General features: G+C 42.8%; 2 protein-coding genes and 1 non-coding gene across 3 annotated transcripts; all 3 read left to right on the top strand.

Annotated features, from left to right (window-relative positions):
- The first annotated feature begins 15,911 nt into the window (after positions 1-15,911).
- Positions 15,912-98,575, top strand: rbm20 (RNA binding motif protein 20). Its single transcript, XM_045211679.1, has 16 exons — positions 15,912-16,554; positions 44,603-44,644; positions 73,174-73,402; positions 73,834-74,763; positions 76,258-76,319; positions 77,619-77,731; positions 78,397-78,488; positions 89,815-89,961; positions 91,170-91,301; positions 91,473-91,552; positions 91,730-92,456; positions 92,554-93,072; positions 93,124-93,487; positions 93,642-93,749; positions 94,732-94,853; positions 96,772-98,575. Exons 1-16 carry the CDS (start codon positions 16,421-16,423, stop codon positions 96,838-96,840), a joined length of 3,870 nt encoding a protein of 1,289 aa, XP_045067614.1. The 5' UTR covers positions 15,912-16,420; the 3' UTR covers positions 96,841-98,575.
- LOC121554115 lies at positions 90,089-90,222 on the top strand. Its single transcript, XR_005997632.1, has one exon. It is a non-coding gene; the product is annotated as a small nucleolar RNA SNORA18 (small nucleolar RNA).
- Positions 98,576-100,474: 1,899 nt separating the features above from the next.
- Positions 100,475-119,341, top strand: pdcd4b (programmed cell death 4b). The gene is made up of 12 exons (XM_041867536.2): positions 100,475-100,599; positions 101,156-101,260; positions 101,675-101,986; positions 106,234-106,328; positions 106,502-106,615; positions 106,893-107,114; positions 114,086-114,183; positions 115,069-115,183; positions 117,402-117,509; positions 117,749-117,859; positions 118,269-118,408; positions 118,498-119,341. The coding sequence occupies exons 2-12, from the start codon at positions 101,218-101,220 to the stop codon at positions 118,556-118,558; spliced, it is 1,419 nt and encodes a 472-aa protein (XP_041723470.1). The 5' UTR covers positions 100,475-100,599; positions 101,156-101,217; the 3' UTR covers positions 118,559-119,341.
- Positions 119,342-123,024: the final 3,683 nt, after the last annotated feature.

Below are 123,024 nucleotides of genomic sequence, written 5' to 3'. Positions count from 1 at the left end.
TAAACCTGTGGTGAATGTGATGTTAAAACATTGGTACCATTGAGTATTATTTCTTTGACACATATCCAGAGAGATATGGCTAGGTTCTGAGAAAAATACTGAAGTCTCCAGGCTAGGATCACCAGGGGTGAGAACTGGAGACACAGGGAATTATTGGCTAAGGGCGTTGGCTACTGACACATATCCATCGAGATATGGCTAGGATCAGAGGAGCGCCAAAATTTTTGTTGAGTATTGTTTCTGAGACACATATCCAGAAGAGATATGGCTAGGTTCTGAGAAAAATACTGAAGTCCCCAGGCTAGGATCACCAGGGGTGAGAACTGGAGATACAGGGAATTATTGGCTAAGGGCGTTGGCTACTGACACATATCCATCGAGATATGGCTAGGATCAGAGGAGCGCCAAAATTTTAGTTGAGTATTGTTTCTGAGACACATATCCAGAAGAGATATGGCTAGGTTCTGAGGAAAATACTGAAGTCTCTGGACCACAAATGGTGTAACTGTGAGATACAGGGATTAATTGATCAAAGTGTAACGTTGTGGCACATATCCACTGAGATACGGCTAGGATCATAACGGGCACTTACATTTTAGATAGTGTTACGCTACTGACACGTATCAGAGGGCTAGATACAGCTAGAATCAGGGGGACACTGGGTGTTGTTGTATGCATGAGTGCGCGAATGATCACAGACGAAATAAAATAGTGAATAGGGGTTATTAAAAATAATAAACCTGTATATTAAGACGTCTGTGGCTGTCCAAACGGTATAATTTGGGAATAAATGTTGGATTTGTGGTTACTCAAACCATATAACCCGTCAGTAACAATCGAAAACATGAAATGAAAAGTGATGAATGAGTGTGACTGAACTAAAACGTTTGAATTGATATATTTGAAATATAACATTTGGTGTTTGACATAGCATAATACTGCTTTTGAATAGTTGTGTCGAAGCAATTCGGTTTAGTATTTGATTTGATGTTTGATGTTTGACATAGCATAATACTGGTTTTAGGTGCTTGGTTTGGGCTATTTGGTTCATTATTTGATTTAATGTTTGACGTTTGACCCTGCAAAATACTGGTTAAACAATTAGACTGAAATAATTCGGTTTATCGTTTAAATATAAACGTGCACCAACTTTGACTAATTAGGTGGGAATAATTTGATTTGGATGAATGGACTGGAGTACTTTGAGTAACGGCGGAATATTGGAGGCGTGCTGGGACGAGAAGCAGCTCCTCACAGCTCCTCAAAAAGTAGAGTTGCGAGGGGAGGGGCTGGAGAGAGCGAAAGTGTGGCTTTTGGAGCCAGAAAAGACTGGCAGTTGGCTGGGAACACCACGGGGTGATTATTTGAGAGGTGCAAGTGGGTTTCTGACGAGAAATGTTCTAAACTTGCTCACCCGAGCGTCATGGGTGAGAAAGTAGAGAATGTTTACATTTGCATTTTTGGTAATTTGGCAGATGCTTTTGTCTAGAGCGATTTATGGGAGCAATTGGGGTTGAGTGCCTTGCTCGAGGGCACATCGGCAGATTTTTCGCCTGGTCGGCTCGGGGATTGGAACCGGTGACCTCTCGGTTGTTGACGCGGCGCTATTGGTCACTAAACTGCCTGCCGCCCCATATGAGTTTAAGGTTGTGGCGTTGTTGGATCATGTGATGGTGGAATAAAATAAGTAATGTTGTTTTAGACGTAATGTATAATATAGTGTAAAGCAAATAGAGGGTTAAATTGAACTAATTATCATGGTAGAGCTAACGTAGTACAGTGAGGGAACTTCATTTTGTGTCAGAGGGTAAGATGAGCTCATTAATGGTGCTATTGGTGGAAATCTATTTATCATTTCAAGGCATGGAGTAACAATCTGCATTTATGAGTGTAAATTCCACTGCTGATGTGTTGATTGAATGGGTATGATGGAGTAGTTGGTTTGGTAATGTTGAATGGACTATTTGTAGCGTGTTTAGGGGTTAAATAGAAAGACTCACTTATTCAACAGGGAATGGGTAGAGAGAGAGAGAGTTTATACGTGTATTAAAAGTTGCATAAGATAGCTTTAGTAGTATTTTAGATACGTTTATGAAAATATGTTACAGGTACGAATGACATTATTTCCTAAGAAGGAAGATTGTAGGGACATTTCCCGCGCCTCCCCCATAATGCAGGAAGGAGCAGGAGAGGGAAAGGAGAGATAAGAGATAGGACATAGTTCAGATGGTAGGAATGTCATTAAGCGTATGCTGATAAACGATAGCAAGTATTTGTTTTATTAATTAGGGCCTAATCAGAGAGAACAGTTAAATAAATTGAATAGCGAACTGAAATGGGTTAGCGGGAAAATACAAAATAATTGGACGATTTTAGGACGATAATTTATTTTGGTTAGGATGAAAGTATGCATTGGCTGTTGTGCTGGGGAAATAGCGCCAGCCTGTGGTGGGTCCTGGATTGTTAAAACAGTGGGGACAGGAACAATATAAGGGAAGACAGATTTTCCTAGGGGGTTGAATAAATAATTGATAATGGATAATTTGAGATGAGATCACATGTAGCAGAGTTAGGGTAATCAATTAAATAATCATTGTATACTCGAGGAATTTTGAGTGGTTTAATGAATTAGATATGAGGAATTAGAATGATACAAACAATTATTGATGGGTTAAGACTGGGAATATCTATCATGTTTTGTGTGTACTACCATCTTTAGATTATAACTAGGAGAAAGAGATTAGCTCATCTCAGTTAGGCAGTATTTAGGTCATAAAAGTGAGCTATCAAATTGAGTGAGGCCTGGCTATTTGTGATTGTTGTTTTTTCAAATTGGGTTAAAATGGGTTCACAGAGCCAGAGGCTGTACAGAGAAAGGTGGAGCCCCCATGTTGCCCTAGTGAAAGAACATTCAGAGGAATGGTTATCACTAGGTAAATGGATAAAACAGGGGGAAAACATTACTGACTGGCAGAATACACCAAATGGGGATCAGTATGGCCACTCCACTGGGAGATATAGAAGAAAGTTAAATTGGAGAGCAAAAACCCAGCCCAGAGTCCACCTGGAGATAAGTTTTAACGGATGACAGGAAGAGATTTTCTTAACTCAGGAACAGGAGGCTGAGTTAGCAGCAATTCCGTTCAAATTATGGTCACAAGGACAACAGATGTAGGACTAATTAAGGGGGTAGCTCCAGTACAAGTGATTCCTCGATCCGATAATAGACCATACCAAAAGCAATATACTATGAAACCAGAAGCAATAAAAGGGATAACACCTACATTTGAGCATTTACTTAAGGGAGGGGTGATCATTCCTGGAGATGAGGTACACTGCAACTATCCAGTATTTCCTGTTAGAAAGGAGACACCTAGCGCCGACTGGAGGATGGTCATGGACTTACAGTTAGTTTAATAGAAATATAATTCCCAGAGTTCCATGTGTACCAGATCCACATACATTGCTGAACCAATTGAAACCAGAGAACTCCTATTTTACAGTGATAGATTTAGCTAATGCTTTCTTTAGTATCCAAGTTCATCCGGATAGTCAGGGGTGGTTTGGCTTTACTTTTCAGGGAAGGAAATGGACTTACGCTAGGAGGCCTCAAGGCTACTCAGAAAGTCTTACAATCTTTGTCCAGGCTATAACTAGGAATTTGGGAAAGTTTGAACCTAGGGAAGGAAGCCAAATGTTAGTTTATGTAGATGTTATTCTATTGGCTAATCCCACTCAGGAGGGATGTAAGAGGGATACAATCCAATTGTTAACCTTCCTGGCAGAACAGGGACACAAAGTGAGCAAAAAGAAACTTCAACTTTGGCAGAGCTAGGTCATTTACCTAGGACACACTATAACTCAGGAGGGGCGAATGTTAAACTCATCCAGGAAAACTGCTATACTTGAAGCGCCAAAAACCGTTAAAACAAAAAACAAATGATGAGCTTTTTGGTAATGATAAAGTGCTGTAAAGCTTGGGTACTCCATTATGTACTGCATACGGGTAAATTAAGTGATCTTATCTATGGGAAGGCAATGGTAGCCCATGGTAAAGTAATTTGGACCTCTAAGGAGGCATACATACATCAGGGATGTTATCCAAATGGTAGAGAGTAACGAGGGATATGACATTGGTCGTGATTTAAAGATGAAGTTTTTTGGTGGGCTATTAAATATAACTGGGTTAATCATGAATATAGAGGTTTTTATTCTTTGTTACTAGACAGAAGACTTAGGTGACCTAAGAATAGACTTGTCATGTCCAACAATCAGTCTTCAGGTCAAGCCCGGGAGAGCCTGGGTAGAACAGAGTTTGAACTAAACATAAGTGTTTTTACAAGATAAGAGATTGATGATTGGATTACTAATTGATTCTGAACTGGATGAAAGGTGAATTTAGCTGCCATAAAAGACAAAGGAAGTGGGAGGAGCAATAAAGAAGCAAAAGATAATCTCAAAAATGAAAGGCATGGCAATTGGATGATATATTACCTAAGGGATGGTTTAGAAAGGTGGTAATATTGACACATGGGCAAATCATGTGTCAAAAAGGGGGAGTGATAGGATTAAATAATAATGATAGGATAAAAAAACAACAACAACAACAATAGAAATTGAGAGCTCAACATGTATGTGTGAAGATAGTTTATTAACCACACCCGTATGTCAGAGGTTTTGTGCCCCACAGGTGAACTAAAGGAGAAGGTGACCCACTCTATCTCACCAGGAGACTGGGTGTGGATCCAGTCCCTAAAAGAAGAAAAACTGGAAGCAGGCCTGTTGGGAAGGGCCCTATCAAGTCCTATTAGATCCATCTGGGTGCATATCACACACTGCAAAAAGGTAAACCCAGTTACACCTGATGAACAAACACAGAGTTAGGAGAAAGAACCGATCACCATTAGGGCTCGGGGGTTGGCTCCTTAACGAAGATTCCCTTACCCTGTCTGATCATCCCTGTGTGAGTTTGGTAGAAGGTGAAGCAATGGGTTGGCGTCTGACATGTTCTCAGGGCGAGGGTGGGGATTCACAGGTCTCCTGACGGTAGGTAGCTGTCTGATTGTGGGGGCCATATTCCTAACACACTCAAACCCTTCTGATCAGCCAAAAGTAGTAGTTAACCTAAAACAAGTTGATAAAATAATACCTGAGCACAGTCTACGAAGGCATAGGAGACAGCTAGACGTAGGGAAAGGGGAAGCACTAGGGACTTTAGGGGAGGACATCACCATTTGTATGTCACCATGTACATCCTGGGACTATGTAGTTGCTCATATCGAGAGCGTGGGGGATATGTAAATCTCCATACACAGTTTAGGGACAGGTGTAGTATTGTGAAAGTAGGGAATTACCAGAAATGGCAGTGCGACCCATAGAAGGGTAGGTACTGTCTGAAAGTCTGAAGTACGCAAAAACAGATTTATCCTCCATGCAAGCCACCTGGGAATGTGGTGAAAGAGTCTTGTAGTAACTTGAACTATCTGTATCCCCCGATAACAAAGTCATTCCGACCTAGGTTGCCTGCGTTTGAAGTCTCAGGGGATTCTAATTGTTTTTCTAGGACTAGTAAGAAAGGATACAGAGTAGGGCATTTTAGCTCTGCTCCTACACAGAGGATATCACAACTAAAAGAGAACATGACTAATCTCTCCTCTTTGTTGCAGCCAGAGGATTTTTAGGAACCAAAATCAGGCCCGTGCTGACATCTGATGGTTGTGTGGTGATAACTGATTGTGAACTCAACTACATATGTAAACAAACAAACGTGTCAGAGACTGGTGAGTTGTCACGTAGAAAGTAGGACCTCCTCCCGGGATCCTTTGATGAAAGGATCCTTTGATGGGATAGGAGTACCTCGAGGGGTTCCAGAACAATTCAAAGCTAGGAATCAGATCGCAGTTGAGTTTGAATCAAGTATTTTCTGGTGGTCAACAATTAATAAAAATGTAGATTGGATGAACTATATTTACTATAACCAGCAAAGATTTATAAACCACACTCGTGATGCAATAAAGGGATTAGATGAGCAGACAGCGGCAACTAGCTTAATGACATGGCAGAATAGAATAGCTTTAGATATGCTATTGGCTGAGAGGGGCGGAGTTTGTGTTCTGTTTGGATATATGTGCTGTATTTTCATCCTCAAACAATATAGCACCGGACGGGTCAGTGACAAAAGAGCTTCAGGGGAGTAACTACGCTGGTGAACGAACTGGCTGAGAACTCTGGTATTGATAGCTCCATAACGGTTGGTTTGATAACATATTTGGTAAATGGAAAACTATTGTTGTAACTATTCTGGGTGAAGTTATAGCTTCTATGGGTATACTTGTTCTTTGTGGGTATTGTCTTATTTCCTGTGTCTGAGGTTTGGTGAGAAAGGAGATGGAGAAGTGATTTCCCAACAGATGGTGAGATACGGCCCAATCCTGGACTCCGACCTAAGGAATTAAGGATATGACCTACCAGGCTTGGTGGAGGGACACTAGAGGGTGTCTAAAGGGGGCCAAAATATACTTTTCTGTTTGTGTTTTATGTTTTAATAGTCTTATGTTTTGTGTTCTATTAATCCTGTGTTTTATGCTTTATTAATCAAGTTAACCATGTGAATGTTTGTCTTTCCTTATGTGATGGTTTGAAGTTATTTGATGACTGGTAACAATTTGCAAGTTGGGTGTAGATGGACTGAGGGTTTAAATTTTTTAGTATCATTATGGCCTATTAATAAAAGTGTTTTCTTTTTGTTTGTATTGTATTATAATGAATGACAATCTGTGTTTTCTTATTTTTTGAATCACACCTTATTAGGTGTGAAAAGGGGGGTTATTGGGGATTTATTATTCTCCTAAATTGATGGGATGACTAACTTAGAAAGAATGCATTCTTGACTGGGCTAATGTAGGCTGTGACACCTGGCAGGCTGTGATTGATGTGAAGAGCTGTTTTAGGGGGTAAAATGAGATGAGGATTGTGTCTCCAGATGCTGGAATATACTGGTTCTTTGTTATCTGTGAACCTTCCTTGGACATAGGAATGATGTCTAAGGGAGCTGGCTCTTCTCACTATGAAAGGTTGTTATGATGAACGTATGCCTGGTAACAGAAGAGCCTGGCAACAGGGGTGCATCAATGGATTGGCTGAGTAAAGTTTAAACCACGCTCAAGTCTCTACTCTAATTGGCCAGCAGAGAAGTGGGAAATTTTCTCTGTCAGAGTATTTGAGTATTGAATCTGGAACAATGTCTTTAGTTCTCTGGGGTGCCCTGCGAGGTATCTCAGAGAGCCCGTATATACGAAACATCATATTTACCATTGAAGGTTTTTGCATTAATTAAAATTACTAGTATACCTTAGAAGTCGTGTTGACCTCTTTTGTTCCTAATGCCAGATTTGAATTGACGCAACTTTGACAGTAGGAAAAATGCAAATCAATCCCAGAACAACAGCAAAGGACCTGGTGAAGATTCTGGAGGAAACAGGTACAAAAGTATCTATATCCACAGTAAAACGAGTCCTGAAAGGCCGCTCAGCAAGGAAGAAGACACTGCTCCAAAACCGCCATAAAAATGCCAGACTATGGTTTGCAACTGCACATGGGAACAAAGATCGTACTTTTTGGAGAAATGTCCACTGGTCTGATGAAACAAAAATAGAACTGTTTGGCCATAATGACCATCGTTATGTTTGGAGGAAAAAGGGGGCTGCTTGCAAGTCGAAGAACACCATCCCAACCGTGAAGCACGGGGGTGTTTTGCTGCAGGAGGGACTGGTGCACTTCACAAAATAGATGGCATCATGAGGAAGGGAAATTATGTGGATATATTGAAGCAACATCTCAAGACATCAGTCAGGAAGTTAAAGCTTGGTCGCAAATGGGTCTTCCAAATGGACAATGACCCCTAGCATACTTCCAATGTTGTGGCAAAATGGCTAAAGGACAATAAAGTCAAGGTATTGGAGTGGCCATCACAAAGCCCTGACCTCAATCCTATAGAAAATGTATGGGCAGAACTGAAAAAGCGTGTGTGAGCAAGGAGGCCTACAAACCTGACTCAGTTACACCAGCTCTGTCAGGAGGAATGGGCCAAAATTCACCCAACTTATTGTGGGAAGCTTGTAGATGGCTACCCGAAACATTTGACCCAAGTTAAACAATTTAAAGGCAATGCTACCAAATACTAATTGAGTGTATGAAAACTTGTGACCCACTGGGAATGTGATGAAAGAAATTAAAGCTGAAATAAATAATTCTCTCTACTATTATTCTGACATTTCACATTCTTAAAATAAAGTGGTGATCCTAACTGACCTAAGAAAGGGATTTTTTACTAGGCTTAAATGTCAGGAATTGTGAAAAACTGAGTTTAAATGTATTTGGCTAAGGTATATGTAAACTTCCGACTTCAACTGTATCTATCATATTAAAATACAGTACCCTTTTCCTGCCCTCCACCCACACCTCTACGGAACATATCAAATCAAGTTTCCAACCTCCCCCTGCCTCCTCTCTTCCTCCCCTGCAGGTTACCGTTTTTCATCATGAATCTTGTTCTGGAGGCAGCTCTGTACAGTGGTCACTTGCTGGCACAGTCACAAAGTCATAAAATCAGATTTTAAACCTAACCTTAACCACACTGCTAACCCTAATGCCTAAACCTAACCTTCAAATAAGACCTTTTTCTTTCTTTCTTTTCAATATAGCCCAATTCGACTTTGCAGCTGGCCTATCTAAGGGGAAGACTCAATAAACGTCAACCTGCTCCTCCCCTCCATACCCTCCCACTCATCTACCCCTCATATCCTGTGGAATCAAAGCTACAGGCTCCGTCCCAAATGGCACCCTATTCCCTTTAACGTACACTACTATATAGGGAATAGGGTGCCATTTGGGATGTAAACCACATGATCCCAAGCCCATAATCAGGGAAGAGACATAAAGCGAGAGACTAACCTCAATAAACCACAACATAAATCTGTCCGGGATGTACAGTCATTCGCACCAACAAGTTAATTTGTTGTCCGACAGGTGCCGTTATACTGCTGATACTTTATCAGTCAGACCTGGGTTCAAATACTATTTGGAATATTCCAAATGCCCGATCTGGGCTTGATTGAGCTTGTCTGGCGCAATTGAACCATTAGAATAGTTACAAAAAAGCAAACACAACCCATCTGGCATTCCAGGCAGGTTAAAGCAATCGCAAAAAGGATTTGAAATGTTTCGAATACTGTTTGAGCCCAGGTCTGATTGTGTGGTGGTGGTAAGGGACCCATATTAACACTGGATGCCCTGTCCTTGCACTGCCGTGTTCTGGTCTGACAGGATCTGGACAGTGTCACACATCCAATAAACATGTCATGGGGAGAGGAGACCTCAGGGAGATGAGGAGACAACAGTTGCTAGGCAGTACAGATAGACAGGCAGGCTACTAGATGAGGATCATGTTCACCAGGGCACCTCATGGGCAAATCCAGGGTCATGTTCATTAGAGCAGGCAACAGAAAATGCTTTTTTTGTTTTGTAATGAAAATGAGCAGATAGTGATCCCTCCCTGTTAAGTCAGTTTAGTTCCGTTTGGTGCCTAATGAGCCCAGGCCCATGGTTGTCTGTGTGGAGCTGGGGCTGGAGGACTGGGGTTTGGGCTGGATGACTGGGGCTGGGGCTGGAGGACTGGGGTTGGGGCTGGATGACTGGGGCTGGGGCTGGAGGACTGGGGTTGGGGCTGCCCTCCCTCCCCCTGTTGCCCTTGCAGGAGGAAAGATTAGCGGTTCAGACACCATGGCGCCGGGGTCCCAATGGAGATGAGATGGATTTACCCTCTAATTCAATTACAGTCATATTATATCGGTAGCACTTTATTTTATGGTACTGGTATTAAACTAGTGTTTGTTTGGTAACGAACTACCCAGAACTAAATGGTGTGTAGTGGAGGTGTTTGTTTCAATGTAGCCCATAGAGAGTGAGACATAAAATAAAGCAACAATAAATCAAACTACAGTTTAATAATGCTTCTTTAATAAATGTGTTGAGTGAATGTTGTTGGATTAATGTTTGCAGTAGTTGGAAATGTGGTAATATAATTTTAAGTCATAGCCAATTACCTACAGTATGTCTATGGAAATACACAACATCCACCAAATTGTTTACAGCTGTTACCCTAGCCATGACCCTATCCCTCAACCACAACTTAACCCTAACCCTAGCTTCATGTCCACATCCCGGTTCGACCCTAACCCTAACCCTAGCCTCAACCTTAACCCTTTACTCAGCATTAAACGTTGTTAGGATGTACATGACATTTATTTTTCTACTTCAATCTTTCAGTTAACAACACTAGGCTTTTTTCATCCTGTGCTTTTACAATCCTAACACCTAGTGTTAACTAAGTGTTGGTGTGTGAGTGCTGTTCAATTCCATAAAACGTTCTTAAGTGTTTACAAACAGTATTTTTTCACAGCCATTTAAAACAGGCCTCTTTGTACCTCTTCCTCAAACCTAAAACCCCAGTAACATAACACAGGAGACAGCATATCTGAACCCAGTGCCATGGTCAGCGCCATGCTCTGTCACTATGTAATTTTAGTTCTCCATATAAAAAATGCAACTGCCGTAACCGTGTGAACAATGGAATTTACAAGCTGTTGTCATCGGCGACGGCCGGTGCCTTCATTCCTTTTTTAAGCCTATTTTATGAGGTCAGGTGTTCTCAGCATAGATATGGGGGTAGCAACAGGGACCAACGTCCTCTGTGGATTGGGGGGCCACCAGGGCCGGCTCCAGGCATAAGAGACTTAGAGCCCCAGGCCCCAGGAGGGTTAGATAGAGCATGAGAGGGAGAGAGAATGAAAGACAGAGAGAATGAGAGAACAGACAAGGCGAAATAGATACCTTCTTCTCATGCCACGGCTTTAGCCACAGCTGACCTTCTGTGTGTATGTGTGTGTGTGTGTGTGTGTGTGCGTGTGTGCGTGTGTGCGTGCGTGCGTGTGTGTGTGTGTGTGTGCGTGCGTGCGTGCGTGCGCAAATGTCAAATACCTGCCATCGAGTCCCAACACTGAGGGTTTAGCATAATGAGGCATAAAGGTAGCATAGTCAAAGGATTTTCATTATAAAGCTAAGCCTAGTTAATGACTTCACACATTTGGTTAAATCCTCCTCAAAATAAACATACCCAACCCCTTCATGGGAATGCCCTGCTGCCGTGTTCTGGGGAATAGGGAATGGAATTCCCAGCTGTACCCTCCGTGAACGTTTCTGTTCTGGAAAAGTGATGGTTTCTCAAAAATTGTGCTAATCCACAGGGTGCTCCCACATCTCCCACAAATCTGCTGTTAAAACCAAAAACCCACATTTATTGAAAAAAAGACTGGAAAATCAGTTTTTGCTACGGCATATTTCATGCCGTTTTTTTAATCGCTTTGGTACATTTTCACAAGTATGTGGTACATTTTCATAAGTATGTGGTACATTTTCACAACTCTTAGTACAAAGCTCAAAACAGATCATCAAAAAGGCAGTTGTTTAATAACTCTAAGCACATTTTCAATCGACTAAGTACAACACACAAAATCATACAGTCACTTTTTCACCAAACTTAATCAGTGTTTCATCTAAAATACATGTTTCACATTGCAATACATGTTCATATAAAGTAATTGCCTTTCACAATGCAACGCTCACATTACTTTTAATATGATTCTCTTCTCTTTTGTTAGAAGACATTTTACTATTACTTAATCCAACTGCTCTTAATTGATGATCACTTAAATGTTTGGTAAACCTATACATTTTACATGTCTACTGCAGATTTTGAGAACTACATAATGAATATGCATGTCTGTAAAGTAGAAACATAAAGCGTATGATATATACTCAAATGTACTACTATGATGATAACTATTATGTTTTTACTTCACAGTCAATTTAAAAAAAATCTGATATTGACAAGATCAGAGATGTACTGTATGTAACAAATAAAATAAAAGTTTATTGGTCGCGCATTAACAGATGTTACAGCAGGTGCAGTGAAATACTTGTGTTTTCTAGCTCCTACAGTATAGTAATACAATATCAATTCAATACAATACACAAATAATCAAAATGTTCAAGACAGGCTTGATGCAAACTAGTGCTGCTAAACATTATGTTGCTTTCATTTCTTTCATTTGATTACATTGTGAAAGATGTCTTCAATGATTACACCTTTGATCACACAAGGAATACAAATTATGGAAATGTGATGTTCTGTAAATTGCCTAATGTGAAAACAGTGTAATGTACTGTAATTTACAGTACTGTAGCATACTACATTCAAAGGGAAATTTTGAAAGATGTATCATACATTTTTTGCTATTGGATTAACTGGTTATTAAAATAACTAAATTGAGAAGATATCATTATGTTGTGTTTTGGTGATTCAATCAATGTACTCATTATATTTCACAGTAAACTTATATTTTGGATCAATGGTTGTCTTGTGAAAGATGTCCACAAACAAAATTAATGAAAGGCTGGCTGCATTACAAGTGTTACCAGTTTGGAGTTTTGTACTAAGAGTTTTGAAAATTCACCACATATGTGAAAATAGTATCAAAGCGATAAAAAAACTGTAAAGTCCACCACATGTTCCCTCCACTTTGACTGTAAAACATTCTAAAATAGAACTCTCAACCACTGAACATTCCGAAATGGAACTTTCAAACACTGAACGTCCTAAAAGAGAATTCTCCAACACTGAACATTATTTTTGAACATTCTATTACTCCATTCATCAAGGAACAAGGCAACAGTAAACATGTCGTCCCCCACGAATGATGAGAAGGACCTACGTACCGAATTTCACGACTCTAGGTCGAACGGGGTGAGGGGCATGACCTTTCAGATTTTCAATCTCTTGTTATAGCACCACCATCTGGCCAATCAGTGATCTATATGGCAAGACGCACCATTCACCCAAGTTTCGTAAAAATCATTCCAATGGTGTCTGAGATATCGCGTGGGACGTACTAACTAACGTACGAACGTACGGAGACAGATCCACAGTCCCCTCCCTGACAAAAAGCACCTTTCTGCCTTCTGTACATGTATGTCCCATCTGACTTTCTGGGTTGGTGGCCACGTCATGTTACAGGCACAGTACAGTGGTAGTAGTATCTCTCTCGCTGGCCAAAAATAAATGGTGGGGGGGTTAAGCAGAGAGCTTCACACACATGTGCTACGACTGTCCGGAGAGTGTGTGTGTGTGTGCGAGTGTGTGTGCTCACGCGGTTCTGTGTGTGTGATTAGGCCTCCTGTAGCTCAGTTGGTAGAGCATGGCGCTTGCAACGCCAGGGTTGTGGGTTTGATTCCCACGGGGGGCCAGTATGAAAAATGTATGCACTCACTAACTGTAAGTCGCTCTGGATAAGAGTGTCTGCTAAATGACTAAAATGTAAATGATTAAGTATGTACATGCCTGCATGCTCCCCCAGAGTTATCGGAGGTTGTCAACAAGAAATCTATCAGCTTTGTCACCACTCATCCAAACAGACGATGTGTGGATGTCTCCTGTCCAAGGACACTGGGCCCTGAGTGGGCCTGTACTCTCTGTTTTATCATGATTTATTTATCTATCTAGTTAGAAGACATTTATCTCCCGGTCCGTGGTTCTAGCACATTGGGGAGGCTGATCTGTCATCACACAGTCAAAATATTTATGATTTGATTAAGAGAAGTACATTTTTTCAGGAATAAAGACGTTGTTATGACTATGACACCACTAAGTACACACTGGTTGAATCAGCGTTGTCTCCAAGTCTTTTCAATGAAATGACGTTGAACCAACATGGAATAGACGTTGATTTGACATCTGTGCCCAGTGGGAGATGACACATTTAGCAGGTAATGGAGTCTTATACATCTGAAATTGTGAAGGAGTCCATTATGTTCCTTCAGTAGGGTTAGGTTACAATTGAATAATAGAAACTAGCTTTTCAGGGAGAAGAACATCTATAAATGAAACAATGGTCACTACTAGTTTGAGACAGATGATAAATTAGACGGGTAATGTGGGAGATGACACATTTAGCAGGTAATGGAGTGTCATACATGTGAAATTATAAAGGAAAGCCATTATGTTCCATTGGTAGGCCACAATTACATAAGGTGTGTTTTTATTCTGTCTGAATGGTGGTTATATCATCCAGCCTGCCATTCAGGACTATCAAAGAACACTGTTGTGCTTTTATACTATATCTGGCAACGAGAAGAGGGAGGAAATCCCAGCTTAGACAATCCTCTACTCTAGTCCTGTGGAAACAGGCCTAGGGTTGGTTGCCAGACATAATATTATCCCCCCGTTTCCTGAATCAACTCCTCTGTTTAATGTGCAATATTCCACAGTCTCCACAGTGGTTGTCCCACTGGCTATCATAAGTTGAATGCACCAATTTGTAAGTCGCTCTGGATAAGAGCGTCTGCTAAATTACGTAAATGTAAATGTACACCCACCACCACCCTGTCCCTTCAGGTGGTGATACCACAGTCTACACCCACCACCACCCTGTCCCTTCAGGTAGTGATACCACAGTCTACACCCACTACCACCCTGTCCCTTCAGGTAGTGATACCACAGTCTACACCCACCACCACCCTGTCCCTTCAGGTAGTGATACCACAGTCTACACCCACCACCACCCTGTCCCTTCAGGTAGTGATACCACAGTCTACACCCACTACCACCCTGTCCCTTCAGGTAGTGATACCACAGTCTACACCCACCACCACCCTGTCCCTTCAGGTGGTGATACCACAGTCTACACCCACCACCACCCTGTCCCTTCAGGTAGTGATACCACAGTCTACACCCACTACCACCCTGTCCCTTCAGGTAGTGATACCACAGTCTACACCCACCACCACCCTGTCCCTTCAGGTAGTGATACCACAGTCTACACCCACTACCACCCTGTCCCTTCAGGCAGTGATACCACAGTCTACACCCACTACCACCTTGTCCCTTCAGGTAGTGATACCACAGTCTACACCCACTACCACCCTGTCCCTTCAGGTAGTGATACCACAGTCTACACCCACCACCACCCTGTCCCTTCAGGTAGTGATACCACAGTCTACACCCACTACCACCCTGTCCCTTCAGGTAGTGATACCACAGTCTACACCCACCACCACCCTGTCCCTTCAGGCAGTGATACCACAGTCTACACCCACTACCACCCTGTCCCTTCAGGTAGTGATACTGGTGCTCATTTACATTTTTACAGTACAGGTGTTAATATTGTACAGTACAGGTGTTCATATTTTACAGTACAGGTGTTCATATTTTACAGTACAGGTGTTAATAATTTACAGTACAGGTGTTAATAATTTACAGTACAGGTGTTAATATTTTAGATCCAATATTCTAAGTCTTCCACTCAGTAACTTTCTTCCCCAGTAGTGATTTATGATTAAAGGGGTCCCAGGACTTTTGGCTCAGGCAACGATGTGTAACCCCAGACAGACAGGCCACCACAAAATGTGAATAATCTGACACTGTGTCCTAGGGAATTAGGGACTGGGAACAGCCCCTACACACACACACCCACACACACACGCAAACACACACGCGCACGCACACACGCACACACACATGTGCGTGCCTGCTTGCATGCATTCGTGTGTCTGTGTGTGTGAGCATGAGGTGATAATCAACAGCGTGGCGTAGGGAGGACTCTTCCCCTGTTGTTACACACACCGTCCGGCCATGCTGCACTCACTACCGTCACTGGGCCAGCAGGCAGGGACTACCAATTGGTCAAGAGCCTTTCACTTACCACCCCCAACCACCTCCCTTCATCCCTCCCTCCCTATCCCTCCACCTCTCCCCACCTCTGTCGTTTCCTCCAACTCTTCATTCTACCATGGTCGTTTCCCTTTGAACACCCTCTGCCCCTGGGGTTTTACTTTCTGTCACTGGGGAGAAGAGGAGGAAGAGAGAAAGCAGAGAGAGGGGGAGAGAGAGGGAGAGAGAGAGAGAGAGAGAGAGAGAGAGAGAGAGAGAGAGAGAGAGAGAGAGAGAGAGAGAGAGAGAGCGGGAGAGAGAGCTAAGGCCAGCGGCTTTGCTGGCTGTCATTGTCGCTGTCTGTAAGGAGAAGCACCGGGGAGAGAGAGAGAGAGAGGGAAGAGAGACAGAAGAAAAGTTCCTGCCGAGGCAAAGTAGTCCGTGGGACCGCAGCTACAGTATTCAACAGCTTCCCTAGGCTATTGGTCATCCATTGCAAGGGAGAGAGAAAGTTACACCAAAGGATTTTGTTTCTTATAGCCCCTCCAACAGCGAGGGAGACTGTCCTTGACAGACTGACAGTCAGTGACACCTTTTCTGAGGGGTGTGTGTGGTTGGTTAGTGGGTTAAAGGAATAGTTAGTGATTTTGTTTGGCCATGCAACAGGCCTGGGATAAGGCTCTCTTTGAGGCGCACATCGAAGGTGTCAAGAACGGCCAAACTTGTGAAATGTCGGGGAAAAGCCAAGGAGGATATATGGAAGCCAAGACGTCCAACAAACACTTCCAGAGGTAAGGGAAAATATTGCTGCAAATATGTGCACATATACCGGTATGCTATGTGCCATAGACAGGCTATGGGAAGACATATATATGTCATTTTAAATACATGCCATGCCTGTTATCCCAAGCGCATGTATGAAAATGAATTAGTTCCAAGGGGGATTTAAGAGGCTAATATATCAATTAATAAATGTCTCCTTAGCGGCTATGATAGAATTCCAACTTCTGAAGAATAGGAATGGAAGATCCATTTGTTGAAGGGAGATTTGGCAGGCTGGTATTCATGAATATATCTTTCTCTAACTAGCCATGGATGATGGAATTCAAACTTCTGAACAATAGTTCCAAGGAATACTGTAGTCGGATGGTTGGCAGATGAGTTATAGTGTATATATGTTTAGGAAAAGCTGTGGAAAGAGGAAACACTTCCCAAAACTCAATGTCATCCCTGTATGCAAGATGGATGAGGTGGATGGGGTGTGCTCAATGGCCTTCACTGTTTCTGCACAATCATTTATTTCACTGTGGCTCACATGTAACTAGTGTTCATTCTCCCATGGAGCAGAGTAGCAGTGTCTCACACAGAGTAGAACAGACAGTCCTACCATGGAAACATGCTGAATAGTCAGGAAGAGAGAAAAAGAGAAAACAGAAACTACTAGAACAAAGATATTTTATAGAAGAGCTGTCCCACTCAGTCTCAAACACACACAAACGGTATATGTGTTTGTAACAGACAGTAAGGTCTCACACTGAAACACAAGCAGTACTGTGCTCTAAGTCAAATAGACAGGAAGTCCTAAAGGGAAAAGGGAAAATATTAGATTGAAGTTCTCATTTTGTTGAAATTAATACATTTTAGCTAGTCATAGTTATCTAGAACTTTAGGATGTTGAAGAATGTATTAGTTGTTTCAATTTATATTTGTGTTTATATTTGTGTTTTGACGTTATTATACCTTTATTTTTATTATTTCTACTTTAGAGAATATTAGCACAAAAATCCCTTGGGTTAGACTGAAACCTGTGCTTATATGAGTTGAGGAACTTTAGAAGTAAATGAAAGTATTAGATCTCCCTCTTAAATAATGAACACATCATTGCTTTTGTTAAATAAATAAGCAATAAACAGCCCAAGGGATTCTACAGATGCCAGTAAAAACCCTGAGTTTCTAAATGAATGTGAGCTAAATATGAGACCTTGTATTAACAACTTGTAACAACCGGAATATGAGACGTTGTATTGAAATCTTGTAGTAACAACTTTATTGTTATTTATATAACTATAAAGTTATGGAATATACTGTTCTCAATATAGTTTAGAATAAATAAATATATTTGTTTTTAAGAGAAATCATAAATACAATGTTTACCACTATGTTATAGCCTTTAGCTTCTCCTAGGCCAAATGAACTTGTAATTTTAACACATTACACAAGTTGCAGTAAATATAATTTAATTATTTATTTCACTAGTTTCAAATACAACAATATATTTTATTGATAATGAAGAGATGAATTCGGTTTAATGAAGACTTTATCTTCTTCTATGAAAAGTAAACCGACTTTTTAATCTAATCACCCGTAGTAAGATATACACTTCATTTTATTATAATGTCCCATCTTATGCTTACATTATCAGTGGTACAAATGTCATAGCAACAATAAATCATTATTTGATATCAGATTCAACATTTATCTTTGTAATCTTATGTAATAAATAATAATCTTATGTAATAAGTAATATAATGTATACAATGTAATAGCCTTTGGTGTCTTCTTCAAAAAGTAAATTTGCTACAATATCTACAGTAATGACACATATGGAATTTCCCAAACCATGCTTATTTTCAGGTGTGTAAAGTTTAGCAGCATCAGTGTAATATAACTGATTATCTATATGTTATCATGCCACCTTGACATGTATTATCTTATTTGCTAATCATTGATATATTTTCCACTGATTAAATATTATTTTGTGAATGTATATTAGGTAGGCTGTAATTATTGACTGTATTATCATTTAATTCAACACAGGTATGCATACTTATGCAGGGGTAGTTTATACTGGATTTACTCTGGTTTATAATAGACTATCAATGTTAACTTCTCAATGTTGACTCTTCTCTAACATTGATTCTCAATGTTAACTTTTCCAATAATAAAGTAAGCCTTCCTTTTTGCTACTACTTGTAATAAAGTTGGCCAACTGTTTACTGGAATGAAGCCAGTGTACTGTACATGTGTGTTTGTACATCTAGTGTCCAGGCAAAAGGCTACAAGGGCGAGTACTATGTTAGGGCACTAATATGTCGGATTTTACCATAGAAAACCCCACATATTACCATGTAAACCAGTAAACCGTGGTAAATTATGCTGTTGGAGGGAGGACATTTGCACAGCTTAAAGGTGTACCTTATTTGGAAAAGGAGTTTATGGGGACTTATCATGATGGAGTAACTAAAAAAGGGGAGGGATCATAAAGAATATGTCATATTACATGTCTCGAACTTCAAATATATAAGACGTCATTCGGTATAAAAGTGGTGAGAGAAGCGATCTGCTCGATCAAGCCAAGCGAATGCACTACGGCAAGGCACAGGTTCTTGATGCCTGTTTCTAAGTCACTTTTAACATGTCATTTTACCAACAACTTTACATTTATTTCCATTATTGCAACCAAAATCTATATTTTTACAATTACATTTAGAATTATAGCCCGGTGAAATGGTACAGGTAGGTGATTTTTCATGAGGTTTTGATTTGTGATCGTCATCACTGAATATAATGTGAGTCTGAACTGGGACTTCTGTGTTTGAGTTTGTAACAGCAAATAGCAGAATAAATACTTGCAATTTACACCCCTGTTTTACAAGCCCTAAGATTAACGATAAGGATATGAGTAAGGATTTGACTGGGGATGGAACGGAAAATAATTAAATGTGTGTGTGTGTGCACGCCCGTGTATGTTTCTGTGTATTTGTGTACGTACGTGTATGCACGCGTGCGTGTACAGAGAGGCGTAGGATCAAGCGGCCATGTTTGTATGTTGCTGAGCTAGAAAGTGAAATGTTAGAGCAGTCCTTATATGGCTCGCCTGTCCGCTCATTCTATTTTAAAACAGCAACGATTTCTATATACGCAGACCCTCCACCTGACACACAACATGGTTTATAGCTGTCCATCAATTAGAAGAACATAGAATGATTAACCTCTCGACACATGATTTATAGACAACCAAGTAGCCTACTCACCAGTCCTAACTAATAATACACATTCATTTTGGGTCACAGTACACTTAAAGAGATAGTTCATGCTATTACAAATGTAGACATTTGTAGTCTCTCCTTGACCATAAACTGCTTTAAAGATAAGAAAACAAATATGTACATTTGAAATTTGGTTGAACTATCAACTTGCAACCATTTCTTGAAATGTGTGTAATTACATGTAACTACATAGTAACCACAGTAGTAGCTAATTCAATGAAAAATGACCTCGACCAGTGAATTGTATATAAATCATTGTTTCATGTAGAGGATCTGCTTTAACTGTGGACAGATGTGGAGAAAACTGATTATTCGGATTATAGATCAAATGTCCTTTTTACAAGGAGAAGTCTTCAGAGAAGTGAAATCAAATGATTTATTTCTGAATATATTCTTTCTATTTTCTGTGTATGATAAAACTTTACACAAACAGGTTACGTTTATTGATATGTGGAAGAAATTCAGTTGCAGTCTTTGTCAAAAAAAAGTACTGAATTTGTCTAGGTGAAGACAATGATTGAATTACTTTAACACATCAATATACATAACTTGTTTGGATAAAGTTAAGCAGTAGACCCTTATGTGCTCTCGCTCTCTCTCTCACTCTCTCTCTCTCTCTCACTCTCTCTCTCTACTCTTTGTTGAGTCAGTTAAGTTTTGACGTAACCCAGTCTCAGTCCAGCTTTAGAGCACCTGTCATGCCTGTGTGAGTTATACTGTTACAGGATGCAAGTTCTCTATCTTTTAACGTAATGGGAATACCAGTTCCTTAGGCATCTTAACATATGTTAAGGCTTCACACCCAAGTAGCCATAACATAGCATAGCACAGTACTGTAGTTTATGTACCATACATCACTTCTACCGCAGGTTCTCTACATTACGGGAATACCAGGCAGTTCCTCTCTTAGCTGTTCCTGAACCAGGAACTGCTTACCATATGTTAAGGCTTTGCACCCAAGTTGCCATAATATAGTACAGTAGGGACGTTTATGTACCGCCTTACACAGTGCTTCATTTAGTAGTGTAAACTACTACTAATGCTTGTTTGTGATTGATCGTGCTTGAACAGGTTGTGGGTACCGGCCATTAGCAAAAATATTGTCAAGATTTATTGGTACTGGCTTGTGGTTTTGTGGTATGTGTGTGTGTGTGTGTGTGTGTGGGGGGGGTCTCTCTTTCTCTCCCTCTCTTCTCTCTACCTCTCTCTCCCCCCCCGCTCTCTATCCCATGCTCTATCATTTCCTTTATTCTATACCTCTCTGTCTTACACACTCTACCCCTTTCTCTCTCTCTCTCCCCCTTTCTCTCCCCCTCTCTCTCTCTCTCTCTCTCTCTCTCTCTCTCTCTCTCGTCCCTCTCTTTCCCCAGCTGCTTGCTTTATATCACCCTGCCCAGCTTGTCAGAGGGGAAGTTGCCTCTGACCCCTCTCCCTAGGCAGCACTGATGTACGCCCCAGACACCATTCTAGGCCCACCACTCATCTGCAGCCTGAAGCGCAGGGCTGTTTTTCTTCTGCCATTTAGTTCTCTCTCTATCTCTCTCGCTCTCACTTTCCCCCCTTTCTCTTACTTTCTTTCTATCTCTTCACCCCCTCTCTCTCGCTCTCTCTTGCTCTTACGCTCTCTTTCACCCCCCCTCTCACCTACAGCCCCTACAGAAGGCCTGCCTCCTCAGTGAATGTTCCTCTGAGGCTGTAGAACATGTTGTTTCCCTCACAGTGGGTCTGTCCTTTGTTGCACCTACACTGACGCAGGAACAATGTCACAGAAAAGGTAAAGCCTCTTTAGCTGAATGACAGAGAGATAACTTTTCTTTGTTGTTGTTGTTGTTTGCTATTCTTCTCTAGCTATTGTTGTTGTTGTTGTGGATGTTGTTGTTTTGCTATACTTCTATAGCTGTTGTTGTTGTTGTGGATGTTGTTGTTTTGCTATTCTTCTATAGCTGTTGTTGTTGTTGTGGATGTTGTTGTTTTGCTATTCTTCTCTAGCAGTTGTTGTTGTTGTTATTGTTTTGCTATTCTTCTCTAGCTGTTGTTGTTGTTGTGGTAGATGTTGTTTCACACTTGGATGACGTGGTGAGACTCCTATAGCAGACACAGGATGTCCATACTGTAGTATGACCAATGGTTTAGCCTAGCGAGGGGATAGCTGTCCATACTGTACTATGACTAATGGTTTAGCCTAGCGAGGGGATAGCTGTCCATACTGTACTATGACTAATGGTTTAGCGTAGCGAGGGGATAGCTGTCCATACTGTACTATGACCAATGGTTTAGCCTAGCGAGGGGATAGCTGTCCATACTGTAGTATGACTAATGGTTTAGCCTAGCGAGGGGATAGCTGTCCATACTGTACTATGACTAATGGTTTAGCGTAGCGAGGGGATAGCTGTCCATACTGTAGTATGACTAATGGTTTAGCCTAGCGAGGGGATAGCTGTCCATACTGTAGTATGACTAATGGTTTAGCCTAGCGAGGGGATAGCTGTCCATACTGTAGTATGACTAATGGTTTAGCCTAGCGAGGGGATAGCTATCCATACTGTACTATGACCAATGGTTTAGCCTAGCGAGGGGATAGCTGTCCATAATGTAGTATGACCAATTGTTTAGCCTAGCTAGTATGGAAAGGCATTTGGGGCTTTGCATGTCAAAAAAAGATACACGTCAAATAACACTATTTGACGCGTCAAATAAGCTTGTTGACCAATCAGGACCTGAATATGAATGTTTTACGTAGTTATTACACATTGATTACACTATCACTCGTATTTCATGTGTCACAGTGATTCATCCATACGTATGCTATGATGCTGGTAAAGTTTTGTCTCGCACACTTGCCGCTGCCGCACGAGGCAGACACAGGGTGTGTTCCAGCGGTAAACTTAACGAAGCTGACTGTAGACGAAGGTCGGGGAAGGTGCATCTGCGACAGCCGAAAGTCGGACACTGTAGTGGTTTTCCAACAGCAAGGCTCATATCAACATGGCAGTGTCAACATAGATGCTATTGTTTATAAAAGTTTTTCTGTATAATTGTCGAAATACACTTTTCTATACCCCCATATCACACATTCACAAACTGAAAACATAATGTATGTACAATTCATGTGTGAAAGTACAAATTCGATTTTCACTTTTGAAAATGTTTCACAGTTGAAAATTCCATTACACATCTGAGATTTAGGTTTTCACATATGAAACTGAAAATTTGATTTTCACGTAAATCTTTCACGTGAAAAAGCAAATTTGATTTTCACATGTGAAACTGCAATTCACATGTGAGGTGAAAACATGTTATTGTCCTCACATGGTGCTAACATGTGAAAAGGTGGAGTCAACATGTGAACTGTACATTTAATACAGGTGAACATATGGTTTCACATGTGAACAACTGACCTCACATGTGTCTGTTTTGTTTTCACATGTGAACATTTCAGCTCAACATGTGAAAACAGGGAAGTATTGAAATGATATGAGGGTTTTAAGGTAAGTGGTACGCTGTTCAGCTAAAATAGTGTAAACAACTTTAATCAATATGATTACATTTGACATGATCACTTAGCACTGACATTTCAATATGACCCCAACTGGGATTTGAACTCCCAACCTCTGGATTTGGGGTATGCTGATCTTTCTGCTGTACCACTAAATCTGTAACATTCTCAGAAGTCCCCTAAACATTCATTATAATACATCTCTGCACTTAGCAAAAGAGTGCCATTTGCACTGCTGCTTTAGTTATCAGTTAATCTGACTATTCTCTCATCATTGATTTCATTGATTTATTTCTGCAATTTGATGGTTTTCTGTATAGGTCTCTAATGTTGGTGGGGCATATTATTCTGTTTTAATGTTACTCCTGAATCATTTTTCTTGAGTGTAACAAAGCTGAGATTTACTTGGAAGTCCAAAGTGTAGGATTACAGGTGAAATCAGTTATTGACATAGACATGGTGGCATAGCAGCACCATCAGAATGCAGTGAACCAAGAGGTTGTGATTTCAAATCCCAGGTGAGGACATGTGGAATAATAATGACTGTTTACATACACTATGTAATCATGTATGTCAAAGTGTGTCAAACATGTACGTTGAGAACACTGCGACTGTGTGACGTTCCCGGGACATCGTAACGACACATTTTTGTTTGCAGGGCATCACCTGTGAAATCTCGTGAAAAATAACCACGTGAAACTTCATGTGAAACCATGTGGTTTTGGAACACTTCACATGTGATGATATTTCATATAGAGTTTTTTCCTGTAAGGGTAGTAGGACTTAAGGTTTAGCCTAGCGAGGGGATCGCTGTCCCAAAGAATGGCTGTAAACATTTTTATATCTCTGTTAAATATCTCTGTTAAAGGTTCATAATGCTGTTAATACACTCTTAGAAAAAAAGGTGCTATCTAGAACCTTAAAGGGTTCTTCGTCTGTCCTCATAGGAGAACCCCTTGAAGAACAGTTTTGGTTCCGGGTAGAACCCCTTTGGTTCCAAGTAGAACCCTTTTGGATTCCATGTAGAACCCTTTCCACAGAGGGCTCTACATGGAACCCAAAAGGGTTCTACTTGGAACCAAAAAGGGTTGTACCAAGAACCAAAAATGGTTCTGCTATGGGGACAGCCGAAGAATCCCTTTGGAACCCTTTTTTCTAAGAGTGTAGCATGCAGGGTATGGTGCTGAGGTGTAGATGATGACGGGTAAAGACCTGTGGAAAACATGGAGAACATGTTATGAATGCTTTTGTTATTTTGTTCTCCAAGCTTCGCTATCTGTGCCATGCGATGATGGTGTAGATGTTATGATTTAACTGGATAAGAACCCAAATGCAGACAAGTACACCAAGCCAGAGAAGTTTTAACAGGTTTATTTACAATGTTCAAAGTCCAGGTTTCCAAATATATGGGAAGAGCAAGTCCAGGTACAGGGAGGGTAACAGATCCAGATCAGGGCAGGTGTGGTACCGTAATGTCCTAGTGTCCGTGGTGAGTCCAAAAGAGAGGTCCGGTAATGGAGAGCAGGATGGTGGTGGCAGGAGTGAAGCGGAGGCAGGAGTCAGGTTCCAAATATCTGTGGCACAGGAGAAAAAGTAAATAGAACAGACCAAAAACACAAAGAGCAAAAATAACCAGGTTGAGTCGGCAGCGAGACTAACATGGTCGTCTTGACTATGATCTGACGATGAGTGGAAAGTTTGACCGGGTCTTAAAGGCTGAGGTGATTATGGTGAATGAGCTGCAGCTGGAACCCTGACTCCCGCACACCAGACTTCACTCCTGCAATCAAGGACAGACAGAGGGGAGGGGGAGAGCAGAGAGAGAGCTACCTAGCAGCAGTAGGCCTAACAGTACCCCCCCCTCTACGGACGCCACCTGGCGGCCGACGGGGTTTATCGGGATGTAACCTATGAAACTCTCGGACCAGATCAGGATCCACAATGAAGCTCCTGGGCACCCAGGAACGTTCCTCGGGACCATAACCCTCCCAATCCACCAGGTACTGGAAACCACGACCTCGGCGGCGAACATCCAGAAGTCGCCGGACAGTGTAGACCGGACCCCCACCCACGATCTTGGGCGGAGGAGGGGGACGAGAGGGCGGGCACAAAGGGCTAACCGACACAGGCTTAATCTGGGAAACATGAAAGGTGGAATGAACCCGTAGGGAGGCAGGAAGCTGTAGCTTAACCGCGCAGGGGGTTAACAATAGACAGTATCTTGAACGGTCATATAAAACGAGGCGCCATCTTCTTAGACTCCACCTTCAATGGAAGGTCCCGTGACTTCAGCCATACCTCTTGACCAGGAGAGTAACCGGGAGCCTGGGACCGGTGACGGTTGGCTTGCCTCTGCATGTACGCCGAAGCTCGGGACAGAGCTACCCTGGCCTTCCTCCAGACCTTGAAGCAGCGGCGCATGTGGGACTGCACCGAGGGTACCGCAAGTTCCCTCTCTTGGGAAGGGAACAGGGGAGGTTGATAACCCAGAGCACACAGAAAAGGAGACAAACCAGAGGAAGCGTTAGTCAAGGTGTTATGAGCATATTCCACCCAGGGGAGCATGGAGCTCCATGACCCAGGGTTAGACCCAGTGACACAGCGAAGAGCGGTCTCCATCTCCTGGTTCGCTCTCTCGGCTTGCCCGTTGGTCTGGGGGTGATATCCAGAGGACAGGCTGGATGTAATGCCCAAAGCTTTACAGAAAGCTTTCCACACCTGGGAGACAAACTGGGGACCCCTGTCAGAGACAATATCCGTGGGTAGACCATGAGAGCGGAACACATGTTCAACCAAAATATCAGCCGTCTCTCTGGCAGTGGGCAGTTTAGGTAGGGCCAAAAAATGAGCGAACTTAGAAAAACGATCAATCACCGTAAGAATGACAGTCTTACCAGATGAGGGGGGAAGTCCAGTGACAAAATCCATAGCGATATGCGACCAGGGCCGGCTGGGTATAGGTAGAGGTCGTAGATGACCAGCGCAGGCCTGGGTGGAGTTTTTACTTCGTGCACATACCGTACAAGCAGCAATGAAGGCTCGAGTGTCCGCCTCCATCGTGGCCCACCAGAACTTCCGTCGCACAAAGTCAAGGGTCCGCGAAACTCCAGGGTGACAGGTAAGGGGAGACGAGTGAGCCCACTGAAGTACCTGGGAGCGAGCAGACTCAGGGACAAACATCCGGTTAGGAGGACCCCTCCCAGGGTCAGCTTGCTGATGTTGAGCCTGTCTAACAATCCCCTCGATGTCACATGTGATGACTGCAATACTGCAGGTAGGAGGCAAAATGGGTTCAGGGTCCTACCAGTATCAACAGCCGAATGAACACGAGACAGGGCGTCAGGCTTGACGTTGCGTGACCCAGGACGGTAAGACAGAGAAAAATTGAATCTCCCAAAAAATAGTGCCCACCTGGCTTGACGGGGGTTGAGCTGCTTCGCTGACTGGAGGTAAGCCAGATTCTTATGATCCGTCCAAACGATGAAGGGTTGTTCCGCCCCCTCCAACCAATGTCGCCACTCCTCGAGAGCCAGCTTAACGGCGAGCAGTTCACGATTTCCAACATCATAATTCCTCTCTGCCTGAGAAAGTTTCCTTGAGAGAAAAGCACAGGGATGCAGTTTGTTATCTTCAGGAGAACGTTGTGACAACACTGCACCTACCCCAGTGTCGGATGCATCCACCTCCACGACAAACTGGCGGTCGGGGGTCCGGCTGCATCAGAATGGGAGCCGAGGCGAAGCGATGTTTCAGTTCTTCGAACGCTGATTCGGCCCCTTCATTCCAAGCGAACGGTCGTGAGATGGAGGTGAGAGCGGTGAGTGGCGCCGCAATGCGGCTGTAGTCCTTGATGAACCTCCTATAGAAGTTCGCAAACCCCAGGAATCGTTGAAGTTGTTTTGCGGGTAGAGGGAGCTGGCCAGTCCGTGACAGCAGAGATCTTAGCTGGGTCCATCCGCAGCTCCCCCTGAGCTATGATGTAACCCAAAAAGAGGTCTCAGACACATGAAATTCACATTTCTCCATCTTCACAAACAGTTTGTTCTCCAACAACCTTTGCAACACCTGGCGCACATGCAGTTCATGTTCCTGGGAGGACTCTGAGAAAATCAAGATATCATCCAGATAGACAAAAACAAACCGATTCAACATGTCCCGAAGGACATCATTGACTAGTGCCTGAAAAACAGCAGGGGCATTAGACAACCCAAAAGGCATAACCCGATACTCAAAATGTCCCAAGGGTGTGTTGAAGGCAGTCTTCCATTCATCACCCTTACGAATGCGCACCAGGTGATACGCATTTCGTAGATCCAGTTTCGTAAAGATGGTAGCACCATGAAGGAGGGGAAAAGCAGAATTAATCAAAGGCAGAGAATACTTGTTCTTAATGGTGATGTTGTTAAGTCCACGGTAATCAATACAGGGTCTGAGGGTCTTATCCTTCTTAGCAACAAAAAAGAATCCCGCTCCTACAGGTGACGAGGAAGGACGCATAATACCTGCCGCCAAGGAGTCCCGAATGTAGTTCTCCATAGCCTCCGTCTCCGGCCGGGAGAGATTGTACAGGCGACTGCTGGGGAGCGGGGCTCCTGGCTGGAGGTCAATGGCGCAGTCGTAAGGCCGGTGAGGAGGAAGAGAAGTAGCTCTGTGTTTGCAGAAAACGGATGCCAGGTCATGATACACGTCAGGAACAGCGGAAAGATCCATGGACTCCAGTGGAGGTTGAGGCACAGTACTGGCAGGAGTCTGAGCAGAACACAAACAATTCACATGACAAAAAGTGCTCCATGAAACAATGCTACCTGTCACCCAATCAATGTGTGGATTGTGTTTTATGAGCCAGGGGATACCAAGGACCAGGGGAGTCTGTGGGCAGTCGATAATATGGAATTGAATGTTCTCCTGATGATTTCCCGACACTCTAAGACAAACAGGAACAGTCTGATGGGTAATGCGGGTCAACAATTGTCCATTTAGACCCTTAGCCTGCAGCGGACAGTCCATAGGAACAGTCTCCAAATCCATTTGTTGAGCCCACTCTCTATCCAAAAAGCTTTCGTCGGCACCAGAGTCAATCAGCGCACTAACAGAGAAATTCTGGGACTGCCACTGGAGGGATGCCTGGAGCAGAATGCGGGGAGAAGAGGAAGAATCCGCTGCTCGGCTCACCAAAACTTCTCCCATAAATGATGAGCCGGCCCTTTTCCCGGACGAACTGGGCAGGAAGGAACGAAATGACCAGCTTCTCCACAATACAGGCAGACCCGAGCCTGAATACGACGTGCACGCTCCTCTGAGGACAACCGTGCACGACCCACCTCCATGGCTTCGGGTTCAGTCCTCCTCGTATCGACTCGGGAAGACACGGCTCTCTCCGTAGGGACGATGCAGGGAGGAGTTTGTTGATGACAGACAGGTTGCTTGGAACTAACACTCCTCTCCCGGCGGCGCTCCCGAATCCGATTATCCAACCTGATAGTGAGTGAAATAAGATTATCCAGCGTAGGCGATTCATCATATGACACCAATTCATCTTTTAAGGTCTCAGACAAAGCATTGATGAACACTCCTTGTAATGCCTCGTCATTCCAACCACTCACTGCTGCTAAAGTCCGAAACTCCACTGCCATCTCCGCCACACTACGAGCCCCCTGCCGAAGAGAAAACAGCCGTTTCGCAGCCTCCTTGCCTCGTACGGGGTGGTCAAAAACCTTCCTCATCTCCGTGGTGAAGGCAACGTAAGCGTTGCAAATGTCCGACTGACTCTCCCAGACCGCGGATCCCCAGGCACGAGCGGAACCGCTAGTAGAGTTGATAAGGTAGGCAATACGGGCTCTTTCTGAGGCGTAGGTGAGGGGCTGTTGTTCAAACACTAACGAGCATTGAGTCAAAAAATCAACCACAGGTTCCCATGTTCCCGTCATAGCGCTCTGGAGCAGGAACAAAAGGCTCTCTGATCTGGGCTGAAGGGGTAGTAAGGGCAGATACTTGATTGGAGAGTAATTGAACCTGATTAAGCAGCACCTGACTGTCCTCAGCAATCGTTTTAAACAGGGTATCATGTTGGCCAAGTAAAATGCCCTGATTGGCTATGGCAGTCCAAATTTGAGTGCACTCTGGGGTGGTATCCGAGCTACTGTCTGCTGGGTTCATGTTGGTCAGATCATACTGTTATGATTTAACTGGATAAGAACCCAAATGCAGACAAGTACACCAAGCCAGAGAAGTTTTAACAGGTTTATTTACAATGTTCAAAGTCCAGGTTTCCAAATATATGGGAAGAGCAAGTCCAGGTACAGGGAGGGTAACAGATCCAGATCAGGGCAGGTGTGGTACCGTAATGTCCTAGTGTCCGTGGTGAGTCCAAAAGAGAGGTCCGGTAATGGAGAGCAGGATGGTGGTGGCAGGAGTGAAGCGGAGGCAGGAGTCAGGTTCCAAATATCTGTGGCACAGGAGAAAAAGTAAATAGAACAGACCAAAAACACAAAGAGCAAAAATAACCAGGTTGAGTCGGCAGCGAGACTAACATGGTCGTCTTGACTATGATCTGACGATGAGTGGAAAGTTTGACCGGGTCTTAAAGGCTGAGGTGATTATGGTGAATGAGCTGCAGCTGGAACCCTGACTCCCGCACACCAGACTTCACTCCTGCAATCAAGGACAGACAGAGGGGAGGGGGAGAGCAGAGAGAGAGCTACCTAGCAGCAGTAGGCCTAACAGTAGAGAACAATAGCTCACCATTGATGCTGGTGATACCTCTGTGGATCTCAGAAAGACAAATGGTTGAAGTTATGACATTCATGTTCCTTTGCTTGTGTAATAACAAAAAGCTCTCAACTACATTAATATGCAATTACAAAGCAACAACATGTTATTACAACATTGTTACCATAGTAATTACATTGTTACTACACAAGTATTTGAACAAAATAATACAATAATGATAAACCCCATAAGGACCATAAAGGTTAATTGCTGCAGTAAAGTGCTATAAAGTGAAGTAAAGTGCTGCAGTTGATGAGGAAGAAGGTGTCAGTAGTTCTGTCACACTGACCAGACAGATAGGGGGACGTTAACCAAAGCTCTCTAATGTGTTTTCCCAGGTCCGACACTGCATAGTACCACCTGCCAGGCAATAATAATGTCAGCTTTGACATTAATTAGGGACTAGATGATTGATTAGTGGCTATATTAACAGCTCTGGGATAGTAGGCGAACAGTAGAGGGACTGCTTTGAAATCACTCAGTTTGCTTTACGGGGACACCAAGTTTAAATAGCATTACCCCACTTTTTATTTGTTTATTCAGGGAAAGACAGGTGTTTGTCCTAATCGTGTCTCTGTGAAAGTAAATAGTTTACCCAGTCACGCCGAGTCATGGCAGTAAGGGGAGCGATATGAAAACAATACTCCACGTGCCTGTCGCTTCTTATAAAATGGATTTAGAAAATACCATTAGAAGGATGTTTGCGACATTAGCACGACGCGCTAACTGCCTTGGTGCCAGGGGACAGATCTTATCTGCTCTACCCAACCACAGTAGGCCACAGCTGCAACACACACAGACCACCGACTAAGGCCTATTTGTAGATAGGTGATTTTATTCTATCATTGTCCCAGATCTGTTTGTGCAGTCTTGCCCATTCCTATGGCAGATAGCACAAACAGATCTGGACCAGGATCATTTCATTCCTCCCTTGCTACAAAAGTTGTATATTTGGAGCAACACCTCCTCCTCTTCCCCCTCCTCCTCATCCCCCACCTCCTCTCCTCCCCCAGTCTAAACCTGGACACTGAGCATGTGTTCATTGCTGTGTTGACACGTGGCAGCAACTGGGCTAATCTTTATGTTAAATGGCGGACAGGTCCGTGGCACTAAGAAGGCAGCATGGAGCTCCTTGACCATGATGCTTCAGTTAGTGCTCTTGACCTGACTCACTACCATGTGGTTTCACAAAGATGTGTTTAGAGCAGGTTGTGTTTGAACAGGGTTGTGGGCACCGGGCATTAGGAAACCTTTATCAAGGATAAATATACTGATATTGGAAAGCTAGAAGGTTAGGTGGCAGACTGTTGTTGGGGTTTCTGGAGCATTTTGACCGTGCATCAGTGCTCCTAACTCCTGACTAATACCACATAGTCATAAATTATTTACAGATTGATGTTGTTTCAACAGGTTTTTGGTCACCATGATTTAGAAAAGTAATGTCAAGTGAAAATATGTTGACATTGGAAAGGTGGGCTTACCCAGGTCAACCTTTCTAAAGTTTGCATAGTGTAACCCAGTGGAATTAGTAGAAGGTGCCAGGCTGTGAGGTTGAGATTGCTGAGGTCTTTGACACCTGTCTGACTCAGTACTGTGTTGTTTCACAAAGTTATGTTTAGAGACAAGGGAAATAATAAACTGATATTGAAAAGGTACCCAGATATTTTGGTTGATAGTTAGCTTCTCTCTTTTGTTCAAATGAAACCCTCTCACAAATCTAGCAAGTGTGCGTGATTCTGTAAACAAAATCTCTGCTTCTCAGGAATCATTGTAACCTCAGGTAGAAAACTTTATGATTTGATTGGGGAAGTACAAAGTATGTGATGTCATAGAAACATTGCAAAGTAACAAAATATCCATGTTCAGAAGAATTAAAGCTGGTGATCCCAATCTAACAGGGATCTCTCTTACAGGTGCTTGTGCCCAATTATTGATGCCTTACTCAGTTTCTCTATCAAAACTGTACTATACAACTGAAAGAGCCTTAAAACAGCCAGATAGATGAAACATAACCTTTAATTTCACCATTGAATAATATATTCTGCTATAGATACTGTTTATGACCCCTTGATACCAGAGCTACCCTACAAGGTACAGATGTAGGATCTTAATTTGATCGCTCTTCTGTTGCTAAGAATTCTCCTGCACAGCAGGAAATGCAAACTAGGGTATTTGAGTTTTAAAACGGCTTCTAAAGTTTGTAATTTCCACTTTGAAATTTCAGACTTGATTTTCACCTTACGAAAAATGTATCAACAAAAAATGTCCATTAATTATAATCCACATAATAATTCACATTTCCTGTTGTTGCAGGATTATTTCCCTGCTGTAGCAAACTGTCTCAAATTAAGATCCTACGTCTGTAGACATCAGAGATTAAGAGGGATTTTATTGGATATGGGGGAGGTTTTTTCTTACGGCTTCAAGGAAATGCATAGCCTGGTCCCAAAACTGTTTGTGCTGTTGCCAATGATCATAGGAGTTGGCAAGACACCACAAAAAGATCTGCGACCAGTCTAGGAAATCCAGAGCATTTTATCGAAAGCATTTTATGAACAGGGCTGAATAATAACGCCATGGTGAAACAAAATCAGAGTAGAGGTTTGGAGTGTGTAGACTTAACAATACTAAGCATCTGGAACTTCGTTGAGAATGAGAGGATTCTGAAAGGGTTTAAACGTCTGTTTGATAAGTCAAGGTTGACAGACGAGAGTTTAGAAGACTTTATGAGATAAGCGCTCAATGAAAGATTGTCCCTTGGCCTAGAGCTTTTCACACACAGAGATGGGAATCAGAGAGATATACTGTATTCATTTCCACAGATCATCACATTTTCAAGCCTTTGTTGTTGAAGGCTCCTCTTGTGGATTTCTATTCCTTTACTACTACAGATATATCATTGACATTTAGTGCTATTTGCAGGTAGAAATAGCACTAAATAGCCTAGCTCCTTTAAAGTACTCATTTAAGGTATTAGATCATATGTCGCCCTAATGGGCCCATTTACTGGAAAATCTTTGTCTTGTACAGGAATTTAGAAGGCCAATCTGGCAACACGTAAACGTCTCAGTCAGTATTAAACAGTATCTAAAATTAAAAGAGCTGTTCATGTAGATCACACAAAGAATAGTCATGGTGAATGTGGGACAGGCTGTGAACTTTATATAAAATCAGATATAGCCTTTATTTGACTGTAAAAAAGACGCAGTGCACCATGGGTAACATTTCAGAAAACACGTGGACTCTTTATATAAGAGTTTTACATTCAGAGTGTACGTGTGCGTCAGTGAGAGTGTGCGCGCGCGTGTGTGTGGGCATGCAGTACTTTGTGTGTGTGTGTGTGGGTAAGTGTGTCACACACGTTAGTGAGTGTGTGTGCCAGCCTCAAATCTTTCCATCATCCCTTAACATCAACACTTGTTGCACTTTATAAACCTTATGAACTTAGACATCTAAATTATGATTGAAAAAGTCATATGACCAGCTCAGTCGTGTGTGTGTTTGTGTGTGTGGACAATCCATTAATCCATGGTTTATATCAGAGTTCGTCAGGCTTGCGTAGGCACAGACAAGCACAGACAAAGTATTTGAAAGGATTTGAAAATAGTATTTGAACCCAGGTCGGCACCCAACCACGTGTGTGAAATGCTGAGGACATCCCCTGTGTGTTTTAATGTAGAGAATGTACTGTATGCATGTTGCTGTGTTTTGATGTAGAGAATGTACTGTATGCATGTTGCTGTGTTTTGATGTAGAGAATGTACTTTATGCATGTTGCTGTGTTTTAATGTAGAGAATGTGCTGTATGCATGTTGCTGTGTTTTGATGTAGAGAATGTACTGTATGCATGTAGCTGTGTTTTAATGTAGAGAATGTACTGTATGCATGTTGCTGTGTTTTGATGTAGAGAATGTACTGTATGCATGTTGCTGTGTTTTGATGTAGAGAATGTACTGTATGCATGTTGTGGTGTTTTGATGTAGAGAATGTACTGTATGCATGTTGCTGTGTTTTGATGTAGAGAATGTACTGTATGCATGTTGTGGTGTTTTGATGTAGAGAATGTACTGTATGCATGTTGTGGTGTTTTGATGTAGAGAATGTACTGTATGCATGTTGCTGTGTTTTGATGTAGAGAATGTACTGTATGCATGTTGCTGTGTTTTAATGTAGAGAATGTACTCTATGCATGTTGCTGTGTTTTAATGTAGAGAATGTACTGTATGCATGTTGCTGTGTTTTAATGTAGAGAATGTACTGTATGCATGTTGCTGTGTTTTAATGTAGAGAATGTACTGTATGCATGTAGCTTTGTTTTAATGTAGAGAATGTACTGTATGCATGTTGCTCCCCAGGTGTACCCAGCGGGGGTCCTCCTAGCATGGGTTAGCCTAGCGGGATAGCCTGTTTTAAAGAGGATAAACCCCCTGTATGAAGTCCAGAGCCATGCTCTCTGTGTGTGTGTGTGTGTGTGTGTGTGTTTGTGTGTTTGTGCATGCGTCTGTGTGCGTGTGAACAGCTGAGGGACGGGTAAAGGGAGTGTGCAACACATGTGCTCACCCCACAGGAAATCAAATATAAACCCTCACATGTGTCACAATGGCAGCAGGCTAATGCTAGCACGCTAATACTTCAACCAGTTGCTCATTGATGAATGTGAACTGCAGGACTGGATGTGGGGTGCAGCCAAGGTAAAGTCCTACACACTTCTTTCTTCTACACTTCTTTGATTGGTCTGCTCAAATGGGTCAAATTCCCATTTGTGGCAACAGTTTGGACTGTATAGTGAACATATATGTCTATAGCTGGAACAAACAGCCATAGCTGACTTCAGGAAGCTGGTCGAAATAATGTGCATAATATCATATAATGTTTATGTAAATGCAGTCCCCCTCTATATACAAATATTAATAGCAGCCCATTCTAATCTAGTTACATCATCTTAGATGTCCTTACTGTGTTTAGACTACCTCCTTTAGATGGGCCTACCCCCTGAGAGCTTCCATTGGTGGGGGTAGTGTTTCTCACAGTGGATCGAGCCCACAGCAGAATATAGCCTGGCCCCGCGGTCATCTGGCACACGCTATTACTTATCATAACTGTGTGTTATTGTCTAGTGTTAACCCCCTGTTAATACCACGTTCTATTTTCAAAAACAGCCGCGTTAGAGAAGCCAAAGGGGAGGCGGCTGAAACCCGATAACCCACACTTGACAATGTAGCCATAACACTTTTGAGTCAATGTTACAGTATTTTAGTGTTTCAAAGTTGTGTTCTTAGTAGATTATGTAAAAAAAGAGGGAGTGTTTTGAAGATTATAGAATTAAGGATTCAATTCTATCACGGTCAGAGCCATGGTGCCCCCATCCTCTCCACAGGTGTCCTGCTATCTATAGCAACCCCTGCTGGCAGCGACACTGGGTTCAGGCTTCTTGGCCGTGTAGAAGATTACTGAGGAGGGTGGTGGATGTTTAGACTCGATGGGGGGCTAAAGATGGAGTCATAATGACCTGGTTAATTATTAATAATCCACCAGATAAATTACACTCAAGTGAAACATGACTCAGTCCTGACGTCAATAGATGTCTAGATGTACGTCTCTAGATTCTAGATTTACGTCTCTAGATTCTAGATTAACGTCTCTAGATTCTAGATTAACGTCTCTAGATTCTAGATTAACGTCTCTAGATTCTAGATTTACGTCTCTAGATTCTAGATTTACGTCTCTAGATTCTAGATTAACGTTATGTCATTATTGTCATTATTTGATATCAGTCTGTGGTGTGTGTGTGGGCGTGCATGTGTGTGCGCAAGTATGGCTTCTATAAACTACTCTCATGCCTTGTTTTGCTAGCACAGACTGGAACATGTTCCGGGATTCTTCAGACAGCATTGAGGAGTACACCACATCAGTCACTGGCTTCATCAATAAGTTCATCGATGATGTCGTCCCCACAGTGACCGTACGTACATACCCCAACCAGAAGCCATGGATTACAGGAAACATCCGCACTGAGCTAAAGGGTAGAGCTGCCGCTTTCAAGGAACGGGACTCTAACCCGGACGCTTATAAGAAATCCCGCTATGACCTCCGACGAACCATCAAACAGGCAAAGAGTCAATACAGGTCTAAGATTGAATCATACTACACTGGCTCTGACGCTCGTCAGATGTGGCAGGGCTTGAAAACTATTACAGACTACAAAGGGAAGCACAGCCGCGAGCTGCCCAGTGACACAAGCCTACCAGACGAGCTAAACCACTTCTATGCTCGCTTCGAGGCAAGCAACACTGAAGCATGCATGAGAGCACCAGCTGTTCCGGACGACTATGTGATCACGCTCTCCGTAGCCGATGTGAGTAAGACTTTTAAGCAGGTCAACATTCACAAGGCCGCAGGGCCAGACGGATTACCAGGACGTGTACTCCGAGCATGTGCTGACCAACTGGCAAGTGTCTTCACTGACATTTTCAACATGTCCCTGACTGAGTCTGTAATACCAACATGTTTCAAGCAGACCACCATAGTCCCCGTGCCCAAGAACTCTAAGATAACCTGCCTAAATGACTACCGACCCGTGGCACTGACGTCTGTAGCCATGAAGTGCTTTGAAAGACTGGTCATGGCTCACATCAACAGCATAATCCCAGAAACCCTAGACCCACTCCAATTTGCATACCGCCCCAACAGATCCACAGATGATGCAATCTCTATCGCACTCCACACTGCCCTTTCCCACCTGGACAAGAGGAACACCTACGTGAGAATGCTATTCATTGACTACAGCTCAGCATTCAACACCATAGTGCCCTCAAAGCTCATCACTAAGCTAAGGATCCTGGGACTAAACACCTCCCTCTGCAACTGGATCCTGGACTTCCTGACGGGCCGCCCCCAGGTGGTAAGGGTAGGTAACAACACATCTGCCACACTGATCCTCAACACGGGGGCCCCCTCAGGGGTGCGTGCTCAGTCCCCCTCCTGTACTCTCTGTTCACCCATGACTGCATGGCCAGGCACGACTCCAACACCATCATTAAGTTTGCCGACGACACAACAGTGGTAGGCCTGATCACCGACAACGATGAGACAGCCTATAGGGAGGAGGTCAGAGATCTGGCCGTGTGGTGCCAGGACAACAACCTCTCCCTCAACGTGACCAAGACAAAGGAGATGATTGTGGACTACAGGAAAAAAAAGAGGACTGAGCACGCCCCCATTCTCATCGACGGGGCTGTAGTGGAACAGGTTGAGAGCTTCAAGTTCCTTGGTGTCCACATCACCAACGAACTATCATGGTCCAAACACACCAAGACAGTCGTGAAGAGGGCACGACAAAGCCTATTCCCCCTCAGGAGACTAAAAAGATTTGGCATGGGTCCTCAGATCCTCAAAAAAATTCTACAGCTGCACCATCGAGAGCATCCTGACTGGTTGCATCACCGCCTGGTATGGCAACTGCTTGGCCTCTGACCGCAAGGCACTACAGAGGGTAGTGCGTACGGCCCAGTACATCACAGGGGCAAAGCTCCCTGCCATCCAGGACCTCTATACCAGGCGGTGTCAGAGGAAGGCCCTCAAAATTGTCAAAGACTCCAGTCACCCTAGTCATAGACTGTTCTCTCTGCTACCGCATGGCAAGCGGTACCGGAGTGCCAAGTCTAGGTCCAAAAGACTTCTCAACAGCTTCTACCCCCAAGCCATAAGACTCCTGAACAGCTAATCATGGCTACCCGGACTATTTGCACTGCCCCCCCACCCCATACTTTTTACGCTGCTGCTACTCTGTTAAGTATTTATGCATAGTCACTTTAACTCTACCCACATGTACATATTACCTCAACTACCTCAACTAGCCGGTGCCCCCGCACATTGACTATGCAACGGTACCCCCCTGTATATATAGCCTCCCTACTGTCACTTTATTCTATTGTATATATAGCCTCCCTACTGTCACTTTATTTTTACTTCTGCTCTTTTTTTCTCAACACTTTTTTGTTGTTGTTTTATTCTTACTTTTTTGTTTAAAATAAATGCACTGTTGGTTAAGGGCTGTAAGTAAGCATTTCACTGTAATGTCTGCACCTGTTGTATTCGGCGCATGTGACCAATAAAATTTGATTTATTTGATTTATTTGATTTATTTGATTTATATAGTAGATAAAACGCCATGTGGTTCAGGCATAGCTTTATTGAATGTTTAAACTATAAATATGATGACAAGGAAACTCAAATATGATGTCAAGCAACCTCATAACTGTATGAAGCAGTGCTGTTAAGATCTAGGATGCTTTTCAGTGATGGTGTTATGTGTTTTGACATGTGGTGGGGTTCCTTCCTCCTCTAAAGGTTCTGGAATGCCCCAACCCATTAAATGCTAGCTGTGAGATGCGCTAGCCCTTAAATGTACCTTCTTGTGGAATTGTAAGGGTCGAAAAGCAGTGTTGACCCCTTAAAATAGTTGTTTTGACAGATTAGGCTACCTCAGATTAGGCTACCTCAACAAAGCAGACAGACATGTTGAAATATAGTCCTTACTTCCTTCCTGTCCTTTGATTATGTTGTTCATATTTCACCATGTTTCAGTTCAATTACATTACTTTCTTCTCTTTTAATACATGACACGTTATGTTTGGAGGAAAGATGAAGGCAGAGAGAGAAGGGTGACAAAATACTGGTATTTGACCAGAACCCAACAGGGCAGCGTGTGATTGTCAAACTACAAGGTTAACGGCTGTAACAACAGTTCACATCTAAGTGTAGAACCCAAAGTGCTAAAAGGTTTACAGTTATACCCTGAAGATTCAAGTTACAGTTCTACCGTGAAGATTCAAGTTACAGTTCTACTCTGAAAATTCACATTACAGTTCTACCCTGAAGATTCAAGTTACAGTTCTACCCTGAAGATTCAAGTTACAGTTCTACCCTGAAAATTCACATTACAGTTCTACCCTGAAGATTCAAGTTACAGTTCTACCCTGAAGATTCAAGTTACAGTTCTACCCTGAAGATTCAAGTTACAGTTCTACCCTGAAGATTCAAGTTACAGTTCTACCCTGAAGATTCAAGTTACAGTTCTACTCTGAAGATTCAAGTTACAGTTCTACCCTGAAGATTCAAGTTACAGTTCTACCCTGAAGATTCAAGTTACAGTTCTACCCTGAAGATTCAAGTTACAGTTCTACTCTGAAGATTCAAGTTACAGTTCTACCCTGAAGATTCAAGTTACAGTTCTACCCTGAAGATTCAAGTTACAGTTCTACCCTGAAGATTCAAGTTACAGTTCTACCCTGAAGATTCAAGTTACAGTTCTACTCTGAAGATTCAAGTTACAGTTCTACCCTGAAGATTCAAGTTACAGTTCTACCCTGAAGATTCAAGTTACAGTTCTACCCTGAAGATTCAAGTTACAGTTCTACCCTGAAGATTCAAGTTACAGTTCTACTCTGAAGATTCAAGTTACAGTTCTACCCTGAAGATTCAAGTTACAGTTCTACCCTGAAGATTCAAGTTACAGTTCTACCCTGAAGATTCACGTTACAGTTCTACCCTGAAGATTCAAGTCTCAAGTTGTATTAGTTGTATGTACAGTATACACCTGGTATAAATCATCCAACGAAATGCTTACTGACAGGTTCCTTCTCGACAATGCAACAACAATAACAAATAATAAAAGATAAGAATACGAACATAAAGTAAATGTCTCAGTAGAATAGAATAAACATTTTAAACAACATTATAGCAGTGTGCTGGTGTTACTTATCAGTACTACACCTGTAAGTGTAGAACCCAAGTGCTAAACAGTTTACGGTTCTACCCTGAAACAACATTCTACAGAGACAGAGAGTCTAATGTGTAGATAAAATCTTAACTTACATACAACGTGACTGAAAATGTACGTTGAGAAAGTCTCTAAGGACATATACCTGATATCTGATCAGGTTTAACGAGCTAAAAGGGTTGTAATTCACACTTTAACAGTTATAGGTAACATTAGGGTTATAGCTAACATTAGGGTTATAGGTAACATTAGGGTTATAGGTAACATTAGGGTTATAGGTAACATTAAGGTTATAGCTAACATTAGGGTTATAGGTAACATTAGGGTTATAGGTAACATTAGGGTTATAGCTAACATTAGGGTTATAGGTAACATTAGGGTTATAGCTAACATTAGGGTTATAGCTAACATTAGGGTTATAGGTAACATTTGTAGGGTGTTGGTGTAACTCAATTGTTTAGATAGCATATTTTCTACAGTTCATAAAGCCCTTAGGACATATATAACATGTTAAGTTTAATTACCCTTAGAAGTCTCTCGGTTTCAGTTACATTTCAATGTCATAAAGGTCATGACTCCGCTGTCCTGGCGTCGTGAGGGAGCTTGTTCCACCATTGGGGTGCCAGAGCAGCGAACAGTTTTGACTGGGCTGAGCGGGAACTGTGCTTCAGCAGATGTAGGGGAGCCAGCAGGCTAGAGGTGGATGAACGCAATGCCCTCGTTTGGGTGTAGGGACTGATCAGAGCCTGAAGGTACGGAGGTGCCGTTCCCCTCACAGCTCCGTAGGCAAGCACCATGGTCTTGTAGCAGATGCGAGCTTCAACTGGAAGCCAGTGGAGTTTGCGGAGGAGCGGGGTGACGTGAGAGAACTTGGGAAGGTTGAACACCAGACGGGCTGCGGCATTCTGGATGAGTTGTAGGGGTTTAATGGCACAGGCAGGGAGCCCAGCCAACAGCGAGTTGCAGTAATCCAGACGGGAGATGACAAGTGCCTGGATTAGGACCTGTGCCGCTTCCTGTGTAAGGCAGGGTCGTACTCTCCGAATGTTGTAGAGCATGAACCTACAGGATCGGGTCACCGCCTTGATGTTAGCGGAGAACGACAGGGTGTTGTCCAGGGTCACGCCAAGGCTCTTCGCACTCTGGGAGGAGGACACAACGGAGTTGTCAACCGTGATGGCGAGATCATGGAATGGGCAGTCCTTCCCCGGGAGGAAGAGCAGCTCCGTCTTGCCAAGGTTCAGCTTGAGGTGGTGATCCGTCATCCATACTGATATGTCTGCCAGACATGCAGAGATGCGATTCGCCACCTGGTTATCAGAAGGGGGAAAGGAGAAGATTTGTTGTGTGTCGTCTGCGTAGCAATGATAGGAGAGGCCATGTGAGGATAGGATCTATTTGGTGAAATAGCACAGTGTGCCATCACAGCAGCAATATTTGTGACCTGTTGCCACAAGAAAAGGGCAACCAGTGAAGAACAAACACCATTGTAAATACAACCCATATTTATGTTCATTTATTTTTCCATTTGTACTTTAACTATTTGCACATCGTTACAACACTGTATATATACATAATATGACATTTGAAATGTCATTATTCTTTTGGAACTGTTAACTTTTTATCATTTACAGTGGGGGAAAAAAGTATTTAGTCAGCCACCAATTGTGCAAGTTCTCACACTTAAAAAGATGAGAGAGGCCTGTAATTTTCATCATGGGTACACGTCAACTATGACAGACAAAATGAGGAAAAAAAATCCAGAAAATCACATTGTAGGATTTTTAATGAATTTATTTGCAAATTATGGTGGAAAATAAGTATTTGGTCAATAACAAAAGTTTCTCAATACTTTGTTATATACCCTTTGTTGGCAATGACACAGGTCAAACGTTTTCTGTAAGTCTGTTGCTGGTATTTTCACACACTGTTGCTGGTATTTTGGCCCATTCCTCCATGCAGATCTCCTCTAGAGCAGTGATGTTTTGGGGCTGTCGCTGGGCAACACAGACTTTCAAATCCCTCCAAAGATTTTCTATGGGGTTGAGATCTGGAGACTGGCTAGGCCACTCCAGGACCTTGAAATGCTTCTTACGAAGCCACTTCTTCGTTGCCCGGGCGGTGTGTTTGGGATCATTGTCATGCTGAAAGACCCAGCCACGTTTCATCTTCAATGCCCTTGCTGATGGAAGGAGGTTTTCACTCAAAATCTCACGATACATGGCCCCATCCATTCTTTCCTTTACACGGATCAGTCGTCCTGGTCCCTTTGCAGAAAAACAGCCCCAAAGCATGATGTTTCCACCCCCATGCTTCACAGTAGGTATGGTGTTCTTTGGATGAAACTCAGCATTCTTTGTCCTCCAAACACGACGAGTTGAGTTTTTACCAAAAAGTTCTATTTTGGTTTCATCTGACCATATGACATTCTCCCAATCCTCTTCTGGATCATCCAAATGCACTCTAGCAAACTTCAGACGGGCTTGGACATGTACTGGCTTAAGCAGGGGGACATGTCTGGCACTGCAGGATTTGAGTCCCTGGCGGCGTAGTGTGTTACTGATGGTAGGCTTTGTTACTTTGGTCCCAGCTCCCGGCAGGTCATTCACTAGGTCCCCCCGTGTGGTTCTGGGATTTTTGCTCACCGTTCTTGTGATCATTTTGACCCCACGGGGTGAGATCTTGCATGGAGCCCCAGATCGAGGGAGATTATCAGTGGTCTTGTATGTCTTCCATTTCCTAATAATTGCTCCCAAAGTTGATTTCTTCAAACCAAGCTGCTTACCTATTGCAGATTCAGTCTTCCCAGCCTGGTGCAGGTCTACAATTTTGTTTCTGGTGTCCTTTGACAGCTCTTTGGTCTTGGCCATAGTGGAGTTTGGAGTGTGACTGTTTGAGGTTGTGGACAGGTGTCTTTTATACTGATAACAAGTACAAACAGGTGCCATTAATACAGGTAACGAGTGGAGGACAGAGGAGCCTCTTAAAGAAAGCCAGAAATCTTGCTTGTTTGTAGGTGACCAAATACTTATTTTCCACCATAATTTGCAAATAAATTCATAAAAAATCCTACAATGTGATTTTCTGGATTTTTTTTTCTCAATTTGTCTGTCATAGCTGATGTGTACCTATGATGAAAATTACAGGCCTCTCTCATCTTTTTAAGTGGGAGAACTTGCACAATTGGTGGCTGACTAAATACTTTTTTTCCCCACTGTATGTAAACATATGTTTCCCATGCCAATAAATCCCCTTGAATTGAATTGAATTGAGAGAGTGTGTGAGAGAGAGAGAAAGAGCACGTGAGAGAGAGAGAGTGTGTGAAAGAGAGAGAGAGAGAGAGAGAGTAAGTATCATCATCCCATGTTCTCTCAGTCTACCCTGTTCTGGCTTCAGTCACTTTTTGACACCTGGTTCAACACAAATGGGAACCAACATGGGATTTCTCCCAAAGAAGTTGGTATGAAGGATGGGAATTAAATGGGGAAAGCCAGGTGGCAACAGAAACATTCCCGCTGTCCAATGGACACTGAGGGTAGGGAAAAACCGACTCCGGCCCAGCTCCGGAGAGAGAGAGAGAGAGACCCACAAACACCTGATTGTGTGTAAGCGATATTGAAAATTCACATATGGAGCCTGATCACGAGGGGAGAGTGGGTGGAAGGGAGGGTGGAATGGAGGGAGGGGTAGAACGGAGGCGTGTGTAGAGCATTCCTATTGCCTTTGAAAACTAGTGAAACCAGAGAACCCCGTATGACACGACCATCGCCCTGTCAGCAGACCAATATGCCTGTCGCTCAGTGTCAATGGAGAGAGAATGAGAGGGGGAGGAGGAAGGGAGGAGGATGGGAGGAGAAGGGGAGGAGGGGGAGGGCCTGTATAACAAGTGCTGTGTCTCTCTGAAGAACCACATACAATAGGTGTGTTTGACAACTTGGTAATCATGTAATCATGTTGGTAATCTTGTTGGAAATCACGTAATCAAGTTGATAATCATTGTGTTCATTGGACAAGGGAGGTGCCATTTCTGAGCCAGTTTGTGTTTTTTATTTTGTATCGTAGGCAATTAAGTGTCTCGAGTGGTGGGTCCAGTTGCTTAATGTTTGAAAGTAGGCCCTGTAGCCTACATGTATCCCATGTATCCAGATCTTCTTGTCTTCCTGGGAGGTCCTGATGCATACCTAAGCGCTTCACTAACTGCATGTTTTTACCCATCTGACACCAATGACACCAGTGACAGTGATTTGTGGCGTATTAAGCTACACCAACAACACACTATAAGGAGAGTGGTTTGAATAATGTCTAATATCTGGGACTATAGACAGCCTGTCCCAGACCCAGACCTGGGTTCAAATACGTTCAATGTTTGCTTTAGCTTGCCTGGAGGTTAGGTTTCCACCTTTCTTATTTTCTTCTTCTATTGGTTCCATTGTGGCAGGCAAGCTCAATCGAGCCCAGCTGAAGTATTAGGAATGATTTCAAATATTATTTGAACCCAGGTCTGGCCTGTCTGAGTATAACACCAGATGGGATGTGTATAAATGATCTGTCACACCAACACCCCCCCAATCCTCCCCCCTCACCCCCCTGTCCCCCCCACTGTGTCGCTGATCTGATTGGCCAGCAGGTGTGTTAGTTGAAGAGGGGGGGGTAATAGAACATTTTACACCACACCATTAGGATATTTTAGATACGATACCCGCCACCGTATCATTAATGAACGATGTGTGCTATTCGCCCCACAGAACTGCCCCCGGAGTGTCACAAGACCCGTCTTGGCCAATGAGGTACGTGCGGGTGGTGCTCAGCCAATGGGGGGTGAGCGAGGATCGAGGCCCTGGTGACATTTTGTGGGACTTGTTGACAGTTGCAAACAGGTCACCATTCGTCTTGTGCCAAGGCGTCTAATGGCCAACACCTACTGTGCAATATGTTAGATAAATAAGGAGCGCTTAGCATGGCAATACTAATATTCTGTAATCCACTCATTTCGGCACTCGGGGGACTCTAATTCTACTGCTGATAGGCGATATAATTCATTTTTGAAAGTAACTCCTACTATCAATAAAAAAATATATTTTGATCTTGATTTATGATACCTTCACGTTTCTTATTGCAAGCAGATGTTAAATCTGTGTAGAATCAAAAGCTCATGGCTTTCAGTGAATGTTACAGCATATTCATGGAGCATTAGATGAGTTCATGAGAAGAGGAGGCCTTGCATGGAGGTCTATGTGAACCAGTTATACTGTAGTCTGTATTCTCACACACAGAGGAAACCATTGGAATATAATTAGAACAATTAGTGTCACATGGAAGAAACCTAGCTGCTAAAGATAAAGCTGCTACAGTATATCGAGAGAGAGAGAGAGAGAGAGAGAGAGAGAGAGAGAGAGAGAGAGAGAGAGAGAGAGAGAGAGAGAGAGAGAGAGAGAGAGAGAGAGAGAGAGAGAGAGAGAGAGAGACAGAGAGAGAGTGAGAGAGAGAGAGAGACAGACAGAGAGACAGAGAGAGAGAGAGTCTACTCTATTACATTAATCAAAACAGGAACATTTTACATTTGGTTAGAAATTCAAAAGGAAATTATCTCAACTGAGAAAAATGTCCTCCTGTGTGTTACCTATATCCCCCCACTAGAATCCCCATACTTTAATGAAGACAGTTTCTCTATCCTGGAGGGGGAAATCAATCATTTCCAGACCCAGGGACATGTACTAGTCTGTGGCGACCTAAATGCCAGAACTGGACAAGAACCTGACACCCTCAGCACACAGGGGGACAAACACCTACCTGGAGGTGACAGCATTCTCTCCCCCATATGCCCCCCTAGGCACAACTATGACAACATAACCAACAAAAACGGGTCACGACTCCTGCAGCTCTGTCGCACACTGGGTATGTACATAGTCAATGGTAGGCTTCGAGGGGACTCCTATGGTAGGTACACCTATAGCTCATCTCTTGGCAGTAGTACTGTAGACTACTTTATCACTGACCTCAACCCAGAGTCTCTCAGAGCGTTCACAGTCAGCCCACTGACACCCCTATCAAACCACAGCAAAATCACAGTCTACTTGAACAGAGCAATACTCAATCATGACGCATCAAAGCCAAAGGAACTGAATAATATTAAGAAATGCTATAGATGGAAGGAAAGTAGTGTTGAAACCTACCAAAAACAATTAGGAAACAACAAATTCAATCCATTCTAGACAACTTCCTGGACAAAACGTTCCACTGTAATAGTGAAGGTGTAAACTTGGCAGTAGAAAACAAAAACAGTATATTTGACCTCTCAGCTTCCCTATCAAATCTAAAAATCTCTAACAGAAAACCAAAGAAAAGTAATAACAGTGATAAATGGTTTAATGAAGAATGCAAAAACCTAAGAAAGAAATTGAGAAACCTATCCAACCAAAAACATAGAGACCCAGAAAACCTGAGCCTACGCCTTCACTATGGTGAATCACTAAAACAATACAGAAATACACTACGGAAAAAGAAGGAACAGCATGTCAGAAATCAGCTCAATGTAATTGAAGAATCCATAGACTCTAACCACTTCTGGGAAAATTGGAAAACACTAAACAAACAACAACACGAAGAGCTATCCAAAACGGAGATGTATGGGTAAACCACTTCTCCAATCTTTTTGGCCCTATAACAGAGAACAAACAGCAAAAAAATATACATGATCAAATGCAAATCTTAGAATCAACTATTAAAGACTACCAGAACCCACTGGATTCTCCAATTACATTGAATGAACTACAGGACAAAATACAAACCCTCCAACCCAAAAAGACCTGTGGTGTTGATGGTATCCTCAATGAAATGATAAAATATGCAGACCACAAATTTCAATTAGCTATACTTAAACTCTTTAACATCATCCTTAGCTCTGGCATCTTCCCCAATATTTGGAACCAAGGATTGATCACCCCAATCCACAAAAGTGGAGACAAATTTGACCCCAATAACTACCGTGGGATATGCGTCAACAGCAACCTTGGGAAAATCCTCTGCATTATCATTAACAGCAGACTGGTTCATTTCCTCAGTGAAAACAATGTACTGAGCAAATGTCAAATTGGCTTTTTACCAAATTACCGTACGACAGACCACGTATTCACCCTGCACACCCTAATTGACAAACAAACAAACCAAAACAAAGGCAAAGTCTTCTCATGCTTTGTTGATTCAAAAAAACTTTTGACTCAACTTGGCATGAGGGTCTGCTATACAAATTGATGGAAAGTGGGGTTGGGGGAAAAACATACGACATTATAAAATCCATGTACACAAACAACAAGTGTGCGCTTAAAATTGGCAAAAAAACACACACATTTCTTTCCACAGGGCCGTGGGGTGAGACAGGGATGCAGTTTAAGTCCCACCCTCTTCAACATATATATCAACGAATTGGCGAGGGCACTAGAACAGTCTGCAGCACCCGGCCTCACCCTACTAGAATCTGAAGTCAAATGTCTACTGTTTGCTGATGATCTGGTGCTTCTGTCACCAACCAAGGAGGGCCTACAGCAGCACCTAGATCTTCTGCACAGATTCTGTCAGACCTGGGCCCTGACAGTAAATCTCAGTAAGACAAAAATAATGGTGTTCCAAAAAAGGTCCAGATGCCAGGACCACAAATACAAATTCCATCTAGACACCGTTGCCCTAGAGCACACAAAAACTATACATACCTCGGCCTAAACATCAGCGCCACAGGTAACTTCCACAAAGCTGTGAACGATCTGAGAGACAAGGCAAGAAGGGCCTTCTATGCCATCAAAAGGAACATAAAATTTGACATACAAATTAGGATCTGGCAAAAAATACTTGAATCAGTTATAGAACCCATTGCCCTTTATGGTTCTGAGGTCTGGGGTCCACTCACCAACCAAGAATTCACAAAATGGGACAAACACCAAATTGAGACTCTGCATGCAGAATTCTGCAAAAACATCCTCCGTGTACAACGTAAAACACCAAATAATGCATGCAGAGCAGAATTAGGCCAATACCCGCTAATTATCAAAATCCAGAAAAGAGCCGTTAAATTCTATAACCACTTAAAAGGAAGCGATTCCCAAACCTTCCATAACAAAGCCATCACCTACAGAGAGATGAACTTGGAGAAGAGTCCCCTAAGTAAGCTTGTCCTGGGGCTCTGTTCACAAACAGACCCCACACAGCCCCAGGACAACAACAACAACAACAACAACAACACAATTAGACCCAATCAAATCATGAGAAAAGAAAAAGAGAATTACTTGACACATTGGAAAGAACAAACAAAAAAACTGAGCAAACTAGAATGCTATTCGGCCCTAAACAGAGAGTACACAGTGGCAGAATACCTGACCACTGTGACTGACCCAAACTTAAGGAAAGCTTTGACTATGTACAGACTCAGTGAGCATAGCCTTGCTATTGAGAAAGGCCGCCGTAGGCAGACCTGGCTCTCAAGAGAAGACAGGCTATGTGCACACTGCCCACAAAATGAGGTGGAAACTGAGCTGCACTTCCTAACCTCCTGCCAAATGTATGACCATATTAGAGACACATATTTCCCTCAGATTACAGCGATCCACAAAGAATTCGAAAACAAACCCAATTTTGATAAACTCCCTTATCTACTGGGTGAAAAACCACAGTGTGCCATCACAGCTGCAAGATTTGTGACCTGTTGCCACAAGAAAAGGGCAACCAGTGAAGAACAAACACCATTGTAAATACAAGTTTATTTATTTTCCCATTTGTACTTCAACTATTTGCACATTGTTACAACACTGTATATATACATAATATGACATTTGAAATGTCTTTATTCTTTTGAAACTTCTGAGTGTAATGTTTACTGTTAATATTTATTGTTTATTTCACTTTTGTTTACTATCTACTTCACTTGCTTTGGCAATGTTAACACACGTTTCCCATGCCAATAAAGCCCTTAAATTGAAATTGAATTGAATTGAATTGAATTGAGAGAGAGAGAGAGAGAGAGAGAGAGAGAGAGAGAGAGAGAGAGAGAGAGAGAGAGAGAGAGAGAGTGAGAGAGAGAGAGTGAGAGAGAGAGACAGAGAGAGAAAGAGAGAGAGAGAGAGGGTGAGAGAGAGAGACGGGGAGAGAAAGAGAGAGAGAGGGTGAGAGAGAGAGAGAGAGAGAGAGAGAGAGAGAGACAGGGAGAGAGAGAGAGAGGGTGAGAGAGAGAGAGAGAGAGAGAGTGACAGGGAGAGAGAGAGAGAGAGAGAGGGTGAGAGAGAGAGAGAGAGAGAGAGAGAGCGACAGGGAGAGAGAGAGAGAGAGAGAGGGTGAGAGAGAGAGAGAGAGAGAGAGAGAAAGAGAGAGAGAATCATCATCCCATGTCCTCTCAGTCTACCCCCTCTCTGGCTTCAGTCCCTTTTTGACACCTGGTTCAACACAAATGGGAACCAAGATGGGATTTCTCCCAAAGGAGTTGGGATGAAGGATGGGAAGGAAATGGGGCAAGCCCGGGTGGCAACAGAAACGTTCCTGCTGTCCAATGGACACTGAGCGTCGGGAAAATGGACTCCGGCTGGTCAGCCTATCACCGGCGCCGGCCAGGCCCTAGCCGTATTATCTTTCCATGTAATCAAAGACTTGGAGGGACATGCCAAACTCTCCTCCCCTGCTCCGCACCATATTAGCAATTGAATTAATGGCTCACACATGGAATTTGCTTTCACAGAAACCTTAATTTCCTCATTTCACTGTGGAACAGTTACATTTGTGATTTTTCAGTCTATCTAGTGGGTCGAGTTGTGGCATACCGTTAGGCCCATATACACTTTATATACAAAAGTAAGTGGACACTCCTTCAAATTAGTGGATTTGGCTATTTCAGCCACACCTGTTGCTGACAGGTGTATAAAATCGAGCACACAGCCATGCAATCTCCATAGACAAACATTGGCAGTAGAATGGCCTTACAGAAGAGCTCAGTGACTTTCAACGTGGCAAATTTCTGCCCTGCTAGAGCTGCCCTGAACAACTGTAAGTGCTGTTATTGTGAAGTGGAAATGTCTAGGAGCAACAACGGCTCAGCTGTGAAGTGGTAGGTCACACAAGCTCACAGAACGGGACCGCCGAGTGCTGAAGCGCGTAGCGCATAAAAATAGTTTGTCCTCGGTTGCAACGCTCACTACCGTGTTCCAAACTGCCTCTGGAAGCAACGTCAGCACAAGAACTGTTCGTCGGAAGCTTAATGAAATGGGTTTCCATGGCCGAGCAGCCACACACAAGCCTAAGATCACAATGTGCAATGCCAAGCGTCGGCTGGAGTGGTGTAAAGCTCGCCGCCATTGGACTCTGAAGCAGTGTAAACGCGTTCTCTGGAGTGATGAATCACGCTTCAACATCTGGTACTCCGACGGACGAATCTGGGTTTGGCGGATGCCAGGAGAACACTACCTGCCCCAATGCATAGTGGCAACTGTAAAGTTTGGTGAAGGAGGAATAATGGTCTGGGGCTGTTTTTCATGGTTCAGGTTAGGCCCCTTAGTTCCAGTGAATGGAAATCTTAACGCTACAGCATACAATGACATTCTAGACAATTCTGTGCTTCCAACTTTGTGGCAACAGTTTAGGGAAGGCCCTTTCATGTTTCAGCATGACAATGCCCCGTGCACAAAATGAGGTCCATACAGAAATGGTTTGTCGAGATCCGTGTGGAAGAACTTGACTGGTCTGTACAGAGCCCTGACCTCAACCCCATCAAACACCTTTGGGATGAATTGGAACGCTGACTGCGAGCCTAATCACCCAACATCAGTTCCCAACCTCACTAATGCTCTTGTGGCTGAATGGAAGCAAGTCCCCGCAGCAATGTTCCAACATCTAGTGGAAAGCCTTCCCCGAAGAGTGGAGGCTGTTCTAGCAGCAAAAGGGGACCAACTCAATTAATGCCCATGATTTTGGAATGAGATGTTTGACGAACAGATGTCCACATACTTTTGGTCATATAGTGTATATATGGAGTTAAGACATTGAGGTTTTTACATTATGGTGCATTTACATGACACTACATTCCATTGAAGCTGTGTTAGCTCCGCAATGGCAATATTGACCATATTTAAACAATGCTATGTACAAGAGTCCAAATTCTCGTCATGAATGGATAAATAGAATGCTCAAAGGCGCTAACATGGCGTCCATTCTAAAAGTTGGCCCAACTCTCTGGTTAGTTCTATACACCACCCCATTACACTTTGGGTGTTTAAATCCCACAACTTTTTAACACATGATTCATCATTAGTCATGACCGGAACACGTGAAGACGATAAATATAATATGATTGCTCAAACAGTTAATTACATACATTATTATTTCCCTGACATGGAGACATTTCTAATCAAATGTTGCTTTCTTTCTCTCCACGGGAGATGATTAATAACTGAGCCCCTGCATCTGCGAGTCACTGGATGTGCCTACACTACTTTGAAACTATTAATTAAGTGAGACGTAGACGACTGTTCCTGATTGTTCCTCCCGTTGGCAAGAGTTTGATCACGACAGGTGCAAAGTCAAGTGCAAATAAAACTTTTTATATTCTTGTGGCTGTATTAATGTCTTTATTTAATGTGTTAGCATTTGAAATAGCAAGCGGGGATCTGGAAATGGCACATAGCTGGTGTGGAACAGTGTTAGAGACCTGAGTCTATAGTGACTCATGACAGGTTGATTGGTGGGTCTGAGTGAGTCACGACTGACCGCCTATACTCCTACACCTTGTATAACACACACACGCACGCACGCACACACACACACACACACACACACACACACACACACACACTTTGGTACTTCTTTGAAAACTGGGTCACCACTTCTAGGGGTGGTGCAATGTGTTAGTTTGAAGCAGCAGGCTAGGCCTATGGTACTTTAACCATACCATTACTGATTGAAGCCAGTCAGCTGTGTGGGTTATATATATATATATATGCCATTTAGCAGACACTTTTATCCAAAGCGACTTACAGTAATGTGTGCATAAATGTTTACGTATGGATGGTCCCGGGGATCGAACCCACTACCCTGGCGTTACAAGCGCCATGCTCTACCAATTGAGCTACAGAGGACCATGAAATGTGTTGCTTTTTGTTGTTGGTTATTAAATGTATTATGAGGTAACCCAGTTTGGAAAGTTTAGTTTAAATATTTTGAATATGGAAACGCCTCTAAACGGCTATTTGAAGTTCTAAGGTCAGTCACAGTGAGGCTTTTATCTATTGTATGCTTTTGTATGTTGTTTGTCAAGTGTTCTATGCATCCTCTGAATTGGGTGCTATGGACGGGATAACCCACAGGGCACAGACGTCAATTCAACGTCTATTCCAGGTTGTTTCAACGTAATTTCATTGAAATGACGTGGAAACAATGTTGATTCAACCAGTGTATGCCCAGTGGGAAGTGTCTTCAGAACATCACATGTAGGCTACCTACGTTACAGAACATACAGTTATGATGTCATTTATAATTCTCGGCTTAGACCAACTGCTGTGTCACTGGTGGTGTCACTGTGTGTCCCTTAAACAAGGGCTTAATAAGATATCCTTCTATGAAAACTGTCCTCCTCCCCTGGGCTCACTATTCACGGCACCTGGCTCTGGAAAAAACAGACGTCAGAACGCTATTCCGGGCCACTGCTATCACAGACAGACGAGTGTCAGGGATGGACGTGGAGAGAGGGAGAGACAGAAAGATAGAGAGGCAGCGAGAAAGAGAGGGAGATGGGGAGAGAGGGAGAGAAAGAGAGAGAGAGAGAGAGAGAGAGAGAGAGAGAGAGAGAGAGAGAGAGAGAGAGAGAGAGAGAGAGAGAGAGAGAGAGAGAGAGAGAGAGAGAGCGACAGAGAGAGCCACAGAGAGAGTGCATTGTTGACGGCACTCATTTAACATCAGGCATGTTAATGTATGCACTCACTAACTGTAAGTCGCTCTGGATAAGAGCGTCTGCTAAATGACTAAAATGTAAAATGTTAATGGCCTACTGGCCTACCCCAAAACACCCATATGGGACAACAGTGAGGGCCTGAAAAATGTTGGTCTGTCAGTACAAGGTCGTGAACCCAGCTAAAGCGTCTCCTGCTGTATTAACTCTTAGCTAACCATTGGGCCCACAGGGAGAGGGGTCCAGGGAAGGGACTGGGGGAGGTGACTGATGGGGGCCTGATGATAGCTGCTATTAAGTAATTGGACACTAGTTGTGAATGTATTCTCGCTCTGCAAGACAGAGATGCCAACTTGGATTGTATGTGTGTGAGGATAGAGAGAGAGAGAGCGAGAGAGAGGGAGAGAGAGCGAGAGAGAGGGAGAGAGAGAGAGAGAGAGAGAGAGAGAGAGAGAGAGAGAGAGTGTCCATGGTTCAGATACAGCTGACAGCAACTTTCCGTGGTGGAGATAGAGAGAGAGAGAGAGGGGTGGCGGTGGCCGTAACGTTTTAGCCAGCCCCTCATTCCAGGTTGTTAACTGAAGATAATAAACCCACTTTGCTTTAGTTTGAGATGTTCTACATCCGAGGTGGGTCAATTCTTTATTATCCAGAAAAGCATACCTGCAGAGGTGATCCGTAGGTGATAGAATGGGAGCTGAAATAAAAGTTAATATCAAGCTCTTGGCCTGTCTTGTTACCCTCTCATCACCTATGGCATTAAGCCATGCATAGACCGTAGGCCTGGCCTGCACACACCTGGGAAATATTTCTGGTAATGTCTTGGCAACTTTGGAATCTTTCCGATAACAATGTCTGGGTAACCTTTGGTGAAACACGTCAGTGATAGTTTATTCTCTTACACAGGAGCCCCTCTGGCATGACAATAATTCATCTGTCAAATCTATCTGATGATGGTCTAGGAGACCTTAAAACCACAAGAGAATTATTTGTGACAGTATATTGTCTTACATGGAACGTGACAATTCCTCACTCATCATCCCTTCACTACAGCAGCCAAGATCCAATCTGGTAGCACCATCAATAAGCATAGCACCAGCTAACACAGTGACAGGAGAGTAGGAGGGAGGGAGGGGGGAGGAGAGAGAGAGACGGAGAGAGACAGAGAGAGAGAGAGAGAGAGAGAGAGAGAGAGCATAGCACCAGCTACCACAGTGACAGCGGCATGCCCTCCTGTCGATACAACTTGGCCCGTTCTGATTTGGGATCCAGTTTTGCCTTTTGGATCATAATTAATAAGATCATATGGACAATGGGGGAACCAATCCTAGATCAGCACTACTCTGAGACTTGGCCGTGATTGTCATTTTTCTTTGGACTTTGACAAGTTTGAATGTCTTCATCCACAAAGCGCTCTGATTTCCTCAATGTTCCGTGCAGTGTAGTGAATGAGGGATCATCACACTATCTTTGGGGCTGCATGGCTTTGATATCCAACTGGGTTCAAATAGTATTTGTTTTCTTTTAAATACTTTCAGCGTTTAATTGAGACTGCCTGGAATGTGAGTTTGCACTTTTGGGACTATTTCATTTGTTCCATTGCGCCAGGCAAGCTCGATGAAGCAGCAGCTAAATTATTTGAAAGAAAACAAATAATATTGATATCCAGCGATAGACGGTGATTATATCAGGGCATATCCAACGCGTTCTGTCCACTGGCTTTCACTGAGCTGGCTTTCTTTCCTGTTGAAGTTAGCTGTTAGCTGTTAGCTGTTAGCTGTTAGCCAGATCACTTTGTTCTTCTCATTATTTACGTTCATTTGTGCTAATGACTATTTTGCTATTTATGTGGGCTGAAAATGATCCCAATGGCTTCTGGGAAGGAGACATATGGGACCACATGGCTTGGCTGTCAAAATCACATCTGCGTGTGTCTGTGTGTCTGTGTGTGTGTATGTGTGTGTGTGTGTGTGTGTTATGCAAGGTTTTTCCTAAACTGTTTTCCTCATCCCATCTGTTCCTCTGTCTAAACTAGAAAGCTTCATCGATCTCCATTTCCCCATGGCTTACAGCATGTGAAAAATGTACAATTATAATATAATATTTCAATAGCTTTGGCTTTCACACATTAGACAACCACATCAATCCACTCTTACTGGTGAGAGAGAGAAAGTAGACTTTTGGGGTGGATACGAACGAGATGTGAAAAAAGACTGAGAGATCTAGAGATGTTTAGGCTATGCCTCATGTTCTCTCTCTTTCCTTACCTAAATATCTCTCTCTCTCTCTCTCTCTCTCTCTCTCTCTCTCTCTCTCTTATTACCCCACTCTCTTCCCTGTCTTTCCCTTGCCTGACGACTCAAACTGAATTCTTCCACTGCTCTATGTTCACTACATACTTCAGTCAGACTGCCATCGTTGAAGTTATTTGTGGTGACGTCAAAATGAGGGGTGTTGTACGAAACAAAGCCAATGACGAATTTTCAAACGCCTCTGTACCCATGTGTGTTCTGGCTCTGCTCCGGCCCAACCCATCGGTTTCTGGGACCAATCATACAGTCTAGAATGGATTTCCATTCTAGAAATTGTCTGGGAGGTATTCAGATCCAGACTCATTGTGGAGAAGAAACTAATGTCAGTGGGCGTGACGTTTGGCCGGAGCAAAGAGTCTGGGTAGACAGGCAAGTCTTTTCCCTCTCCCTCTTTACTTCACCCTCTCCATACTCTACTTTTCCTTCTCTCTCTCTGTCCCTTCTCTTTCCTTCTCTCTCTCTGGCCCTTCTCTTTCCTTCTCTCTCTCTGTCCCTTCTCTTTCCTTTTCCCTCTATGTCCCTTCTCTTTCCTTCTCTCTCTCTGGCCCTTCTCTTTCCTTCTCTCTCTCTGCCCCTTCTCTTTCCTTTTCTCTCTCTGTCCCTTCTCTTTCCTTCTCTCTCTCTGTCCCTTCTCTTTCCTTTTCTCTGTATGTCCCTTCTCTTTCCTTCTCTCTCTCTGTCCCTTCTCTTTCCTTCTCTCTCTCTGTCCCTTCTCTTTCCTTTTCCCTCTATGTCCCTTCTCTTTCCTTCTCTCTCTCTCCCTTCTCTATCCTTCTCTCTCTCTGGTCTTATCTTTCCTTCTCTCTCTGTCCCTTCTCTTTCCTTCTCTCTCTTATATTTTATCTCTCCCCTCTCTCTCATTACCCTACTCTCTCTACCCTATTTCTCCTCACTCCTCTTTCTTCCCTCTCTCCTTTCTCTCTCTCCCTCTGCTCTGAACTGATATACAACGGCTGCCATGGCAAAGGAATCCTACTCATCTGTGTCCAGGGCACTATCGCTTTCAAGGAGGACATCTCGTCAATAGCCATGAGAGAGCAGAGAGGTTTGCAGGCAGACAAACAGGCCAGGGAGAGAGTCTGGAGAGGCCTTACCTCACACCTCCTGTCGTGAATGGCCATAGTTTTCCATGTGTGGCCAGCGGGGGTCAGGGTTGGGAGGGGGGAGGGGGACGGGAGCAGGTGGAGGGCCGATGATGCACACGTTGCCAGGGTGTTACAGAGTGTGATTGGCAGTCGCCGGCTGATGGCGCTGACAGATGGTTAAATGATATACTTACTTTGGACAGAGGGAGGGAGGGAGGGAGGGAGGGAGGGAGGGGAGAAGGAGTGAGGGAAAGAGAGGAAGAGAAAGAGGGAGGGAGGGAGTGAGGGAGGGACAGAGGGGGAGATACGAATATGTCACCCTGAACTCCAAAAAAAGCTCCTGTGTTGCTGTCTGCAGAGAGGGAAGACTCCTGAGTGGCAAGGAGCTGCACTTCATCGTTCAAATTAGGATATACTGTGTGTCAGAATATATGTCTAAAATGTCAGTGGAACATTGGATTTCACCGTTGTTTTGACTGTGGAATTTCATCAGAACGAAATGGTGGCTTTTTAATCTGTCTCAGGAACAGCTCAGCCAATGAAAAGGGATAATTGATTATCCATGAGGGGACTCTAGTAAAGCTATAAATATATTTTACAACACAGCAGGACAATTGCAATTCTCCCTTTATATTATAGCCAAAACAATTCACTGTCTGCCAAAGAAACTAGTGATTCTCCTAGTGTAGATCTGAAAGCATTAGATAGGTATGAGCAAATACCTAAAATACCTCGGAACTAGCCTATCAGAGGGAAGTTGGATCTACAACCATATTGCTTATACCTGTCCAATTCTTTCTGATCTAGTGCTAAATCTAGGAGGTGAGGTTAGGTTTTGTTTTTGGGCAGGGTTGAAGTGTCATCGACCTGATAGTGGAGCGAAGAATTGACCTATTGACCTGGAAGTGATCCCTGAGGCCAGCTACTTTCAGTAACGTCTGTTAGTTAGTTTTAGACATTCTCTGCCTCTCGTCTCCCATTTACAGTTCCTAGGGGGCTCCTGTGTCAATCTGTAGAAGATCCAAGAAAGCCTCCCTCAACCACCTTAGATACACACACATGCACAGCTCTTGTCAGCACTTCAATGCAAACAGCAGAGGAGCATTTGAAACAGTGGAGAAGTATTGATGAAAGGTTTCAAAAACATTAGCTGCGTTATGAGCTAGCTTCGTGCTCAGAAACACCAGCTGAAGAAATAACTCTCTACTCAGAGACATTATCTAGCTACTGAAAAACATTAGCCGTAGGAATGTGTTGTATTCATGCATTCCATTTTTAAGTGTTGGTCCATTGAGAATCAATTAGTCGTTTTTCTGGAATATTGGTGGGGAATAGGAAGGGAAATATATTTTTGTTGATCTTTTGTTGAATTCAGGCTATTTCTCTCTGAAATTGCAGTTAAAGCGAGCTTGCTACTTACCACTGTATGGTTACAATGATTGATATTGTTATAATGAAGGCAATGATGGGTATAGATTGAGGTCAATCCATTGTTTACAACCTTAACTTTCTGTTTAAGTTAATTCACTGTATTTCCATAGCACTCTAGGGAACAATTCCCCACTTCCACTGGTAGACAGTGTGAAGCACTCATTTAAGTATTTCCACTGTATGTTTTAGCAGGAAGGCACACACATACACACACACACACACACACACACACACACCGAACAGCAGGAATGAACACACACACACAAACACACGTATGAGCATTTTAGCAGGAATGCTCTTAGTGCTGAAACACAGTTATGGTCCAGCTGTCTTCGACCAGAAGGTTCCATTTGACCTGCGTGTTTCTCTGTGACCCCGATATTCTATGTTACACCTTCCTAATAGCTGGTGGCTGAAATAAGAGCTAAGGGTATGTTAGAAAGAGAGAGAGGAGAGAGAGAGAGAGAGAGAGAGAGAGAGAGAGAGAGAGAGAGAGAGAGAGAGAGAGAGAGAGAGAGAGAGAGAGAGAGAGAGAGAGAGAGAGAGAGAGAGAGAGAGAGAGAGAGAGAGAGAGAGAGAGAGAGAGAGCGAGAGAGAGAGAGAGAGAGAGAGACAATACAGAAATACACTACGGAAAAAGAAGGAACAGCATGTCAGAAATCAGCTCAATGTAATTGAAGAATCCATAGACTCTAACCACTTCTGGGAAAATTGGAAAACACTAAACAAACAACAACACGAAGAGCTATCTATCCAAAACGGAGATGTATGGGTAAACCACTTCTCCAATCTTTTTGGCCCTATAACAGAGAACAAACAGCAAAAAAATATACATGATCAAATGCAAATCTTAGAATCAACTATTAAAGACTACCAGAACCCACTGGATTCTCCAATTACATTGAATGAACTACAGGACAAAATACAAACCCTCCAACCCAAAAAGTCCTGTGGTGTTGATGGTATCCTCAATGAAATGATAAAATATACAGACCACAAATTCCAATTGGCTATACTTAAACTCTTCAACATCATCCTTAGCTCTGGCATCTTCCCCAATATTTGGAACCAAGAACTGATCCCCCCAATCCACAAAAGTGGAGACAAATTTAACCCCAATAACTACCGTGGGATATACGTCAACAGCAACCTTGGAAAAATCCTCTGCATTATCATTAACTGCAGACTAGTTCATTTCCTCAGTGAAAACAATGTACTAAGTAAATGTCAAATTGGCTTTTACCAAATTACCGTACGACAGACCACGTATTCACCCTGCACACCCTAATTGACAAACAAACAAACCAAAACAAAGGCAAAGTATTCTCATGCTTTGTTGATTTCAAAAAAGCTTTTGACTCAATTTGGCATGAGGGTCTGCTATACAAATTGATGGAAAGTGGGGTTGGGGGAAAAACATACGACATTATAAAATCCATGTACACAAACAACAAGTGTGCGGTTAAAATAGGCAAAAAACACACACATTTCTTTCCACAGGGCCGTGGGGTGAGACAGGGATGCAGTTTAAGCCCCACCCTCTTCAACATATATATCAACGAATTGGCGAGGGCACTAGAACAGTCTGCAGCACCCGGCCTCACCCTACTAGAATCTGAAGTCAAATGTCTTCTGTTTGCTGATGATCTGGTGCTTCTGTCACCAACCAAGGAGGGCCTACAGCAGCACCTAGATCTTCTGCACAGATTCTGTCAGACCTGGGCCCTGACAGTAAATCTCAGTAAGACAAAAATAATGGTGTTCCAAAAAAGGTCCAGTTGCCAGGACCACAAATACAAATTCCATCTAGACACCGTTGCACTAGAGCACACAAAAAACTATACATACCTCGGCCTAAACATCAGCGCCACAGGTAACTTCCACAAAGCTGTGAACGATCTGAGAGACAAGGCAAGAAGGGCCTTCTATGCCATCAAAAGGAACATAAAATTTGACATACCAATTAGGATCTGGCTAAAAATACTTGAATCAGTTATAGAACCCATTGCCCTTTATGGTTCTGAGGTCTGGGGTCCGCTCACCAACCAAGAATTCACAAAATGGGACAAACACCAAATTGAGACTGCATGCAGAATTCTGCAAAAACATCCTCTGTGTACAACGTAAAACACCAAATAATGCATGCAGAGCAGAATTAGGCCAATACCCGCTAATTATCAAAATCCAGAAAAGAGCCGTTAAATTCTATAACCACTTAAAAGGAAGCGATTCCCAAACCTTCCATAACAAAGCCATCACCTACAGAGAGATGAACTTGGAGAAGAGTCCCCTAAGTAAGCTTGTCCTGGGGCTCTGTTCACAAACACAAACAGACACCACACAGCCCCAGGACAACAACAACAACAACAACAACAACAACACAATTAGACCCAACCAAATCATGAGAAAACAAAAAGAGAATTACTTGACACATTGGAAAGAACAAACAAACAAACAGAGCAAACTAGAATGCTATTTGGCCCTAAACAGAGAGTACACAGTGGCAGAATACCTGACCACTGTGACTGACCCAAACTTAAGGAAAGCTTTGACTATGTACAGACCCAGTGAGCATAGCCTTGCTATTGAGAAAGGCCGCCGTAGGCAGACCTGGCTCTCAAGAGAAGACAGGCTATGTGCACACTGCCCACAAAATGAGGTGGAAACTGAGCTGCACTTCCTAACCTCCTGCCAAATGTATGACCATATTAGAGACACATATTTCCCTCAGATTACAGCGATCCACAAAGAATTCGAAAACAAACCCAATTTTGATAAACTCCCTTATCTACTGGGTGAAAAACCACAGTGTGCCATCACAGCTGCAAGATTTGTGACCTGTTGCCACAAGAAAAGGGCAACCAGTGAAGAACAAACACCATTGTAAATACAACCCATATTTATGTTTATTTATTTTCCCATTTGTACTTTAACTATTTGCACATTGTTACAACACTGTATATATACATAATATGACATTTGAAATGTCTTTATTCTTTTGAAACTTCTGAGTGTAATGTTTACTGTTAATATTTATTGTTTATTTCACTTTTGTTTACTATCTACTTCACTTGCTTTGGCAATGTTAACACACATTTCCCATGCCAATAAAGCCCTTAAATTGAAATTGAGAGAGAGAGAGAGAGAGAGAGAGAGAGAGAGAGAGAGAGAGAGAGAGAGAGAGAGAGAGAGAGAGAGAGAGAGAGAGAGAGAGAGAGAGAGAGAGAGAGAGAGAGAGAGAGAGAGAGAGAGAGAGAGAGAGTATGTGTGTTTGCTACCATGTTACTCAACATTTATTTCACAGCAGAGGATAGAGGGGGACGTTATGCTTTTAGTGTGTGTTACCCTAAAGTAGATTTTTTGTATATTACTTAATAAAACCCCACATTTAACCTGCAACATAAATTTCCACCTTTTAAAAACGTCAGGTGGGAATGTGCCAATCACTGCCATTAAACTTAGACCACACACACACACACACACACACACACACACACTACCACAGCTTCACCCATTAGCCTCATGGAGCTCCAGTCCTCCAGGCTCCTCAGGGGCCTGCCCATGTGTCTGTGACCAGGATTCCTCACCCGTTCCTGGGCAACCATAAATCAGAGGCTCCCTCAGCTGTGCCAAATACCATGTATTTGAGCCCCTGGAGCCGCAAACTCAGGCTCAATCTAGCTGTCCCAGACCCCCCGGGCCCTTCCATCTATACCTTACCCCTAGCCCAGGCCTCACCGCAAACCTTCCTCACCCCCCTCACCCTAGCAAACATGTAGACCACATGATGAGTAATCTAACTGACCCATCCAGCCATACCTCACCCCAAACCTCCCCCTCCCCCAGTGGACATGACAACCACGTGATGAGTCAGCAGTCAAGCTGTTGAAAAGTTTAATTAGGGTTGTGGAATGTGATTGATTGGTTGTTCCTTTTTGGGAAGAGTCAAGGGGCACGGTTAGGGTTGATGGACTTGGCCTCCGGATCCGTGTCTTCTTGGGTCATGAGATTGGGGGTTTGGGTGTGTGTGTGTGCGTCACAGGAAGTTGGTGGCACCTTAGTTGGTGAGGACGGGTTCATGGTAATGACTGGAGCGGAATCTGTTGAATGGTATCAAATTCATGGGTTCCATGTGTTTGATGCCATTCCATTCGCTCCTTTCCAGTCATTATTATGAGCTGTCCTCCCCTCAGCAGCCTCCACTGGTGTGCGTGTGTGAGAGACAAACAGACTGTACAGGCTTACACCTGTGTGAGAGAGATGATCATCATCATCAGTACCCTAAATGCATTATTCTTTACTATTGTACTAATTATTTAATTATCGACAGACAGGTGTGTTTATTTATATTTAAGTTATTTAGCAGACGCTCTTATCCAGAGTGACTTACAGTAGTGAGTGGATACATTTTCATACTGGTCCCCCGTGGGAATCGAACCCACAACCCTGGCGTTGCAAGCTCCATGCTCTACCAATTTAGCCACATGGGACCATTTTATGACATACTCTTTGATTTATCTTGCATTCTTATGCAAATTATGGTTGCAGTTTTGAATAATATAATAACTATCCAAAGCGACTTACAGTCATGCATACATATATTATGTATGGGTGGCCCCAGCGGGAATCAAACCCATGACCCTTGTTACCAACTGAGCAACATTTATATCAATAATCTAACTCTTACAAGCTGTGAGGACAGACATGACAGAGACATGATAGACAGACATGACAGAGACATGATAGACAGATATGACAGAGACATGATAGACAGATATGACAGAGACATGATAGACAGACATGACAGAGACATGATAGACAGATATGACAGAGACATGATAGACAGACATGACAGAGACATGATAGAAAGATATGACAGAGACATGATAGACAGACATGACAGAGACATGATAGACAGATATGACAGAGACATGATAGACAGATATGACAGAGACATGATAGACAGATATGACAGAGACATGATAGACAGATATGACAGAGACATGATAGACAGACATGACAGAGACATGATAGACAGACATGACAGAGACATGATAGACAGACATGACAGAGACATGATAGACAGATATGACAGAGACATGATAGACAGACATGACAGAGACATGATAGACAGATATGACAGAGACATGATAGACAGATATGACAGAGACATGATAGACAGACATGACAGAGACATGATAGACAGATATGACAGAGACATGATAGACAGACATGACAGAGACATGATAGACAGATATGACAGAGACATGATAGACAGACATGACAGAGACATGATAGACAGATATGACAGAGACATGATAGACAGATATGACAGAGACATGATAGACAGATATGACAGATACATGATAGACAGATATGACAGAGACATGATAGACAGACATGACAGAGACATGATAGACAGACATGACAGAGACATGATAGACAGACATGACAGAGACATGATAGACAGATATGACAGAGACATGATAGACAGACATGACAGAGACATGATAGACAGATATGACAGAGACATGATAGACAGATATGACAGAGACATGATAGACAGATATGACAGAGACATGATAGACAGATATGACAGAGACATGATAGACAGACATGACAGAGACATGATAGACAGACATGACAGAGACATGATAGACAGACATGACAGAGACATGATAGACAGATATGACAGAGACATGATAGACAGACATGACAGAGACATGATAGACAGACATGACAGAGACATGATAGACAGATATGACAGAGACATGATAGACAGATATGACAGAGACATGATAGACAGACATGACAGAGACATGATAGACAGACATGACAGAGACATGATAGACAGACATGACAGAGACATGATAGACAGATATGACAGAGACATGATAGACAGATATGACAGAGACATGATAGACAGATATGACATAGACATGATAGACAGACATGACAGAGACATGATAGACAGATATGACACAGTTTAGATCAGGGCTCTCCAACCCTGCTCCCGGAGAGCTATCCTCCTGTAGGTTTTCACTCCAAACCTGTTCCCGGAGAGCCACCCTCCTGTAGGTTTTCACTCCAAACCTGTTCCCGGAGAGCTACCCTCCTGTAGGTTTTCACTCCAAACCTGTTCCCGGAGAGCTACCCTCCTGTAGGTTTTCACTCCAATCCTGTTCCCGGAGAGCCACCCTCCTGTAGGTTTTCACTCCAACCCTGTTCCTGGAGAGCTACCGATCTGTAGGTTTTCACTCCAACCCTAATTTAGCACACCTGATTCTAATAATTAGCTGGTTGATAAGCTGAACTAGGTTAGTTACAACTGGGGTTGGAGTGAAAACCTACAGGAGGGTAACTCTCCAGGAACAGGGTTGGAGACCCTGGTTTAGATTCATCAGAAAGATAATGGTGCCCTCATATGGTTAAATCATATCTCCACAGGGATTCATGGGGCCACAGAGCAAAACATTTAGTGCCATCTAGTGGGATTAACCTAGACTAGGTTAATTAAAGATTGTATTCCTACAGAGGTGATGGTATGGTGGTGTTGCTTTGATTAAGGGGCATAATTGATAATCTGTCAATTACATTTATTTTAAAGTGAACAGGTTTGTAGGCCCTATGCATTAATTCTACATTATGAATATTTTGCTTGTCACTTTTTTAAAATATAAATTATGATTATTGTGATATTAATGTAGTACTTTTTAGGCAAATGTATGTCCTCTGCAGGGACATTTCTTGGTAACTCAATATAAAAGTAGACTAAGAATTGCACAACCAAACTGACGCTCCCTGAATTCTATTTACAGTCAGCGCAGCGGGCAGTTGACCTGTAGGCCACAGGTGTCACCTCGTAGGCTGCTGTCCTGAGACAACCTCGGTGGAAAGAATTGTGGTGCACGGTGCACTGAATTTAGTGCCTATCATTTTGGCAATTGTAAACGTTTTGGCGTCAGTCGTGTCCTGTCCCGGACTTCTAAAATAAGGTGGAGTTAGGCTCACTAAAAGCAGTTTGTTCTCGCTCTCCCCGGGATGGACCTCTCCGAGCTAAAGTGCAACAGATGGAGTGGCTGTAAATCTGTTGCATTGGCACCTCACAGGGAATAGGATGCCTGGGAGCTTAGGTAAAATGCTCATGTTTATGAGCGCTGGAAACCAATGCGCAAAAGTGGTGAGATGTCACCAAATTAACTATCCGCTTGTTAATAAAGTTGGCAAATAGTTTATTGATTCAAAGTATGGACCAATCATCATTTTTATTAATGCATGATAAGGATATATTAACAGGTTATTAGACCTAGTCACCTTGACCATTATTCTTGCAAGTTAGGCAGGTCGTCAAAAAGTGGGTAGACTAGTAAGTGTTTCAAATGTCGATCAAATTTAATTTAGCTCTTTGAGGTAGAATAATGCCATTTGGTGTTTTCATTTCTTCAAATAGCTGGAAAAGTTGTGTCGTAGGCTATAGGTTTAGTCTTCTTCTTAGTTCTACTGGCATAGACTATGCATTTCATAGAACAGACAATATCAAACATTATCAAAAAATGCTATGAAACTTTACAAACTTAATAGAAGTTGATGTAAGCCTATTAATTTACTTTCACTGATTTGCTTGTGGACAGTTATGGGATTCTGATAAGCCTTGGCAAATTGATTTAAAAAATGTATCTTCATAAAACACATTTGAAGACGCTATAATATTATTTCGTTGTCAAATGAAAATACAATCTATATGATGTTGTGAACATTCTTTTTTTGGGTGCAAACTGATAGATGAAGTAAGTGGCATATTATTATTATTAGTTGTTACAAAAGCATTACTACATTGACAGTAAACATACAGTTTTAACACCTAATTATTCATTTAGCCTCTCAAAATACTTTCTTAATGAAAAGGGGTTCTTTGTAAAAAAAAAAAAAGAAGGATGATAATAATAGGAAGAAGAATAGAAAGAAATAAACACTTTATTCAAGCAAATTATCAGCTTACCTGTTTTTAATATGTGCAAAGAAAACGTTATGGGAAAAAATCTGTCATTATGGTCATTGGCGTGTGGTGCTATATCCATTTAGGATTTGTGTTGTTAAACCTGTTGCTAAATGTATCCTATTATAAATGTAACATCTAGGTTAACATATTAATATCAGTCTCTGGTCAGTGTGTGTGTGTATGTGTGTGTGTGTTTATGTGTGCTTGCGTGTGTGCGGGTGTGTGGGTGTGTGGGTGTGTGAGCCAACCAAGGCGATTAGATGTGGATAAAATATAATTTAAGGCAAGTGTGAGGGTCAGTATGAGAAAGCCGAGTTGAACATATCACCTAATGAATTTTGTAATGTACCTTATAAAGGTAATGCACCTTTATAAATACTATCTTCAGACATACTGCCCTTTAGCCTACCCAATATTCTATGTTATAATGTTTAGAATAATATATATATTTTTTTGTTATATGTATTTAGCTGTCTTATCATTCAAATTATATTAACTTGCAACAGCCAATTAATTCAAATATAATTCATTTTAAACCTATAAAATATACATATTTTCTGAATACTGTACTGTTTTGTCATTGTGGAATCCTAGTAGAGTTGACCCTCAAAATGGTCCCTTGCCCCACATCTCTCCCAATACATCTGGTGGTAAATAATAAACCAGGTGGGCTGGGGGACTAGCTCAGGGAAGGGCAGGGGGTAGTGGTATAGTGGTAAACAACATTAACAACACTGGACTTACATAGGGGCAGCGGCACTCGCATATGGAATGGCAGTGGTATTGTGGTGGAGTTGTAGTAAAAGTGACAGTGCACTCACAAACACAGACTCACAGGAGGAGTGTGTTGGACTGTAGCGTCCAACACTCAACAGTGCACTCACAAGGGCAGGGGTATAGTGGTGGAGTTAACTTTAACGACATAGGAAAGGGTTGGGGTGGTGGAGTTGGTGTACAGTTAGCCACAGTGCTTGTAGAGAGACGGGCAGTAAGCATGTCTCATGCATCCTCTAGACATAGGTCATAACATAGCTACACTAGCTGCTAGTGGGGTGTAACATAGAGACGACTCCTACAGTGCAACCGCTGCTCCAGGTTGGTGTGACTTTTCTGTTCCTCCTGGGGTGTTTCTGATACTGGAGATCGCTCTGTTGAGTATAGGTGTATAGGGTCTGCTGATTTAAAATGGGCTTCATAAATACATTTGATTTGATTTGGTTGGGGAAAGCATGGGGCGTCTTGTTCGACACACTTTTCACGTTTGAACTGTGCTCCCTAAATTGCTTCACTCACTCGGCACCTTAGGGTCCAGTTAAGTAGTGTATTTCTTCTCATAAAGCTAGCGGGACTTGGCCTATTTGGTGTGTAGAACTTTATGTTTGAAGACTTCTCTTTGATGTCTTTAGAAGTGTTCTAAGTGTTTTGTGGAAGGAACTATATGGATCTCTACTTGAATGGGACTGATTGAGTAACCCTGCTTACGTCCAAACAATATGGACTTATATCCCAATATTGGACTTGGTTTATTAAGTCTGATGACTTACCGGTAGACACTGGGTGTTTTGGGATTTGTTGGAAAGTGGGAGTAATTTTGAGTTTATTTCAGATAGGTTTTGACTTTATTTTGCTTGTTTTACTTTTGTCCACAAATACTCAATGTGTTCAAATGATTTATTTCTGATTTATTTATCAAATTAGGTCATTGGTATCATTTTTTATTATTCAATTCATCAACATGGAGCTTTATCACTGGCATTTTTATTGCACTACTAATATAAGATAATGATTTGATTTGTTTGGATACACATGATTTATTATTATCATATCTCCTTCTCCTTATTTTAAGTCCGTTCAATTTACTATTTCTGTTTTTGCATATTCATTCAAGTTCATGTGCGTGTTCATATTTTCAGCAGGAACACTTGGCTTACAGACAACTCTTTCAGCGTGAGACTAAAATATAGTGTCAATGATATATTGAGCTACTTATTATATACTGTTACTATTCATTTAAAATATGTATGGGCTATATCAATACTATTTTCCTAGAAATACAATCCCCAACATGCAGGCCACATGTAATGCGCCATACATGCACACACTCCATACATATATCCATACACATATGCTGTATTTGCTAGTAATGTACCATATATGCATGTAGTGTAGGTTACAGAGTCCATTATAGAGACATGCTACACGGCTAAGCTACTCTGTCCTCATTTGTTATGGCGTCAACACTCATTGGGCTTTGAGACAGTCACATAACAGATAAGGGTGATTATGGTTAGTGCAGTCATCTATCAGGCTGCAGAGGAGAGGGGAACTGTGTGTTTGAATGTTGGTGAGAAGTCTGATCATGACAAATTGGTTATACACACAGAGGAGAGGGAACCAGCTGCTCCAAATAGTGTATTGTGTTGCAGGAGAGGAAAGAGGGAACAAGGGAGAGAGAGAAGGAAAGTCGGGAGCGGAGAAGAGAGGGATTTGCTTTTGCTGAATTGTGTTTGTTTTTGTTCATTTAGAATGATCCATGTTTGTTTTTGTTCATTTAGAATGATTCATTAAGAATTTGTTTGAATTTGTGAGTAGTATTTTTGTATACAGTATCTTCTACACAACAATATGCAATTTTGCTGGTAACACATTTGCTTGAAGTGTTGTATGGACAAATAATTAGTGTTTCATAATAAATAAATACATTAAAATAATTGTTGTTTCATAATACATAAACTGTTCATTGTGTAAATGTAAGTTATTGAATTAAGTAGAACCCAACAGTGTGTGTGGGAAACAATAATAATCAACCAATGTGAATGCCCTTGCTCCTAGCATGCTTTTGCCCAAAACATATACTTATAATATACCTATAGTTATACTTATAACATACACTGAGTGTAGAAAACATTAAGAACACCTTCCTAATATTGAGTTGCACCCCCTCCCTTTTGCCCTCAGAACAGCCTCGATTCGTCCAGGCATGGACTCTACAAGGTGTCCAAAGCGTTCCACAGGGAACATGGAAAGAGCAGGTGTTCATAATGTTTTGAAGCACTCAGTGTATACAATAATAACTTAAGTATAAGTTAACAAATGTGGACATATACTTAAATAAAATACATAATTTAAACATATACTTGTATATAAACTCTATAAAATGTATAATATTTTTGTCCAAGTAGCAGCAGAAATACAAATATGTCTATCATTCATTTATTTCAATTACTGCACATTTTCTATGAAATAAAATGTGTAAATGGAAAATGTGCTGATAAATTATTATTAGCTTAACTGTTTTCTGTTAGTAAAAGTTAGACTTCAATGTGGTCTCTCTCAGGGCCTCCTGTAGCTCAGTTGGTAGAGCATGGCGCTTGCAACGCCAGGGTTGTGGGTTTGATTCCCACAGGGGGCCAGTATGAAAAAAATGTATGCACTCACTAACTATAAGACCATCTGGTAACGTTGAGAGATACAATCCTATTCAAAATAGTGACTATATTTTTGTTTTTGAACGCATACACTTTAGGGTAATTTGACATCATTAACATTATTAGTATCCTGTTTCTTCAGATGACTGCTTATATGAACTACATTTCCAACATTTACATATTATAACTTATCATGTATATTTGAGGCAATTTGACCTAACCAGTAAATAGTTACATGAAATACTATTTAAGCAGGCCTTACATTAAATACTATTTAGGTAGGCTAATCCTTACATTATCACATATGACCATATACATACAGATGTAGGATATTAATTTGATCACTCTTTTGTTGCTGAGAATTTTCATGCACCTCAGGAAATGCAGATGAGCTTCATGATTGACATGAATTCACTGAAAACTCACACTAACACGCCGTTGGTTATATTAACAGTATTGCAGTTTTCATGTAGCCTAATTTTGGCCTGCTAATAGCCTAACCACCGATCAAGCAACATTACGGACTAAGGATTATTTTGCTGTGACAATACTGGTGAAATTAAGATCCAACACCTGTTTGCAGCATAACAATGCCAGTGAGCTCTCCGCCCTTACCTGTTTATAATAACTACTACTAATGAATTATGAAGCATGCGGCCCTACCCACAGCACAACACCGTCCCGTCCACATTGTTACACTATTAAAAACAGGAGCATGAAATAGTTTCACACGAGAACATGACAAATACCACAGTTAAGACTAGTCTAATTTGATTTAGTTATATGTATAGGATTGTATATTGCTAAGATTGTTTTGGATGATCAATAATTTGTATTTGTAATGTATTTCTGTATTATATTTATTCATAATGTTGGTGTGCATTTAGTTGGTGTGCAAATAGACATACCGGTATATACATTTAGAAAATAATAGCTCGCTCCCTACGTTGCTATTGTGTTTCTAAAACCGAACACCTCCAACTATACACTCAAGGATGAGCTTGTTGAACCGTGGCGACATAAGCTAAGGCAGCGATGACGTCACCCTGTGTGTGCGAGAGTCTTTTTCTGGCTTATAGGAGACTGGGTCCAGCATTTATGACATGGTAAGAGATCCCAACAGACAGCAGACACACAGTAGGACCCCAGACAAGCATTTGGGCCTAGTAGCCTAGTTAGTTACAAGATCATTAGCGAAACAACAGTGGACTCAGCGTTTTTTAAAAGCAAGTGTTTATTCCTCTGTAATAAAAAAATAACACGTTTAACTCAATTATAATGCAATTACTTAGTTACTCAGGTATAAGAGCAACTTACCATATGTAGAGAGTCATCTTCAGCTGAGGATTGCTCCAGAGAAATTCACAGTGTGACATTCCTATTGTCATCAGTCAGTGTAATATACACTGTATCCATCGCTGATTGGTGTAAAGGCCTGTCTAATTATGTATTATTAGATCACGCTCCAATACCCCTATCACCTGGTTTGAATTTATCAATGGTTGTATGACAGACACACACACACACACATTCTTCAGGGGGCATCTAATGATGGCTTATCAGATCACGCTCCAATATCCCACCACCTAATTTTAATTAATAAATGACTGTCTGGGACGACTTGACACCTGGGTTATGTTTTAAATGGCACCCTATTCCCTATGTAGTGCACTACTTTTGAAGAGGGCTCATAGTAAAAAGTAGTAGTATATAGAAAATAGAGTGCCATTTGAGACGCAGCCATGGATCTATAACTCTACTACTAAATCTGTTTCGTATTATAAGATCTGAACAGGTCTGAAGTGGCCTGGCCAGCAGCACTCAGCGAGCCAGACCTAGGTTCAAATAGTACTTGCTGTTTTTAAAATACTTTAGCCATTTGATTGAGCTACGCCTTGAATGCCAGGTGGGCGGGGTTTGAACATTTGGGACTATTCCATTGGTCCCATTATGCCAGCTCAATCAAGAGCAACTAAAGTATTTGAAAGGAAACAAATATTATTTGGACCCAGGTCTGCTCTACACAGAGCCAGCTGCCTCAGTCAGAGCCGAGGCCATATTTGTCTATTAAGGGCTGTGTGTCAGAACAGATGAGAGACTAGTATTTTTAGCAGCGAGTCATCGGCTGCGGCTGTGTTTATATGATCCATCAGCGTGCTTGTACTGATAAGAGTGTGTACAACATGCAGCTCAGGGGGCTGACCGCCCTGCCAAGTGTCCAACGGAGCTAGTTTAACACATACTTATGTGGTCCTCTGTAGCTCAGCTGGTAGAGCACGGCACCTGTAACGCGAAGGTTTTGGGTTCGATCCCCAGGACCACACCACCCATACACAAAAATATATATATTATGCACGCATGACTGTGAATCGCTTTGGATAAAAGCGTCTGCTAAATGGAATATTATTATTATGTAGCTTTTAAATAAAGTACATATTGGTATTGGTGCTCAAAGCATCTTGTGGAAAGACAACCATATGCTGTAAAGTATTTTGTTGTTCAATCTTTTTGCTTCCTTGCTTCCTTTATAAACCCGTATTTATAAATCACCTCTCATATTGTCCTATGCTCTAGCACAAGACAACCTACTTATCCACCTATACCGTGACACTCACTGTCTTTATCCGTTTATTGGGTGACATGACATAAACAGCTTAATCTGATCTGGGCAGCTAGGCCTATCGTCTGGTCTGGTCTGGGCAGCTAGGCCTATCGTCTGGTCTGGTCTGACAGAGACAGAGGGTATCATTGTGACATTACTGGCGCTTTAATCTCAGCTAACAGAAGGACGACGAGGGGCAACCGGGGCAGTTGTTGTTTGTGGGGTTTTACAGTGTGCAGGCCGTAAATCAGGACTTTTAATGATGGCTACGTATATTACTACATTAATACAGTAACATGTGACCGTAAGACCAAAGTCATTGTGATATGATATATGATATACACAGTAATACTGTATGATGATGTCAATATGAGGTCATCATGTGACCGTTAAGTCATAGCATTTAATTGTCCAAGTTTTAATTAGGTCACAGAGGGACATGTGTACTATCAGAAGTGTGTAATATAGTATGCTAATATCAAGATGTCTCTAAAAAATGTAGTTGCAGGTGCACTATAAGTGTGTATGATGTTAGACTATTTTGTAAAATAAACAGTAGCCTAATACTATGGAAATACATAATGTGATCGGTTGTTAAAATGGTGAAATCTCAATAACAAAATCCACTCCGTGGTCTATAATATAACTGATGTCTAATTTAGCAACAGCACTGACGTGATGACTTTATGATGTGGAAACGTACCTCTCCGTAAGACCATATGACAACTCTACAAGCCAGTAGCAACACAAACCAAGGGGTGCTAATCCTCACAAAGATTTAGTTGCTTCTCCAAGTTCCGAAGAAAAACACAACGATCTAAATATCTATATTTATCTCTTGTCCATATTTCACAATTTGAACCCAGCAGACACTAACCCTATGAAGAAGCTGTGTTGTTACTTGTCACAAACAAAATATCCCTTATGCAGGGCTATAGACCTTCATGTATGTGAGAAAACAACATGGCTGCCATGTCCATCAATGTCTAAAATAACTTTCTCTTGGGACCTTGCCCACCCCTAATCCAATTGGTCTCTTGCCTTCTAGTTCTAGAGTGTTGGATCGGGGGTGTTGGTTGGTCGGGTTGGGCTGTGTCAAGTCATGGGGTTCTATTGATGATTTGATTGATAGTGCAAGATACTAAGTTTAGCCAGCATGTGAGCACATTCATCAGAACACGAAAGGACAGGGCACAGTCAAACGGGGTCGCATCCGCGAAGGGTCTGGGGTTGTGTGGTGGCTATGTGGGTATGTGGATAAGTGTTAATGTCTACAGCTGATTACAAAACTTCTGTGGTCTCCTTTAACCATGCGTGGTGCGAAACAAGTTGTTACTGCTACCGGTTCCTCTATAATGCAATGGCCTATGATCCTGATACGCATTGTAGTTCCTCCACAGAAGGCACAGAAGCTAAATATTAAGGCTATATAATGTATTTATTTATTGATTTTAAACAGTGGGTCCCAAACCTCTGATTAAAAGCTGTGTTTTATAGCTACTGTTGTTTACGTTTTCTCATCCAACTTTTCTCTGTTTGTTTATAGCACCAGTGTGTCCGACGGCAATGATAACAAGCCCCAGCCAGTGGGCGGTGGCCAGGGCCAGCTGAGTGGTGGGGCTGGGAACCACCAGAACGCCCAGCTCCTCCTGACACCCGCCAGCCTTCAGCTAGCCCAGCTCCAGGCCCAGCTCACCTTCCACCGCCTTAAACTGGCCCAGAGTGCTGTGGGGGGCAACGCAAACTCCGCAAACGCAGCCAGCATCCTCAATCAGGTCTGTTACAGAATTGATTGGTTTGCCTATATTTATCGGTACATAGGACTTTTATTTTGGAATGCAAGCTTTTATTTTGACATACTTACAGTGTCATACAGTTTCCTCAATCAGGCCTGTAACAAATCAAATCACATTTTATTTGTCACATACACGTGTTTAGCAGATGTTATAGCGGGTGTAGCGAAATGCTTGTGCTTCTAGCTCCGACAGTGCAGTAATATCTAACAAGTAATATCTAACAATTTCACAACATATACCCAATACACACAAAACTAGCAAGGAATGGAACATGGTTGGTTGGTTTGCTTGTATTTACATATATGGGACCTTTATTCTGAAATGCAAACTTTTATTTTCACACACTTTTCAAATAACTCTAGGCTGTTTTTGAGACCAATGTTTTTTCATCTATCTTCTCCCTCAATCAGGTCCTCGCCAATGTGGCCATGTCCCAGCCCCTCTTCAACCAGCTCCGTGCCTCGGCCATGGTCAGTAATGCCCAAGCAGTTGGTGGTGGTTTCCACTCCGGTGCCCTAGCCTTCCAACTGCCTCCACCACCGCCGCCACCCCCGCCACCCCCCAACTCTGCCCTGGGGACGATGGTAGGGGCTGGGTTCAACCAGAATCATGGTAATGTGAGGCTGAACCATTACGGAGGTGGGGGTTTTTCAGGGAACCAACAGCAGCAGCAACAGGCCAACCAGCATGGTGGATCAGACTACGGCAAGAAAGCCGGATCAACATACCCTTTAGATACGGATAAGCGTCTCCAGTATGGCTTCCTAGGGGGGACATCGGTGGCGTTGAGTGAAGCCGGAGAGGGACAAGGGCAGTACGTGCCAATCATGACTCAGGCCAAGAGTACAAACCAAAGCTTTCAGATTGACTTCTATGGACAAAACGATCGGAGTCAGCAACAACAACAGGCTGGGTTCGGTGTTGGGAATCAAAACGATCAGAACAAGAACGCTTTTAAGGAGCAGCAGTGGAAAAGCCCAGCTAACATGAGCCACACGGGAAAAGGGTTAGACATGGTTTCCAATACTGCCACAGTATGGATGGGGACTGGGCAGCCATTCCGTGCCAGAGAGGAACTGTACAATCCAGAGGAGCCAACCTCTGACCCCAAGTTCAATTCCGGCGGTGGGGGTGTTACTTCCTCGTTTGGAGCAGGCATGGGCGGCATCCAGGGGTTTGTAGGATACCACAAGCAGCCCCTGCAGGGGGGAGAAGAGACCCTGTCTACGGGTGGTTCCGTACCACTCCAACCTCACCAGCTGAATGACTACCACGCCGTAACGCCATCCCACCTGCCCCACCAGTGCACCATATGTGAGAAGAAGGTCTATAACCTCAAGGTGGGTGGAGCTCACTGGACAGGGATTATGTAATTTGCTGTGGGCAGTATGTCACTTCCTGTGGAGAAACATGTAACGCCCTGTAAACTAGAGAAACACTTCCTTACATTGAACAAGCTTGGAGGAAAATATGCAGGAAAATATGCAGGAAAATAAAAGTAAGGCATGTGATAAATCAGAAATTGTGTAATATAATTATTGTCAACCTAAAATATTGTCATATAATTATAAAGACAGCTTATACAGGTTTTATACCAATTGTCTGTATAAATAGCCTCTAAAATATATGTAAACAGACCATAAATGTATATTTATTTGAGTTTTCTTGGAAAGCTGTGAGAGCTGTTATATGATACAATATCAGTTCTTGTTGCATTTACAACTTGTCTAAGTCCTATCATCAACTGATTTCAACCAGTGTATGGCTGTGGATTGACTGCATTGTTTGTTGGTATATTGGAAGTTCATTAAAAAAATGAAATATTAGAATCATTCCTCTAAAGCTGTCTGGCTAGCTTGCTAATAAACATACAGTGCAGATAAATTCATCAAATTCATTATTTTACATAATATCTTATCACAGCACTGGCAAACCATGGTTGATCAACTTCCTGACCAAAATGGCTGACCTTTATCCTATCATAAGAAGGTTCAAGTCGATTCTAGTATTCTAATTCCTAATTATATGGTGTGAATATTGAACTCAATCCCTTTAGCATCTTGCTCTTTCTACTGTTAAGCTCTGTAATAGATCCTTTGCTCAACAACTAGTTCATTAGTGTGTGTGAAGTGAACTGTGAATGGCCTCTTCTTCGAATGGGGGTGTGAGGAACAGCTTCGTTTTACTGTAGTGTGCAGGCTGTAACATTATTACATCACAAAGCCAACTACCCTTTCACACTACCATGCCAACCTGAACCATACTGTACTGGTTGGGATATTTTCTTTGCACATTGTCATTTCCAGCGCAGTTCCTCCAGCAAATGTGGTGGAAGCTTAACCAGGTACAGCTCGGCACAGTATGGCTTGGATTGGCCTGGTAGTGTGAAAAGGGTAATAAGAGTATTTAGTAACACAATAGTGAGTATGGGTCATTAATGTTGCCATAATAGTGTGAAAATGCTATGTTTTTTTTACTGTAGGATGCAGGCTGTCATAATACAATACCACAGAGCCAACTACAGTTTGCCTGGTCCCAGATCTGTTTGTGCAGTCTAGCCTACTCCTTTGGGACTCCTACATCCCATTGGCACGACAAGTTGACTATACAGCATAAACAGATCTGGGACCAGGCTAACTGTAGCTGCTCCAGAAGCCGTTGCTCACCGCTCCAAGTCGTTGCCCCTTTAATTATAGTCCAGCCACCCATCATCAGGGCCAGACACACAGGGGGCATGTCATGGTGCTCAAGGGGGGTGCACTGAGGTAGGGGTTAGCGTTCAGTGAGTCAGAGTCTATCTATCTGACTGGGTCTGGTTGGATGTGTGTTTTCAGGACTGGGACCAGCACGTGAAAGGTAAACTACACCTGCAGAACCGCTTGCTGTACTCTGAAGGGTGAGTTATGAGTTATAGGGAGGTCAAATCGATTAGACAGCACGTTGATAGGCTTCTGTGTGATCTAGAAACGGTTTTCTGCTTCTTGTCTAGGAATAGGGAGGGACTGACAACAAATGAGTCATGTGTAATGTGTTCCACTCATACTGTGGGTTGCGAAATACAGTGTTGAGGGTGCCTTTCAGTTAGATACAGTATAGGCTAAAACTATTTCTTAAAGGTGTTCTGTTTAGATCTTGTTTTGACATTTTGTGTAACATGTGCTCCACTGTGGGTTTGAGAAGTATATTCAGTCAGATAGGCAAAAAACTCTGTAACACTTTACAATAGGGTTTTAAAGGGTTTATAACTACATCATTAATGGTTATTTAATCATTGGTAAATGCATTATAAATCATTAATAACATAATTAGAAACGCTTTAGAAAGTGTACCTTATTGTAACGTGTTATCAAAATCTTTTGCTAAATGTCTTACATATTGATCTTGTTTTCAAAGGTTGTGTAGCATGTTCTTAGCATGTAGCATGTTCTTCACTGAAAGTTTGCTACGTTCTTAGGGTACTTTTCAGTCAGATATGGGCTACAAAATTGTAATAACTTATGATTAAGCCATTATATGTGTTTATACATGTTTTATAAAATGCTTTATAAGTTACTTAATGAATTAGTTTCTGACCTTATTTTGTAAGTTTGTGTAACAAGCTCCAGTGTACGTTTAATACGTTATTTGGCAGCTTCTCAGCCCAAATGTATTAGTTTCTGACCTTGTTTTGTACGTTTAATCGTCATACTCTTGTGACCATTAAGTCATGTCTTCACCTTAATCTGATCTCCTCCATTATGGCTGACCTGTCCTACACAGCTATTCTATTCCCAAAGTAAATATCCCCGGACAGCCGAGGCATTTGATTTTACACTTATGGTCCATATACAGCCTTAATGGCTTATGAATATGAGACTCCCCCGTCACAAGATATAGCAACAGCCAGGCACGGACAGTCGAGGGGAGGGTAGTCAGTCAGTCTGTCAGAAATCTAAAACTAGTCTCCCGTAGCGTCCCTGCAGAAGGTGCATTATGCCCGAAACATTGGTGTAATTAATACCCATTAAATCATTGGGAAATACTGTATATAGAGTGTGCAACATTCTTTATTTAATTTTCTTTCATACGTTTAGTTAGTTAGCCAGATAGACTAGCCAGGAAGGACAGAGCAGCACAGGGGCAGGTAGCCAGATCACTCAGTCAGTTAGTCAGGAAACTAAAACAAGCCTCTTGTTGCGTCCCGTTCTGTCTGCAGTGCTATCATCACAGCCGGAGCTGTCCACTACGGTCCTGCCGGGTCGTCTGAAGGATGCTTAAACAACGTCGGAGTGAATAACTCCATGGCTTACTCTTCCACCGCCAATCAAGGTAGGTTGGAGTGTGTGTGTGTGTGTGTGTGTCTCAAAGACCTCGGGTTGGAGGTTGGAGGTCAATGTTGTGGTGTTTTTAAGAGGGGAAATATGTGATAGATATGTGGTAGATGGGGGTGGAACTGATGCTATTTTTAGACTGCAGGGTGCATGGCATGGGTCTCGTTTTGGATATTTCGATCTAGAGAGTAGGGAGCAGATGGGGCTAACTTCAGTGTACATGTGTTGATATCATCTCAATATAGTACTTATAAAACACCAATAAAACGTTTCATATTTATGTAAATTACTATTAATAATTGTGCAACTTGTTGATGTATTTTTACACTATTTGTCTGGGGTTTATAGTTTTTTCTAAGTAAAGATTAATGTATTTTGAGATTACAACTTATTTTAATAGAAATCTGGTATTTTCTTATCAGAGCCAAGATGTATTTTTATTTATTTTTTAAGGTGAGCTTGTGAAGTAGACTGGTCCTTTAATTTCAAGAACAGCCATGATACAAACATAGCAAGCAAAAGTAGGATAAGATGACAACATTTAAACATAGGTAATTGTGATTTTCTGGTTTCTTCACAGTCAAGAATTAACACAACATAAACTTCAGTCGATCCCATGTGTTTCATGGTCCTGTTGTTCCTGTTTCCTCCATATTTATCCAGATGTATCATCCGGAGCTAACCTACCAGCTGCAGCCATGAGGACCTATCCCATGTCAGGGGCTGGATTTACCCAACTCCCACCTGGGTCAAAGGTCAGACAAATGTTGTGGCTTTCGCTTATTAAGATTAGGGGATATGTGCTACTGCTGTGTGTGAATGTAAATACGTGTAGGCTACAACCACAGATTGTACAGTTTGGGGTACTTAAACTTGTAAAAGGTCAGACAAATGTTTGGCTTTCGCTTATCAAGATTAGTAAGAATGCTGCTGTGAAACACATACTGTAAATCCCTACTGAATGAGATATAAGGATTGTAGTTTTGGGTAACGCTTTACAATAACTTTCATTAGTAAGCATGATTAAACCATTTAAAGGTCAATGTTTTGGCTTTTGTATATATCAACATTAGTAAATACGTGCTTTTGTGAAATACATATAGTACATTTGGGCAGAATGACAGATTGATTTTATAGTAACACTTTATAATAACTTATTAATAAAGTATATTACTTTAATTTAACTAGTCAGCATGAATCAACTATTTATAAGTTAAAAAATAATATTAATAGTGCATTTATAAACATTGATAAGCATTACAAATTATAAGCATTACAATAATTTATAAAGCACTAATAAGTATTTAGTATGGCTTATTAATTAAAGTTACGGAGTGGCTGCAGAGCCATGTTTTCTCGAACCTTCTTCCCGACAACTAAAGGTCTGAAGCTTCTGCGCATGTGCGGGATTCTCTACTTTGCGCACAGCAGAGACGGAAGAGGAAGAGAGACATCCCACTCCCTAATCTTTTCTGTTTCAATGGAAGTCAATGAACTAAGTAGACCCAGCTGCTATCACAGATTAAGTAGACAGGAACTGACCATTTTATTCAATGGAAAATGGCCTGAGTGAAGTATTTTTATTTATCCACCATCTTTGGCGCACAGTCTCTGCTCTTAAAGTTATTAATATAATTGGATTGAATATGTCTATTCCTACATATTTAATCAACATATTTTTTATGTGGTTTGTGATGTGTTGTGTGTCTGTGAGAAAGCTGGTTAGACATGTCACCTTGTTCCACCTCTGCCCTGGCTTGCCTCTGTGCCCAGAGAGAGCATGGCAGAGGAAGGGCACAACATGCGGGCCCATCGTGGGGGCACAGAATAGGCTATGTATTGGGGCCAAGGTGTATTTTTCTTGATGTAAGGCAGTGTTTCTCCAGTCAGTTCTACTTCTTTTATGTATTTTTAAATACAGTATATTTTTTATTTCAAGAACTAAATCAGATGTACCATATTGACTGAGATGTGCACACTTGTTTTAATCCTCTGTAGCTCAGTTGGTAGAGCACGGCGCTTGTAACGCCAGGGTAGTGGGTTCGATCCCCGGGACCACCCATACGTAAAAATGTATGCACACATGACTGTAAGTCGCTTTGGATAAAAGCGTCTGCTAAATGGCATATTATTATAGTTTGACCACTGGCTTCCATCCATATCTCTCTGTGTTTCAGCTGTTGTTATCTCTCAGCTGTGGTGGCGGATGGTGTTGTGTGTTGTGTCAGTAAATAAGAACGGACCAGCGAAAGGCCTTGTTGACAGCTGTGGATCCAGACAGCAGTTTTTGTCTTTGCTTGACAACTTAAATCCATTGAAACTGATATCTCCGGCAAACTATGTAATTAAATGCCTGGCTTGAAAACATGTGTGTGAAATTAACAGATTTAAACTTTCTCTTTAGTGATAAAACGGGTCTAATGGACTTTATCACAAGCATATGCGAGGACTCTTCAGTGCAAAACTGCACAAAAATACATATATACATATATATTTTCATAATCACTGTTCGTTTTTGTTGCTTTTTGTATATTCATTTTGAGTATTTTTTTTGTGTTGATTTGATTTCAAACTGATATCTCCTACAAACTATGTAATTAAAATGCCTGGCTTGTAAACACGTGAAATTAAATGACCAGATTTCTGCTTTCTCTTTAGTGATAAAACGGGTCTAATGGGGATTAAATCGCAACCGTACGTGAATATGTAGTTACACAGTTACAAAAACCCTGTAGGCTCTGGACAGATAATAACGGTTTATACATGCAATTGTTGAATTTTCGGTATTCATTTATATGGAGTATTAATAGATAATTTTTCTTATGTTACTTCATTTTCAGTATAGCTTTTTAAAAGTTTTTATTAATCCCTTTTCACCAAAGATCCATTCTATTTTATTATGTTATATTATATTATTTGTGCCATGTGGTACATGTAAGAAACAGTTGTTACACCCTGTTACACCATATGACTGGGCACCTTGGCTTGGAGGTGTAAACGTGCCACGTGGGTCCTTTAAAAGGTGTACCAATACGCCCTCTCCATCAGGAGAGGAAGTGAGGAGAGGGGTGATGTGTGTGCGTGCATCCGTGTGTGTGTGTGTGTCTGTGCGCATCCGTGTGTGTGTGTGTCTGGCAGCATACTGTTTGATGTGAGGTCTTACTTGGGTTTACTTGAGGTGTAGAGTATCGCCACGACGGCTTGTCGGGCTATTTCAGAGTGACATTTATAGGTGGCCATTTTATCTGTGGAATTAATTGAGGAAACCTTTTTAGCTATTTTATGTCCGAGGTTAAGTATTTTTATGTCACTGGATCGAGTGATAGCCTTCCATAGTGAGAAAATATGGCGCTCAAGTCCCATCATGTTATTTCTTTTGCGTGTCTGCTTGTGTGCTTTATCAATATTTTGATTCAAACTGACAACTTGGAATAGGCCTACGTCCCTTTCCACTATAAACATGTTCACATTTCTTCCTTTGAACAACACACTGATGCCTATTGCACCAACAAACATGTCACCATTGTCAACTGTTGTTAGGCAACAACTTTTATCATTGTCAACTGTTGTTAGGCAATAACTTTTATTGGAGATTTAAAAGCATTTGATGTGAATTGTGGAACTCCTACAAAAAACTAGCCTGGTTCCCGATGTGTCTGTTCTGTCTTACCAAGTTGGCAAGCACAAACAGATGTGGGACCAGGCTAGATAGGCTTTCACAGAAACCTATGGATCCATTTGACACTGTTTTATTTACGATGCCTTTTATCATGTCAGTGGAAAACCTTGTATACATGTGCTAATGTTAGCCCCTATAAACTCTACAGCTGTCCCAACTACCAGCAACCCAACAGATGGAGGTTTTATTTTCCCCAGCAAAATGCAAGCCTTGCAGGGCTGCCTATAGTAATGTGACTTTGGTGGTCTGTTTAGAAATATATAATAGTCAACAGACACTCTGTCAGCTAAACTCTGTCAACTAGTCTACGGTATGGTTTGTGATTTTCTTATAGTACACTTGAATATCAAGTTCAAAATTATTATAACATAATAATTTGCATTCATAGCCTAGGTCTATACCGCAGCAACTCACTCCTGATACAAGCACTGCTGATATCTTCATTTATCTTTAGTAGTAGTATTGATATGCAGAGTCAAATTAAATATAGGGCTTAACTACAATGCAGTATACATGACAACAGTACGCAAACAGAAATACACAGTGGCTTACATTTAACGGTCAAACGAAATAACTGAAACAGAATTGAGACCTCCAGCACACACACAGATCCACAGGAGGGCCTGGCGGTGCAGGGGGGTTGAGTTTCAAACCAAGCGGACTCGACGGGAACCGTAAGGCGATCCCGCGGGGTGGCCGGGTCCTCTGTGTTAGGAATACCGGGAGGGCTCGGCCACTCAGACGAGGATCTAACGTTCATCCAACGTTGGATAAACAAACAGGAATGTCTCTCGAGGGACACAGCACGCTGCTAGTCATAACGTTTGGTTGAGAGTGTAAACTGTACAGTTCAAAATTAAATGTTTGGTTGAGAGTGTAAAGTGTATAGTTCAAAATTAAATGTTTGGTTGAGAGTGTAAAGTGTATAGTTGAAAATTAAATGTTTGGTTGAGAGGGAGGGAGGGTGTAAAATAAGCTCCTGCACACGGCACTTAGCATAACTTATATAACATATTTTTCCTACGCTTTGAGCCTCTTGAGAGTGTATAAAGTATAATTCAGTCAAATGTTTGGTTGAGAGTGCACTGGAAGAGTATAAATAGTTTTGGGTCTCAAATCCTTTGTCAGAGCATTGAGCGATGAGAGAGTGAGACTCCTGTTACTGCTCTAAACCTTCCTCTTGTAGAACGCATCTCACCCCTCTATCAACTCAGACCACTGCCATTGAAGTGTGCGTTTTAACCCCTTACACTAATGGGAATTGGCCTATATGGATAGGGCTAAATTGAAATGTTTCTTACAGAAGAAATATGAAAAGCATGTGCATAACTATGGTAGCAATTAAAAGGGAACAGTTTGGAGATTATGGGAAAATTATTAGTCTAAAGGTGAGGACACAACAGTTCACCTGACACAAGACTGAATCCAAACATTACACTGTTGATTTGATGTGCATTTTACATTTACCTTACTTTTCGCCGCATTTCTTGATAACGAAATCGAAAAATACTATGGATTGTGCACTCAGTGTATAGTAACATGATAAGAATATTCTTGGAAAATTTGGGGTAGGTGCAACATAAGACAAAAAAATGAGTGAGGTCTAACTGGTGTCTCCAAGTGGCCACACACCTCACCAAAGTGTGCACAGTTCCTAAGTAATTTCAATGCACTTTTATGACTCAAAGAAGAGTCTTCAACTATAAAGTATTTTTTTTAGCTCTCCTAGCTGTGCCATTGAGGAACTAGAGCAAGCACACTTGTAGTTGCTTTGTTTGGAACACAACCCTGCATCCCCACCATCACACAATGACTGTTGTTGTTTACGCAATCCCAAAACTATCCATTATAAATCGCAGTCTGGGTCAGTCAAGGCATCATTAGAAAGCTTGTTCTATTGCCAACATGACTAGCTAAATGATAAAATACGATCTTACAGTGTAAGGCATTCACAAGGCAATTCAGAGAAGCAGATCGTAAATTTGGTGCGCGTAGAATAGCGTCATGAGTGCATTCAGATGCGTGGTCCTTCTTCACAGTACAACAAACATAGACCCATTCTGTTCAGGACAACCCAGGGTATAACACCATGTCATCTTGGAACTGTACATCAAACATGATATGGACATGTGAAGTGCACATTTGGACTGACAGGTGTTTGGCTTGCTTGTATGACATCGAAGAGGTATTTATTATAATTCTCATCGTCTCATCTTTCAAAATACATAGAGTCCTCGTAATTTACAGAATTTACCTCACTAAGACAACCCAAAATGTGCTAAAAGTTGCCCAATTAGAGTGGGGGTGGGGGCAACTTCTTGTCGCACACGGTGCTCATGTTCAGAATGGTTGTCAGTCAAAACCCATACAGAGCTGTGAAGCGCAAAGCCTGAGCTCTGACGTCATGTATAGCATGTTACTGTACAGCCACTGCGTACCAATTTAGAAGCTTATTAGTGTCCAAATCTGCAATTTTCAACCCGGGTACAGGTACGGGTGTAAAGGGCTACGTTCTTTATCAGTGGTTTGTCTATGGGGCAGATCTACCGCTGAGACTGCTGTGAGTGAAAGTGGGAATTTGCAAGCATGTTTGGTTGACTCTAGGTAGCAGTATCAAAACATTCACTGGTGCACGAAAACATCTCTCTCTCTTTCTCTCTCTCTTTTTCTCTCTCTCTTTTTTTTCATCTGTCTTTCTTGTAATTGATTGCAATATCAATTGAACCCTGACATCATAAACCATGTGATAAACATCAGGCCATGTCATTCCAATCACAGGTTTCAAATGTGTTTACAAGCCGTGATGGCATTTGCCAGGCAGGGCCTTTGGTAACTTAACTAACTGCCTCATGTATTATAATTGTAACTTCACTTCAGTTCCTGATCAATAGGTCACCAGACCACGGTTCAAACACTATTTGAAATCTTTCAAATACTTAGAGAGTTTGCTCTAGTCTGCCTTGAGTGCCAGATGGGCGGGGATTGCACTTTTACAACTATTCTATTGGTTCCATTGCGCTAGGCGAAGCTCAAGCCCAGATAAAGTATTAGAAATAGCATTTGAACCCAGCTGTAGGTCAGGCAGTGTGTGATTGTGATACAATCTCCCAACAGAAACGCAGCACCCCGTACACCAGTAAACCCAATTATGTATACCAGATGTGTCCATCATCTGCCATTGTCAGCCTCCACACACTAATCAACAGCAACACTTTAGTCCATCCACAGCTGTTGTAGATCAGCTAACCTAATAACATCCAACACTGGCAATGTCCAATGTCAATGTAAGGACCAGTGCTTTCTTTTGGTCATTTTTAGGATTATGACTTGAAATAATATATTTTTTAAATCTACAATACACAACAGTACATAGATGTATAGTAATGTACAGAAATTGTCCCTAACCACTGATACAAGGTCTGGCTTTTTTACACCCTTCTAATGATTAAAATTGAAGCAAGGGGTAATGTCATCCTAGAGCTGTGGTTAAGAAGAGTCAACATCTTTCCACAGCCCAAGAACATCTACACCGTATGACCCTCAAGTCAGGGGTAAGGCTCTGGCTGTATAAAAGTATGAACAAGTCTCTAACCACTGATTCAAGGTCAGAGGTTTTTCATCCTCCTAATGGTTTAAGACTAGGGTAATCTAATCCAAGATCGGTGATTTAGAAGCGTCAACATCTTCCCCAAGCCCAGAAACATCGACACTGTATGACCCTCAACTTATGGATCCAAAGGAGGTAAAAGCATGAACAAGTGTCCAGATCGCTGGACCACATATTTACAAGGCAAACATTCTGACTGATGCAACACTCTACCGATGACCGGCCCGGTGGTAAGGCTCTTGTTCCCTCTTTCACCTCAAGGACATTAACAGCCTGTTGCTGTCTATTTCTGTAGCTGTTTACTGACCGGGCTGCTGCGACCTTTATTGTGTGTGCGTGCGTGCGTGCGTGTGTGTGTGTGTGTGTGTGTGTCGTGTGTGCGTGTGTGTGTGTATATATATATATATATGCGCGCGTGAGAGCTAGTTTAGCCTAGTGGTAGTTGGCACAGAGCTGCTAATAGAATTATCACTCTCGCATCTGAAACCGTTAAAGTCAGGTGGCATGCCAGAGAGTTATTAAACCCTGTAGGCAATCAGGGCTTTGGATAGATTAACATTGGGGCTAGAGGATTAGTCTAGGGTAGCAGCACAGTAGCAATGTTCTTCACATCAACTACCTATTAATATTGGGGTGTAACATCTTATTTCTAATCTTGGGTTTTATGGGATGAGTCTAGGGTAGCAGCACAGTAACAATGTTATTTTTACAAACTGGTTGTAACATCTTGGTTCTAATCTTGGGGTGTAACATCTTGGTTCTAATCTTGGGGGTGTAACATCTTGGTTCTAATCTTGGGGTGTAACATCTTGGTTCTAATCTTGGGGTGTAACATCTTGGTTCTAATCTTGGGGGTGTAACATCTTGGTTCTAATCTTGGGGTGTAACATCTTGGTTCTAATCTTGGGGGTGTAACATCTTGGTTCTAATCTTGGGGGTGTAACATATTGGTTCTAATCTTGGGGTGTAACATCTTGGTTCTAATCTTGGGGTGTAACATTTTAGTTCTAATCTTGGGGTGTAACATTTTAGTTCTAATCTTGGGGTGCAACATCTTGGTTCTAATCTTGGGTTTAGGGGAGGATTATAGGGTAGCAGCACAGTAGCAATGTTCTTTTGACATAACTTTCCCAATTCATCACATCTACTAGTATAGTCTAGTCTTCTGTCTACTATCAAATGTAGCAGTGTTCCTTATTGGAAATAGTTAGCTATACAGATACGCTGGTAAGAGTTCCCCCATTTTAGCCTGTGACCTGGTGTATGGGGACCATTGTGGCGTCAAGCACAATGCAAGTTTATTTTCTTAACATTACAAGACAGTCAAGTTAGTTTACACAAGATCGTTGGGCATTACTCAAACTAACATAAAAACAGGAGAATCCGACCCCAGACTGTCCCACATGTGGACCTGTCTGTCAGGCAGGCTGGGTGGCCCATCCCTGGGGTAGTAGCATGGTTATCTGGGTAGTACCATGGTTAAGGACAGTTCAGGCACATCAGGTTTAGGGTTGCAAAACTACCGGTAATTTACCAAAGTTACCAGAACTTTCAGTAATTTAGGTAATTAACAGGTAATCTATGGCAATTTATGGTAACTTTGGTAATTTATACTTGAAAGTATTCATATAAAGTATTAATGTTTTATATCTGTGTCCATATTGTCCATGAGTTTCTAGTGGACAGACCCTACGGTCCAAGAGAAAATAGTCTAATTAATGAAAAAAGCATCTAATCAACAATGGCATTATTTTCAATTAACTCTGCAACTCTTCCAACTATTGACTTTTTTCACAACTGCCACTAGTTTAGCGGCAGAACATTTACAATAAAGACATATTGGCATAGTAAAATAAATAACTGTGTGTAAAAATAAATAAAGGATATTTCATGCTGAAACACTCATTTTAAACACCAATGGTATTCACTAAATTGATGGTTTATATTTAGCATAATGTTTTACAGCTTTGTCATTCTATTTCTCTATTTTAAAATCATCTTATTTTATTATTTTATATATTTTACATGTGATAACGCCACACAGAGGGCCAGAGAACCCAAAAAGGCCCCTAGATGTAATTTTATAAAATTCCATAAATTCCTTGAAAGTTACCAGAATTCTGGTAGTGTACTGGTAAACTTCAAAAGTTACCAGTAATATACCCTCCCTTTGCAACCCTAGTCAGGATACAGTGTTGTTCTTACATGTATAGGGATTTTCTTTGGAGGAAATCCAGCACTACGGGACATTTTACAGAAGGCAGAGAGGACAAAGGGTAGAGGTAAAGGGGGGAACTGTCTGTCAGGCTAGCTGGGCCCGTCTCAGGGGTAATGTCATGGTTAAGGACAGCTCAGGTCTGTCAGGCTAGCTGGGCCCGTCTCAGGGGTAATGTCATGGTTAAGGACAGCTCAGGTCTGTCAAGCTAGCTGGGCCCGTCTCAGGGGTAATGCCATGGTTAAGGACAGCTCAGGTCTGTCAGGCTAGCTGGGCCCGTCTCAGGGGTAATGTCATGGTTAAGGACAGCTCAGGTCTGTCAGGCTAGCTGGGCCCGTCTCAGGGGTAATGTCATGGTTAAGGACAGCTCAGGTCTGTCAGGCTAGCTGGGCCCGTCTCAGGGGTAATGTCATGGTTAAGGACAGCTCAGGTCTGTCAGGCTAGCTGGGCCCGTCTCAGGGGTAATGTCATGGTTAAAGACAGCTCAGGTCTGTCAGGCTAGCTGGGCCCGTCTCAGGGGTAATGCCATGGTTAAAGACAGCTCAGGTCTGTCAGGCTAGCTGGGCCAGTCTCAGGGGTAATGTCATGGTTAAGGACAGCTCAGGTCTGTCAGCCTAGCTGGGCCCGTCTCAGGGGTAATGTCATGGTTAAGGACAGCTCAGGTCTGTCAGGCTAGCTGGGCCCGTCTCAGGGGTAATGTCATGGTTAAGGACAGCTCAGGTCTGTCAGGCTAGCTGGGCCCGTCTCAGGGGTAATGTCATGGTTAAGGACAGCTCAGGTCTGTCAGGCTAGCTGGGCCCGTCTCAGGGGTAATGTCATGGTTAAGGACAGCTCAGGTCTGTCAGGCTAGCTGGGCCCGTCTCAGGGGTAATGTCATGGTTAAGGACAGCTCAGGTCTGTCAGGCTAGCTGGGCCCGTCTCAGGGGTAATGTCATGGTTAAGGACAGCTCAGGTCTATCAGGCTAGCTGGGCCCGTCTCAGGGGTAATGTCATGGTTAAGGACAGCTCAGGTCTGTCAGGCTAGCTGGGCCCGTCTCAGGGGTAATGTCATGGTTAAGGACAGCTCAGGTCTGTCAGGCTAGCTGGGCCCGTCTCAGGGGTAATGTCATGGTTAAGGACAGCTCAGGTCTGTCAGGCTGCAGTGTTGTTGTTCTTATCAATCTGATCTGAAGAAATCCAGCACTAACTGACATATTTGACAGTAGAGAGGGCAGAGGTTAGGGGAGAACCTGGAGGGATGGGAGGGAGGGATTTATGACCGCCCTGGGTGATATCATGGTCACCCAAACCCCTGGCTGTCAGGGACTGTCTGTCAGTGCTGTTTTATGTGACACATAATCACATTTTGCTTTGAAGTGATCTGAAGGTGAAAGTTAGGGTTAGGAACGATCCCGGTTTGGCCTGGAATTTCTTGGAATTTTCTAATCAAAATCAAATCAAATGTTATTTGTCACAGGATTCGTAAACAACAGGTGTAGTCTAACAGTGAAACGCTTAATTACGGGTCCTTTTCCAACGATGCAGAGCTAAAAATAAAATACAAAAATAAAGATATGTTGGATGTTCTCCCCTAAGTGAACGGTATATGTCTGAATAGTAGTGTACAGTAGCATATGTTATTGTATATCCAGTGCTGTATCAACTGAACAACACAGTGGTTGATATATTCCATAGGTTGACCCATGATGATGATTCCTATTACATCTGGTGTCGTAGCTATTAGGGAAAAGTGTTGACGCCCTCTTCATTCACTTACTTTGTTGGCCATTATTCAGTCAGATGAGAGGCCAATGGTTTTTACCTCAGAGCTGAGAGCTGCCCCTGGGTGTAAATTAAAACCACTCTGAGGGGGAGAGAGAGGGGGGAGGTAGGGGGGAGAGGAGCAGCGGGGGTTGCTATACTTGGCAATCCAGAGGTATTAGTGACAAAGATGACTGGGATGTCTGGGTCTTTGTGTGTGTGTGTGTGTGTGTGTGCGCGCTATGGATGTCTGTACCTGGTCAGCTGAAATGTTCCCAAATCCAAACGAGAAAGCTCTCACTATCAACGTCATGCTGTCACGGCGACCATGTCGCTTCACCAGGGATCTATTTATATCAGAGCCACTGAGCTGGAGGGATACGCTCTAAGAGTGAAGGGATACATCACATTCTGTAGCTGAGTGTGAGTGATAATGCTGAAGTGCTTTGACATTGGGGAGGAAATAGTTCCCCACAGTCTAGTCTAGGTCTACAGTCTGTGGCTGAAGTAGGGTCAAATATTTTCACTGACCTTAAAAGTCTTCCAAAAAGAGGGAAGAAGACAGCAACACCCTGGAATGGACTGCATTTCTTACTGACCATTTCTCAGATCATTGTGCTCTTTTCTTAAAAGCGGACATGTTTTCGACCGTAAACTTTGTCTAAGCTTTACTGTCATATTTGGGATTATAGATAAGAGCATACCTGTAATTTATTATTTCAATCAGACTTTTACTAGTGTAAATAATACATGAAATACAATGAAATATTACACGAATCCTATGATGTTTTAACAGTAATAAACATACTGATGCATTTTTCTTATTTCTCTTTATTTTAGCCATTTCCACCCAGGAAATCGATCACAGGACGGGTCGTCCACATCTGCAACCTCCCCGAGGGCAGCTGCACAGAGAATGATGTCATCAACCTGGGACTGCCCTTCGGCAAAGTCACCAACTACATCCTCATGCGCTCTACCCACCAGGTACAGTACAATGTTATTCTCTTTAAACATGGGTGCACAACGCTAGTCCCAGAAGGGCCAAAATGTGAGCTCGTTTTTGGTCTTACCTGATGATTATTAAAAGATGAATTAAACGATTAACTTAACGACTGAGACCTATCCCGACAGACTCCTCACAGTGAGCCCTAGTCATTGGAAATGCCTCAAAGAACAAACCTGTGGTTTCGCTTTACCCTCACAGCTACTGCCATTAGCCCTGTGGGATATCACTGCAGAACAAATACTCACTAATGTATACGGCTCCACTAAGGAGTCAACTCACACTTCAATTAACTGACATGGAGAAATGGAAACCAAAGGACGTGTGGCCCTTTGTAACGTCTTGAAATAACCCTCGGTTGCTATGGACCAGATACACCATTTCCCCCCTCACAAATGTCTACAGCTCTACTGTGGAGTCTAGTCACAATATTGGTCACAGATATTTTTTGGGAGAAAAAAGTCATTGCCCTTGACAACTGGAGTAGTTCCCTAATGTCTTGAAATACCCCTGTATTGCTATGGACCAGATGGATTGTTTCCCCTTCATATTATGTTGTAATACGATAAGATGCCTTTTTCTCTGACGGTTTCATGGACCATTTTATATTGTAATGTGATAATGATGTCTTTTTTCCTACGGTCCATCCAACTATTTTATCACAGAACATGATGTCTCACTCAAGTCTCTAGAATTTCATTTATCAGATACTGTATTAAATTGACTCATTAATGTCACCCAGATCACATTCAAGGGGATCAACGATACTAAAATCATGGGTGTTGGTTACCCACAAATTAATTTGAGCAGATTGTAACTGTCTTTTTGATTTATGATGTCAATGAAATATGATAACCTGGCTGTGATTTTAGAAGATTTGCTCGGACCTTGATTGACATATGTTATTGCAAAAATGTTATTTGAAAAAAGGACATTAAACTGTCAGAAACAATTGTCTAACATTGGTGTCTTTCTCTCATTCCACTCAACTGCAGTTGTGCCCTTGAGCAAGGCACTTAAGCGCTAAAATCTGCATGGGGCATTGCAGCCTGCACTGTGAATACCCTCTTCTCCAACATCACCAACCTGTGTGTGTTTGTATGTCTTTAGAAGGGGTTGGGATAAAGTAAGACACTGTAAGGGAAAATGGATCAATAAAGTATTCTTCTTCTTCTTCTTTACTCCACAGGCATTTGTGGAGATGGCGTACATTGAGGCGGCTCAGGCTATGGTTCAATACTACCAGCTGACTCCAGCCACGATCAACGATCAGAAACTACTGATCAGGATGTCCAAGAGATACATGGAGCTTCAGCTCAAGGTGAGTAGCTCACACCGACCGACAGTTGTATTGTGTTCACATTGTGGTGTTGAAATGTTCATTTGAGTTTTTATTTAGCTCACACCTTAACTATATACTGTATCTACTGTACAGTATCATATTATGGTGTAAAATGCTCATTTGAGTTTCTCTTCTGCTCTGTTCATACAGAAACCAGGTAAAGACGTTGATTCAATCATACAGGATATCAACTCTCAGAGGGAAAGGGACGAGATGCAGGAGATTGATCAGTAAGGCAACTTTTTTCTTTCTTTCCTTTAAAATTTTCTGAGTGGCGGTTTTTTTTTGTAATATGCGATTGTCTTTGCATGATCGATCCCCTGTAGAAAACTACAAAAACTGGATGAAATTATCCAACACTACTTCCTGACTACAAACTGCATATTAATTATATGATTTCCTTTCAGCTACATGCCAGAGAGAGCGCGGTCCCGTAGTCCCATCAGCCGCTCTCTGAGCCCTCGCTCCCACAGCCCCAGCTTTACCTCCTGTAGTTCAGCCCACAGCCCCCAGGGGGCACCCTGCCGAGGAGGCCCGGAACGGGGCTCCTGGACCACCCAACACATGAGAAGGGGGGAGGAGGTCAGAGAACGAGAGAGGGAAAGGGAGGAGGTGCCATGGAGGAACGGAGGTACAGTGGATGACGACAGGCTGAACGGGAGGATGCAGGATCGACGGAATAAGCCGTACCTGAAACCCTCCGACCGAGACCGGATCAGTCCCAGATCAGCGGAGGAAAGAGGAGGAGGAGGAGGGGAGGGGATGAGGGGGGGAAACAGGGGGGGAGACTGGTACCCCCACCCGCGGGGTAGCCCTCAGGGCATGCCCCCCTTCCCTTCGTACAGGAACATGGATGAGGTCTTCTACAAAAAAGAACAAATGTATAAGTCAGAGAAGCCCCTGAGGCAACAGTACCAAAGACATGAGGAGGGGAGACTCAAGTCGAAGAGGAGGGATGGAGCGGACTACCACAGATCCAGACACTCAGAGTCAGAGCTGGGAGAGGAGTTTCTACCCACCAGGACAGGAGAAGACAGGAGGCAGACAGAAGGGTCCCCGACACAGGGAAGGAGCAAGAAACCCACCAGGAGACACGGGACGGAGAAACCGGAAAGAGAGACTACTGAAAATAACGTAAGTGAGAGGATTTTTTGTACACAAGTAAGATTTATATATAAATTTGAAGTTGGACAGTATATCTTATTTACAAACAAATGCCATATCATTACAGGGAGGAACCGCTGAGTATCAGCAATCCAAAGAGAAGTCTGTTTCTCCTCAAGGAAGTGGCAAGCATGAGAGAGAAAAAGACAGCGAGGCGGAGGAGTGGGAGAGTGGGGATGACGCGGAGGGTGAGGGCTGGTACCCCAAGAACATGGAGGAGCTGGTCACAGTCGACGAGGTAGGAGAGGACGACTCCATCATCGAACCGGATCTCCCTGAACTGCAGGAGCACGAGGACGTGTCAGCCTCAGACCTCCACAACGATCCTACAGAGGAGGAGGAGGAGGGCGTGGGGGAGGCTCCACGATCAACCTCCACCCCCAGTCCCAGGCCCTGCGCTGAGAAGGAGTTAGCCCAGAGAGACGATACCCAGTCGGGCAGAGGAGGTGGGGTAGGTAGGGTGGTGGATCCTATTCCTACAGAGGAGAAAGATGGGGAGATTAGCACAAACCCCAGCCCCACAGACCATTCACTGCCACAGTCACAGCCACAGTCACAGCCACAGTCACAGTCACAGTCACAGCCACAGTCACAGCCACAGTCACAGTCACAGTCACAGTCGCAGCCACAATCACAGCCACAGTCACAGCCACAGCCACAGTCACAGCCACAGTCGCAGCCACAGTCACAGCCACAGTCACAGCCACAGTCACAGCCACAGTCACAGCTACCCATCCCAGTAGCCTCAGAACAGCTCAGTTCAGACCTGAATGATTTCCCCAACCCGGAGTTCAAGGCAGCCCTGGAAGAGACGTGCTCGAACTTGGAAGCTGAAGTACTGAAGAGAGGAGAGCCGAAGCAGGAGCTGACGCTGACCAATCACGTTGGTGCGTGTGAAAGCAGCAAGACCCAGGATGTAATACACAAGATGGAGGACGTGGGGAGGGAAGTACCGGTCATGGAGCCAGACATACAGCAGCACAAGGCTGAGACTCCTAGAGGTACAGAACATTTGCTCTCACTATAAAATAATATGTCCAGTATTTTACTTCCTGCTAAAATAAGCCAGTATCGGGATTCTGAATCGTCATCCATGTTTCCTGTTTACTATTGTACAGATTTTATAGGTAACTAATGTTCACTTCTCTTTCACAGTAATCCAGAATTCAACACATGTCCCATGTCCTATAAACCTGATAGACATAGGGGCTCCCTCACCTTCTAGAGGGCAGAAGGCTATCAGTGAACACAGCATCCCTCTGGGTATGGACCAAATTACTTTTATTTACATAAAGTATTGTTGTTGTTGTTTGTTGTTGTTGTATGCTATCTGCAATGTGACTTTAAGCCGAGTAACAATTGCCCCTTGGCCTTGGGGACAAATAAAGCTTATTGAATATAATATGATTATGAATCAACAACCTGTTATACCGATGCTATCTTTGCCTGGAGTGAAAGAGCGCATGTGGTAGCTTCAGCTGGCCACTTGTTGAGAGCAAGGTGTTAAACGCACCCCTGAGATGTGTGTATTTAGGCCTGGAATGACATAGGCACATGCAACACATGGACTACTGTGCCTTGCATAAGTGTTGGTCAACACTAAAACACTGTATAGACTCAATACTGTAGCTGCTTTCACCATGGGCTATTGTGCTATTTCTATCACATGAGTGCACTATGATGGCCTTTGAGTGTGTGAGTGTGTGTGTGTGTGTGTGTGTGTGTTTCATAGCCAAATGCTGCAGTCATTGATAGCATGGCTGAGATAGATTCACAATTGAGTAGTGTCTAGCTGTGGTGTTGTGTTCTCCCATGAGAGAGACAGTGACAGTACAGCTGATAACTTCCCCTCTGTCACACTGACAACAAGGCAACTGATGAGGGGTGGAGGGGCCATGCACCTGCTGACTTTCATCCTAGCTGCCTTTGAAAATGGGTCTGTTTCAGACCTGGGATTTAGCCCTGTGTGACCTCTCCAGCCAATCAGTTCCATTGGTAACACTACATTACGTTACTCTAGTACCTGTGTAGTAACACTGTAATCACATTTGTAACAACTTTTATTAACAGTTCTAGAGCTACATGGGCTGTGTTCTGATTGGTCTGATGCTGTTCTATGGTCGGGGGGTTCTCTTCTCTAATTGGTCTGCGGCTGTTCTAGGGGTACATGTTCTGTTCTCTGATTGGTATGTCGCTGTTCTAAAGGAGTTTTAGCGGTTTTCTGATTAGTGTGTTGCCGTTCTAGGGGTGGAGTTCATCGTGCCCAGTACGGGGTTCTACTGCAAACTGTGTGGCCTGTTCTACACCAGCGAGGAGACAGCCAAGACCTCTCACTGTCGCAGTACTGTCCACTACAGGAACCTTCAGGTGCAGTAACACATTTACTATTACCATAGGTCATTATGATTGGTTATGAGGAGGAGGAAGAGGGGGGAGGAGGAGGAGGAGGAAGAGGGGAGGAGGATGAAGAGGAGAAGGATGAGGAGGAGGAAGAGGAGGGGGAAGAGGGGAGGAGGATGAAGAGGAGAAGGATGAGGAGGAGGAAGAGGAGGGGAGGATGAAGAGGAGGAGGAGGAAGAGGGGAGGAGGAAGAGGGGAGGACACTACCCCTTGCAGAAGTGTTATGAACATATTTATTAGTTATTACAGGGAAACCTTGTAAGCTTATCACTCAGTGACATCATTGTGAGACCAAAGTTCAGAAAAATGTCTTTAGAGTTGAGTTACAGTTTGGGACGAAGCACAAGATACATACAGAGATCAGTCACTCACTATCCCTATACACACACACACACACACACACACACACACACACACACACACACACACACACACACACACACACACACACACACACACACACACCACACACACACACACACACACACACACACACACACACACACACACACACACACACACACACACACACACACACACACACACACACACACACACACACACACACACACACACACACACACACACACACACACACACACACACACACACACACATACACACACACACACACACACACACACACACACACACACACACACACACACACACACACACACACACACACACACACACACACACACACACACACACACACACACACACACACACACACACACACACACACACACACACACACACACACACACACACACACACACACACACGTCAAAACTGGCAGCACAATCCAAAGCTTTTTTCCCTCTCCACCGTGGGTGGTAGAGAGGGGGGGGAGTCCTACAGTGGGGTGTCAGAAAAGGAGACTTTGGATGAGTGAGTGGAGTAGAGGGTGTTAGTGTGGCCTCCATGGGAGTCTATCCATTACTTTACTTCCTAAAGGCTCCCTTCCAATGGGCCCAGCTGCTCTAGTCCTTCCTGGGGACCTACTTTGTATACAGGCAATGTGTAGACTAACTGGCGGTTAGAAAGCCCTACACTTGTTAGACCCATTGTGCTCTTCAGTTCATTCCCAATAGGCTCTTGGTTCAGCTGGCCAGGGTCCTTCTGTGCGGCTGTGAACAGGCAGTGGAAGGGGCAGCCCTAGACCACAGGAAGGCCCCCTCACAGTGTTGAGTACTGGGAGTTGTATTAGGTTACCTATTAGTGCTCAATGCCCATCCAGGACGGAGACCTCAACACACACGCATGCGAGCAGGCACACACACACGCAAAGCTGCACAGCTGGAAGCAGCCAGAAGGGGAAAAGATTCCTTCACATTTGATGGATAACATTGCGAGGGTAAAAAACCTCAAGAACAGATGCGCTGTCCGTCAAAAGCTGAGGGGTTTTGTGTGTGTGTGTGTGTGTGTGTGTGTGTGTGGGCTCCCTGCTGCTACCCGCTTAGCCGAGAGCTGGTTGGTGATGATGGTTTTTGCCTTTAACAGGACTTGCTGTGAATGTAGACACTAGACAGGTTCATGTCTGTTCAGGAAGCACCTGCCTCTCTCTCAGCACATTCCACTCTCTTAGGTTTCAGTCTCTCTCCTTGACTATTGTGTCAAACAGCAGTAGCTCTGGCTGAGGAGTTTATACAGGGGAATATGCATAAGAAACTCAATATAGATAAATCAGGTCTCCTTATTTTAAAATTCACAGGAAGTCGGATGGAGTTGTAGTGTATGATAGTGGAAAGCGAAATAAAGGTGAAACGTGGATAGCCGTGTTATAGGCTAAGTATTTGAATGCAGTTTAATATCCCACTTAAAGGGGAGCTCTCTACAAGTACGTACACAAAGCTAACTTTATTCTTTCCTCTCTTCACAGAAGTACCTGTCTCAGCTGGCAGAGGACAGTCTACTTGGTGCACTCACTGACCCCTCAGCTACAGAGTGACCTCTGACCTATACTCATCACACGGTACCGTCAAGTTGGTGGGGCGGACGGCGTTGCGTGTGTGCTACAGACTGAGTGATCGGAGCTTGCCAAGGACTACTCAACGAAAGAGACATGAATAAATGACATATCGGATGGAGGTCACACGGTAAAATGAACTGGACCCGGAGAGAAGAGCCATTCTCTGGGAATTGCTTGGACAACAACTCATTGCTGAATACCAAATCAAATCAAATGTTATTGGTCACATGCGCCGAATACAACAGATGTAGACTTTACCGTGAAATGCTTACTTACGAGCCCATTCCCAACAATGCACAGTTAAAAAGTACGAAAAATATTTGCTTAAGAAAATAGTAACACAATAAAATAACAATAACGAGGCTATATACAATATAGCAAAATGTTTGATTTTGTACATAGTTTAAAAATACTGTGAGTGTAGAAAGGTTCCAGTGTTCAGATATTGTGTAGGATATTGCAGTACTACATTTGCCTAAATGAAAACCGGTCACCAAAGATTTGTGTTAAAATATATTTATCTATCTTTCACACTTTGATTTGTTGGCAGTAGAGAAGAAATGTGTTTTGTTATTCATCACAGGAATAAACACAGCCTTCTTTCTAGTAATTATTGTTGAAATCAGACTCTGTGATATAATGAATTGAAACTCATCCATATTAGTATTTGTCATGGTTCTGGTTACATGTTGTTCTATGTAGCTGTTCTCCACATACAATTAAAATCATTTGATTTAACTTTACATTTTTGTCTGTAAAGTGTTAGGGATATTACATAATGCGATTTTAGATGCAAAGTGCCTTGGAACATATCTGTCATTGGTAGATTTAGTAGTTTAGAAGTAATCCTCAGGTTAATTTAATTTGGACGTTACATTTTGAATGTGTATTTCATTACACAGTGTTTTTGTGTATAACTGCAGGATATAAAGGCCTACACTTGTTATACCTACTGTGTCTGTTCATTGAGACAAAATGGAATACGGTTCCAGACAGGGACAAAAACATATCAGTCTGAAAGATATGTAACTTTCAAAATCATCCCCGTATGATGCATTTTGCATTAAATATATCATCCCCATATGATGCATTTTGAATCATATGATGCTGCTTTTTGCATCATAATGATGCCAAATGCATCATACGGGGATGATTTCTGTATTTTTTAAGTTACATATCTTGAAAACTTGAGTGCTGACAAGTAGAAACTTTTTGGAACAACAATCGACTAATGAAACAAATACCAAAATATATTTATTGTGTGGAATTTTCCTTTAAATTGAGGTGCAGTTTTACCAAAGAATCGCCATATGTTTTCTTCAGGGTTTCTTCAATTTTTTGTCCTGTATTTGATTTCATTTAAAAATACTTTGACAAATTTGAGAATTGTGAAATTTGTCACATCAGGTTCAATATTTTGCAAATGTCTAAATAATTTATACAGTGCCTTTAAACTGTATAGAAACTTGAACTGGACCATGTGTGTTATTTAAGAGTTAAATTAAGTGTTAAGAGTTAAATTAAGTGTGATTTTAAGTCAGTATAATATATTGTTGAGGCAGGGTTTGAAACTTGCTCTCTCTCTCTGTTTTCTACACTGTGAATGTTGCTCCAAGTTTTAAGATTGTTTTAAGATTGTGTTTAAGATTTTGTTGAACTTTTCTTATGGTTATTTCCTGATGCAAACATTTGAATAAACATTTTAAGAGAGAAAGCTGTTCGGGTATCCGTGGGGGCAGCTAAGGAGAGGACGACTCATAATAATGGCTGGAATGGAGCAAATGGAATGACATCAAACACATGAAAACCATGTGTTTGATGTATCTGATACCATTCCACCGATTCCGCTCCAGCCATTACCACGAGCCCGTGCTCCCCAATTAAGGTGCCACCAACCTCCTGTGGTGTATGTGTTATTGAAGCTATGCAAACTTGTGTTGCAGTTAGGCACCAATTTTCTCTATTTTCTCCCATTGAATAATGGGATGCAAAATAATTAGTTTAGGTTATTAGACAATTTGGAGAAGCAAAACACAGTATAAGACAACGTGCATAAATAAAATCCTTGAGGATGAGAAAAACGGCTACTTTCATGTGCATGGGGCGTTGTGACTTTCTACTGTTTGAGGGGAGCGCCCCCAGGTGTTAAGGCAGGATATTACACTTGTCAGACCAAACTATAATAATAATAATAATAATAATAATAATAATAATATGCCATTTAGCAGATGCTTTTATCCAAAGCGACTTACAGTCATGTGTGCATACATTTTTACGTATGGGTGGTCCCAGGGATCGAACCCACTACCCTGGCGTTACAAGCGCCATGCTCTACCAATTGAGCTACAGAGGACAAACTAATTGTATAATGATTATTCCTTTCGATAGCACAGACTTTGTCAAGTCAATTGCACTCTTGGACTTTATCATTGACAATACACATTACAGTCAAATAGGAAAAATTATACAATAAACTATCTATCTTTGGACAGTTTCCCAGTAACAAATTGTTATGTATAATCAATTGGACTTTTTTCATTTACAGAACACATTGCTATAAGTTTTGAAATGGGGAAAAGTAGTCTGTCTCTACTCTGTAAGTAGATACAAGGTAAACTGTGTATTACTAAAATATTTATATTGGGACAGTTTCACAGGACTGGTATGTAACAACTGGTTACATACAAGTAACATTAGAAGTGTTTCAGTATGTGAATATGAGACGTTGAAAAAAACTATTTGGGTGGGGTGAGGATAGATGTATAGTTGATTGCACTGGCTGTACATTACGTGTACTGACTCAAACATGCATATTGTACTGTACATGTTGTCCATGTATAGGATGTACAATACAGTAGCCTAAACCAGGGGTTCTTAATGTGGGGGCCGTGTATTTTTTACATAAATGCACTGTAATTTAAACTTCAAAATTGCAAAGTTCTATCTTGGCCTCTTGGCGAAATGTGTAGAATTGCAGGATATTAGCTTTAAAGCTGCAAAACAAAAAAATCTCTCTGCCCCATGACAAAATGTGCAGAATTGCAGGAAATTTGCTTGAAAACTGCTAAATGTCCTCTCCGATGCCAATAGATGGGCCTTTAAAATGTTCCTTCCCAGAGACTTGGTTCGTCTGGCCATGCACTGCCAGTCATAGTAGAACTCCTTGTATGCTATTTATTTTTTATCTCACTCGAGTTGTGTTCTGATTATGAGGGGGTCCCTGATGAATTTGCTATCACAAGGGGTCCCAGGCCCCAAAACGTTTGAGAACCCCTGGCCTACACTATAGTGAACAAAATGTTCTAGCTAGTTTCGGGTCTAAAATTGCACAATTTGGGACTTAGCCTATTTTTGTTGGGTGTCAAATACAACAATGAGAGTTATTTTACCCTTTTTCCAACACAAAAAGGCTTATTATAAGTCGTTAATACAGTAATAGTGTTTTACACAAACGTTTTGTTGCTACTCTGCAACTCCAACGATAGGGGCAGCACTAGATCATTAGGAACTCGACCCTACAGAAAATACGAGAAGCCAGGTCTCATCCGGGATTTTGATTGGTGACCTTTTTACAACACGTCTGCTAGTTCAGCCAATCGGATATCTCAAACACAATTCTATGCCAAAGTGTTGCTGGGTATACAACACAAAAACAACAGCATTTAAACCCACATCAATTTACAGCTTGAACGGCAGACACGTTCAGTCATTTTCCTTTGGACTTTTGACACTCAAGAGGTAGACAGCTAATGCATGATATTATGGAACTGTTTTTCTAAGTCGACGATAAATGATAGCTGGCTTTGTTGTTGTCGTGCATTTTCCCGTCGCTTGGGCTGCAAAGTGACAACAACCGAGCGAGGCAGCCTTCAACTTTGTGATAACGGCTAAACTAATAACGGAGATACAAATTATCACTGAAATATGAATTATATATAGAGTACATCAACTTTAAGCAGTATTTACCTCTTATTGTTTCAATACTTACCTTTTTTCTTTTATCGTGTAATTTCTCGTCAATGATTTCAGCACAACGATGCGGTCATTGTTTTGCCTGCGTAGTTGTGGTGCGTCGTAGCAGCAGGATCTTGCAAAAAGTGATTTGCTTTGCTGCTGTCCAAAAACATTTGTTGACAGATTTGTATTTAGTCTGGAGATTAACGATTATCGGTTATCAATGCATGAATTAGGTCAGGGGGGAGGGATGTGAGGGGGCTTGTCTGGACATGTTGATGTTGTGCCAATGAAATGAATGCACATCAAAATTAATTGAAACGTTATTTTATAATTTCAGGTGTCTGCAGAATTTTTACATTTGAACGCATTTCCGCTGCTCCAAATCCCCGTTTTAAAACAATGGCAACTGACTGCGAGGCATGGCTAAACGCTAACCCCCTTGGTAAGTTATCTTTACCAGTCTGTAGTCTGTCTGGACTTTTGATGCGGAAGTAGCTCAGTGATTACTGGTGATTCTAACTTGCAGTGACTGCTGCTTTTTCTGTAACCACTGATCATGATTTTTATTCTGCTGGCCTTACATTTTATATGGTCAAGCATAACAAATAGTTTATGGTTCAATTATAAATGGAATGATGCATTCATACTACAAAACTTGGGATCTAAACCCTATTCAATTCATAATGCATTGCGAACATCAAATTACCTTATAGTTACCCATAACCTCTGTTATGAAATAGAACATCTGCAAATAGAGTTTGTTCTGGTCAATCAGTCAAACTGCCAATAGAGTTTGTTCTGGTCAAACTGCCATCTTACCTTGTCTCTCACCACCTCCTTCATCCCCCACCAACAGATGCAGACGATCTGAGCGACTCCTTCCTTTCGGGCGAAGAGGAGAATGGCATTATCACCAAAAACATCAAGAACGAAATAAATGGCAACTGGATTTCGGCACCTAACAGTATCCACGAGGCCCGTCTCAAAGCCAAAGCGAAGAGGAGGCTGAGGAAGACTTCTTCTAGAGACTCTGGGAGAGGGGACTCGTTTAGTGATAATGGGGACCCCTCCCGGGGCACCAACGGCACCGTACCCCCCACAAGCCCCAAGAGCAAACTGCTGGACAGGAAGTCACGGGCAGGGAAGGGAAGAGGACTACCAAAGAAAGGTATGGGGAGAAATGTAGATGTTAATAATATATCATGGGCCCCGTGTAGCTCAGTTGGTAGAGCATGGCGCTTGCAATGACAGGGTTGTGGGTTCGTTTCCCACGGGGGGGCAGTATGAAAAATATATGCACTCACTAACTATAAGTCGCTCTGGATAAGAGCGTCTGCTAAATGACTAAAATGTAAATGTTAAAGGGAAGGGAAGAGGACTACCAGAGAAAGGTATGGGGAGATATGTAGATGTTAATAACATATTATGTTAAAGGAAAGGGAAGAGGACTACCAGAGAAAGGTATGGGGAGATATGTAGATGTTAATAACATATCATGTTAAAGGGAAGGGAAGAGGACTACCAGAGAAAGGTATGGGGAGATATGTAGATGTTAATAACATATCATGTTAAAAGGAAGGGAAGAGGACTACCAGAGAAAGGTATGGGGAGGGACTATTTATGTGGTTATGTAATAACGTGTTGTTAACATAGGCCTACTTGTGATCACGTGAAGTCACGGCGAGGGAAGGGAAGACCATAGAAGTCTACCGAAGACTAGTAATGGGACGTTATGTAATAAGGTGTTAACATTGCTAGAATAATGTAATACCAAACAGGCGTAATACTGTTGCTGCATTAATTGATAAGCAACAAGTTAGTCTATTTGTGTTTTGAGCAAAAACATGCTTCAAGGAATAGCCTATCATTGCCTACGGAGTTACAATATGGTGTGTCCTAGTCTTGCGTGACCAGAGATCACACCATATTCTTGTTGGCTGGAATCAAGGCTACACGTGACCTAGTCCCCGAGAGATCTCTCCCTGTCCCTGCCTTTCCAACTGCCAGCCCAGTAGTAAACCAATTATGTAAACAAATGGCAAGGTGAGCCTGATCCGATCACACTCACTTATATTAACACCCCTCTTATGTCCTTTTGGTATCCATCCGCTGAAGGCTTTTTTTTCAATGGCTCTTGGTCTAACAGACTTGGATAACTGAAACAAGATTGAGCATTTGTCCAAAGACATGCAAACTAAGCAATAAAGTAAACTATAGATAGCAAGAGCATGGCGGTTTGTTGTAGATAACATCACCTCACCTTCCCATGACCCCTTGGCCAATATCTCCAACTAGCCTAGCTTGTTTACCAATAACACAAGTGACTCCTTTGAATCTTATAGTTGCATGCGTATTAATCTTCCTTGTGATAAGCTATTTACTACTCTTTAATCACCTTATAAATTTACATTTACGTCATTTAGCAGACTGCTGAAGCGTCATGCATGTAGAACGGGAGAGGAAGCTGCTTCTCAGCAGAGTCAAAGCATGTGTCCCAAATTACACCCTATTCTCTATATAGTGCACAGATCCCTATGGGCCCTGGTCAAAGTATTACACTATATAGGGAGATGTAGTCAGAGCACCTTGCCGTACCCCCAGCTATTTGTCCTCTGGGCCCATATTGACAGTGACGTTCAGAGTAGGAGTGCTGATAAAGGATCAGTTTAGCCTTTTTAGATCATAATGAATATGATTATGTGGAAAGGTGGGAATCAGATCCTAGATCAGCACTCATACTCTGGGACACTTTTTGAATACAGGTCAGGCCCTGGTTAGTTCGGTTCTTATCTGATAAAAAGAAACCGCAGTATCTTTCTTGGCCTTGTTTGATGATGTCAGTCCCCACTGCCAACATAACATCTTGCAGAAGCACAGTACAGTTAGTTATTTTCTGATAGAAATGAACCATAGTATCTTGGCACAGATGTATTTGAGTTATGTAACCAGAGAACTGGGCCATGATGTCAATGTAAATGCCTGGGCTTTTGTCCCAAATGGCACCCTATTCACTATATTAAAGGGAATAGGGTGCCATTTGGAACACAGTCTAGGTCCCGCTGTGGTTTAGGGGCTCCTGTAAAAGTTCAAGTTGTGTAACGTTTTGGAAGCATAACAGAAACTATTCTATGGGTGGAGTCTCGCAGGGCAACAAGGGTAGTAGGTACATGATGTTCCAGAATCAGCCATGGCACAGACAACATTCTAAAGGGGCAGAGCTATATACAGGAGGAATATAACACACACATAGCCTCCACATAACACACACACACATTGGGTGGGACTTATAGGGGAGGGGGGTTAAAACATGTAGGCCTAGACAAGCTGAGCTGCTTTGGAAATGGGTCTCTTCATAAATAGACTGGCAATCTGTTTCTACAGAGCCACCAACAGATGTGGCTTTGTGTAACACTTACTAATGAGGAATTACCCTTTTAAAATATGTGGTTTATGTCAGCAGTTGAGCCTTTAAAGTTAACACCCTCTATAGGACGTGCTATACAGTCCAACACACACTATAGGTATTTTTGTGCTCACCACTTTTTCCTGTCTAGTTATAGGCCCACCATAGTGGTATGGATAAATAAAAGGTCTGTAGGAAATCTGATTTGTTTATATATAATTGATCTATTCCCCTCTATAGTTAGGCCAGTTCCTGTTTGTTGTAATGTTTCATATTGGTTTCCGCGATCAGTAGTATCATTTCCATGATGAGCTCTGTCTGTGACGTCATATGCTCTCTGTGTCTTCCTGGAGAAAATACTTTTGAACTGAAGGTGCTTTTCAGTGTTTCACTTCAGTTGTATTGGAGACATCCTGTCAAAATCACAGACCGTGTGTGTGTGCCTTCCTGTATATTGTACATAGGGTACTGTTGACCTTCCTTCTTTCCTTTGTCAGTACAGTGTTTGTGTGCTGTTCAAATGTAGGCTGCATTGTAATGTAAACCCACTCCAGCTATAGGTGACCACATATAGGCTACTGGTTAGTAGTATGTTTTGAAAGCTCTGGGGTGATGCAGATCTAGGATCAGCTTGCCTTCCCTAAATCCTAACCTTAACCCTTAGTGGGGGAAATGCAAAACTGGCCTGAGACCAATGTGTAGGGACAACTTCACCCTAATCTTTGCAATACCTCAATAGTGGCATTTTTATAACGCACATTGCTGAAGAAAGGAGCATTCTATGTGGCTATTTCTATACTGAACAAAAATATAAACAAACATTTCAACAATTTTACTGAGTTACAGTTCATATAAGGAAATCAGTCAATTGAAATAAATTAATTAGGCCCTAATCTATGGATTTTACATGACTGGGGAGGGGTGCAGCCATAGGTTGGAGGGCCAGGCCCAGCCAATCAGAATGAGTTTTTCCCCACAAAAGGGCTTTATTACAGACAGAAATACTCCTCAGTTTCATCAGCAATCCGGGTGGCTGGTCTCAAGACGATCCCGCAGGTGAAGAAGCCGGCTGTAGAGGTCCTGGGCTGGAGTGGTTACACGTGGTCTGCGGTTGTGAGGCCTGTTGGACGTACTGCCAAATTCTCTAAAACAACATTGGAGGCAGTTTATGTTTACATTCAATTCTCTGGCAACAGCTCTGGTGGACATTCGTGCAGTCAGCTTGCTAATTGCACGTTCCCTCAACTTGAGACGTCTGTGGCATTGTGTTATGTGACAAAACTGCACATTTTAGAGTGGCCTTTTATTGTCCCCAGTACAAGGTGCACCTGTGTAATGATCATGCTGCTTAATCAGCTTCTTGATATGCAACACCTGTCAGGTGGATGGATTATATTGGCATGGGACAAATGCTCACTAACAGGATGTAAGCAAATTTGTACACATTTTTTAGAGAGATATGCTTTTTTGTGCGTATGGAACATTTCTGGGATTTTTTATTTCAGCTCATGAAACATGGGACCAACACTTTACATGTTGCGTTTATATTTTTGTTCAGTATATGTGGATATTTCTATGGTTCCTGTTCTTAAGTTTTGTTTTTGCGTTTTGTACACCAGCTTCAAACAGTTGAAAATACAATATTTTTGGTTATGGAAAAGATACTTCACAGCGGTTTAGATGGTACAATCATTCTCTACACTATCATTATTTGTTTTGTCACATAAACTGAAATTAAGCAAACTATTTATTTAGAATTTTAGCAACCAGGAAATGGCGGAGCGATTTCTGCATATTGCATCTAAAATGTTTTGCCATTTAGCAGACGCTCTTATCCAGTGCGACTTACAGTTAGTGAACAATTATTTTTTTCATACATCTTTAAATCACACTGCCAGATTATGATTTGTACGTTGTTTTTCCACAGATTTAAACTATTTTGCACCATGAAAATGTTGTTTCTGTTTTGAAAACATCACTGGCATTGACCTTGTTCTTTGTCTGTTGGTCAGGTGGCGCGGGGGGCAAAGGGGTGTGGGGCCCACCAGGAGAAGTGTATGACCTGGATGAGGTCGACGTCAAAGACCCCAACTATGACGAAGCTCAGGTATTGGACCATTTATATTGGACCTCTGACCCTCTGAGTTAGGTACAGTACGGTTAGGATGCTGAGTTTTACCTGCTCATGAAAAAACTCAGCCCTTAAGTACACTATACACGTTTTTTGGTATCCAATCTTGATCGGCTTCATTGTTCTGCTTTCTGTTGTGTCCTCTACAGGAGAACTGTGTGTATGAGACGGTGGTCCCTCCGCTGGAGGAAGGTGACTTTGAGAAGACACTCACTCCCATCGTGCAGGAGTACTTTGAACACGGCGACACCAATGAAGTAGCGGTAGGTTAATTTCAACGGTTATTTGAGTTGGCTGTAGTGTTCTGTGTTTAGGGCGCTTTCCATTTCCTAATCACTGGTGGACCTGCTTCTGCCTTTTATTTGATCTGACTGTAGTCTGAGTTAATTCTGAAGGATGTAGCTATGTTCTTCTTCTCTGATGATTTGACCCTATGACCTATGAGCCCACGCCCTCTTCTTGGCCAATACCCTCTCTCTCCCCATGACCAACTCTGTATTCCATCTGACCAACACCCATCCCCCTCTCTCCCCTCCATAGGAGCTCCTGGGTGAACTCAACCTGGGCTCCATGTCTAGCGGGGTGCCCATGCTGGCTGTGAGCCTGGCCCTGGAGGCTAAGGCCAGCCACAGAGAGCTGACGTCCAGGCTGTTGACGGACCTGTGTGGCCGCGTGCTGAGCCGTAAAGACGTGGAGAGCTCCTTTGACAAGTTACTCAGGGAGCTGCCTGACCTGGTGTTGGACACACCTGGAGCCCCTCAGGTAGTGTGTGTGATATCGCACCGTCTAAGAATAGAAGTGTGTGGATGTATCTGTGAAAATGTCTAACCGACCGTGGAGGCCAATGTGTAGGACTGTGTCCTTGTGAATGTTTGAGTGACTTAGCAGGCACACTGCAGTGTGTATACAGTACCTTCGGAAAGTATTCAGACCCCACATTCTGTTACATTACAGCCTTATTCTAAAATGGATTAACGAAAACAAAATCCTCAGCAATCTACAAACAATACCCCATAATGACAATGCGCAAACTGAGCAATCGGGGGAGAAGGGGCTTGGTCAGGGAGGTGACCAAGAACCCGATGGTCACTCTGACAGAGCTCTAGAGTTCCTCTGTGGAGATGGGAGAACCTTCCAGAAGGACAACCATCTCTGCAGCACTCCACCAATCAGGCCTTTATGGTAGAGTGGACAGACAGAAGCCACTCCTCAGTAAAAGGCACATGACAGCCCGCTTGGAGTTTGCCAAAAGGCACCTAAAGACTCTCAGACCATGAGAAACAAGATTCTCTAGTCTGATGAAACCAAGATTGAACTCTTTGGCCTGAATGCCACATCTGGAGGAAACCTGGCACCATCCCTACAGTGAAGCATGGTGGTGGCATAATCATGCGGTGGGGATGTTTTTCAGCGGCAGGGACTGGGAGACTAGTCAGGATCGAGGCAAAGTACAGAGAGATCCTTGATGAAAACCTGCTCCACAGCTCTCAGGACCACAGACTGGGGCGAAGGTTCACCTTCCAACAGGACAACAACCCTAAGCAAACAGCCAAGACAACACAGGAGTGGCTTCGGGACAAGTCTCTGAATGTCCTTGAGTGGCCCAGCCAGAGCCTCTGGAGAGACCTGAAAATAGCTGTGAAGCGACGCTCCCCATCCAACCTGACAGAGCTTGAGAGGATCTGCAGAGAAGAATGGGAGAAACCCCCCAAATACAGGTGTGCCAAGCTTGTAGCGTCATACCCAAGAAGACTCAAGGCTGTAATTGCTGCCAAAGGTGCTTCAACAAAGTACTGAGTAAAGGGTCTGAATACTTATGTAAATGTGTTATTTCCGTTATGTTTTTTATTTTCATACATTTGCACAAAGAAAATCGAAAAACGCGTTTTTGCTTTGTCATTATGGGGTATTGTGTGTAGATTGATGAGGGAAACATTTTTTTAAAATCAATTTTAGAATAAGGCTGTAACCTAACAAAATGTGGAAAAAGTCAGGGAGTCTGAATACTTTCCGAAGGCACTGTATGTTCTGTGTTCTGTTCTGCATGCAAACCGGAGCAGTGTATCTCAGAACGGAACGCATATGTTTTGTTCTGAAATTCCATATGCGTGTCATAAAAGAAGTAAAAGAGATTCACAGTTACTTTAGCCATCTGACAGTTCCTATCGCGACTGTAAACCGTCAGACGCACTGTTCAAACATGGGATTTTTTTGTATTTATTAGGGATCCCCATTAGCTGTTGCCAAGGCAGCAGCTACTCTTCTTGGGGTCCAAACACATTAAGGCACTTACATTACATAAAAAACAAAAGATAAAACATTATTACACCACTACATATCTACAATACAAAATGTATAATACAACAATATTACAATGTATGTGTGTGTAGAGTGCGTGTGCTAGCGCTTGTGTGAGTATGCGTGTCTGTACCTGTGTATCTCTTCACAGTCCCCGCTGTTCCATAAGTTGTATTTTTACCTGTTTTTTTAAAATCTGATTCTACTGCTTGCATCAGTTACCTGATGTGGAATAGAGTTCCATGTAGTCATGGCTCTATGTAATACTGTGCGCCTCCCATAGTCTGTTCTGGACTTTGGGAATTGTGAAGAGACCTCTGGTGGCATGTCTTGTGGGGTATGCATGGGTGTCTGAGCTGTGTGCTGGTAGTTTAAACAGACAGCTCGGTACATTCAGCTTGTCAACACTTCTTACAAAAACAAGTAGTGATGAAGTCAATCTCTCTTCCACTTTGAGCCATGAGAGATTGACATGCATATCATTAATGTTAGCTCCCCGTGTACTTTTAAGGGCCAGCCGTGCTGCCCTGTTCTGAGCCAATTGTAATTTTCCTAAGGCCCTCTTTGTGGCACCTGCCTTGTTGATAGTGTTGTTAAGAAGGCAGAGCAGCGCTTTATTATGGACAGACTTCTCCCCATTTTAGCTACTGTTGTATCAATATGTTTTTACCATGACAGTTTACAATCCAGGGTTACTCAAAGCACCTCAACTTGCTACATTTCCACATTTTTCATTACAAGATTTAGTTGAGGTTTAGGGTTTAGTGAATGATTTGTCCCAAATACAGTGTCACTACTGTGTGGGATGGATGTTGATGTACTGTACCCTGTGTGCATAACAGAGCTGGGTTCAAACAGTATTTGAAATACTTTCAAATACATTTGCTTTAGACTGCCTAGAGTGCCAGGTGGACAGGGGTTGCACTTTCTGTGTGTTCCGTTCCACTGCGCCAGGCAAGCTCAATCAAGCCCAGTTGAAGTATTTCAAAATATTTCAAATAGTCTTTGAACCCAGGTCTGATACTAGCTGTGGTGAAACAGACAGATGGGAATAACACCAGTGGTGGAAAAAGTACCCAATTTTCAGACATGCGTAAAAGTAAAGATACCTTAATAGAAAGTGACTCATGTAAAAGTGAAAGTCACCCAGTAAAATACTACTTGAGTAGAAGTCTAAAAGTATTTGGTTTTAAATATACTTAAGTATCAAAAGTAAATTTGTTTAGTAAGCAAACCCGACGGCACCATAAAAAAATATATACATTTATTTACTGATAGCCAGGGGCACACTCCAACACTCAGACATAATTTACTAATTAAGCATTTGTGTTTAGTGAGTCCACCAGATCAGAGGCAGTATTGATGACCAGGGATGTTCTCTTGATAAGTGTGTGAATTGGACCATTTTCCTGTCCTGCTAAGCATTCAAAATGTAACGAGTACTTTTGGGTGGGAAAATGTATGGAGTTAAAAGTACATTATGTTCTTTAGGAATGTAGTGAAGTAAATATATATAAATAGTAAAGTAAAGATACCCCAAAAACTACTTAAGTAGTGCTTTAAAGTATTTTACTTAAGTAATTTACACAACTGAATAACACTGTGGTACTGTTTACTGTAGATGACTGTCTGTGGTTCAATCTGTGAGAGAGAGAGAGAGAGATGGGGAGTTTCAGCTCTTTTCTTCCCGTCCACACAGAGCAGACATGCGATCTCTCGCCTCATTGTCTCCGCAGCGCCAGGCACAAAATGCTAGCTCAGCGTAGGAGGCTGCTAAAAGGGTTATTCATCATCCCTCCCTCTCTCTCACTTTCTCTCTCTCATTTGTCTGTCCTCCTACTCTCTCTCTCACTTCCCCACAAAGCCACGCTCTCTCTCTGTTCTTCCCCCTGGCTGTGCTGTCTCTCTCTCTCTGTTCTTCCCCCTGGCTGTGCTGTCTCTCTCTCTCTGTTCTTCCCCCTGGCTGTGCTGTCTCTCTCTGTTCTTCCCCTTGGCTGTGCTGTCTCTCTCTCTGTTCTTCCCCCTGGCTGTGCTGTCTCTCTCTCTCTGTTCTTCCCCCTGGCTGTGCTGTCTCTCTCTCTCTGTTCTTCCCCCTGGCTGTGCTGTCTCTCTCTCTTTGTTCTTCCCCCTGGCTGTGCTGTCTCTCTCTCTTGTTCTTCCCCCTGGCTGTGCTGTCTCTCTCTCTCTGTTCTTCCCCCCTGGCTGTGCTGTCTCTCTCTCTCTGTTCTTCCCCCTGGCTGTGCTGTCTCTCTCTCTCTGTTCTTCCCCCTGGCTGTGCTGTCTCTCTCTCTCTGTTCTTCCCCCTGGCTGTGCTGTCTCTCTCTCTCTGTTCTTCCCCCTGGCTGTGCTGTCTCTCTCTCTCTGTTCTTCCCCCTGGCTGTGCTGTCTCTCTCTCTCTGTTCTTCCCCCTGGCTGTGCTGTCTCTCTCTCTCTCTGTTCTTCCCCCTGGCTGTGCTGTCTCTCTCTCTCTCTGTTCTTCCCCCTGGCTGTGCTGTCTCTCTCTCTCTCCTGTTCTTCCCCCTGGCTGTGCTGTCTTCTCTCTCTCTTGTTCTTCCCCCTGGCTGTGCTGTCTCTCTCTCTCTCTGTTCTTCCCCCTGGCTGTGCTGTCTCTCTCTCTCTCTCTGTTCTTCCCCCTGGCTGTGCTGTCTCTCTCTCTCTCTGTTCTTCCCCCTGGCTGTGCTGTCTCTCTCTCTCTCTGTTCTTCCCTCTGGCTGTGCTGTCTCTCTCTCTCTGTTCTTCCCTCTGGCTGTGCCGTCTCTCTCTCTCTGTTCTTCCCCCTGGCTGTGCTGTCTCTCTCTCTCTGTTCTTCCCCCTGGCTGTGCTGTCTCTCTCTCTCTGTTCTTCCCCCTGGCTGTGCTGTCTCTCTCTCTGTTCTTCCCCCTGGCTGTGCTGTCTCTCTCTCTCTGTTCTTCCCCCCTGGCTGTGCTGTCTCTCTCTCTCTGTTCTTCCCCCTGGCTGTGCTGTCTCTCTCTCTGTTCTTCCCCCTGGCTGTGCTGTCTCTCTCTCTCTGTTCTTCCCCCTGGCTGTGCTGTCTCTCTCTCTGTTCTTCCCCCTGGCTGTGCTGTCTCTCTCTCTCTGTTCTTCCCCCTGGCTGTCTCTCTCTCTGTTCTTCCCCCCTGGCTGTGCTGTCTCTCTCTCTCTGTTCTTCCCCCTGGCTGTGCTGTCTCTCTCTCTCTGTTCTTCCCCCTGGCTGTGCTGTCTCTCTCTCTGTTCTTCCCCCTGGCTGTGCTGTCTCTCTCTCTGTTCTTCCCCCTGGCTGTCTCTCTCTCTGTTCTTCCCCCTGGCTGTGCTGTCTCTCTCTCTCTGTTCTTCCCCCTGGCTGTGCTGTCTCTCTCTCTCTGTTCTTCCCCCTGGCTGTGCTGTCTCTCTCTCTCTGTTCTTCCCCCTGGCTGTGCTGTCTCTCTCTCTCTGTTCTTCCCCCTGGCTGTGCTGTCTCTCTCTCTCTGTTCTTCCCCCTGGCTGTGCTGTCTCTCTCTCTCTCTGTTCTTCCCCCTGGCTGTGCTGTCTCTCTCTCTCTCTGTTCTTCCCCCTGGCTGTGCTGTCTCTCTCTCTCTCTCTGTTCTTCCCCCTGGCTGTGCTGTCTCTCTCTCTCTCTGTTCTTCCCCCTGGCTGTGCTGTCTCTCTCTCTCTGTTCTTCCCCCTGGCTGTGCTGTCTCTCTCTCTGTTCTTCCCCCTGGCTGTGCTGTCTCTCTCTCTCTCTGTTCTTCCCCCTGGCTGTGCTGTCTCTCTCTCTCTGTTCTTCCCCCTGGCTGTGCTGTCTCTCTCTCTCTGTTCTTCCCCCTGGCTGTGCTGTCTCTCTCTCTCTGTTCTTCCCCCTGGCTGTGCTGTCTCTCTCTCTGTTCTTCCCCCTGGCTGTGCTGTCTCTCCCTCTGTTCTTCCCCCTGGCTGTGCTGTCTCTCTCTCTCTGTTCTTCCCCCTGGCTGTGCCGTCTCTCTCTCTCTGTTCTTCCCCCTGGCTGTGCTGTCTCTCTCTCTCTGTTCTTCCCCCCTGGCTGTGCTGTCTCTCTCTCTCTGTTCTTCCCCCTGGCTGTGCTGTCTCTCTCTCTCTGTTCTTCCCCCCTGGCTGTGCTGTCTCTCTCTCTCTGTTCTTCCCTCTGGCTGTGCCGTCTCTCTCTCTCTGTTCTTCCCCCTGGCTGTGCTGTCTCTCCCTCTCTGTTCTTCCCCCTGGCTGTGCTGTCTCTCTCTCTCTGTTCTTCCCCCTGGCTGTGCTGTCTCTCTCTCTCTGTTCTTCCCCCTGGCTGTGCTGTCTCTCTCTCTCTGTTCTTCCCCCTGGCTGTGCTGTCTCTCTCTCTGTTCTTCCCCCTGGCTGTGCTGTCTCTCTCTCTCTGTTCTTCCCCCTGGCTGTGCTGTCTCTCTCTCTGTTCTTCCCCCTGGCTGTGCTGTCTCTCCCTCTGTTCTTCCCCCTGGCTGTGCTGTCTCTCTCTCTCTGTTCTTCCCCCTGGCTGTGCTGTCTCTCTCTCTCTGTTCTTCCCCCTGGCTGTGCTGTCTCTCCCTCTCTGTTCTTCCCCCTGGCTGTGCTGTCTCTCTCTCTCTGTTCTTCCCCCTGGCTGTGCTGTCTCTCTCTCTCTGTTCGTCCCCCTGGCTGTGCTGTCTCTCTCTCTGTTCTTCCCCCTGGCTGTGATGTCTCTCTCTCTCTGTTCTTCCCCCTGGCTGTGCTGTCTCTCTCTCTGTTCTTCCCCCTGGCTGTGCTGTCTCTCTCTCTGTTCTTCCCCCTGGCTGTGCTGTCTCTCTCTCTCTGTTCTTCCCCCTGGCTGTGCTGTCTCTCTCTCTGTTCTTCCCCCTGGCTGTGCAGTCTCTCTCTCTTTCCAGACTGGTTCTGGTCAGATGAGTTTAGAGCTCTGTTGTCTGCACAGACACAATGGCTTGTTAGCAACAGGCTTTGTCCAGTCCAGAACAGCAAGGCCAGCTCTTTTTCTCTGGCTCTTTTTTCCCCCCGTCGCTTTCTCTATATCTCTCATCTCTCTGAGTCATGTCAACAAACACTGCCACTGTCACCTCATCCCAAACAACACAAGTTTTTACTCATCCATCTAGCCTCTGGTCTCTCCATTGGCCTACTTTGATGCTAAATGTAGGCGATTTATTGTCTATATTTGCTTATGCAGTAACTCATTATCAAATTAGGTTATAAAATGTGTATTGTACTGTAATAAATGGTTTATGGCTATGCAGTTACGCCTACATGTGTTTGTGATACTTCATTTCCAAATAGATGACATTGAACTCCATGCTGCAGTCAAGATATTTCAGGCCCATGGGCATGCTATTTGGCAACAGTTCAGTCTGCCCTCTTTTTATTTAGATTTCTTTGTTTGCAGAGCTAACTTCCTGTTCTGTAGGTTTGGGTGGACCACAGAGGTTCCAATGATAATAACTGTGTTTCGAGACCAGTGCCCTTCAGTGTGTGTGTGTTAAGTGTTTTATTTTGTCTTTCAGCTCGTCGGCCAATTTATTGCCCGGGCTGTCAAAGACAAGATCCTCTCCAAGAGCTACTTAGACGGCTACAAGGGGAGAGTCGACTGTGTACATGCAAGGTATGTGTTGGCGTCATTATTTGTTAAACACGAAACTCCTTCTCGCATTTCTATGTGGTATGGTCATGGAAATGTTGTCGAGTTGGTTTACTATCTATCTATATATATATATATCTATATCTATATCTATATCTATATCTATATCTATATATATATATATATATATATATATATATATATATGCACAACAGGGCCTGGGAGGCTCACAGGGATACACAATACTCCATCAATGATCCAGTTTTCAACTCAACTGCAAAATTGTTTGCCCCATGGCAAAATGTGTAGAGTTGCTGGAAATTAGCTTTAAAACAGCAAAATGTTCTCTCCGATGCAGAGGGTGGCCTTTAAAATGTTATTTTCCAGGGCCTGAGACTTGGCATGCGATGCAGCAATCATAGTACAACTCCCTGTATGCAATTTTTTATCGCACTCTAAAGTTGGAGTGATGTTCTGATATTGAGGGTGTACCTGATGAATTTGCTATCACAAAAGGGGTCCCCGGCCCCAAAAAGTTTGGGAACCCCTGGATTGTTACGTTAGTGTTTCAGCTTGTAATTTCGTGGGTGTATTCACAGAGAACAATGAGTGAAGCTTTTGGGGGAGTGTCATACATGGTTTACAGAATAGTTGAGTTGGCTTGTTGCTAGGCAGAGTTTATGTAATGAAATACTCCATTCTATGAATGCATTGAGAGAACTATACATCCCTTGAGAGATGGTTTATGGGAGTTTGGAATGAGGGAGAGAGGGTATAAACGGGCAGAAGAATGAATGACTAAGGGAAGGATCATTCCATGAAAGAGGGCGGTAGAGATGGATGATTGAATGAATTATGACAGAAGAGTGTGTCCATACTAACTCCTGGAGTGGGTGTTTTTCCATATAGGGCGGCCTTGGAGCGAGCGGCAGTGCTGTTGAAGATGGGTATGGGCGGCCTGCGCATCCACAACCTCTGGGGAACAGGTGGGGGTCAGAGACCTGTCACCCAGCTCGTCAGAGAGGTGAGACCTGCTCGTTTATACAGTGGGGAGAACAAGTATTTGATACACTGCCGATTTTGCAGGTTTTCCTACTTACAAAGCATGTAGAGGTCTGTAATTTTTATCATAGGTACACTTCAACTGTGAGAGACGGAAGTTCTCACAGACCTGTTAGTTTTTCTTTAAGAAGCCCTCCTGTTCTCCACTCATTACCTGTATTAACTGCACCTGTTTGAACTCGTTACCTGTATAAAAGACATCTGTCCACACACACTCAATCAAACAGACTCCAACCTCTCCACAATGGCCAAGACCAGAGCGCTGTGTAAGGATATCAGGGTTAAAATTGTAGACCTGCACAAGGCTGGGATGGGCTACAGGACAATAGGCAAGCAGCTTAGTGAGAAGGCAACAACTGTTGGCGCAATTATTAGAAAATGGAAGAAGTTCAAGATGACGGTTAATCACTCTCGGTCTGGGGCTCCATGCAAGATCTCACCTCGTGGGGCATCAATAATCATGAGGAAGGTGAGGGATCAGCCCAGAACTACACGGCAGGACCTGGTCAATGACCTGAAGAGAGCTGGGACCACAGTCTCAAAGAAACCCATTAGTAACACACTACGCCATCATGGATTAAAATCCTGCAGCGCACGCAAGGTCCCCCTGCTCAAGCCAGCGCATGTCCAGGCCCGTCTGAAGTTTGCCAATGACCATCTGGATGATCCAGAGGAGGAATGGGAGAAGGTCATGTGGTCTGATGAGACAAAAATATAGCTTTTTGGTCTAAACTCCACTCGCCGTGTTTGGAGGAAGAAGAAGGATGAGTACAACCCCAAGAACACCATCCCAACCGTGAAGCATGGAGGTGGAAAAATCATTCTTTGGGGATGCTTTTCTGCAAAGGGGACAGGACGACTGCACCGTATTGAGGGGAGGATGGAAGGGGCCATGTATCGCGAGATCTTGGCCAACAACCTCCTTCCCTCAGTAAGAGCATTGAAGATGGGTCGTGGCTGGGTCTTCCAGCATGACAACGACCCGAAACACACAGCCAGGGCAACTAAGGAGTGGCTCCATAAGAAGCATCTCAAGGTCCTGGAGTGGCCTAGCCAGTCTCCAGACCTGAACCCAATAGAAAATCTTTGGAGGGAGCTGAAAGTCCGTATTGCCCAGCGACAGCCCCGAAACCTGAAGGATCTGGAGAAGGTCTGTATGGAGGAGTGGGCCAAAATCCCTGCTGCAGTGTGTGCAAACCTGGTCAAGACCTACAGGAAATGTATGATCTCTGTAATTGCAAACAAAGGTTTCTGTACCAAATATTAAGTTCTTCTTTTCTGATGTATCAAATACTTATGTCATGCAATAAAAAGCAAATTAATTACTTTAAACCAAGCTGCTTGCCTATTGTCCTGTAGCCCATCCCAGCCTTGTGCAGGTCTACAATTTTAACCCTGATGTCCTTACACAGCACTCTGGTCTTGGCCATTGTGGAGAGGTTAGAGTCTGTTTGATTGAGTGTGTGTGGACAGGTGTCTTTTATACAGGTAACGAGTTCAAACAGGTGCAGTTAATACAGGTAATGAGTGGAGAACAGGAGGGCTTCTTAAAGAAAAACTAACAGGTCTGTGAGAGCCGGAATTCTTACTGGTTGGTAGGTGATCAAATACTTATGTCATGCAATAAAATGCAAATTAATTACTTAAAAATCATACAATGTGATTTTCTGGATTTTTGTTTTAGATTCCGTCTCTCACAATTGAAGTGTACCTATGATAAAAATTACAGACCTCTACATGCTTTGTAAGTAGGAAAACCTGCAAAATCGGCAGTGTATCAAATACTTGTTCTCCCCACTGTAGATTGAAAGCTGTTTTTCAAGTGTGTGTTCTGTATGCTCTGTCCTCTATGTATGACAGCTATTTAAATCATGTCTGTTCTCCAAATGTAAGTTAATGTAATTTAATTGAGCTTACACTATGGAAGGGTGATGTCATCAAGACCCGCTTTAGAGTTTCACTGATGTCTCCAGTGATCACGATATCGACACATATACATCAGAGTAGCCGTAATGGTCAAGCCACCCTTCACCTGAACATCTCAGCCATTACTGAACTATGGCTTAGTTTAATGTATTCTTCCTATTCCCTATCTGTGAGCAGGCCTTTTGTTGTTATCTATGAACCTCAGGTGTACAATGGGCATACATTGACTTTGGATATCCCCTTTTCTGTATCAGATGACCCTGTTGCTGAAGGAGTATCTCCTGTCTGGAGACAACAAGGAAGCAGAGAGGTGTCTGAGAGAACTGGAGGTACCACACTTCCACCATGAGTTTGTCTATGAGGTAACTTACGGCATCCGCTATCTTGTTTTTCTTTCCACAGTTTTCATGTTCACTTGTTAACTGTAATTATTATCTTATATGAACGTATTACCTGTAGGTGCATTGGAAATGTACTCACTGTTCAATTTACCATGGAGGGTTGTATTGCTTGAGAATATCAAATAAATTGACAAACATACTGAATTTTCCTTAGTTGATTGTAACAAAAGTTATTCATCTTTTCTTCCTATTATCAATAGGCCATAGTCATGGTCCTGGAATCCAAAGGAGAGAGAACGTTCCAAATGGTTCTGCAGCTGCTGAAGTTTCTGTGGGTGTCCTCCGTCATCACTGTGGACCAAATGAGAAGGGTGAGCTTGGGCACAACCTAGTGGTCACATTATACTACTGCAGTGCCAATGGCGCCACCTGGTGTTGAAACGATGTACTGTGGTTTGAGGACCAATGTGTTGTATAATACTTACATTTACATTTTAGTCATTTAGCAGACGCTCTTATCCAGAGCGACTTACAGTTAGTGAGTGCATACATTTTTCATACTGGACCCCTGTGGGAAGCGAACCCACAACCCTGGCGTTGCAAGCGCCATGCTCTACCAACTCAGCTACAGGGGACTACTTTGTACCTAAAAAATCAACCAATCAATTTATCAATCCACTGCATTTTTGTTTACCATTGATTTGATCTATAAAATGTTCCACACTTTGTTTTTTCATTGGAAGTACATTGAAAATGACGTGATAATGATCTTATTTGCAGGGATATGAAAGAGTTTACATGGACATAGCTGAAATCAACATCGACGTCCCCCGTGCGTACTTCATCTTGGAGCAGTTTGTCGACAAGAGTTTCAGTGCGGGTGTCATCGGTGAAAAGCTGAGGGATCGTTGTCCTTGCCGGTAAGTATCTTTTCATTTGCTATTACATACACACACAAATCCATGTTTTATGATTGATGTGGATGTACTGATTTTGTCTATTTTCACAGGGGCCGGAAGAGGTTTGTGAGCGAGGGGGACGGCGGTCGCTTCAAACTGGAAAGCTACTAAGGAGCCATTTTGTGCCAGAGATGTTCTGCAAAACTGAAGCTACTTTTTACTATGATCCATATTTTGTCATAATGGTTGGGTACAAAACTGTTATTGTTTTCCTTAAGTGAAAGAATGTAAAAAAAAAAAAAAAATCGTAAAATGGCGCTTTGTTCTTTAGTTAAAGAAAAGTTAAGACGATACACCACTAAGGTGTTTGAGTATACATGTATAAGCTAAAACCCAGAAAGTGCCAAACCTCAACGAGTCATTCCATGTTGTTTTTATATTTTCTCTTGATTTATTTCACTGCCACTCCCTTGTCTTGTGTTCTAGATTAAAAGCAGTATTTGTACAGGAATTAAAATGGTTTGTGCATAAAGCTTTATAATGAAAAGGGGGCAGATCGTTGGTTCAAAGCAATACCTTCCCTCACCAGCTGCTGTCTGTTTCTAGCCTGGTTTCAAGATCTGTTTGTGCTGTTTTACACAACTTCTACCATAGGAATTTGTGCAAGATGGCACAAACAGATCTGGGTACCAGGCTAGTCTATTTCTATGCTGTGCTTGAGTTTTTTTCTTCTCCCCTTTAAATTACTGACAGATGTCATTACTCAAGGCAATTAATAAAACACATTCAATTAGTTTAAAGCTAAGAGATTGGGATCTGGTTGCGATCATTTCACAACAAAATGGTGTCCAGAATGTTTATTTTTATATTTGGGGAATACTGTTGTGAAGTAATGTACCAAGTCTAATTGTTCCCGGTTTGTCTGAAGTTCAATAAATTGCTATACAAAATGTATGCTATTGTCAATGTATCTGTGTGGGTGGATGAAAGAGGACTTGAGAATCATGGTGTGATCTAAATCTAGTACCGTCATAAAGGGGAAATAAATATAGTTGTTTCATTTGTAGAACTTATTCACAACTAACATCAAGAGAAATTTTACATTTACCTAGACTCCAATTCAACTTTCCTCTCAGAAATAACATTTACAAGGCTAGTATACATTCTCAGCAATCAAAATAATCTATTATGAGAGATTGATGCCAACAGTGATATGTTGCAATATTAGGCTGTGACTAGCGCTGTGGCGGTCACCAAATTGTCAGCCGGTGATTGTCAAGCAAATAACTGTCGGTCTCACGGTAATTGACCGTTAATTAACAAACACATTTAGCATCTCCTGGCTTCCACACACAGCCTACAAGACATTTTTAAAAGTCTAATAAATCCATGTAATATAGACTACACCTTCACAATAAATCCATTATTTATTTTAGACAGTTCTAAAGAAGCATGATATGAAGAAAATATTGTCTATTTCAGAAGAAAATAATAGCATACTCCGAATTGTCCTTATGTTAGGTCCTGATGTGGCTATGCCAAATGGTTGTGGGCTACACTAGTTCATTTAGCAGACAAGATTTGCTTATAATTCCATGGAATTATTTTATAGTATGAAGAATACAATTGAACAAAGCTGAATAAAATAGAAATATTTCCTCCAAACGATGAGAGTGCACACATGCGGCTATTCTGTGTTGAGCGGTTAACAAAGAAATAGGTACTCCTATATGCTTAATTTACATTTACATTTTAGTCATTTAGCAGACGCTCTTATCCATGAGCGACTTACAGTTAGTGAGTGCATACATAATTTTTTATATTTTTCATACTGGCCCCTCATGGGAATCGAACCCACAACCTTGGCGTTGCAAACGCCATGCTCTACCAACTGAGCTACATCCCTGCCAGCCATTCCCTCCCCTACCCTGAACGACGCTGGGCCAATTGTGCGCCGCCCCATGGGTCTCCCGGTCGCGGCCGGCTACGAGCCTGGATTCGAACCAGGATCTCTAGTGGCACAGCTAGCACTGCGATGCAGTGCCTTAGACCACTGCACCACTCGGGAGGTTATTAATGTAACTTTAGTTGTTCTACATACGTTGGGCTATATGTTTTGATTTTTAATACATTGTAAGGCTGCATGATGAGACTAATTATGATTTGAAAAAAGTCACTTGAAAGGCATGAGCTCTGCTTTGTTTTTTTGCGCAGGCTGTACACACTCCAATAATCTCTCATTCACAATTTGACAAGCACTTGATAATGCTTTGAATTTCACCGCGGCATCCCCTTTGTGGCCGTAATGCACCCTAAAAAACTCCATTCCTTTTGCGGCCCGGAGTGCTGTGTAGTGCCCTTCTCCCTGAGTGTGCTGTGTAGTGCCCTTCTCCCTGAGTGTGCTGCGCAATCCGAAGCGTCTGTCATTCACACGGCTCTCCGTCACGTGATCAAGTCTTTCTCACAGGCTACAAGTTAAGACCGACACATCCGGGACCCAACTGCGCGCGTCCTTATCCAATTGTGAGGTGCATATTGATGCAACAGATCAGAACATTTAGCTTAAAATGTTGATAAACTATTTGGGTATTTCTTCACATTATAAGCGCAGCAATGCGCACATGGTAGTAGACTATAAGCGCGAATGTCCCATTAGCAGAAAACACCATTATCAAAAGTGACCGCAAATGAAATTATTTTATTATAAAGGTGCATTTTTATGGTGAAAATGATCTTCCCCAAACTTGAAACTCACGCGCTGCTTATATATGCCAGTTAGGCTCTACACCCCTTGTAAAGTGGATTAATGTGCTTAATTTTAAGAAGTTATTTGGCCACTTTAGTTGTGATACAAACCTTATTAAAACATATAGGCCTATGGGCTAGGCTACATGAGGTGTGCGACTATGATTCGAACAAGTCGCAAAAAAAAGGCAATGTTTCTTGTGCTGGGCATCATTCACAAGTGATAATATACACTGCTCAAAAAAATAAAGGGAACACTTAAACAACACATCCTAGATCTGAATGAATGAAATAATCTTATTAAATACTTTTTCATTACATAGTTGAATGTGCTGACAACAACATCACACAAAAATTATCAATGGAAATCAAATTTATCAACCCATGGAGGTCTGGATTTGGAATCACCCTCAAAATTAAAGTGGAAAACCACACTACAGGCTGATCCAACTTTGATGTAATGTCCTTAAACAAATCAAAATGAGGCTCAGTAGTGTGTGTGGCCTCCATGTGCCTGTATGACCTCCCTACAACGCCTGGGCATGCTCCTGATGAGGTGGCGGATGGTCTCCTGAGGGATCTCCTCCCAGACCTGGACTAAAGCATCCGCCAACTCCTGGACAGTCTGTGGTGCAACGTGGCGTTGGTGGATGGAGCGAGACATGATGTCCCAGATGTGCTCAATTGGATTCAGGTCTGGGGAACGGGCGGGCCAGTCCATAGCATCAATGCCTTCCTCTTGCAGGAACTGCTGACACACTCCAGCCACATGAGGTCTAGCATTGTCTTGCATTAGGAGGAACCCAGGGCCAACCGCACCAGCATATGGTCTCACAAGGGGTCTGAGGATCTAATCTTGGTACCTAATGGAAGTCAGGCTACCTCTGGCGAGCACATGGAGGGCTGTGCGGCCCCCCAAAGAAATGCCACCCCACACCATGACTGACCCACCGCCAATCCGGTCATGCTGGAGGATGTTGCAGGCAGCAGAATGTTCTCCACGGCGTCTCCAGACTCTGTCACGTCTGTCACGTGCTCAGTGTGAACCTGCTTTCATCCGTGAAGAGCACAGGGCGCCAGTGGCGAATTTGCCAATCTTGGTGTTCTCTGGCAAATGCCAAACGTCCTGCACGATGTTGGGCTGTAAGCACAACCCCCACCTGTGGACGTCGGGCCCTCATACCACCCTCATGGAGTCTGTTTCTGACCGTTTGATCAGACACATGCACATTTGTGGCCTGCTGGAGGTCATTTTGCAGGGCTCTGGCAGTGCTCCTCCTGCTCCTCCTTGCACAAAGGCGGAGGTAGCGGTCCTGCTGCTGGGTTGTTGCCCTCCTACGGCCTCCTCCACGTCTCCTGATGTACTGGCCTGTCTCCTGGTAGCGCCTCCATGCTCTGGACACTATGCTGACAGACACAGCAAACCTTCTTGCCACAGCTCGCATTGATGTGCCATCCTGGATGAGCTGCACTACCTGAGCCACTTGTGTGGGTTGTAGATTCCGTCTCATGCTACCACTAGAGTGAAAGCACTGCCAGCATTCAAAAGTGACCAAAACATCAACCAGGAAGCATGGGAACTGAGAAGTGGTCTGTGGTCACAACCTGCAGAACCACTTCTTTATTGGGGGTGTCTTGCTAATTGCCTATAATTTCCACCTGTTGTCTATTCCATTTGCACAACAGCATGTGAAATGTATTGTCAATCAGTGTTGCTTCCTAAGTGGACAGTTTGATTTCACAGAAGTGTGATTGACTTGGAGTTACATCCCTTTATTTTTTTGAGCAGTGTATAATTCACAAGTGATAGGCTAATATTGTCACCCATCAGACTATTCTTGATTTAATCTTGTCTTTACATATACTAAATAATATATGTGTGACATTTGTTT

The sequence above is a fragment of the Coregonus clupeaformis genome, chromosome 38 (genome assembly GCF_020615455.1).
Source record: "Coregonus clupeaformis isolate EN_2021a chromosome 38, ASM2061545v1, whole genome shotgun sequence".
NCBI lineage: Eukaryota > Metazoa > Chordata > Actinopteri > Salmoniformes > Salmonidae > Coregonus > Coregonus clupeaformis.
The sequence above is the reverse complement of the archived record's forward strand: the minus strand, read 5'-3'. Positions and strand labels throughout refer to the sequence as shown.

What these genes read in the sequence shown, in the direction of transcription:
- rbm20 (XM_045211679.1), top strand. Translation starts at nt 16,421, where the DNA reads ATGCAACAGGCCTGGGATAAGGCTCTCTTTGAGGCGCACATCGAAGGT. An exon ending in ACATGGAGCTTCAGCTCAAG is followed by an intron (nt 91,302 to 91,472) that starts GTGAGTAGCTCA and finishes CTGTTCATACAG; the next exon opens with AAACCAGGTAAAGACGTTGA. An exon ending in GAGAGACTACTGAAAATAAC is followed by an intron (nt 92,457 to 92,553) that starts GTAAGTGAGAGG and finishes ATATCATTACAG; the next exon opens with GGAGGAACCGCTGAGTATCA.
- pdcd4b (XM_041867536.2), top strand. Translation starts at nt 101,218, where the DNA reads ATGGCAACTGACTGCGAGGCATGGCTAAACGCTAACCCCCTTG. An exon ending in ACACACCTGGAGCCCCTCAG is followed by an intron (nt 107,115 to 114,085) that starts GTAGTGTGTGTG and finishes TTTGTCTTTCAG; the next exon opens with CTCGTCGGCCAATTTATTGC. An exon ending in ACCATGAGTTTGTCTATGAG is followed by an intron (nt 117,510 to 117,748) that starts GTAACTTACGGC and finishes TATTATCAATAG; the next exon opens with GCCATAGTCATGGTCCTGGA.